Below are 144,179 nucleotides of genomic sequence, written 5' to 3' on the forward strand. Positions count from 1 at the left end.
ATCTTGAAGATAGTTTCAGGGTGCTTATGAACATACACGTATCCTATCTCTGAACCTCCACCCGCTTTCACCTCATATTGATTAATTTGATGACTTTATCAATGTTGATTATATTTTGTTTACTAAAGCATTGAATGTTTTCTTAACAGATATAGCATATATTACTTTGCTAAATTGTTTTGTAAAATTTTACTTACACATAAAGCAGTAAAGCAATTATATTTTACAACTGGATTTTCATTTTATAAGCATGGCTATGATTTTTCTGTCACATATACATTAATTATATAAGTGAACTAAAAGTATTTAGAACACTGATGGGCTAAGCAATTTCCGGTAGAAGAAATTCCTCATTCATATACACTTAAAATTGATAGAAGATAAGGGCACCTAGGTGACTAAGTTGACTGAGCATCTGACTCTTGATTTCAGCTCAAGTCATGATCTCAGGGTCAGGAGAATGAGCCCCACATCAGGTTCCACACTGAGTGTGGAGCCTGCTGAACATTCTCTCTCCCTCTCTCTCTGCCCCTCCCCTAATTGCATGTGCATGGGCACTCTTTCTAAAAAAAGAAAAAATTGGTAGAAGACAGTAATTTTACCTTAAACCTTGTAACATATTATATAATATGCTAGAAGTTATAGAGAAATTGGGTACAACTTCATTTAAATAAATAAATAAAATATTCTTTAAGTGCCATAATGTACAGAAATGAAATGTGATCCATCTCTTTACTTTCTGGCAGGCTACACTTAAATCATCCCTGATAGGTAAGAATGTTTCTGTTTTAAAAGATTTCCAGGGGCGCCTGGGTGGCTCAGTTGGTTAAGTGTCTGACTTTGACTCTGGTCATGATCTCACAGTTCGTGGGTTCAGCCCCGCGTCAGGCTTCAGGCTTGAGCCCCACATCAGGCTCTGTACTGACAGCTAGCTCAGAGCCTGGAGCCTGCTTCAGATTCTGTATCTCCCTCTCTCTCTGACCCTCCCCTGCTTATGCTGTCTCTCTCTCTCTCTCACACACACAAATAAATAAAAACATTTTAAAAATTAAAAAAAAAAATTTCCAATGAAGAAATTATATAGCTTTACTTGGCGAGTATTTCAAGTGTAATACCACTGTGAAACACTCTGAAAAGTCTTATTTTATGTTTATCCTAAATCACTAATGATCTAGGTTTCAATTATGTTCTTTAATGAAGAGAAAATTTCTCATGGGTAATACATTGAGTTGGATCATCCTCCCACGTCTTACCTTTATCCCTGAAGTGAAAGATCCTGACAAAGAAATAAGGAGTTGCTGAGGACTGACAGGCAGGCTCTAGGAAGGTCTCAGGGGATAGAGTTGGCAAAATCACTTTTGTCTCCACCCCCTTAATACCTTCTAAAATTTCATTCAGAAGTGTGATTGAAGGAAATGCATAAAAGAAAAATAACCTTTTCTTAGGCACTTCAAATCCTTTGTTAGAAAGAGCTAGAATATAAATAAATCTAAATAAATAAAAATAACCTTTATCTAAAATATATTTTGGGGTAGAATCCTCAGTAAGTGTTTGTTGAACAAATAGGGAATAAAATTTTCTAACTGCCAGGTTTTCTACAGAAATTTAGCCATAAATCAGCAAATGTTTATTGGTACTCTACATGTAAAGAAAACACTGTGGTAAATACTGTGGAAACTAAAAACAATCCCCTCTTTAAAAGTTCCCATTATACTTGGGGAAGTGTGTGTGTGTATATATATATGTTATGTTGCTTACACACACACATATAAATGACTAGCATAATAGAGAATTGCTAAATGTCTTGTAACATAAAATAACTATCAAAGCTTTAATTTGAGAAGAGAACTGACTAGATCAAAATGAACAAAGGAAGGAGGTATGGAAGGAAGTAAAAAAGGAAGGGGGCAAATGTGGAATCTTAAAGAGTTTAAAGGGAAATATTTAAAAAAAAAAAGGAAAACATAAAATGGCATAAACATGTGCCTAAAGGTATTGCATATATGGTTTATATGTGGGACAGTGAGAACCTAACTGAAGTAGAAGATTCCTACTGGAGATAAGGTTGGAAAAATACAGTATACAAAATTTTGGAGGATTTTGAATGCTACTCTCAGGAATTGAATTATTTTGTCCAATAGCAGAAAGCCACTGGAAGTTATTGCTTAAGGAAGTAAATTATTAAAGTGACTTAGAGAAATACATTCATAATGTGTGGGTTAGACATGGAAAACCACTATATTAATTATTTCTTTGTGCAATGTGATGTACTTTGCATAATTTTTTCACTTGATATTGAGAAGCCTGAGCAATTGGCTTTTGTAATACATCTAAAAATTAAGTTATAAGAACTTGAGTTGTGATACTAACACTGTATAAAAATGAAGAACAGATCCAAGAGACTTTGCAAAGGAAGAGTCTCTTTAGGGGCAAACTAGATATTGCATTTAAGAGAAGGTGAGAAATAGAATTGAGGTGCCTATTTTAACATAGGCAGTGAGGGCAAAGATGTTGTCACTATAAAACATTGAGTGTCAAGGGCCACCTGGGTGGCTGAGTTTGGTTAAGGGTCCGACTCTTGGTTTTGGCTCAGGTCACAGTTTCACAGTTTCATGAGTTCAAGTCCCACATTGGCTCTGTGCTGACAGTGCGGAACCTATTTGGGATTCTCTCTCATCCTCTCTCTCTTTGCTCCTCCCCTGCTCGCTTGGTGTCTCTCTCTCTCTCTCTCTCTCTCTTTCAAAATAAATAAATAAAAAGAAATTTTGTTAATTGAGTGGCAAGATGAGAAATAGGTTTTCAGGGAAATGCAAAAAGTTTGATATTAGACATGTTAAATTTGAATAAAACACTTTAGGTAAAAAGTCAGAAATAAAGATATAACTTGTTAGGTTTTTAAGTGAATTTGTAAATATTTATATTCCTAGATTGTTTAGTACACAAACTCACACATATATATTCTTTCACATATTCACTCAGCTAACATTTAGCCATTCCCTGCCATGTTGCAATGTAGAGAGTGGTTAAGAACACAGACATTGGAACAAAAGGACCCAGTTATTGAATCCTGACTCTACGATTGGACTACCTGTATGAAACTTTATATTTAAATTTCTGTTTTTAAATTTTCTCATTTGTAAAACTGGGGATCTCATAGAGTTATCATGAAAACTAAATAAGTTAATTTAAATAAAATACCCAAAGTGCCTGGAGTATAGTAAGCACTATGAAAGCATTTGCTGTTATTATCACATCACCATCATCTTCACTGTTATTACTTGCCAAGTCCTGTTTAGTACCAGATCGTAAGGCTACAAAGATGAATAACAAACTTCTCACCGTCCAGTGGGGGTTACAGAGCTTAATGCACAACAGAATAAATAGTTACACGGATTTAAAATACCTGTTAATAATTTGATCTTTGTGGTCTTAAATTTTGTGGAAAATTATTACTATTTAATAATAATTGTTAGAAATTATTACTATCCTATAAATTGTCATGTGTAAGTGGTTTAGGCATCAAGTTATGCAGAAGGTGTTTTCTGAAAAGGTTCTATATAAACTGAATGTTGGCTAACTTTATAAATGGGATCGCTATATCATTTTACTCCCAGTAGTACTCAAAGGTTATTTCTCATCAGCACTAATATGCATTATTTTACCTTTAATTACATTTGGACTAGAAGACTGACCACTTCAGTCATTTTCCCTTTCTTTGTTTTGTTATGTCATGTTGAGGGGCAGCATTAATTTTAAGCTACACAACGTACTTTAAAGTAAGCACAGCAATTTATTCTACATTACTATTACCAACATAAAGCAAAGATCAACCATTTGGGTTTGTCTGTCACAGAATCAATGATAGATACTCAGTCTCCTTCCTCATTGTCAGTGTTGTGTATGGATGAAGCCACTGAGTTAGAATAAGCCATTTCCCTCTGAGTTCTAGTATGGCAATAACTGTGTTTTTACTACCATATACCTTGCTCTTGGCCCATAGTGTTCATTAAATATTTGTGGAATTGATTTGTGGGTGACATTATTTTTTGTTCTCTCCTATGTATTTATAACAGATTGCTTGCTCAAGATTTTAACAACTATTCATTCAAATGTAGGAAACTTGAGGGAACTACCAAGTTTTTATAATGTGCAGCTCATTGGAAAAAATTTAAAGCTGAAGTTATTTTAGAAGTGTTAATTTGTTGATTTATTTAAGCAGAAGATCAAAGGATAACAACTAGTCCTGAATTAACAGAGTATTTTAATACTCAGAAATTTATTTGGTCTTTTTTAAAATTATTTTAAGGCTACATTTTCTACTATTTAAAAAGTTATTTATTTTGAGAGAGAGAGCGGGAGAGTACGTGAGTAGGGGGGGGCAGAGAGAGAGACTCCCAAGCAGGCTCCACAGTGTCAGCACAGAACCCAGTGCAGGGCTTCATTCAACTCATGAACTGTGAGATCATGACCTGAGCTGAAATCAAGAGTTAGACACTGAACCGACTGAGGCACCCAGGTACCCCCATTGTACCTGCTTCTGAACTGAGACTCTTGAAAATACTTTTGGCCAAAAGCAAAATAATGCTTATATGTTGGATTAAAAAAACAAAAAGAAAAAAGCCAGCACTATGCATAGGATAAATCCAACTATTAAAGCATAAAGGATATGAATGTGTAAAATATAGCTATATACAACCATATACACATATACAACCAAAACATAAATACCAATCCTGAATGTATTACACTGAAATGATGTTGAAGTGATTATCTAAGAATCACTGTAGCTTATGAGATTTTACAATGACAAACGCTGTATCTGTTTGAGATTTTACAGTGACAAACACTATATCTGTTTAATATGAGATTTTATAATAACAAATGCTATATCTGTTTAATGTGAATATATGTTCATTTTAATGCCAAATAAAACCTCAAATAATACCTAAAAATATTGACACTTGAGTGCTTTTCGAGTATATGTGTATGGGGATTTTTTTTCAGCTTTTTGTGGTAAAATATACATAAATCCTAATATTTTAACATCTTTTTAATTAAAATACACATAACATAAAATTTACCATCTTGGTCATTTTTAGGTGTAAAGTTCAATAGTGTCCAGTGTATTCACATTGTTGTACAGCCAGTCTCCCAAATACATGTGCAGTTTATAAAGTAATGAGTCCTGTAAAGTATAGTCTTTTAATAAGAGACTTTACTTTGCACATAAGATATTTTTGTTCAAAACATGAATATATATATCTCACTAAAAAATTCTGTTTTGTTAGATTTTTGGACAATTATATTAATGGTTTTGGTTGGGGGGGTGTCTCTTGATTAATAGGAGTGAGCTGAGTCGACAGAAACTTCATACCCAAGAGCTGCTTTCTCAGCTGGAAATGGCAAATGAAAAGGTAGCTGAGGTAAGATAATGACTCTCCAGGGAAGTACTTTCTGCTGCAGCTTGATACACAAATTACAGAATTTTACCTGAGCCAACTCCAAATTAATTCTCTACTTAGAAATGACCATACAGATGTGAGTATTCCTTGTAGAGAAATCATCCAGAATCCTAAAAGTCCACATTTTATAATGTGAATAAAAGCATTGAAAGTCAGTGATTCATCATATGTAAATGACAAAAGGTAGAGCTCTTATTTCAGTTTCACCAATATAACTTGTGCAGTGTTGCAGAAAATGTGTTAAGATCCCCTTCATTTCTAAACATGTCTGAGATTATACGTTTTAGCCCATTCCTCTTAGTTTTTTTTTAAAACATTACTTTTTAATGTTTTATTTATTTTTGAGAGAGACAGCGTGAGCAGGGAAGGGTCAGAGAGAGGGGGAGATACAGAATCCGAAGCAGGCCCAGGCTCTGAGCTGTCAGCACAGAGCCCGATGCAGGGCTTGAACCCATGAACCATGAGATCACGACCTGAGCCGAAGCCAGATGCTCAACTGACTGAGCCACCCAGATGCCCCTTCCTCTTTTTGGTTTTAATTCAACACAAAAGATATGTAGAAATTTCTTTCCCCTACTGGAATACATTAAAATACTCTGTTATAGGGGCGCCTGGGTGGCCTAGTCGGTTAAGCGTCCGACTTTCGCTTAGGTCATGATCTCGCGGTTCGTGGGTTCGAGCCCCGCGTCGGGCTCTGTGCTGACTGCCAGCTCGGAGCCTGGAGCCTGTTTCGGATTCTGTGTCTCCCTCTCTCTGACCCTCCCCTGCTCGTGCTCTCTCTCTCCTAGAAATAAATAAAAAACATTAAAAAAATAAAATAAAATACTCTGTTATATTAATGCTTTATTTATTTAGTTTTTAATGTTTATTTTTCAAAGAAAGAGACAGAGCACGAACAGGTGAGGGGCAGAGAGAGACAGAATCCAAAGCAGGCTCCGGGCTCTGAGCTGTCAGCGCAGAGCCCAGCTCATGGCTCATACTCACAAACCGTGAGATCATGACCTGAGCCAAAGTCACTTAACCAACTGAACCACCCAAGCACCCCGAGATTAACGCTTTGGAACTAAATGCAGCAAAAACTCATCATTTTTCTCTTTGAATCTTTTTACAAAAGCTAACAATTCTAGATTATGATTAGAGCTTTCTAGAACTCTAGTTCTTCTTTTGATGTTCTAATGTCTATTGTATTTGTTGAACTTTCATTAATAGGCTATTATGGTCCACTATATTTTTGTGACCATCTATAAAAGCCCCAGTGAGATACTTACTCTCAGGTTTTAAAGCATTATAAATTGATATGAGCCATTTAGAAAACAAACAATAAGCATCAAAATACTTATTGTAGTTTTTACTTCCAGGAATCTGTACTTAAGGAAATTACTTAAAATATGAAAAAAAAATTAAATGCAGATAGTCAACACAGTAATATTAATAATATTAGAACATCAAAAGCAACCAAACTGATCAGTTGAAAAAGAACAGTTGTATATATTATGATTTACCTAATCTGGACTGTGCCTTAACCATAGGAAAAAGGATAGTATATGTAGTCTGATGATACCTATGAAAATGATTATTATAGATGATGGGATTTTTTTTCCCCAAGTTTTCTCTAGTGTTAATGATGTGCCTTTTAAATTTAAGACTATATATTTAAATATCTTGGTAAATTGAAATGGCCAATATGGTTGTCTTCATAAAATTTAATTTTGCTTTTGGGCACAACAAAACAATCTCATTTTAGCAGTATATTGTTATTTCAGTATTTTTTATTACTAGGCATGACACTAACTGTTATCACTTATATGTTAGGACCTGGGAACCATGTAGTTCTTCATAGAAAACGTGTTTTTCTTACTATTTCTAATTAGACTGGTATTCTCTCAATTCAGACAGGTGCCAGAAAACTACATAACAATTCTAGTTGTACAAAACTTTCTTTTCAGGCTAGTATGTATGGAGAGCTCTAGTGCATTTTTTTAATTGATAGTTTCTTTGAGCTTGTCTGCCTGACAGCATATTATGACAGATTTATATTCATGATGTCCATATAGTTTCCTGAGGCAGTTCTAACAAATATTACAAACTTGATGGTTTAAACAACAGAAATTTATTGTCTCACAATTCTAAAGGCTGGAAGTCCAAAATCAAGAAATCAGCAGTGTGGGGTCCCTCTAAGGGCTCTGAGGGAGAATCTTTTCCGTGCTTCTCGCCTACCTTCTAGTGGCTTCTGGCATTGCTTGGCTTGTAGATGGTATTCTCCGTGTCTTCCTTTGTACATGTCAGTGGTCTTCCCTTTGTACATGTCAGTGTCTATGTACAAATTTCCCCTTTTTATGAAGATAGTAGGCATACTGTATTAGGATCCACCATAAAAATCTCACCTTAATCATCAGCAAAGGCCCTATTTTTTTTTTTTTAATTTATTTATTTTGAGAGAGAGCATGCACATGAGCAGGGAAGGGGCAGAGGGAGAGGGTGAGGGAGAGGGACAGAGAGAGATCCCCAAGCAAGCTCCATGCTCAGTGTGGAGCTTCGCATGGGACTCAATCTCAAAACTGTGAGATCATGACCTGAGCCATAATTAAGAGTTAGGCACTTAACCAGCGGAGCTACCCACTCCTTGAATTTTAAGTGAACTTTAAAATTAGCAATGTCACGGGACACCTGGTGGCTCAGTCAGTTAAACGTTGGATTTCAGCTCAGGTCATGATCATGAATTTGAGCCCCACGTCAGGCTCTGTGCTGACAGCTCAGAGTCTGGAGCCTGCTTTGGATTCTGTGTCTCCCTCTCTCTCTGCCCCTCCCCTGCCTCTCTCTCTCTCTCTCAAAAGTAAGTAAACATTTTTTAAAATGTTAAGTAAAAGAATGGCAATGTCCTAATTTCTCTAGAAGCTTGCTATAGCATAGTAGTTACTTTTTTTAGTTTTGTTTATTTTGAGAGAGACAGTATGAATGGAGAAAGGACAGAGAGATGGGGAGAGAATCCCAAGCAGGCTCTGCACTGTCAGCACAGAGCCCATCAAGGGCTTGAACCCACGAAACCATGAGATCATGACCTGATCCCAAACCAAGAGTCAGATGCTTAATCGACTGAGCCACCCAGGTGCCCCTATAGCATAGTAGTTCTAAATGCACCAGCACACAGCATCAGCACCAACTAAGAACTTGGGAGGGATGCAGATTCTCACAACCCATCCCATCCTACTGAAGTTCTAGTTGGGAGGCCCAGCAGCCTGTGTTTTCAAATTCCTGGTGATCCTGAAGCAATGATCTAGCATCTCAAGGTTAATATCAAATACTGAAAGTCTGTTCTTAACCTCTGATTCACTTTCTTTGGTAGCATGGAGAGGGGAAAAAGAACAATTTAGTCAAAATACAATTTGAAAATTAATGTGGAGATCCATCTTTGCATTTTATAAGGGGTAAAATGATACTCAGATTTTTTATTGATTATTCCACAAAGCCTTTCCTTGTCACATACAGATTTCTAACTTGTTTATATTTCCCCTTAACAGAATGAAAAACTAATTCTAGAGCATCAAGAAAAAGCCAACAGACTTCAAAGGCGTCTAAGTCAGGCAGAACAGAGGGCGGCTTCAGCTTCCCAGCAGGTAGGGAGCTTCCTCATTATCCCTGGATAGTAAATAGTCTGAGTAGATCAAAGATAAGAAAAGTTCCTCAAAAGCTCCCAGAGAGCTAGTAGTTTTATTTTTGCTTGATTAAACTGTTTAAAATTTGTTTTTTTAATGTTTGAGATTGAAATAGTAAACTTTAAAAGCAGAAGTAAACATGGTCTCCTAAATTGACACCCAAATCTAGACCTCTGCTGCCTGTTATGGTAGCCACTAGGCATAAGCAGCTGTTTCAATTTTAGTTAATTATTAAAATTAAGTAAATTAACAATTTGAAAATCTCATTAACGCTGGCTGGATGTCTCCTGTGTAACTATGGTTCTCATATCGGACAGCATACACAGAACTCTGTGATCACAAAAAGTTATCTTGGACAGCACTGCTCTAGAATTTTGTTCTGTCTAGGCATGTATCACTGAAAGATTTGGAAGTAGAAAACATTGCTTTGAATGTAATACTTCAAATTGCACTGTTTTTATTGTAGACTTTAAATGGAAAATTTTACTTGGCCTATAGGTTACCTTCATTTAATGCACATTTGTATATAATCATATAAATTTAAAATACTATATAAAAGTTGTCCATTAGGAAGTAGAGTAGAAAATGCAGAATATCCATAAAATACTAAGGGGTAATTAGTCATAATATATGCACATTATAAAAGGAAATGCACCATTTGTTCTAAAGTAGGAGCAACAGTCCCTCCTGTTAGGAAAAAAGTGAGATCATTTAGTGGTTGTAAAGACAGGCTGGAAACAGTTTAGACAGATATATGGATAGATATAGGTAGGCAGAGAAACCAAGTTACTACTTATTAATTATATTTGATTGAAACAGTGTTTATAATCAAAATTAATATGTACAGATATTATAGCATTTCATACATAGTAAAGCAGCTCTAAATACTCATTAAGTTCAGTTTATGTATATTTGTAGATTTTTTTAATCTGCTTCTGATTTGAACATGGCATGGCACTTAAAGAAAATGCATTAATTTGCCCTTCTGTTGTTCTTCCTCTTGAAAGTAATCAGAGCTTTACCAAGTAAACTCTTATGAACTTATGAATTAATGGAGTAAGTAAATAATCATTTAAGAAACCATTGCTTTGGGTGTCCTGGACAGTAATTTAAGAACAAATGTTTTGGCAAATAGCCTGGTGCCATTAAGTAGCCATGTGATTTGGGGCAGTTTCAGCCCTTCTAAGCCTCTGTTTCTTCATGTTTGGTGTAGCATAATAACCCCTCCCTTACAGAGTTATTGAAAAAGCAAAAGGATTAACACATATAAGCACTTAGTATAATCATAAAGTGGTTAGTAAGTAGTTATATAAGAAATTAAATTTCTATCACAATCCTTAAATCTTCAAGTTTACGTTTTTTAAAGAATATGGTAAAGAAAATGCCTACTTAAAATCAACTGCCTTAAGTTCCGTAGTTGTCCTCTACACAGAGTACAGAACTTTAATTGGATAATCCAGTTGGCAGCTAGTTTAGTCTCCCTCCTGACAGAATGAAACCCAGACAGTACAACATTGATTTTTCTTCTGTGTTTTAAACTAATGACAAACATTTTGCCATCCTCTTTGTGAGATTTTTTTAATATTATGTCAGTAACCACTTTACAGTTTTTCCTTAAGCTTTCTCCTTCCCTCCCATTTTTATTTGAAGATGAAAAGTAATCATTGAGCATTTTCCTATTCACAGATAGGAATTTATACCCTGGAATTAATTTTTCTATTTTAAATGAGTCCAAGTTATCAACTTCCTTTATTTAGACATATATTAGCTTTTTAAAATCTTTATCTTTGCTTTCTCTGAATTCTTTCTAATTTTCCCATTTTCTCCTAAAAACTGAAAACTGCTGTTAGAAAGACTATTCTGCTAAGGGCCTGATACTTAATGAAAGAAAGGAGTTAAAGAATTATTGTTTCCTCTACTACGTACAGCATACTTACCAGTGTAGCCCAGCATCACGCACAAACACTGCATTGTACTGAGCCCTCCATGTTCTAAATGTGCTATTCTGACAAACCTTTTTGTACATTCTTCATCCATCTTTGGAGTATGGTTATATGTTCTAAGTGTATGAATGAAAAACTGAGAAAAGTATCTGCAATACATGTGACAAAAGGACTATCTTTAATATATATAAAGAGTGGCCAAGTCAACAAAAATGTACAACAGAATAGACAAAAAAATATTTGCAGGAAAGGGAGGACAGGTGGCTTTTAACATCTAAGAAGATACTCATCCTCACTCATAAGACAAATACAAGATTAAACCATAATTGCATACCATTTTTCACCATTTCATGATCATGTCAGATCATGAAGTTTGATAATACATTAAGCTGGCACTTCCATACATCACTGATGTAAATGTGTACTAGTGCAGCCTCTTTGGAGCCCAATTTGGCAGTATCTCTCAAAAACTGTATATAACCTTTAACCCAGTTGTTCTACGAGTTTATTCTGCCGGTAGTGTGTACTTGAACCTGGGTAAGTCTTCAAGGAAACATGCAAAAATAGTAATTGCAACATTGCCTGTAATTTTAAAAGATTCAAAGCCATCTAAATGCCCATCAGAAGAAAACCAGTTAAATTATGGAGTATCCATACAGGGGGATGTTTGCCGCTGTTAAGAAGAATAAAGTAGATCTCACATGGAGCTACTTGTAAGCTAGATCATTCAGAAGGAAAAAAACAAGATGAAAAATGTGTATAATCCTTTATCATGTTTTAAATAAGAAGGCGTGAGAAAATACATCCATCTATTCTCATTTAGAATGTATTTCTAGAAGTAGAAAATGGAAGTAGTGGTTGTATCTGGTGAGAGGGCTATAGATTGAAGGACAGCAGTGAGAAGACTTTTATGATATATATACTCTTTTGTACTGTTAGTTATGTCTTACTGTGTGTGTATATAATGTCAACTCCAATTGATATGTAAAGACTATTTTCCTATGAGACCTTTCTCACTATGATGTATCATCCTCTTATTACCAACCTTGGGTTGTGCTGGCTCACACTTAGTTTATATTTTACCTACTTTTCTAATTAACTTTTATCTAGATATTTTTCGCCCATCTGTGAAATATATTTTGGAATTCTAAGTACTGTATATCACTCTGAGCTATGGAATGGTGTATTTGACATGCATATCTCTAGTGTAATACAGGTATTTTAAAGACTCAAGAGTAAAATAGAAAGGAACACAAAAAATGACCTCTTCCAGGACCCCTTCCAGTCAGATTATTTGCAATAATTGTAAGTTGTGATGCATTATACTTTGTATTAGTGTAAGATTTTCCATAGAAAAAGTAACTACTTACTGATTGTCTATTTTAATTGCAGCTCAGTGTGATTACAGTGCAGAGAAGAAAAGCAGCCTCCATGATGAATCTGGAAAATATTTAAAATATTCATAGTTCACTCACAGAACTTTAGAATTGGTAAAGCTGTTGGACTAGAAGTGTATTGAAATGGTAAAAACCTGCAGAGAATGGTTAAGGCTTGTGTTGTTTTGCATAAGCATTTTCCATTCTGTTTTAAGGGTTATGGAAAAGAGAACAGTGGCAGCTTCCTGTAAGTAAAGAAAATATAACCCTGTATTGAGCTTCAGTGGAGAATAAAGCCAGCTGAGAAGAACTCATTGCCTTCATCAATGTGTCTTTTAATTCCCCCTTTCTTCCTTTTGGAAGAGCATAATTTTTAAACTAAACTAATCATGAGAAAGACAATGCTAGAATTTTAATATTTCAGGTTCCATGATTGGAGAATTTTACATCTAATTGTTACTTTTTAAGTTCCCAAATATCCATTTTATTATAAACTCATGAATGTAATAAATTATGTACTTTCTAAAATGATGCTGTCATGTATATTAATGTATAATTGTAGTGATTCATTTTTAATTTACACAATTTCCCGTTTTTATCAAATATTGATATTTAAGCATTTGGGAGGTTTTGTTTTTGTTTTGCTATTACTCAAAGCAGTACTGACCCTAAGTTCTGAGAACGCATGGGCATTGAACTGTTGCAGTCTAGATGCTTTCAATAGATCCATGTAGTTATTAGCAATTCTCTGCTCCTACTTTGAACTTGGTACACCCTGCTTTCTGGTGATTACAGCACGAGTTTGCATCTGGTTAACAAGTTAGGAAACTGCTACAGTAGTCTAGATAAAAGATAATAAATTGATTTTAAAGTGACATGAAAACATCCATGTGTAAATATGATGCAGTCGGAAGCTTAGGACTGGCACTAACAAACAGATAGAAAAGGTGTCTTTGGCATGGGGCTGAGAATTGAAGCCATGGAGAATAGGAGCTTGCCTTGGAGCTTTATGTGGTGTGGCGCTCTAGCTCTGATGGTGGCCTTCTTTTACTTCTATCAGTTCAGAACCCCCACAGGACCTCCGTGTATACTTTGCCATCTGCACATTCTTCAGATCACTACTCAAATATGCCTGCCTCAGAGAGCCTTCCAGCCTCCAGACTAGATTAGGTCCCCTTGTAACACTTCTTGTAATAGTGTGTTGTATTTTTTATTCATAGCACTTGGAAAAATTTGTAATTAACTTTTTGAAATTTGTTCTTCAATGGCCTCTCCAACAGTCTGCAAACTCCTGGAGAGCAGGATTCATGTCTGCACCCCTTCATTGTAGTCTTAGTACTCAGCATAGATTCTGGCACACGGAGGGTATGCAGCAACTGTTCAAAATCTGAAGAAGAATTTTTAAGGATAGCACCTTAAAAGAGGTCTTCATTTGTTGAATGAGCTCAGGGAGAGGAGTCGTTGAAAGAGACTGAATGAGAGGGCTGTAACCAGGAGAAGCCAGTATGATTCTCTCCAGAAAACTAAAGAAGGGCAAGACTAAAGGAGGGGACAAATGGGTGCTAGTGTCAAATTCAGCGACAAGATGAAGTAATACAAATATGATAGTTAAATGATAATTTAGGGCACTTAGCTTACTTTCATTTCCTAAGAATTTTTCATTTGATTCTCTAATGTGAATTCCTTCCCATGTCACTCACAGACTCATTTCCGTGTAGTAAGTTATGGTCATATTCATGTTTATAGAATATAAAATTTATTTTTAGAAACTTTTAATTAGAGATGTTAGAATTATACAAAAAAGATGAGACTGTAGGAAGAAGCACTTCAGAAATGAACATTATAGATAAATGGAATATGATTATCCTCCTTTAAGAAGAAAATCGAACTTCCCAGACTCATGTCTTCAAGGTAAATCTTTCAGTGTTAGCCACTTTCTCCAAACTTTGGCCATAGGCACCCATTCTTTACCTTTCAATACTGATAACCCTGTCTCCAGTTTGATCTGCTTGAATTCTTAGATATTCTCCAAGTAAAGGATAGGCTACTAATAAGCAGACAGTAGGCCTTTCTTACCTCTGCTAAATTTGAACAGACTTAAGCCATGTTGACCAACGGAACTGAACATGCATGGTTATTTTCCTTTCAGAGAAGTTTGTCAAGCTAATGATTTCAATGAAAAAAAGTAGTGGAATTTTTGACAGTTCTCATATTGGTCAGTCCTTCCTTCATTTACAGAGACAGTATCATTTTTCTGTGAACTGTATTTTAGGAGACAGGGGAAATGAATAGGAAAGAGTGAAAAGAAATGATGTAAATCTGAAATTAAGGACAACACAGCTAGTTCATTTTATTTATTCATATTTCTTTATTTGTGTCTCCCTGAGGAAGAAAAGAGATATGATTACCTCTTCTTCCTTCTGTATACAAATATGCAAATTGGGGCAGCCAGCAATCTTCTAATTTCTCCTCTGGTGTGAGCACTGTAACCACCCCAAATATGGGAGAACATTAGCAACAATTCAGCCATTCGTTTATTCAGCAAATATGAATATTTCATAGCTGCACAGTCTGCCAAGCCAACTCTCAGACAAATCAAGGAAGAATGAAAAAATACTTTTAAACATTTTAGTATAAATTCTGTTCTTTAACCATAATGTATTTCACTAGTTTTTCCAAAATAGCAAATCTGTAATGGACTTTTTTATAAACATTTTAATCAAAAATAGTGATTGTTTTTTTAGTTTACTTAAAAATGCATATATGCATATAGATACATGCACGGCGAGGGGACAGACACTGCAGTACCCCACTGCGATGTATGAAATCTGTCCCTCACCAGCCCTTAAAACTTGTACAAATATGTGCCTTTGGGTCAGTGTTAACATTCTTATTATTTACATAGAAACTAAACAGATATGTATATACTTAAATTACATAGAAACTAAACAGATATGTATATACTTAAATAACAAAAGTCATAGGATAGGACAGCATCTCTTAAAGTATTTTGTTTTACAACACTGGCACGCACCCAGCTACCAAGAAAACACTCTGTATACTAAGTAAGTGGTTTTGTAGCCCAAGGGTTCACCACAAAACATGCACATGTGCCCCGCATTCCCGTAGACACTCGCGTGCACCAGCTCCAAACACCACTCTCGTTTCTTCCACTCAAGTATATTGGAATGTCAGCATGTGAGCATAACATTATGGAGCTAACCTTGAATCTTCTCTAGTTTCTTTCTTTCTTTCTAAATATACATTCTTAAAGTTCACTACTTTATTTTTAGAGAACAAATTACTGCTGTTACCCTCCACCACTGTCTAAATGCACCGGGACTGGAGGGGGTGGGGGTAGTCTCTTGAGATGGCCCTGTCTACTTTCCAACAGGTTGACCATTAGAAGGTTCTTCCTTACATCAAACTGAAATGTGTCTTCCTGCCTTAGTTCTACCTTGTGCAACAGAGTAAGTCATCTTACAAGTGGCAGGCCTAGCCTTTTGAAAATAATATTCATGTTCTGCCTTCACATAAGGAAACATCTCCATTTCCTCAAAGGACCTGGTTTTGAGTCCTGTTGCCAGCCCCCCACTTGTCTCTGAAAATGCTCTGATTTTCATATATACTTCTTTTCATTCAATATTTATTGAGCACCTACTTTACACCAGGCATGCTTGGGATGTATCAGTCTTATGCCCAGAACCAAAAATTATATTCAAGGCATAAAATAACAATTCCTTTCTTCTGGATCATGACTGAGAGAGGTAGGGAGAGGGTAAGTGATACCTACCGAAGCGTGGGGAAGACTATGTATTAGAACCTCCAGGGGACGGATGTGATCCAAACCACATACCCTTCCCTTTTTCCCAACACCAAAAATAGTTTCTTATGGAAACATGCTTTGAGTTATTATAGTTAGTGATTCTTGGATATGTACATATAACTTCTCACTAGTATTTAGAATGAGGGAAAAAATTATTCTAGAATGTGTACTTCCATTAATGCCACTTAAAATCATGTTAGCTTTTTTGGAATTTGAATTTCAGTGTTGGGAGATATTGAGCGTATTGTTGACTAAAACCTTCAAGTCTTTTCCAAAGGTTTTCTTGCGAAGCCAGATCTTTGCCCCATAAGCCAGACTGGTTGGTTATTCATCCCTTTTAAATCTTATTATGTCATTGACAGTGTACTGAGGTCATTTTACGTCCAATTCTGTCATCCAGTTTGTTACTTACAAGCATAGGGACCGTGTCTGCTTTATTTTTAGTGCTATGTTTCTTGTACCCTTGACAACTTTTTCTTTACCGTGATACCATCTATAGGTTTTGTAAACATACCACCCATATTTTCATGAAAATCATGAAAAGAAATGAGAACTAGACAGATGTGAGTGCGGTTGGTCTCTTAGAACACACCAGCTACCAGCTCCCACAGTGGATAATTAATCAGGATCCCTGGGGCCTGGTTATTCAGCCCATTTTTATTCTGGCCCTTTGCTGCTGCTTCACCATCACAAAATCAAGAAATACCCAGCCTTCTGTCCAGAGAAAGTTTATGCTACAACTGTCCTACTTCCCAGACCTCATCTAGTAATCCTGTCCAAGAAGAAAATGTATTCCAGTGGATTCCTTTTTAGTAAATCCGTGTAGCTGCCTAGTAATCATGATTTTTTAAATCTTTATTTAAAACCTTTGAAGCCTTTAATACAGCATCATGGAATTTTTCATTCAAGATTTTCATACTGTTTTCAAAGAATATAACAAATCAGAGCAAAATATGATGTATAGAAAGCCTGTTAGCACTTGGATTTGTAAAGATTAAAAATGTGATACTGGTATCTCCTTTCATATAAATGATAGGGGGATAAAAGAGAATGAGAAAAGTTATGTTTCTGCAAGTAACCAAAAGAATACATTGTGGACTCTCTCCCTGGATCTACAATAATCATGCTCATCTGTCTGAATAATGTCTATTTATTGAGCACCTATACTATATCAGACATTGTGCTGGCATTTTGCTTTTATTACCTTATATAATTCAGCAGACTTGCTAGTTAGGTATACTCCCTTTCATAAAAGTCAAAGTTAAAAAGTTACAAAAGATAAGCAACTTGCCTCAACTAGTCCTAAGTATTCAGAGTGAGTAAATGCCTTTCAAAAATCATGTTTTAAAATATCATGCTTGTTTTGACACCGAAAATCATACAACATGCCATCAACCACTTAATCGCTAAACAGTTTAACATATTCATGTTTTTTTGGTAGACATACTTTTTTTGGTGAGATGGTTATTATCCATTTAAGAAAAGTGAAAACCTTCAAAAGAGGTAGCCCACTAATTATTCTTACTTCCCTTGCTTAGATATCTATATATTTTCCCCTGAAGTTACTGTACTTTTTAGCCAGTTTCAAGTTTTGAAAAAATGACCAAATCCCACTAGATATGAAGGTGCTTTCCCTAAGAAGTTCTCTGTGTAATGCACGTAATTTGACAATCTCTTTTGACTGTTTTCCAGATTTCTTTAATGAGTGGTAACAATTTCACCCAAAAAAGTGTCCTGTCTACCAAGTATCTACCAAAAAAAGTCATAAATATGACTTATAACACATATAAAGATGACTTATAACACAAGTTAAATTGTGTTTAGCAATTGTAACGTGGCTGATACAATATTAATTACATGATTTCCTGTGTCAAAACAAAACAAGAGCATGGAATTTTAAGATCATTTATTTTGAGATAGTGTTGGGGGGGGAGAGACAGGGAGGGAGAGAGAGAGAGAGAGACTCTCACTCAAGCAGTGCAGAGCCCAGATGAGCTCACAGACTGTGAGATCATGACCTAAGCTGAAATCAAGATTCGGCCGCTTAACCAACTAAGCCACCCAGGTGCCCCAAGCATGGTATTTTAAAGCATGATGTTTGAAAGGTATTTACTCACTTTGAGTAAGTACTTGGGACTAGTTGAAGCAAAGATATGATCACAGGGATTTAATATGAAAAAGAGAAGTTCAAACAATTCAAACAGTAAAGTTGGAGCAGAGCCATAATTAGCGAGAAAAGAAGGAAAGCACCCTTTGAGGCTGCTACATGGGGGAGGGAAACACCAGAGAAAAAATTTGCTTCATAAAGAAATTGTATCACACTGGTAATAATCCTGAAATAAGAGCCATCAGCAAGCCATAATTAACCCATAATTATAAATGCACTATTTCAAACAGCCATATATAAGCCAAGGAGGAATGAGAGTATCAGGATACACTAGTGATCTATTAGGAATGACACATTTTTTTTCTTTTATCTTTGCTGTTTAATTTGGCATTGCTAGATTTATTCATTTCTGCACTTGCTCTTAGCCAAAAGACTGAGAAGGACCTTATACCAATGGAAGATTTTGCATAGCATCAGTTTGAAGTCTTAAGACATTAGTCTTAATTCCAGATTCATCATCAAGAAACTATGTAATTTTAAAGAATTCTCTTTAAGTTTCCAAGCAGTGTGTTGGGACATCGAATTAAGTTTCTGATAGCAATGTTATTTTCTTTGATCCTATATGCATAGATTTTATCTGTAAATATGTTTGTGTGTGTTACATAAATGTGTATTAAACCAATTCCATTCCATTCAGGGACTGATTGACCACAAGCCCACTGTTACTCATTCTCCATTAGATTATGTGCAGGCATTCAACCAGTACATGAGCATAATGTTTTAAGCCAAGACTGTTGTTTTACATTATAGAAACTCATTGAACCAAAGTTCACATATATAATCCTCAGTGTACTCAAGAACACACGAACTGCTTGATGTGAACTATTTTTATATGCTGAGAGGCAGAAGAGCCCAAGGAGTTGCGTTGCATTCTGGCTGGGACTAACTCCCAGCTCTACCACCAACTGACCTTGAACAAATGACTTTGTGCCTTAGTCTCCTCATCTGCCAGTTAGATAATAGTGCCTCCCTCACATGCTGGAAGCGAAGAGTCCTAAGATACAGACCAGTGCCTGCCATTTGATAAACACTTTGTAATTACCTGCAGAAGTCTGAAGGGTTCCCTGAAGGCTATGTAGACAGAATCAGTTTTTATTGCATGTTATCACTGTGTAAATGACATTGTCAAGGCTGTAGTAATTCGGGGAAGGGATTAATTTCAGCAAGACTTGAGTCAAGGAAACCAGGTAAGAGGCCGCTGTAAGAATGCAGGCAAGAAATGATGAGATTTGAACTATATGGCAGGTGATGGTGAGATTGAGGTAAGTGAAAAATCACTGCTGTGGCTGTGTCTGGTGACGCGGATCACCATTTGGCTGTGGGAGTTGACGGAAGGACTCACAAAGGACTCCCATGGCTCAGGCTCAGACGACATTCTCTACGGTAGGATAGGGAAAAGGAGGTGTTCCAAAATCTCAAGTGCCTGCATGCATCCAAGAGGAAATGCCCAGGAAGCAGTCCATTAGCACTCAGGAAGAGCTGGACTGCAGAGACCTCAAACCCGGCAGCATACAGAATAGCTGAAGTCAAGTAGATGACAGATTTGCTCTTACCCTCTTTTTCAATGATCGGGCAATCAAAGCTCTTCTGTTCTACCCCAGACTAGAACACATCATCTAATGCAGTTCTGAGCATTAAAGGGAAACCATATTGAAGAGTTCAACCTTGAAGTTAATTGCAAAGTTTACTGCAGATGGCTAATGTTTCAAAGGTAAAATCTGTTTTCTAAGTGATCTGGGTAAAAACATGAACATGAGTCCCTGGTGCCACATTTCCCATCACGTATCACAGAATTGCCAGTGATAGGCCCTTCCTTTGCCTCCTGGGGACTATTGTGGTTATTCAACTTTAAGACCTTGCAGGAAGAACCACAGTTATTTCTCTCTGGGGTCTTACTCAGAGCAAGCAACGTGGAAGTAAATAGTCACTAAGGAGGAACAAGGAGAAATAAACAAGCTTTTAGCCAAATGTATGAACAATTCACATTTTAAAAAAACTGACCAAAATTTTACAAAAATTATGAATCAAGGACAATAACACCACCCTGTTGTGGCTTATAAACTAGCTGTTCCCAATATAAAGGAGGGTGCGTTTGATTATATGCTGATTTCTGCATGTAGTTGTTAAAGACTGTTTCAGGCAGAGAGAACACCAAACCAGAAGTGAGAACTAGGGTCAAGGCCCAGTTCTGCCAATGCCTAATGATGTAATCTTGGACCTACCTTCTATATAGGATAGAGGGTAGCTCTTCTTGCTCCTAGTGTTCCAGAATTCTGCAGTCAAAAGAAAGCATTTAATGAAACTACTCTCTGAAAAATCATTTTTAAGGGACCTAAAGTCTTCCTGTCAGTCAGAAATTTTTTTTTTTTTTTTTTTTTGCCTCAGAAGGCTCACCAAGTAACATAAATATTGGAGAAATCAAAGCCTTGTTCCTACTATAGTCTTAGTAAATGCCTACTGCATGCTTTATGAGATGCTTTTTATGAACTTGCCTTTAAATATAACAGCCGCCTCAGTAGAAATGGTGGGATGTTATCCTTTTTTACAGAAGGGAAGATTGAGGCTTATACAAGGTAGGTGACTTGGCGGAGGTCACGGTCCGATAAGCTCCAGTTTGGCCCATGATTCTCTGACCCTATAGTCTAAGTTGCTTCACCAGCAGTTTATTTTCAGATCAAAAATTGTACTCTGGAAGGAACTCCAGGTGAGGAAGATTAAAAATCAAACCATTACCATCTTTCAGTGTCTCACCATCAGAGTGGAGCCAAACAGCACCCCCGAGGACCTGTGCTCTTCCAGTCTCATCCCTACAGTTCTCACTCCTAAACTGCTGAGACAGGAGACATACACCACCAATTCCAGACCGCTGTGTGCATACCTTTAAATATACAGCAAAATCAGATTTCAAAAGACACTTAAAAATGTATTGCAAAATGTACAGCATTTATTCACATACAGACAAAAAGGCACAAATTCTACTAAATAGTTCAACAAAAAAATACAGCTGTCCTCAACTAGTTTTATAAATACTTTCAAAAAGGGGGTAGAAATAAATACAGGATTGGGCCATAATATAAAATAGTCATCTCTACATATACTTTGTTTAATTTCTGATTTTTAACTCTTCATGCACCTTTTTTTTTTTTTCCAATTTTAGCTGAATGGACACCAAGCTAGGCACATAGTGAAAAATCCTCTGTACAAGGTTACAAATGTAATGACAAGTTTGTCCATTTCAAAATAATTAAGATTTGTACACAACACATAGAACCCTTCATTTCGATTTTGTGTTTATAACCTAACAAATGACATTCCAGGCAACTTTACAAAAGTTTAACTAGCCTACATTTTGACATAATACATTGATCATAATCAAAGATATTTCTTGGTCAGGATGCACAAGGAAAGATAAAGCTGAAAAGAAAAGAAGAGCAAATGGTTCCACACTAATAGAGTGCAAGTGAGTGGGTGGGTGGGTAGGTGGGCTGCTGCTTATGGCCGCCTCATACAGAGTTCCCAGCAGGACGTGGACTAACTTACAAAGCTATCATTACACTGTCAGAGAAACCGTGCTCTATACCATTTGCATTTCAAAGCAGGAATAAAAAGTGTGGGCTTTTTATTTTTTGTGTTTTGTTTTTGTGTGGGTTTTTCTTTATTTTTTTGTTTTGTTTTGGTTATTTTTTGGTTCAGCATAACTTGGAACTTTGAAAGCTTTTCAACCTAAATGTGGGGAAAAAACAGGTAAGGCATTATTTTTGCACAAAACTAGCATTCCTAAATAGTGCAAATGAATCTGGTACCTCTTAAAATGGTGAGAGGTCATATACTTACTAAAATTTAGATTTTCTTTCTATGGCTTGACAAATCACCCCTCTATATATTCTACTCTCACCCAGAGCTGTTGCTATGGTCAAAAAGTTAACTGTGAAAAGTGTGTCCATCTCCTTCCATATCCAGCAAAAAGGTTTTTTGCTCATATGCAAAAAATCTCCTTCCATATCCAGCAAAAAGGTTTTTGCTCATATGCAAAAAATCTAATGTTTAAATTACTAGTCAGTGTACAACTTGGATCCATTAGGAAACTCCTAATATCTGTAGCAACAGCTTATCTGGGGAGCAGTCTTTCAAAATGAGCCCCATAGCTCAAAAATAGTCAATCTAAAAACCTGGGTCATTCTTTCCCTTCCCCTGAATTAGCTACTAAAATGTATTTGAAAAGTTAAGACTTGGTTTGAAAATGTCATACATACAATGGGGATGCATCAGATCTACTATTTGATCATCCGATAAAACTTGCATAGCAAGATGGAATTCAATAAGCCTTTTTTGCTGTTGACAATCACCTGGAAGACTTGAAAGGTAACTACAGAACTCAAAGCATCACTCATTAAGTATCAGAATGTCCCTGCCACATGGAAACAGATGTATAAATGAATCAGGAATCTGAATACTGATATTAACAAACTAAGGATAATTTAGGGGAAGTTGGGCTTTTTCCAAGTGCCCATAATTCTAAATCTCATTGCTATTTAAACTTTCCTTCTCTTAACTTTGATTCACAACTACATTGAATTCCAAAGAAAATTAACAGGACCTTAACACTATCCACTGTCTTAATACATACGCACTGCAGTGAGTGCAAAAACAGAACATTGTACTCAAATTTAATGCTAAATTCATTATTGCTGATAACTTACTAGTTATTGCCATTTGCAATTAGAAAGTCCAAGTTACGAATCGGAGCTTAAAACTCTGACTCCAGGAAACCTATTACACTTCAATCTCTTTCCCGTATAACCTTGGTCAATGGTAAGAGGTTATCGCAACTTATTGCCTTTCTATTATTTTTAAAATATAACTTTTTTTTTCCTTTTTTTTTTTTTTTGTCTTTTCCTTTTTCTTAAGGAATCTGTTCATGTTGGAAGCCCAGACTCCCCAACATATGCACTAGTGGTTGGCTCTGGGCTGTTATATCACCAGAGTCTGGAAGTTCATTGCTTGAACTTGAACAGCCATTAGTATTGTTGGAAGCCAGATGGCCAGGTATCTCCAAAGGCCAGGGAAATCCCAAGCTGGCCCAGAAGGCAGTGACTAGGGAAGAGGAAGGTCAAGGGGACTGGTAAACTTGGAATCAACTGCCCTTTCCCACAGAACTTTCTAACAGCTTCACTCTCTACCAGTCCCATTCCCACAACACATTCAAGTGCTTCAGGCAACAGGCCCTCGCTACATTTACCCCAGATCTCAAGCTGCAGCAGCTCTACCCTGTCCCTTCAGATCTCCCAGTAAGAAACTTTGTTAAAATTCTCTTCCCCATCTGCGATTATTATAATTTACACATGAATTCCCCAGAGTTACTGAAGCTTCAGAGCTGCTGCCTAGAACTAGAATGCAACAAAAAAACAGCCTTGTGGGCCAAAGTATAAACAGGATTTCAAGTTCTACCAGTCCTAGAAAGTAAGTTTTATGGGCTAATAAACGGTACATGAGGGTTTCTCAAGAACTGCATCTGATTCCGCTATTTAGGTAACCGAGAGTTTGTGCTTTGGGAAGGATACAGAGGGCAGTAAGAACTCATGAGGCTTCTGTGAGCCTTGCCCTCTTTAAAGACTTATTTCATTCATTCTTATTTTAGTGTTTAATTCAGCCTCTAGTCTTAGTGGTGTCTTACGGTTACAGTCTACTCTTGTGTTTCCTCAACAAGTTGCAGATAACACATTCTCACAATAATGACTTATAAATGATTCTGAAAAAAAATTCAATCTGACTTGCAAGTAAATGTGTTTGCGTAGCTCAGGAGTGATGGGTTTCTGCGTGTCCCCCGCGTCAGAGCTCCCATCTAGCAACTCCGGGACAAGCCCGCGGTGCTCCCACCATCTGTTTCATCAAGAGGCCAAGATGCTTCTCCTGATAATGTCTGTCCTCCTGTTGATGGTGCTGCTGGCATGAATACATTTCTTTTCTGATGCCTCGCTCTCTGAGTCACTCATCTCTACGTCAGGGACATACCCGTCATTCTCATTGTCAGATTTTAATTTGTTTTTGGCCCTTTCCTTGGCTGGAACCCGGCCTAAACCCAGATAGGGGTAGTCTGAGTGCTGGTGGCAGGCCCCCTCGTGGGCCTCTCCCTGCTGCTGCCGTTCCCCCTTCTTTGGAATTCGGAATCCTCCCCAGTTCTTCACCGGGCTGGCAGGCGTTGTAGGCACTTTGACTGCGGTCTGGTTACAGTTTACTCTGATTAGGGAGCCATTGCACTTGGGCACTATCTCCTTCCTCGTGCCAGGTGCTGACTGACCCCCTCCAGGGGAGGTGGCAGCTCGTGTGCTGTCCAGGTGCCTCTGGGACACGTCTGTGGACCTGAGAGGCTTGTGACTCTGTTTACAAGGTCTGTCCTTTAAGTCTCCCTTACTGAGATCACAATGGAAGCGATGGTCTCTTCTGTCCCCGTGGTGGTCGGGCACCACCACACCATTCTTCTGTTGTGCCGACAGGAGACGCGCTTCTGCAAAGGTCTTTTCAAAACTCAGAAAGCTCTCTGGGACCACCACCCCCTCCCTTCTACCACACAGGTCTGGCTGCTTCAGCAGGGCTTTGCCTCCGCTCCCAGTGCTGTTCTGCAGTGGATCTCGCTTATGGGACTTTTTCAGCGAATGAACCAAGGAAGTACCCATTTGCTTCCTAAAGAACGCAGAATGCCACTTCAAGTCCTCTATCTTGGGAGCATCAGGGCCCACAGAAGGACTGTTGAACAAAAGCATGTTTTCCAGTGAGGAGGAGGAGCAGGAAGAAGAAGGCACACCTATGGACATATAACAACAAAGAAAGAAAAATTACTGAAGCACATCCAGAACAATTAAATTCTAGACCCTTGGCATGGCCCTGTTAATGCAAACTTCCCACTCCAAGGTATGATATACAATCACCACATTTATCAAAATTTGGTTTTTCATATAAAGATATTACCTGCCTTGAGAATCTGCATTCGATCTGCATACTCCATTCAATGTACTCTTACTTTCTAAAATAGATGAAGCTCACAAACTTTTTCATGAAACATTTTTCTAAGAAAAATATTTTCTGGGCACCTGGGGGCTCAGTCGGTTGAGTGTCGACTTCAGCTCAGGTCATGATCTCATGGTTTGTGAGTTCAAGCCCGGCATCAGACTCTGTGCTGACAACTCGGGAGCCTGGAGCCTGCCTCAGATTCGGGGTCTCCCTCTCTCTTCCCCAACCCTGCTCGCTCGCTCTCTCTCTCAAAAATAAATAAACATTAAAAAACATATTTTCAGGACACCTAGGAGGCTTAGTCGGTTAAGCTTCTGACTTCAACTCGGGTCACAATCTCCTGGTTCACTTCAGTTCCTGGGTTCAAGCCGAGCCCCCGTGTAGGGCTCTGCGCTGACAACTCAAGAGCTTGGAGCCTGCCTCAGATTCTGTGTCTCCATCTCTCATTCTCCCCCTCTCATTCTCTCCCTCTCCCTCTCATATAAAACATTAAAAAAAGATTTTTTCCTCTCAAAGACGAATCCATGCCAAATCCATCTGGTGGGCAAGCACGGCCCCTGCCCTTGCCCCTGGTTAGTCACCTGCCTCCCTCCAAGCCAGCACCATAGGAGAAGGCAGTAGGGCTCCACAGTTTCCTTCTCCAAAGCAACTATACCCTCACAGGGCCATAGTGAGGGTACATACATGTAAGTACATGAAATGAGAAAGGAATGGGTTTAAAATCATTCTTGACGCATAGTAAATGTCTTTTAAAATGTTTACTATTATATGCAAAGCCCACTTGTGCAATTAAACTGAATTGTCATCCAACATGAGGATAGGTTAAAATGGTGTTTTTCATGTATTTTTGATGTAAATCACAGTAACTAAATTTCACAATGCAACCCTATAAAAGCTCACATTTCATGAAATCATACTGGCCTTCACCACGCAATGTGGCACTCTTAACATCTTATATTCTATTTCACTTGCTTTTAATGCTGGTGGGTGATCCACTGAATTCATCTCACAACCAACTAATGACTCATAATCCTCAGTGTGAACAACCCTGAATTCGGTAACACCGGAGTTCATTACAAGAACCACGTTTCTGCAAGAGCCTACAGGACATCTGTAAAGAGCCAGGTTCATGTTTTGTCTCCCATAAAGTATAAACCACCAGGAAACCAAGGCTTTGCCAGGCAGGACCCTACATGAGACGTCACTGTGCGTGTCCAGCACAAGGACACTGCACATAAACAGAACAGAGCTGGCAACTCTAAACATGAACCTGTTACGGACGGCCACAGGGGAGGGGCTTACAATATGCTGGGCTGGAGAACTCGTGCTTTCTCAAGAATCAACTGTTAGGCCCAACCTTCACACCACATTTCTTTTCCTCAGTCACCTGCTGTGGGAAAACCAAGGTAAGGGGGACTGACATCCTCTAATCTCTGATTTCCATCTCCTTGGGATCCAGGTCTCTGAAAAGCCTTTGTCTCACGACCTCCCATGAGCATGGTCTCCTCTGAGGACACGCTCATCCGCTCATCCGGCAGAAAGGCCCTTGCTCATTCTCCAATTCATACACCAGAGTGTAAACCGCAGACCCTGACTGACACGTAGAAGTCATGGCCGCTGCCTCCACTTCACCTGAAGCTATCTATCTCACGAGACAGGAGATCCACTTGGGGCATGAGTAAGAACACAACTGAAAGTCTAAAACTGGAAAAGGGAAAAAAAAACAAAAAACAAAAAACCAGGCATCCTGAAGGTTTTGCCTTCGTTCCCTGTGGCACCCTGCAGTTAGATTAATGTTGCTTTCAACCCATCAGACTCAGTGTGGTTCATATCTCAGAGGGATGGGAGGGTTTGTTTACCTTCTGTGGAACAGCAGTAGGATCTCATTACAGCCCTGTTACACAAAACACCTCCTAACCTGGGTAAGAATCTCAATCATTTACCCAAGTAAAAACCTCAGCCATGAAATGCAAAAAGCTGCCTGCAATATCCATGAAAAATGACCCTTAAGTGAAATCAGATGAAAACGCTCTTTACAGCTTGTGTTTATAGGCAATCACTCATTACATAACAACTTAACAAGAGTCACAGAAAGCCCTCCAATGGCAAAACTCCACAGGCACAACCCACATTAATGACCCTGCGCAAAAGCAGCTCTGACAGCTTGGCCTCTGCCGGCTGGAAGCTGGCCGATGGGCACCAGACAGCCTTCCAAGTGGGCTGTTTACATAAGGACGCAACGCAATGGCAAGGGATAAAATAGATCCCACTTATTTGCATTTAAGTAGGAATAATGAATGAATGAAAAGTTCACTTGAAAGAATCTGAATCACTTATGAACCCTACTTAGAAAAACTTATTTAAAAATAAGTTTAACAACTATAAACTCTAGCTAATGGTACATCTGTAAATTATTTATTCTCAGGAAGAAAATATCTAGGTTAATGTTAGTAAGTTAATGCCGTTAGTATTAACTATGTAACACCTCAAGAAAATCATTCAAAACTCCCTAAGCTTTTTTTTCTTTGTTCAGCTGACCAATTTACCTCTCTAGTTCCACACATCTGGTTAGCTTTTGGTAAACCAGAATTTGGATTTCCCTGTAAAATAGGATATAACAACATCCTTGTTGTTTCTACATGTCAGTCATCTAGAGACTAAAAGCCACAGAAGCAGGAAAAGCCAGCGTCTGTGTCTGTGGCAGCATGAAGGAGCACTGTGAACACGGGCAGAGCAGGGCCACCAGACCCGCCCAACACTTCCTTCTCTGAAACGCTTACAATGCTGGCTTTGCAGGGCTTATATTCACAGTGTTAGGACTCCATTAAAGGTCGTGGTTCTGAACTGAGCCCCTTTATAGATCAAGAGTCTGAGACAGGTTCAATGACTTGGCCAACTTTGCACTCCACCTCCAAGTCTCCGAAGTGCTCTCCAGAATGGAGCAAGTTCCCCTTTCCGCTTCGCCTAGCCCAGAGCAATGAAATCACTAAATAAGTCAACACTTGATGTTGAATCTCAAAAACATTCAAAATTCCACTTACACCAAAAAGTACACTGTGAACGTTATCTAAATATGGATGTGTGTCTTAAGAACAACAGTCTTAAGATACCTTATTTATGTTACAGATAGATCCAAAGGCTAGATAACCCATAAGTCTTTGCAGGTGTCCCCATGACACTTTACACTTATCAAGTGCTTTGCAATACAATGTAGAAGTTGCTGTTTTGCTTGCATATCACAATAGCTCCCAGTAGGAACCTCGAGATACCTCCTTCACATTACACATGAGGAAATGGGGGAGCCTCCAAACACTTAGATTTGCTTGTGTTTGGCCTGTAAGGAGAGAATTTAAGATTCGACCTCTCATTGAGGTCAAATTCATAGCCCTTTTCCCTATACCATGATGCTTCAAATGCCAGAAGATTTTCTTAAAAGTCTGTGCTTCTCAGATTCTCCAAAATTGAAGAAACTTTTTTTTTTTCCTTAACAGAATGTTAAGGTTTACAAACCCCTGCACTACTGTTTGACCTACAAGAGCTTAATGCATACCTGAAACTCTTTCTTGCTCCAAGAGCTTAGTGTAAAGATTGAATATCTGTTCCTGGACTTTGCACACAGATCGCTTAATCTTTTCCCTGCGGGTCACCATGTAAGTGAGGTTCCGAACCTAGAACGTAGAGAATAAAGATTCTAAGTAAGCAATACATTATAACGGTACTTTGGTGCTTTTGTTTCTTTTTTTTGTTACATAAGAAATTTGTCCTGCTGGGGCCTTGGATGACATCTGAAATCAAGATGTACTTTAAACACTTTATCCACTCTCCTTTGGGGCTGCTAACTAGGATTCCACATATACCCCTCAATGCAGGAGGAAACACAGAAAAGAGTTAGGCTGTAGGAGGAACTCAAATAAAAGCCCTGCCCTCCCCCACCAACCCCAGCCTTGAGACTCATCCCCAACGGGGAAGACTGCTGGGGTCTCTGTCCAGATTTGTCATCTTTTGCCCAAAGGGCTCTGCTTACCACCCCTTGGTGTCCTCTCTCCACCAATTCTATTATTTAAGGATTTAGAACAGTGCAGAAGCCACTTAATCAAGCATCTTCTGAAGATGGAATTGATAAGCACAGAGTCAAGGGCTACCACAGGAGGAACACCCCCCCCCAAAAAAAAATTATCCCTGCACAGAGCCCACTAGAAGACCAAACGGTCACCAGGAAACCAAGTAAACTCTGTCAACTGGACAGTATCTGAAATGTGAGCTCACAGGTAGCTAATGTGTTCCTACAGAGCGTGAAGCTAGGATTCCCTACTCACTTTGCCACTGACAAGCCATCAACATCTCAAGGCCACCTCATGTACCACTCGAAGAACTGACACTGCTCTTGTCCAGAATCACCTGTAACTAAAGGGACCCAGGTGCTAAGAGCTACACTTTGTATCCAATGGCAGGCACTGGAATCACGTGCATATGCCCACTAACAAATATGATCTAGTCAACACCTAAATTTGTTCCGTTTTTAAAGCCACCCATGATCAGGTGATATGAAAACAAAACTCAATAGATCCCCCTTAAATCCTTCAGCCCTCAAACCTACTGGGAAACCAGACTAGATTACTGCACCTGAAAACATTAATGTCAAATGCAACACACCAGAGATACAGTTAAACTTCTTCAGGAAGATGAAGACAAGATACCCTAAATAGCTGTGGTGGAGTGAAGGGACGCTGCATCCCGTCAGCTCTCTCCATCAGGTCTTCCGTCCAAGGTAGGACTAAACTCCCCTAAAAACTTAGAGGTCTTCGTGAGGTTTGGGCAATCCCTTTCCCTGACCCCTTTCCTGAAATGGTCAAGTTTGAGTCACCAACCTTTTCTTCTGTAAGAATGGCAACAAGCCACATACACAGGACTGCACTCCCCTAGGGGGTTCCAGTCCTTTTGGACCCTTACAATTCCAGGTGTTCTTTCTGGAGTTGTATTCAATCAAAGCAGTGATGTTTGCAAGAGGACAGGAGGCATAAAAAGAACAGTTTGGCATAAAAAGAACAGTTTGGCTGGCTTTCACATTTGCATCATGGTGCAGTTTCCTGACCTAATACCAGGTCACCAAGTCAGCATGGACTATTTAGGATCTTCCTAACATCTCTCTTCTTGAGGTATAGACGTGTGCGTGTGCGTGTGCGTGTGGTCTTAGAATTAAAGACCCGAAAATACTATTTTGGTGTAATTTACCCTGGTTAAAGTCCACTGTGACAGCCTCAGAGCCCCTGGCCAGGAAGTAGGTGTTTATAAAAATCATGACCAGTTTGGGGATAGAAGTGGCTAACAGGCTATGGTCTTTGATAAATATTGTTGTAACCCAAGGAGGATATTAACAGTGGAATCTCAAAAAGAGGAAGAGGCAAGACTTAGATCTGTATCACAGATTCAGAACTTCTGGAGAACAGAACAGTTTTTACATCAAGACAAGGAATCTGACTTCTGGAAATAGGAAATGGAAACAAATTCTGACATCCTAGGAGCAGATGATTCCTCTTCTTTTCAAGTCAGGTGAACACCCAAGATAACTTCCATCTCCCTTACTTGAAATTATGTATGAAAACCGAGTACCCAAGCTTCACATAGTATTTAAATTGAATTTTGCTAACTTCAACCACTACCCCCAGGAAAGGCTTTCACCCTGGCTGATAAGTAGGCAAATTCTATTTCCCATGATCTCTGATGAGAAACCTCTTCCTCTAACCCCAAAAAGCTAAGGCCAGGGCAGATTTTCAGTGGAACAAACCAGCCCATGAATAAGCCAGACCTAGCTGACCACATTTAGAGCAGCAAGCATCCTAAACTGTCTTCTCTCCCTTATGCACAGACACTCCTCACACAGCTTCCATCAGCAGACCCTGGATGTAGGGCTGAACCGAGGCTTTATCCTCAAAACATACCCTGCGCATGGCCCTTCCTGTGCGCTGCTCAACTAAATGTCCTCCCCTGCTTACGAAAACAAAGCCAGTTCATGAAAGCAGTCTCAAACCATGTTAAACCAGAGTTCAGCTTTCCCCCAAAAGCAATGGTTCTCAAACAGAAACACGTGGGGACCCTAAAACACAGAATGTTGGCCCTGACCCCATTTCTGGAGTCAGAGGTAGGATCCAAAACTTGGCACTTCTTTGAAGTGTCCAGGGAAATGTTGCTGCTGGCTGGGGCCCACACACAGAACCACTGCCCCCAGGAATCCAAGAATGGTTTCAAGGGGTTTTCTTCAATGCCAAAAACACTGCTAGCAACACTAAAGCTTAAGATGCCTTTCGTCTAGGAACAGCTACAGCCTCTACCAGATTTTCAAAGGTGATCATTCCACTGTGTTGAGTAGGATAGGATCCCAGGGGCTGGCCCCTTACAATGAGCCAGCCACAAATGCACAGGTAGCATGTCTTTATCTGTGGAAGTACTCATTTCTGGATGTTTACTGAATCTTTTAAAAGACATCTAGGCGAAAGGAACCCCACCAGAGTGAGTGGCAGCCTTGGGAACTTGACATAGCCACGAACCACACATAATTGATGTCTTCTTAAAGATGCGGGTTCCCAAGCCCTCCTAAAATCTAAAATCCATGCCTGCCACCTAACTTTCTGATCCAGAATTGTACCCAGATGTGCAATGCCCCCAAGGTGTGTATTTGCAAAAAAAGAGCTGTTACCATTACCGTTCATCAGTGGTTTGCATTTGTAATGAAGTCTACTTATTTGTCAGTTTGGGATTGACCACAGCCTTGATCATAGTCCCGTGCATGCTCGGATTCCTCATACCTGCTGTGAACTACTACTGTGTGAATTAGACAGAGACCCAACTTAATTGAAAAACAAAGTAATTTGTTATTTGTTCTGGTTACCGTTTCCCTGATGAGCCTTTGGCCTGACATACACTTGTGGTCTATAATTACAAAGAACTGTGCAGCTCTCAGGGGCACAGCAAAGATTTCCATTTTTAAAGCCTCTACCATTGCAGGCCTCATGGTAAATTCTGGAAGATATATTTTTCATTATAATAAGCCCATTTAAAACCGACACTAAATTCCCTAAGATCTCTTAAGCTTTTAATAAAGTAAAAGTAATGCCACACACACACACACAAAAATCCTGATTTATTCCCTGTTACTCATACATCATTGGTATCATTCTACTTAAAATCAACAGTGAGGACTCCAAAAAAAAAAATTGTTCAGAATTGAATTATAAGTGCGTGTTAATCTGAGTAACTTAAGTACAGAAAAGAGTTAGTACACCACAATCATTTTCTACACTTTTATTTTGTGGTGATTGTGAGACAAACACAGTCCAAACATTTAGACTTCTCGTCCTCCCTCCTGAGGACTATCTGACTCCATAGCTCATGCACCCCAAGTACAGCAGTTGTCAGGCTGGGATAATGGCTTCCCACCAGGATTCCAGTTTATCCTTCTGAATCCCTTTCTCAGCTCTTAACAAAAATGCCACACACACGTGGTCGAGGCGAGGTCTTCTTTACACTCACCACCAGGGGGGGCACGGCAGCACAAGAGCCTCACAAACACGCCTCCCCGCTTCTGCCTGCCTCTCCTGCTCAGCCTCCGCCTGAATCTGGAATCCTAGCTTGGTCAAGGGAGGGGTATTATAACAGCTGGCCTTTGGGCAGTCAGTCTCGTACTAGAAAGATCTCTAATGAACACGTAATACTTTCACTCTTCTGCCATCTGCAACAGGGCCATGCAGGTCTCCGTGAGATCTGGATCTTTGGCTTAATACACCTCCTATTTATCCCTATTCCTTGCCTACACTCTCCTTTCAAATCATCTACGTGTCAGATCCTCTCCCAGACAGATGAATCACTCCCTACTAATAAGTTAGGTGCTTGGGGGAGATGCGTTAACTGTTTCAGGCCACTTGGGTGCCCTTCAGTGCAGGATGCTTCAGGCCAGAGAGCCTCAGTCCCATCTCCTGTGCACTAATGAATTCAACAGTAGCTGGCCGTCAGGGGAGTTGACACAAAAGGTGCTCTAAGATGTAGCCCCAATTAGCAAACCTCAGTCAGAGAGTACCTACAGGGAGCAGGAGACCCTGGAGGGAAGAGAGCCCACTCCTAATTATTCCAGTAGCAGGAAGGGAGGTCCAGACTGGGACTCCAAAGGTAATGGAGAACTGGGGAGGCACAAAGCAGCAAATAGTTGAGGGAAGTGCCATCAGCCGAGGCTCCAGCCAGCCAACAGCCACTACATTCAGCAATCCAGTAGTGTGATAAACTAGTGTACTGAGCATTACAAGGGGCTCCTCAGACAGATCAGATACCCCTGTGCACCAGGTATCCCACCCCACACCTGCACAGACACACATGGACATGGACACATGAGCACACACACTCAACATACAGACACTGCCTCAGTGATGACTTAGCACCTCGTTGCCCGGAGTACCCGCTGGAACAGATATGCACGTGTATAGAAGTTCATGCACACACATCAGCACCCACAACCTGCTCTCCTCCGTGACAGTACCGGGAATGTACCTGTGAATCAGCCAAGAAATGAAGGTGGGCCAGAGAGGCAGTGCTTAGCTCTCCTTGATGAGCACGTTACAAGCACCCAGTGTTTCCCCGGGTTGAACAAGAGAGCTCCCTACTTCTGTCCACCCCCACCATGAATTAAATCCACCTGGTTTTCTAACTCCGTTTGCAAACAATTCTGAGCCAATCCTTTGGTCATTTCCCTGGGGCTCAGTTCCCTCTAGTACTTGAATGAAGGGCGGAAGGGACACACCCCATGTGATCTTACAGAAGAACAATAAGGATTAATGGGAAACTGTTTTTAAAAATAAATCACAGAGAAGCTCCCCACTCTGTGGCAGTCTTACACATATGTACAATGAGTTTACCAGCCCATAAGTATATTGGACCAACACAACCTCATGCTGCAGTATGTACAAGGGTCTGAGAGAAAATGAACTGGCTACCATTCCTTGCTCTGCGCGAGCAGCCGCCTCTTTGCAATCTTCTTTTCTAAGTCACTACAAGGTGTCAGTGTCAATCATTACCCTCTCCAGGTCCTGCCGCAGATGAGTGAACAGCTGCAGCCTCCTAAACAAGACATCTTGCTCCCGCTTCGCTAGATTGTCCTCTTCATCTTTCTTTGGAGTGATCAAGGGCTTGTTGAAGTTGACCTTCCTCTTCAACTTCCAGTACTGGTACAGGAAATCCACTACTTCCTCGGGCAGCCGCAGGGCCCTGGCAACATCCAGCAGGTTGACGAAGGTGTAGAACTCATCTTCCAGCTGCTGCAGCTTCTGCTTTCGGACACTCACCCGGTGGGCCTCTTCTTGATTCTGCTCAAGGCTGGCGAAAGGCTCCAGAGGATTCCGAGGGGAACACTCAGAGGCCCCATTCTCCTGAGCGGCCCCCTCACCAAGGCTCTCCTCGGGTTTTCTATGTGAGCTGTGCTTCGGGCAGTAGGACTTGAACTTAACTTCATCGTTCTCCGCCAAGATGGTCTTCATCTCCAGGCCCCGGTCGAAAGCACAGGTCACGTGGAAGGCCGTGCGGCAGTTCTTCACAGAGCACTGGTAAGAACACAGAGAGGGAGAAAAGAGACAGTTATGGAGCGACGGGGCCAGGGGCCGAAGCCCGAAGCCCCTGTGGGCCAGGCACCCCTCACATGCACACACAGGAAGGGCAGCACCTTGAGCACGTGCCGGAACAGGACGTCCTGCCTGGGTCCACCCTGACACATCGAGTCATGTTTTAAATAAGGTAAGGCTTGGGGTTTAAGGGAAATCATTAGGTGAAAGGTTTTTTGAACCAAACCGTAACTCCTAGAAAAGTAACTACATCCAAAATGCCTCTAAAGGCAGACACAATTATACAGAGGCCACATACAGACAGAGGTGATCTGGGACTCAGATTATACTAAAACGAACATGTGCTCAACATGCAGAGTAAACTTTGAGGAATTAACTGGTGTTCCTAGATCTGAACTCTTTTAAAAGTGTGCTTATATAAAACGCTTGAAAAGAATCTCTTCAGGAAGAATGCCTACTAGTCAGAGTTTTTAAAGGAACATGAATTCTCATTCTTACCCTCAGCCAGGAAGAGCCCAACATAAGTGGGAAAATAAATGGTACAATTCCTCCAAGCAGCCAAGGGCTGCTCAAGACTGAGAAGAATGAATTTTAAAACTCCTGGATGAGTAGGAAAAAAACAGGAGAGAAGAGACTCCAACACAGGAAGCGGGACGAGGTAAGTTCTCCTCACCCTTGAAGAAGCTCCACCAGATGCAGAAGGCTCCCGGGGCCACCACAGGCTCCGCACTGAGACCCATATGTGCCAGGCCTGGCAGCACCAGCGCCCCTAGCCTCCTATGGGCCTGACTGCGGAGCAGCAGAACCATGAAGGTCCCACTTCCTGCAGGTCAGAGGGAGGTTGACCTAGAGACGAGGCACCACCCAGCCATGTCTTCCTTTTCACTAAACACCTTCCCTCTTGCTGTCTGCTCAGGGCTACAATTTAGTGCCTTGATTCAGACAGCAAGCCAGAAGCCCAGCAGGAGGAAAGTCATTAACTTCTTTCCATCTGATCTTGCTGGGCGAATCCCTGGAAGGAGGTTCCTTGCGGTGACTGAAGCCAGTCCCTCAAAAGCAACACTGTATTGTGTGAGGCCAACTGATCCCAGGGCACACCAGAACTGCAGAGAGGAGCAGAACATGGTGGCCCAAGGCCAGCTAAAAAGCTTAATTAAACTCATTCAACAGACCCTGAATCCCAGAACCACAAATGGCAGAGGCTTGAGTTGGGGCTTTTTCCCCCTCATCATTTCAGTATTTAAGAGGTGACTCATTGCCAGCCATGATTTCTTCCATTTTTATAAATCCTCTTATACCAAGAAGTACAGAAAATCCAGCTCCCTTCACCATTCCCATTAGAAACACTTACAGCATATGAACTAACATAAATCTGTAATTTTACCTATAAATAACCTCAATTCCAAAAAATGTGTGAAATCAGCTTAAGTGGCAGAACACACACATACACACCTGGCCACTATCATTAAAATACAAAGTGCTCCTCCCTTCTAGCGCACAGCAAGGCAGAAAGTCAAAGTAGGAACAGATGACTGGAGACGCAATCTGGGTCTGGCTTAACCTACCCCTAACCCAGCTCTCAGACCTTAGAGAGGAATGAGCTGCAGCAGATTATTTATACAGAACTTTGTAAAGGCGCCAAACGGCCTTCCTCTGGGTTTTCCTATTCAGGTTGACTCAGCAAACAGATGTTACAGAAACATAAACCAGAGACTCTACAGCTGCAGACATTTCAGAGAGGAATTCTTTAATAAAAATCAATCTATTCTGTGAAGACATGAAAAATCGTCAACCTTACTTGGCCTCTTCTTCAAGATAATGTTCTGGGAAAAGAGAAGTCAGTGGCAACAAAAAGAAGGCATTTTCTTGTTCTCTCTTTAAAAGAGACACAAAGGTCTCATTTGCCCACCTCTCACAAACATTAGTTCAGGACCAGGATTGATGTGCTCAGGAATGGGCATAAACTTTATCCTTGGAAACACATTCGGTAACAAGGAAGGAGATAATTTCCATTTCTCGCGGTCTGCTTCTGCTCATGTCCTGCAAGTGCTCACGCGGGTACGTCTATAGAGAAACACACTCACAGGGTTCTAATGCTTCTTTTTCATTCTGAGGCTTTCTAAAAACTTTTTCCTCCATTTTCTTCCCAGAATGAAGGGCCAGACAGTTTTTGTTGTGTTTTAAACAGATTCTATTCACATGCAAAACCCTGCACTATTTTCAAGGTCTGCAGCCAAATCCCACCAGCTATCTCATGCCTCACCCTCTGAATATTTGTTACCTTTTGGATTCTTGAACTCCAGTGGAGGTGATAATGAAGAAAAGCAGAAATAATAGGCTTACAAAATGAAAAAGTTTTAAAACCTCCAGTCAGTAAATTACTGAAAGGAGATTTATCAGCCAAAATACAAAAAGATTTTGCCCAATGAATTCATTTCTTCAAAACCTAAGACTGGCAGTGTGTATCTGTGCTGATCTGTTGTGTTTTCTACATCAAGAGAGAAGCTACTGATCCTTGCATGTGTCACTGAGACCGAAGAAGAGATGCCAGTGGCCCTGAGCTGGACCTTCTTCTCAGAGGAAGACCTGATCTTACCTTTAGAGCCAATGTCACATACAGCATTGGCAGAAAAAGCATCTTGGTCACCTTAGGTCATGACTCTAAAATGCCAATAACCTGAGGCCCTGAAGTCAACTTCTCAAGCAGAATTTTCAGAAACATGAAAAAGTAGCACACCATTTATATTCCCTCCATAATTCCACCTGAAGATTTTCTACATTTATCTGTGTGTGGACATAGAAAATGTAGGCAAAATTTTAACATAATTGCTTCTCCACCCCCCCCCCGCCACCCCCACCACCACATTCCATCCCACACACCCTAGGTGCCATGAATAATCAGATGTCCAACCCGTACCCAGATAACAGCTTCTGCAAACAACACTTGGTTGGTGCAGCACCTCGTGGGCGTCCCACTATGCAGTTGGTGCTCCAAAGAATCTTCTCTACCAAACGCTGAAGTATTAGCACACCAAGTTGACTTGGAATAGTGCACTTCTAAGGTTTTCAGGCACCCCATGTGTGCACCAAAACAAGCAGTGTCAAGAGGCAGTCACAGAGGCAGGTCTGTCACCAGCTCTTTAAGTGTCGGGGGTGGAGGGAAGGCAGCCAACTCTCCAGTGTCAAGAATGGTTCTTCCCCGAAGGTACCTGCCTGCGTAAAGAGCTGCAATGCCAGGCTTGGGGCAGAAAGGTAGAAACCAGAGACAAACTAGAACTGCCTTACACCTCAGATGGACTTCTGACTTGATCTGTGATTGTTACAGCTGGGGTTCTGGTAACACTGGACACAATCCGCCAGCTAAAATTGTTTATACTGGGCTAGAATCATTCCTCAGCAGCCTCTGAAGAGCTGGGAGAACCCTGCCCTGCTTTCTGGATTCTAGTCCCATCTCCAAATCCTCTAACAGTTCACAGAGCCCTCCCTCATCCAACCCCGAAACAGAGCCATTACCACAGAGAGGATTACCTGTATGGAGGCCCCAAACTTCTCATTGCAGAGGCTACACACCAGTGCCCACCGACTACTGGGGATGTGAGACACCTTCGTGATGGGTTCCATCTTCTCGGGGCTGCCAATGCTCACCTACAGGTCCAAGGAACAGCAAGACAGGGTAGCTGAGGCCATCTGACCAACAAGGACTGAGCATGGTCAACAGAAACTTAAAGATCCTGTTTTCCTGCAGACCGCCGACCTGACAGCAGCAAGGGGCAGACATGCATGCACTCTCCTACAACAGGGAAACCTCTACTTTAGAGCATCTGGACAGTTCAGGGGCCAGCTCTGATCCAGTAGCAGCAGAGAGAGTAGAGAGCCCAGAGCACATGGCCCATGCCCCATGCCCTCCATGCATGGGAGTGGGGGGGAGGGGGAGGAAGGGGAGCTCAGTTGACATACACGTCCCTATTTATAAAACCACGCAGATAACCAATAATATTCACTTCTCACCTGAGTGTCTGACAGCAAAGATGGTTATGTATCAGGACAATACTATCTACTCTATTTCTGGTCCACAATATTTCTGGTTCAGTAGAAACTGAAAATCTTTAAGTAAGTAGTTTGTGAACAATGGAGTAAGTAAATATAAAATAATTTTAGTGCCTCCCTCACTGAAGAAAACCATTCTTTTCAGTCAGAAAAGATTACTACAGTCAAAGTGGAAAATTACCAAGATAAATAAGGTATCCTCTCTGCATTCAGCCTGGATCACTGAACTGTATCGCTGTTGATACCAACTATGAGATCCAGTTCTACCAAAACCCAAGTCATGAAACTACAAATCATCCCCAGATAATTTTATTCAGGAGGAAAAATGCACCTAATATCACACACCAAAAGAAATGCTGAAATCTGAATCACAAATGATATTCTCATAGTGTGCCATGCAAATTAAATTAGTCAAGGTCTGGGACTTGAAATAAATTAGACCAAACCTAAAATTAAAAAGGTTGAGGCTAAGTAAGAATTTTAATAAAAATCACAGAAATGTGACCTACAGCAGTTCTTTAACCATGCTGCGTGTATGGCTCCCCAGGCCCAGAAAGGCAGAACTGATCCCTGGGGAAGATCCCTGGGGAAGGACACAGTGACACCCAGGCCACAGGCCACAGCTGTAAGCACAGCAGGTCCACTCCCAGAAATGTGTGTGTCAGCAGTGGGTTAGCTGTGACACAGTTCCAAAGTGAAGTCTGAATACAACTGAGGGTCCAACTCACCGCTGCTTCCAGTTAACATTCCCACAAATGTATATATACCATGACAAAACGACAGTACGCCTGAGATTCAGCTGGGGGCAGGGGAGTGGAGATAGCAACTAAAAGGTGTCTTTTTACTCATTAGCTATGCATAATACCCCTTATTTATGAAGTGCTCCCCACCGCCACACCCAGCTAAAAACCAGTACCTCCTGACCTAAGCTACCAGTAAGAGCCACACCTACCTCAGGGATCCACAGAGCACAGCTGACATGGACCCATTTGGTGCCACTGCGGGTAGGCTTCATAGCTCCACCTTTCTTGGGACACAGCAAACACTTTGGCTGAACCCCCAGGGCGCATGTCCGGCAGAGCCAACTACCCTCTGGGACCTTGAGAATTCCATAACAGGCCTGTAGCCATCCCCCAAGGAAAACAGAAAAAAAGATAGATTTACTTTTCCCTGTATACCTATTATTTTAAAAACACTTAGACTGATTTTAACAGAACAGAGGTACTCCCAGGTCCACCTAGCTGGAGAATCTCTCCCTTCAGCAAAGATGCCTGGCAGCATGACCACAGCAGCAAAGAGGTATCTGGGATCCTTGGGACAACACATACTTCTTATTTCCAGGGGACAGTCCTGAAAACACCTGGAGGTCAAAAAGGTTTACAGATCTGCTTTGCTGTGTGGCTACAGGCACCTGTCTACACACACCAAGTTTTTAAATACTGGGCAGGAAATTCTTGAAACAGTCCACAAGGCTAAATGAGGAAAGCTATTCCTCCTCTGATTTACTGATGTGGGTGGGATACAAAGTGAGGGTAAAATGCAAAAAGCAGTTGAGTCTCTGAAAGCTGTTCAATGAGATGGTCTCAGAAATTAAGAATTGGGGAGTGAAGGGGGAGAAGACACACCTGGATGGCTCAGCCAACTGGTTTCGGCTCAGGTCATGACCTCATCGTTTATGAGATCGAGTCCTGCATGTGGCTACATGCTGACAGTGCAAAGTCTGCCTAAGATTCCCTGTCTCTCTCTGCCCTTCCCTGCTCCCAAATTCTCTCAAATAAATAAATAAACTTAAAAAAAGAAAAGAAATAAGAATGAACTGAGGCACATCTATCTGAATTCCCACCGCTCAGCAAGCTCTTCTACTCACTAAACTCTATCACTCTCCCAAGTAAACACAACAGGCACAAAAAATGAGATATTGTAGACAAAGAAAGAATTTGGTGTCTTTAGCTGGTGTCTATTTTTTAAATTTTATTTATTTGAGAAAGGGAGAGCATGAGCTGGGGAGGGGCAAAGAGTGAGAACCTCAAGCAGGCTCCATGCTGCCAGCATGGAGCTGATACAGGGTTTGATCCCACTAACCAGGTGATCATGACCTGAGCTGAGATCAACAGTCAAACACTTAACCAAATGAGCCACCAAGGTGCCTGCAGCTGATATTTAAAATAAAGATGACAAAATGCACAAGACAGCCTGAACTGCTGAAATCAAGGATTTTACAACTAAAGTCATTATTAAGATGGTTCAAAAAAGAAAAGGTAAATGTTAAAATAAGTGAGGAAACAAAACCAGGATGGTATGAAGAATACATTCAGAACCTTTAAATCACCAAACTGTTCAGAACTTTATCCTTAAATGAACCAGAAGTCAGAAAGCCAAGAGTCACAGTAACATAGCTCCAATCCTCCAGACAGGAAAAACACAGCCACTATGCAATCTGAATATCCAGGATGCAGAAAGGAAACCACAAGCATGAGAGAGGACCAAAGTTAAGTAACAGCAAGATTGGAGCTCAGGATCACTAAGTCGGTGCCATGAGTAAGCCACTGTCAACACAGACTTACCAGGAAAAAAAATTTTAATAGAACTAAAAGATACTATTAAGGTTTCAAATACTTTAAAAAAGTAAAAAAAAAAAAAAGTCTGTATCAGGCATTCTAGAGAAAGTCACATTTGAAAAGAGAATTTTTTTTTTCTGGAAAATCAAGTGTAAGCTAAATTAAAAGATTAAGCACAGTATGCCTTAAAGAAGGCTGGAAGAACATGTCAAAAAGAAGATGAAGTAAATGTTAAGGAAAAGGTACAATGTGGCGTGGCAAAAGGAACAGAGGACTGGGAACAGGTGTGGGGGTCTAGAGTCCTGAGTCCCAGTCCCAACTCTGTCACGAAACCACAGTGGGATCCTGGATAAGCCACCCTGACCTGACATCAGTGAACTCATTTATAAACAGGGCATTCAACTAGTTTTCAAACAGAACCCTTATTGTCAAACAAAATTCACAGAGGAAAAAAAAAGTAAGTAAAATGGCATGAAAAACACTGAAACATCATCCAGGTAAATAACACCAGGAGCAAAAAGGCAACATCAATAGTCACAATAAAACCACTGCAAGAATTATGTTATCCCAAGGAAATTTCTCAGATACTCTGAAAACCTAGAGCTGCAAGATGGCCTGTAATATGACTAAAAAGACTGTGGCCTCATGTCTCTTTGTCAGGATGAGCTGACATGAGGCTATCGGCAGTGACATCACCAGGCAGAAGGGAAGCCCATGAGGAAGACCTATTATAAAGAAAATGATGAAGAAGAATTTCACAGAACAAACTTGATTCTTCTGAGAGGTCACCCAAGGAACTATTCCACATGAGTCTCTCTTTTAGGTTTGTTTTAAATCTCAACATCAGTAGATGACAGACAGCCAATTAAATCCTAAGAGTAGGGTCACCTGGGTGGGTCAGTCAGTTGAGCGTCAGACTTCGGCTGGGGTCGTGATCTCACAGCTCGTGGGTTCGAGCCTCGCATCAGGCTCTGTGCTAACAGCTCAGAGCCTGGAGCCTGCTCTGGATTCTGTGTCTCCCTCTCTCTACGCCCCTCCCCTGCTCACACACACACTCTTCTCTCAAAATAAACATTAAAACATTTTTTTTTAATCCTAAGAGTATATATGAACATGTGTCCCCACAGAAATCTAAATTAGTTCATTACTGCATTAAGGAATAAATAAGAGAGAAGAGCATCAGACTGTCATGAGCTTTGCCCATACTTACTGAAGCCAAAAAATTTACTTTTCTGTGGATGGTGGCAAACAACAACCAGATGCCAACTGGCATCAGGAAGGACAGGAATAAACATTCAAGAAAAGGGACCTCTCTGCTCTTCCTCAATATCACAGTTTACAAACTAACACATGTTAGCAACTGTGTCCCAGATATGTTTAAGTCCTAACCCCAGGCCCTCAGAATGTAACCTTATTTGGAAACAGGGTCCAACAGATGTCATCTGTTAAGATGAGGTCATACTGGAATAAGGTGAGCCCCTAATACATTATGACTGGTGTCCTCAGAAGATGGCCATGTATGAAGACACACATACAAGAAGGACACCATACGACAACAAAGGCAGAGACCAGAACTGTGCAGCTGCAAACCAAAGAACACAACATTGTTGTTAGCAAACTACCAGAAGCCAGGCAGAGGCAAGTAAGAATGCCCCTATAGATTTTTGAGGGAACATGCCCCTCTCAACACACCTTAATTTCAGACTTCCCATCTTCAGAATTGTGAAATCAAAGTCTGTTGTTTTAAGCCACCCAGTCCTATGGTATTTTGTTATGGCAGCCTATCAAACTAATAGCAAACTAACCACCTTTTTTAGGAATTGCCCTCCACCCCCCACAGTGTTAATATCTAAACTCAGGTGTGAAAGCCAGGGCAGAGGGGGCTCATATATTCTTTTTAAACAAACTTCACTCCTATGGAAAGAAATAAAAACATTAGGTGAAGGAAGAAGGATTTCCATAAGAGATCCTATTCCTCCAGTTGTAAAAGAGTAACAGGAAATACCTCAAACACTGTAAAAACCCACTAGGAAAAAGGAGACGTCGTCCATAGGGCACACTTCGTTAACTCACTAAGGACAGCAGAAAAATAGACCCCATGTGGCGGAAGACCTCTGGCCTCCCTGGGCTCCCTGGTGGCAGATAGGCTCACACCCCAGTTGGCTCTTTTCTGGGCCTCGCTGCCCACATACCTGGTGCACACAGATGTTGCATTTGTCACAGAACACCATCTCATTGCCGTCCTCACCATCAGGTGACTGGCACACATCACAGACAACATCTTCATCGTATTCAATCCCCAAGCCTTCTTCGGTCTCTATGGCATGATTCATATTGTCATAGCATCGCTGTTCAAATTCCTCCAGGACCCTCTCCATGGTGTATTCATCTAACTCGGGCATTCCTGAAGGGAAAATGCCACAAAAACATTTCAATACACCCATATTAGTAAACATTACAGTAAGAAAGTATTGATGACAGTATTAATATTTTTATATTTACAATACATAGTCTTCTAACTAAATCCATCCTGAGTGTCCCATTTTCTACTGAAGGCCTCTCAGACTGTTCCAAGGAGGGATCTTCAAATTAAAAGGCAAAAACAGCCCTCCATGCAATAGTTTGTTACTTATGGTTAGGCGCTGAAGATGTAGTGTTGTAAGTAGAAAAGCAAAAGAGGGTTTAAGGCTATTAAATACATAGCCATATATTGTTAGATTATCATTTCATTATAACATTATACATAACAAGTAATGTGTAAGGGACTTCAAAACCATGACCACAGATTATAGTTTGGGTATTTTCTGAAAAACATTCTTTCTTGCTGCTTAAAATGTTGCTCTGAGAACAGATTTCACTCTGAGCACACAAATGTTTTTAACTGGTTTATCTCTCCTCACTCTCTGAATTTACAAAGTTGAGATGCATAGTTAATCAGACACATGAAAGACAGAAACACAAGGAATGTCTACAAAGGAAACAGCTCATTGTGAATCAAATAAACTGCATTCTTAGCAAGCATGATCAAAAATAAATTTCAAGTGATTATCATGGTTATAGTAGTGGTGAGATAAGACTTTTATTTTCTTCCACTTGAGAGATATTCCAAACTTCCTACAATGAAAATACTCATGCAGAAAGAAAAAACAGGTTAGAATAAAAATACGTTAACAAAACATGTAAGTGGCAAGAAACAGAAAAGTCATTAGAGCCAGTAACTTTTATGCACTCTGATAAATATAAAACCACCAAATTAACACTTCAAGTTTTTAAAAATCTGAAGAACGAATCAGAGCTGATACTGTGACAAGCTCTGAGCACATTCCAAAAAACCACCTAGCTATGACCTCACACCCTATTTACTGATGAGGTACTTGCCTGCATGGCCAGGCACTCCTATCTCAATTCCTCCTACCAGTTTTGAAACCACCAGTGGCTTTGAAAATACAATTCTATGCTCTATAGTTATTTTTTACCATTACAAATACCAATAAAAATAAAACAAACATCTTTAAGCATATGTTCAATTTATGTTACAATCGCATCATCTGTCTTGCCAGAAGTATTCCACGCTATCTTTCAATCTGATGAGTCAGGCCAGACTCGTTACTTAAACCACCCCCAAAGCCCCAATGTCTCTGGCTGTACCCTTCCTGCCTTAAGACGGGACACCTACCCAGTCAAATGCATTACATTGGTCTTTCTTTACACAGCTATGACAAAGCACAACTTTATAATCTTTGAAGTTGGAACAGAATGGTAGTCCATCCAAGGGAGCTCTGAAAACTTATGAACAGACTGTGTAAAAGAGCCAAAAACTTACGAACAGACTGTGTAAAAGAGCCTCCTGGCTTGCTAATATCCTGGCCACAGATACCTAAAAGCAGGGACCTTTGGTGATGCTTTCCTAGCTCAGTCCACACCACTGCTCTGATGCCACAGGCTGGAGAGCAGCATGACAGCACAACAAGCATGTGGTATGCACCAGGTAGGCTCAAAGACTGACTGATGATACAACGCAAAACAGTCTTTGTCCCTCAGGGCTTTCAAATTTACCACCAAATAAATACTCTGTAAATATTTACTATGTGCCAGACAGCCACCAAACATCTCTCTCCCCTCAGGGTCCCAGAGCAAAAATTTTAATTAATCCTCACAGTCTCTCACATGGAGCCCAGACTTGACCTCAGTGGTCCTGCTCATCACGACACTTCAGGTAGCCCTTGGTGATCAGAGGTGGCATGTGAGATGATACCTACATGCCATCCTGGTCCTGACACCAGGATGTGCCAGTAAATGAAGTACCGAAGCTCCAGGCTGTACATACACACAAAAAGAACAACTTATAGAAAATAAACCACCATGGGTGGTGGAGCGCTCAGCTAAGGCAGGGGCTTCACAAAAGGAGAGCCAGGACAGAGGTAAAGACGGAAAAGGGAAAAGCACTCCAGGTTTGGAGGCCTCAAGGACAATCATGGAGGTGAGAAACATAAGAGGTGTGTTAGAAAACGATGAGCCCGGCTGGAGTGGAGTTTACTATGAGAAACAACAGGCCACAGCTGAGGAAAGGATCTGAGTCGCATTGCAAGAAAAACAAACAAAACACCAAAGCAGGAAACTGGACCAGACCCTCCTGTCATCTTGAGGAAGTCACTTTGTTTCTCTGGGCTTCAGTTCCCTTGAGGTAAATAAGTAAGGGGGGGTGGATCAAGGCAGAAACGGAGAATCCTGCCTCCACACCAACAGACAACACCCCTCCGTCAAACCCACCAGTGTCTATGAGCCGCCTACAGATGGCGTCCACCTGAACATGTGTGCCATAGCCAGACAAGCTCATCTCTGAAAAAGAGCCCATAATTCTGAGACTGAAGCTATGATGGAGCCGGCTTCACCAGGCTATGAGGAGCTTCTACTACTCACCCAGATGCCAAAACTTCTTCTCTACTGGTCATTCGTTAATAAAACAATATAACCCATGGTCTCTCACCCATTTCCTTAAATTCCTCATTGGTCAGTTCCAGCCATGCAGCGTCCATGTCGTTGAGGTCATAACGACACACACTGTCGGCCAGCGTCCGGATATCAACATAGCCCAATTCTGGAGGCTCGGAGCCCGGTGAGACAATGTATTTCTTGGGCCTGATGAACATGAGGGATTTCTCTTCAGACACGACCCTAGTTAACAAGAAAACAAGGCAGCCAGGTTACCCTTCCTGCCACATGAAAGAAAGTCATCACAAGGCCCAAAGCTTGCTTCCACCTCCAACATCCTAAACCCCAGGTTCTCGTGGAACAAATAGGCTTAAAACCCTAATGTCACTGCTATTAAAACTAAGTAGAAGTGTCATCTAATCCCCCCAAATAGAAAAAGATACAAGTGAAAAAACACTAAAAAGTACTCAAAACCAGCTTTACCAGCTTTTTCCAACTGGTTTCCCAGGATCCTGCATGCCCTGAGCCGCCTTCTAGGACAGCAGTTGCTCTGCTGGCAACACCTCTACACTGACCTAACTTTCAAGAGTATAGGATGAAATCACTTTCTACCGATCAGGCCTGACCACCCTGCTGAAGGCCCAGCACTAGGTTCAGGCAAGGCAATGCATGGCAGAACACTGCATGATAAACCCATCGCCTCTAATCTTAAAAATAAAACTAGGCCTTGTCCATCACTAAGCAGTCTAAGAATCCAAGAGGCAGTCTAAGATCCCATACACTCAGGATCTCTTATAACTGCAAACCTCTCTCCCAACCTGTTAACACCTGGAGAAGAGCTTTCCACCACACCCCACTCAAAAGAAATGACAACACCAAGACCCAATCAACCCTGACATGGAATGAAGGGTCCTCTTCCTAAAAACAAAGGCCCAGCATCAGAGACCCACACCCACCATGTCAGCAGTTTGTGTGAGCATCAACAAGCAGTCCAAGGGGTGTCAAAGTACCTTCATCAACCTTACAATTACCAGCGTCATTTTATCTACATGACACTCAGGCAAACCAAAGGCTGTTATTTCTCCTACTCAACTAAGAGCAAGGTTTTAACTAAAAACTCCAGAAGCTGTGGTACCACATACTTCTCTGATGCTGGGCTTCCCCGCTCCCCCTCCCTCCCCCACCTAAAAAAAAGATTGAGAGAGGAATTCCTGGATTGGGACTGCCAGCCCTCAAACAGTTGGGGCTGTACCCCAGATGCAGATTCTAAGGCAAACATGGTGTTTATCCTGTAGAGCCCAGTTGAACATTCCACTCCGTAGGCCAGGAGTCTACCTACAAGGGGATCTGACTGGTCATTTAAGCCTGAATATTTATGTGGACATTTGTCACAGATCCCAAAACAACAATAATCAGCAACAGTGAAAAAGTCCACTTCACAAAGCAGACAGCTGAGTGACAACACAGCAGAGAAGCCAGGTGCTAGCTGAGCAGAGGCCCTGAATCCTCTCCCTGTGTGGAGCCTCCAGGTCAGCTGAGCAAGACAGCAAAGAAATGAGCAAACTGGCCCCGACTTAATGCAGAGGGGAGTCATCAAGGACCCAGACCCTCAACACCCTTAAGGAGAAAAGTGCTTTACAAAGTAAATCCCAAGAAAGCCTGGCAAGAACTGGGCAAAGTCCACCCACAGGAGAATTCATCAAATATAGTCCTCCCCTTCCACCTAACCCTGATCTGGCAGGCCTCCTCTCCAGAGGTGCAGTCAATCCCCACAATACCCAACAAGCTGGGCCCTCACTCCTCTCCAGAGTGAAGATGACATGGGGGTATGTGAGAGACAAGTGTACGAATAAAAGAGGTTTTCCTTCCCCCAGTCAGTTTTCAAAATGTCTTGGGATTTGCCCTCCTCTCATGAGAAAGCAGCACCTTCCCAAGACAGCCAGAATGTGAAGTCTGGAGGCCCATGGCCCTCAAAAAATCATTACCCTATGGACCTAAAATGTATTTCTACACATTTCCATGGCCACTTAAGGCCTCATTATTTCACTGTTAACTCAAACACTGCTTTTCTCAGGCACTTGGCTGTCAGGGCAAAAAAGCAACGGCAGGTGGAGAGGCACGTCTACCTGGCCACAGGCTGAGGGATGGTCCCAGGGCTCACGGGCACCTGGACCCCCTTCTCCCACTCCTGTCTCCAGGGATCTGCCAATACATAGTACTCATCTGGGTTCAGCTGATAGGAGTCATGCAACTTCATAGCGGTGATCAGGTCTGTCCTAAACACCTGGAAAGGGAGAGAAAGGGTCACTGACATTTGATATTTGCATTCTTATTCAGAGTGCTGGCAGCTGCAGGGTAACCATGGAGCTGCCGTGTAACAAGGTCACTGTATCAGCAGAGACCCAGTCTGACCTATGACAGGAACCCCTCAGCGCGCCACACCCTTGGCCTCTCAGGCTTGGGGCAGCTCGGCTCACACTACCCTCTCACTTCCTCACCACTCCACAAGCCTGCGGTGTCTCTGACAAGCCACAGAGAAACCTCGTTGTCCTCCCCTGAGAAACCTTATGAACTCTCAATTCAAAAAGAGGGCGGCTGAAAACACGCCTAAATATCTGCGGAAGAAGGTATTTCAAAGGTGCTCTTTTAGTACATGTTTAAGAAATAAAACTCCACTAACCATTTAACAACTTCAAGCCAAAACCCAGAACCAGCAGGGCCTCCTCTTCTATGCTCAGACTGCAGCCACCCAGCTCCCGCCACCCAGGACACCAGGGCTTATAGCAAGGTGTCTGGGGAGTCAGGCCCTGGTTGGCAGGTGCCACGCAGAGGTACAGGCTGGGAAACTATGGGAGAGAAGCAGTGACATACCAATGGTGTCAAGTCAGAAAGGGAGCTTGTAAAGAACATGGTTACACTCCTTTACGTGGCATAACTTCTACAAGGGAAGCAACATTTGTGGGGAAAGCAGAGGAAGGAAGGAAAGTAAAACAAAGAAGCAAGCAAGCTACTATACCCTTTCTTCACTGTCCCCAAATCAGACCCACAAAACTCAAAAGTATCCCCGTACTGAGGGAGCAAAGGTGGTGCCCACATGCCCAACTGGGGACACTACAGGAGCACAGCGACGCAAGCCAGCCACGGCCTCGTCCTCCGTCCTCAGTCCACTGGTGTCTCGGGGCTACATAAGGAATCTCCAACCCTGGCATTAGTGCTGGCTCAAAGTTGTATTTGGCACGAAGCAAGCCTGCATCCGTAAGCTACACTCTGTTTACACAAGTCACAATGCTGAACTCTCTCTTCTTGGGACAGGGAGTTCTTTCTTACACTGCTAAGCACAGTTCACATTAGATGCCTGCTAATAGGTCCATATTTGTTTTTCCTGGTGGCTTTTCAGACTGGTGATCACTTTAATCAACTTCACCATAATACAGTCTGAGGCAGTGACTGAATAAAAAGGCCATTTCTCCAGCCTGACATTTCTCAACACCGACTTTTCCCCAGTATGCTACTTCTTGTTTCTGAAGTCCCAGTAACAAGAACCCGGCCACATAGCCTCCACAAAAACACAACTAAAATCAGGTTCCCTGACAGCACTGAGCCGCCTGACACAGTGGTCTGCACAGGATCTTAATCATCTGTGCCCTCCTCACCCCCAAAGAGGAAAGACCTTGAAAACAAAAATCACAGGTCTACATCTTCAGGGAACAAGTCAGTTAAAGAACACATCCCAACTAAGTCTTCTAAGTAATAAATAAGGCAGTTTGCCAAAGAAGGAAAAATCAAACTGAAGCAACAAACAGAATGATCACGAAGGCCCACCTTTCCTTTAGTGTAAGACTCGAAGGAGGACAGTCAAGAACTGCAACAGATGCCCTAAATGAATTTGCAAGCTTCTGGCAGAGTTCAGAGTTAGTGCTAACCCAAATATAAAGTAGTCTGAACTAACTGCTGAACTCAGAGAATTTTAGAAAAAAAATCAGAAACAAAAGCTGGGTCAGGGACAAGGCCAGCGCCATCCATGCTGCTCAGCCCTACCTCACTGCCTGGTGCTCATCACGCCCAGGACTAGCTTCCCTATTTGAGTCACCCTGTATTCTTGCCCTCAAGTGATAAGAGTACAGTGGTTTTGGAGGCGGCACAGAGAACTAAAGAAATAAGGGCAGGCAGAGCCACTCCAATACCACAGAAAAGGGAGCACTGCAGGTTCAAAATGACAAAGGCCTGGAATAATCAAGGCAATAAAATGGCCACCTGCCCATAAAGGTGGCCATGAAGGTTTGATCTAATGTCTCCTGGGATGATTTTCCACGATTTTAAAGGATATATAAAGTACATTTCCTTATGGAGAATGTTATTCCACAACTAAAAATTCTTACACTGCTCAACACAGTGTCCCCCAGCACTCCCACTACAGTCAGAGAAAATGAAGTACCTGATGGATCGCAGGCCTCTGCTCTGAAGCTACAGGATGAGGTGGTCTTTGAAGTCATCCTGTTAAAGACGCAGCACAAAACAAGGGGCCGAACCAAAGGCTCTCTTCCCCACAACCTGCCCACCTGAAAACTGATAAACTAAAATGCCCTTTCTTCCACCATTTAAATCCTCAGAGCCTGACAAAGGTTGTCAAATATATCTCAGGACTGGTAGAAGCCCCTAATCAACAAAGGCCAGCAGAGTAATGCACCTAAAAGCAATTGTAAATAAAGAGACAATAGATAACAGGTAGGTAGGTAGGTAGGTAGGTAGGTAGACAACAAAATGTGGGGGAGAAGGGAAATAGAAGAAACAAATTGAAAAAGAATGGGGAAAAAGCCTTAAGCGTAATCGCCAAAACAAAACTCCCAGAATTACAATGGGTTGTTGCCAAATAAGCCACAAATTCATGGCCAAAACTAACTTGAGGCTGGCAGTGACTGGCAGCAGCCGAACCCGCTGATCTCCTGGCCAGAGGAAAAGTTGTTGGGAGCCAGCGAAGATGAAACAGAAAAGGAAAAAAAGAATATAATTAATAGTAATAGCTAACATTTACTACTGAGCACTCTTCTAAGTGCTTAGTATGTATTAACCTCTGTGTATTAACCCACTTAATCCTCACAGGAATCCTCTGAGGCAAACACCTGTGTTATCCCCATCTTACAAATTTGGAAACTGAGGCACAAAGAAGTTAGATAACTTGCCCCTGATTGCAGAGAGGCATCAATTTCAACCAACCAGGTGTGTGCCAATCATATGTTCTCATGCACACATGTAGGACATGCACAGTCACACCATCACTCAGGAAATACCTCTGAAGGTTTTCGATCTTCATGTCTGGAGCATGAACCTCTCCTGTGCTGGGATCGGGAATTCTGTGACCAGGTAGTTGAGAGGCCTAAAGACAAATAAATATCCAAAGGAAACCATTAAAAGCAAACAAACCACTGTGCGTTCACAGGGGCTTTTTTAAACCAAATTTGGCAAGGCTCACCTCAGCACCTACCCATGACAAGAGCCACAAAGCTCCTCCACTCCCAGTACTTACTTAAACCATTCACTCTCCAGAGCAGGCCTAACAAGCTCAGGTACAGCCCACAGGAGGGAGGCCTTTTAAGAGCGCCATGCATGTAAAGCCTTCATCTGTTAAGCCTGAACTTCTTAGGAGGTTCAAAGTCTCACATTGGTAAATACAAATTGAAAAACATTTGACTGAGTTTTCAGTAAACTTTTCTGAATGCTAAGATCATTATGTTCAATCCTAATGCCATCCCCCAAAACTTAAAGTTTTGACTCCACAAAACATAAAAATTTAGCATGCCGAACAGGAAAGCTCTGAGACTGCAGTAGACTAGGTACTATGGCAAATAACCTTTAAAACTGCCTAATCCCTTTTCCCAAGAAAGGCCAACTGGCGCTTTTCTGTGCCTTTCTTCCACAACCAAATAACTAATGCTCTGTTATCCAGCATCTCCCCCACCAAACCACAAAATCTGGAAGCCCTACCAAGGACACCCATGTCTCCTGTCGCTATCTATGTCTGAGCTCCTCTCTGGCCTGAAGACCTCTCTGCAGCAACAACTCCGTCCTGCTTCAGATGCTCCCTCAGCCTGGGTGGCAATTCTCTTTCCTGGTGTCCACTTTGTGGTCCTTTGTCTTCTATGCATCTGGTAAATATTAGTGTTCCTCCTTCCTGTTCTGAGTGCCCTCCCCAAGAAGCACTCCCCACTGCCCTCTCAGTCTTATACAGTGTGCCCAGGAGACTGTCAGACTTGCATTCCCACATTCACCTCCCTCCCAAGCTCCAAGTCCATGTTCACTGTCAGATAAGACATAAAGCTCCGGGGTTCCTCAGATCAGTCAACTCAGCACGACAAAACCTGGACTCGACATTTTGTCCAAACCTCTTATTCCTCTTCTATTTCCACTTTGATAAATACCACTACCATTTCTATTATAATTCAAGAACCTAAGAGTCATTCTAGACTCTTCTCACTCAGGACACATCCAATCAATGGACAACTTATATTCAACACAACTACCCAATACCTTAGAATCCCAGCCTCTTTTCTCCCCACCTCCATCTTTGCCTCCTGTCACTTGTTTTATGGTCAATTGCAGTGGCTTCCTGTTTGTGGGTACCATACCACCACCAGAGCACTCAAACAGCCCTCACAACCACTTGCAGTGGGTGTCTAACTACAGAATTACTCACCTCTACCCTGAACACACATTGTACTGTTTCCCGGAAATTAACACACACCCCCTGCAAATAAAAGCACAAACCTGAAGGAGTTGCATTCTACCAGCAAAACCAGTTGCCACTCAAACAGGAAGCTCTTATCTCCATGGATTCCAGAGACAAAGGACAGAGAATCAAAGCACCCATAAGACCTTGGAGACATGAAGAGATAGATTTTGTACATAAGCCTATCATCAGATTTGCACTGACCGAGACTTAAGGAGATTTCCAAACTCCTCTCTGACAGGGCAGATGTGGGCGCTACCCCTGATCACCAGTTCTGAAGGCTGTTAGTGGGTCACCTGACTGCTGTTAGGTTAGCAGATTTAGATTTCCTACAGGTAACCCTACCATACTGTTCAGTAATATTTTAGAAAATTCTTCTTTGAAAAATAAAAAGTATACCTCTTTACACTCCAATGAGGAAGAATGTTTCACTCCCACATTGAAAGAAATATTCTGAGCACAAACAGGGGTGTGAACCCAACTCGCAGTCACAGAGGTTCTAAGTCTGGTCATCAGTGGAAAAAGGAAAAGACAGAAGCCAAGTGAGGACCTGGAGAGAGAGGCAGGTGGCTCACATTTTTAGACAGGCCCCTTTTCACTGTCTGGTCTTGCAGGCCATCCTCCAGCCAGCCCACAGGAAGGAAAAAGAGACAGGGAAGAGTGATAGCAACTCTAGAAGGATGCCCAGGGGTTCAAGGAGGAGAAAGATGCAGAGCAGAAAAGGCATGGCCCCTTTCCTTTAAGTTACTATGAGAAGGGTTAGAAATGATAAGAAATTTCTAAAGAATCACTCGACTGCTATACTTTAAAAATGAACATGAAGCAAGGGGAAGTGAGTCTTTATAGTCAAATACTTTCAGAGGCAAAGCAGAAACAGCAAACTTGCTCATTCTTGGTTTTTGTGACACTTTTGCCTCTTCTTGGCGATCTGTCAGAGTCCTTCCCAGGTAGTTTCCAAGATTCCCAGGAAGGGCACAGCTTTGCTGAACAAGAACACAATCCAAGTAATGGCAGTCACTTAGAAACTTTTTCTAGGGCTGCTTTTATATTCTTTAAAAATAGTCTTGCCACATTTGCTTTTAAAATCAGATCTCCAAAGATGCTACAAAATTGAGTATCTGATAGTATTATCCAAGAGAAACTCCAGTCTATCCAGAAAGTCTGTTTCTCTTCCTTTTAATTTACCTAATGCAAAAAGAAGAGAAAATGTAATCTATTAAACTCACTTTGTAGAAAGGGAAAGATTGAGAAAAAGGCAAAATTTCAATTATAACTGAAAAAAATGAATGTGTATAAAAGACAAAAGCCAGTAATCACCCAAATATCTACCAACAAACTGAATAAGTGAACAATGGTATCTATATAATTTATTAGCCAAATTACGGTATATCCATACAATGGGAGTACTACCCAGCAATAAAAAAAGAAAAAAGAGAGAGATGTTGATACATGTAACATGAATTAATTTTGGAATAACTGTAGAATGAAAGAAGCCAGGCAAAAAGAGTACATATTATTATATTTACATAATTATTCCACTTACATAAAACTCTGCAAGACCTAAACTAATCTGTAGTGACAGAAAGTAGATCAGAGGTTGACTAGGGAAAAAAGAGAGGGAAGGAGGATCTTGAGTGTTATGATTTCATGGGTATAAACATTTCAAAATGTATCAAAGTGTATACTTTGTTTTTTTTTTAAAGTTTATTTATTTTTGAGACAGAAAGAGAGAGAGAGCATGAGCAGGGGTGGGGAAGAGAGAGGGGGAGACACAGAACAGGCTCTGAGCTCTGAGCCGAAGCAGGGCTCGAACGAACGAACTGTGAGATCATGGCCTGAGCCAAGGTCAGACACATAACCGACTGAGCCACCCAGGCACCCCTCAAAGTGTATACTTTAAATGTATGCAAAAAAATAAGGGATGATTTTCTACCATCCAGTAACAATTAAGAAAAAGATAATGCTCCATTTTACTTTACACAGGTGGTGTATATAAAACCTAGATTTCCCTGCTGAACCAGGTGAGAATCTGACTAGGGAACTAGATGGCTCTTCCATGTCCAGCAGTGGGTATCTGTTCCTGGTGATCTCTTTCTGGTTTACTGGTGTTCAAGCACTATGTTAAGAGACATCAGGCACAAGACACATATGGCTATTTACAACATATAGGGCACCTAAGTTGATGTTGTGCACACAGCAGATTCTCAAAAAAATTTTAAGTGGAAAAAACTATAGTGTTGCTGAGGACAAACAGTCATGCTCACTGAGAATCACCACCACTGTAACTCAAGAACTGAAGGTGGCATGCACCAAGAATATAACCATTTTACCTATTAGAAGTTAGGCTTTAAGAAAGGAAAAAAAGAAGATACGCTTTTGTGCTCTAGGAAAGTGAGGTCATGGAAAATAATGCATTTAAAGACAGCTTGGTGGGGCCACTGCTTCCTGTCGGGAATGCACTGATATCTACGAAACATTCAGAAAGTCTACAGGCAATAGACTAAAGTCTTGATAATATCACACCACTCTTCCCTATAGCCATGTTCTTTCCAGGCATCTCCCAAATGGTCAAGAAGCTCCTAGAACATTATCCAAACAAAATAATTTTTGCATCCCCATTTAATTAAAAAAAAAAAAAAAAAGTTATGTCGGTGGGGAGCCTGAGTGGCTCAGTCAGTTAATTTGACTCTTGATTTTAGCTCACAATCTCACATTTATTTATGATATCAACCCCAAGTCAGGCTCTGCACTGTCAGCGTAGAGCCTGCTTGGGATTCTGTCTCCCTCTCTCTCTGTCACTCTCCTGCTCACATGCATTCTCTCTCAAAATACATAAATAAGCAATTTTTTAATGTTAAAAAAAAGTTTTGTTATAAAACTTTTTTTTGAAAGTATGTTGGATGAAAACAAACAGACAAAACAAATTAAACCAGAATTGAGAGTATTTCAAATACCACAAGGAACGGGAGATAGTGACATACCCTACAACAAAACTCTAGCCACTTTAAGTTCTTAAAACCATGCACTAAGATTACACCTTGTTGGTGCTGCATTTTGTTTTTGTTTTTGTAATGTTAACATTTAATGGCAAACTAAAGCTAAGACTATACTAAGTAAAATTCTTTTTTATTTTGTTACTTTCAGGACATGCGCTGGGAACTCTAAAGATTGGGCAATGATATCTAAAACTTACTTTACTGTTCACACATAAGATAGGATTACCTAAAGTTAAGTCCACTCTAATGACAACTTTAGGTAAATTTAAAAATTCTGGACAGGTACACAGTTTAAGAACAATTCTCTATTTAAAAAAAGCAAAAGCATTCTTAATAAATACTGAAAAGAATGAATAGAGAAAATATCTTGTTTTCATATTCCCAAAATCCCACTGAAACAGCACTTTGTGGGGTTAACAATACAAGTTATAAAAGGTTCACAGATCACAGCATCATGGGCATGGATCTTGTACATGCACAGAGCATTCTGAATCCTGCTTTCTGGTCTGACTAGGTAGGTACCTAGAACACTCCTTTGAAATTAAAAATAGCCAAGCTTCTTGCCCTAGATCTAAAATAAGGAAAAACCTCAAGAGTAAATCTAACTCACACTGCGCACACTGCCCACCTTGGTAACTCACGTGTGATAAGCCAGGTGCGTAGTGCATGAAAGGTTCAGAAATTACAATGAATGGTTGTCTGGGTTCATACCACCACAAAATGCAAACTATGAAGGAACCTCACCACTATTAAATGACAAATCTCCTGCGTCTCAAACATTACTTCTAGACACCAAATACCACACTGGTGTTTTCAGGATGTTAAACTAGCCTAACAAACTAAGGCACTTAGAACCAGCAAGCATCAAATCTAGCAGGCCAGCTGGTGTCACAAAACTGCGCAGACCCAAAACACACACCTATGGATGATTTCAAGGCTAGGGACAGCCCCGTGCAAGTAAAGCAGTGCTGTGGAAATTCCCACCATAAAGTAAGCAAGTTTAATGTAGTTTATTAGCTGTTTTGCTTTAAATGTATGATAGAAGACAAGCCTCTAAAACAATTGCTGTTTCTATCACGGGCTGACCCTACACCTCTTCCATCACAGCATAGCTTAGCTCCATGGTCCAACTCGCTTTACATTCTAAGAAATGTAAGTAGAAGCAGAGTTAACTTTTATGCAAAAGAGAAACCACCAAAGACCTGCATGAAGGTAACCAAGCACAGCCAATTGAATTAAGAAAATGAAGGCAAGTTATCACAAAATATAAGGGAACTCATTAGATGCAGTGAGACATAAAGAGGTACAAAGCAGAAAGTACATTTAACCCACTATAAACTGTGGTCTCTCTTCACCGTTTACCTGTAAGCTGGAGAATACCCAGAAAAACTGAGGTCCTCCCATAACTTTATGTTTACCACTCATCAACCTGCATTAATTACCACGTGCAAAATTAGCAGGTTTGAATTGCTCTCTTTTCTGCCCATTCATCAACACAAGTAATGGAGCAGAGCTCAACTGGATAAATGGAGGAGACAGACATGTTTTAGGGCCAATACAGGTGTGGCAAATGGGTGACCCAGGAGGGTCCCCAAAGGTACCTGGTTCGAGACCCCCAATAACATACCAGGCATTCCCACAGGGAAGTCAATACAGCCCTGAGATTAAGAAATTCAACCAGAAAAGGAAGCCCTGCTTCACTTCAGGAAAAATTTTAAAGTACATTTTTCTCATTATTCCTAAAAAACTTTTTTTTAATTTCCCTCTGGGCCTTTGACAGGCACATTTAAAAACAACCAAAAAAAACCCCAAAAAACATCATTTTCATTTGGCTCCCTTATCCTAGCCAAAGATCCCATATTTTGGGGGGAAAAAATGTGCCAAATGGACAGTATTCATTAAGTAATATGTAATTCTTGTCTTACTTGTACAGGGAAAAAAAAAGTAAGGATGCTGATCAGAGCTGTTAATTGGCCTGAGATAACAATCCACAATTCCTGCCAAAAGAAAGGACACTTGATATTTGATGTTTTAATTAGCCTCTGCAGCTTTATTGAAGACAAAAATGCAATCTTCTTTAGGTTTTGGAAATACTGAACAATAGCTGGTGAATCCCATTCCCACATCTGCCAAAATCCCTAAGGACAGAGGATCCTGGAGTGGGAAGCAGGAAATGAAGGGCTTGTTTCCCTGGGCCACACCCTGGCACGATATGTAACTTCAGAGACTGGCTAGGGCCACCCAGTCCCAAGAGCCCAGCAATTACAGACACAGCCTACAAATACCCCAACATTATTTCATCCAACAGTATGGCCAGTCCTCCACAGGGCACCTGGACAAAGGCTTCAAGAACTCCAACTGCAGCTGGATGAGTGCTTGCACTGGCACAGAAAATGTCGATCCATCCCCAACTGTAAATACCACACTGGTATTCCCCTGGATCAGGCCAGAAAACAAAGCAAAGGACTCCAGCCCCAGAGGCCAGCAGGGCCCAGCCATGGCTACAGTTGGTGTTGTGGCCCCATGGTGACGTCTGCAGCTGCCTCTCCTCCACTTGGACATGTTTTGCATTGGCCTGGGAAGTGCTGCCAAAATTCTGTCAGGGCTACAGGCTGGAAAGGCTGGGGAGTGGCCACTGCACAGACCCAGCCCTTCTTGCAATCAGAGCTTTCCAAGTGCCCAGACCCAGCTGAGGACGGTCTCAGTTCTGTGGACCCAACTGCATGGGCAGAAAGCACCCCATTCAGACAACTATGGGCTTACACCAAAGGATGGGCTCTAGCACAAATAGGCAGGCTGGTGCCAGAAACCAATGCTGCAAGGCAGCTGCCCTAAAAGAGGGTTGGAAAGTGCATTCCACAGAGTGGACATGTACATATTTTTATAAGCTTTAGCATTGCAAGGGTTCTTATTGGGATTATTTTTTACTCTTATCATTGCCCACCATAATTACCAAGTCATTAAGCCTAGACAGACAGCACGGCCATAAAACATCAACATATACTTTATACTGAACTACCTGTGACAAAAGGATGCCCCTAACTAAGAGGATCATTCCCGTCCTCCACCACGACCACTGGATTTCCATGTCTAGCCTACACTAGGATAGAACCCAGCTTCATGGCTATCAAGGGTAACCTTCCAGTACCTATCAATATAAATGCTCCTTAATGCTCTGCCTCCACCTTCTTTAGGGAGACTAGCACAGACAGGAAGGAGTGTATTAAGAAGAAACTGGCTGTCATGCCATTAAGGTGACTTTTGACGGACATGTTCTGGTGAACTTTGGGCACTCTCTTCTTCCATTTTAACAAGAGTTCTGGGTAGAAATTCCTATTTAGATGAAATATTTGGTCTTCTAGGGCTGTTTCAGGCTTAACTATGTCCCCCAAAATTATTCTTTGGAGCCTAATTCCTAGTACCTCAGAATGTAACTACATATGGATAAAAGCCTTTAAATGGGAGATTAAGTTAAAATAAAGTCATTAGGGTTGACCCTAATCCTATCTCACTGATGTCCTTAAGAGGACACTTAGACACACAAGGACACCAGGGAGATACATATGCTTAGAAGAAAGACCGTGGGAGGACACAGTAAGAAGGCAAGCCAAGGAGAGAGGCCTCAGAAGACGGCAAACCTGCTGACATCTTGATCTTAGACTTCCAGAACTGTGAGAAAATAAGTATCTGTTGCTTAAGTCACCCAGTCTGTGGTATTGGTTATAGCAGCCCAAAAGGACTAATACAAGGGTCTCCACTCTGAAGTGGACTAGAATGGGCCATGGTCCAGAACTACACTGTCCAATATGGTAGTCACTAGCCACGTGACTTCTTTTAATTTACATTTTAATTAATTAAAATTAAACAAAATCTTAAAGCCTAGTTCCTCAATTACCTTAGACAAGAACATTTATATCCTCTTGGGCAGCTCTAGACCAGAAAGAGGAAAGCTCTAAGTCTGAGAGAACATTTCAGGAGAACCTTTTTTTTAAGGTTTTATTTTTAATAATTTCTATACTCAATGTGGGGCTCCAACTCATAACCCTGAGATCAAGAGTTGCACAGTCTTCTGACTAAGCCAGCCAGGTGCCTCCAGAAGAACCTTTTCTAACCCAGTTAGAATTTCCTTGGGGGAGGAAATGAAGCAGCAACAAAAGCAAACAGTGTGAGCACATATCTGTTGCTTAATGCCAAAAAAATATTAAAATAGGACTCTAAGCCTCATATTGGGCATTATTAGTATGTGAAAGTAACTCATGAAACCTTCTTCTGAACCTAAAAGACTTCTTTTTTTAAATTGCTGTAGGACAAAACTGTATTCAAGCAAACATTTACTGAGTACTCCAGAGAACATTCTGATAGGCACCACAGGGGGCAGAAAAGAAATCTCTCTGCATGGTTTTACCTCAAGGAGTAAAATGCCTAAGTAAATATCAGAGAAAGCAGGGAGTAAGGGCTGTGCAACGACAAGTGCCAAGAAGTTCAAAAGGCACTCCCAAGGGCTCTGCCAAGTGGTTTTAACTGCAGGTGCCTGGGCACAGACCCTCAACACCTTTCCTGAAATTAAAGAAAAAGCCCTTCTCTCTGGAGCCCCCAATCCTCTGTGTCTCTCCTTCCCTCACCAAGTTAACTCTTCCCTGTGCCAAACTCAGCAGCTCCTACTGTCTGCCCCCCAAATTCCTAATCCCTTAGCTCCTCAAGCCCAGCCCTTCATGATGTAGTCAGTTTCTACCATCAAAAGTACCCCAAACACCTGACACCCCTCCTACAGGCACCAAATCTACTTCCCACCATCCCATGTCTGTACCCAAAACTCCCAACCAGAATGCTGTGTTTGAGTTCTTCTGTTTTTCATGCTTCTGGTCCCGCCCCCATGCTTCTCATGGCTTAGCAGCCAAGGGCCACTTTCTAATTTGCAGCTTTTACTCCTGCAAACTTGGAAGACCAGAAAATTAAAACTAATCCTATTTGCCTAAAAACTATTTCATCCTTTGGGACCTGCACAACTTTCAACTCCTGTGTTTCCCTGGCCCTCCCATCCTCTGAATTCATGCAGACATATATACAATTCTACTCAGCATCAAAAAGACATCTCTATCACTTCCCTAATGACTGTCAGAATTGGATTATAGATATATATAGATAGATATATATATATCTATATATATCTATGACAAAATTCCCTGAAAGCAGGCCCAATACCTTTCCCATTATGCAGCAGGGCAAGCACATTTCTCTGGTTTAATCTACAGTGTAAAACATAAGCTGATGGGCTACAGCTCAGGCACTGTGCTAAGTACAAAATTTCCTTGTTATCTGAGGGAAGCTCTTCGAGTAGTCTGTTAGCTTCTCAATACACAGAAGCTGTGTGACATTTATTTTGACTGCCTGGAAGCCAACTAACTTCTGGTTCTCAGTTGCACTGTGACAATATAGGGATGTCAGGCAGTAGTAGTATTAAATATGGTCACACTGAAACTTCAAGGGAAGAGCATGGACTCCTGACTTACTAAAAACCCTTACTTAATATTTTTACAAAACACACTTCAATCTCCAGTCTTCAATCTCCTGTTGGAATTGGACTAGTTGATAATTACCTGGCTTTAAGGTCCCTCTTCCTAAACAGCAACTAAGTGTCATAAATGATGTTTAGGAAAAACAGACACACCAGTGCCTCTTGGAACTGGATTATTCACCCTTTGATAACAAACAGGAAGGCTGAAGAATGCCCACCTGCAGTCAACCTCACCAGAAAGATTTGGTTACAGACCTGCAGTATCACACTCAGATGTGATTCTCCAGGCCTTGGCTTTCTCTGACCTGCCTGATAAGCGAAGGGCCTCAGCTATTTAAAGCATTACATTAAAAAATCATGTTTTTACAGTGACCCAAACGCTTGTAGGCTCCAAGAACAACAAAGCAGGACTTACTGCCATTGTCGTCAGAATCCTCACTGCTGCTGGGAAGGCGACCTCGTTTCATGATCTCCCCGGGAAACAGCAGGCAGCCTGCAAAGCAATGAGACAGCACTTAACCCAAGATGATAATACACAATCATCAAGTTGTGCTTCAGATGGCAGCCCAGGATTTACAGCATACAAAAGCAAACAATCGGCTTTAAGGAGCATTTGAATTGTAAACAGTAAAAAGACCAAGGATACATAATTAGGTGCAATCATTAACAGAACAGGTTCAAAAAGGAGGGGGGAGGGGTGGAGAAGTCACGTATCAGTAGATCTCCCAAAGGTGCCAGGCTTGTCTCTAGTTCCAGTTGACATTATCACTACCAACTACTCCAGGAGTCTTTTTAGCTGACTGGCAGCAAGCACTGCAGGAAAAAAACCAGCGGCAATGAGCACAGTGCTTCCTCACTACAGACAGATTCATATTTTACGTGTGTATATGGGGGATGGGGATGAGGCTGTGTCTGAATATGTGAATATTTACACTGCACTGGGCATGATTATGCTTCTCAGGCAAATTTTGCTAAAATAATCCTAAAAGCCAAATAACCTGGAGTTCTAGGAACAAAATAAACGGGGGATTGGGAAAGCAAATACCTCCTCCAGCCATCTCCAGCCCCTCAGCACTCACAGCTGGAACAGGAAAGGAGCAGACATACAATTTCTGATCCATCTCCCTCCCCTTTATTCATGAGAAAACTGAAGCCAAAATGTTTCAGCAGCAACTTGCCCAAGGTCATACTGTAACCAGGAGCTTTGAATTCCAAAACCAATTTCACTGCACTTGACCCGCCTCCTTATATCCTGATCCAACCAACCTAACCCAGTCAGACAGACACCTGGCCTGCCTTGCTGACTCCTTCCAAATGATAAAAGGCCCCCAGCACCACCAGGTAAGAGAATGACTGCACTCAGTTGAGAGTGCAGTGGACTGAGATTAAGAGCCAGTCAATGAACTTTTTAAGTCATATGGTCATAATTACACAGGCACCTCTCTAAAGAAATCCAAAAAGCTTTTTTCCAAACTGAAATTACTAACCCCTTTGACATTGTTAGGACCCTGATCTTACTGCATAGCAATGATTCCCAATGGAGGAAGAGGGCTTTTCAAGTGAGAGGTACCCACCCAGTCCCTGAGAAAAGAACATCCCAAGGTCCCCTTCACTGGGAATCATTGCATTAGAATGTGGTATGTTTGTTTCCAAGAGTGTGGTACACAGGCATGGTATGGAGCAAAATGTGGAGAACCACTGTGTTAGAACAAGACAGAAATTAGAAACCCAAAGCTCTACCCTAAATGGACCTATAAAAGAACAGACCAAAAAAAAGCAGAAGACACATCATACTGTTCCCACCTACCAACAAACAGACCTGTATGATTCACTCAAATATTCAGGCCCTACTCCAGAATTCTAACACTTTATATTTTCTTTCTGACACACTTACCGGTTAAGGTTTGTGGCTTTTTGTTCACCAACTGAACAATTCTTCAATAAAAGACAGGAGTTGTGATCTGGGTCATGGGCTATCTTATGGGCTAGAGTTTCATACTGCGGGGCAGGGTCACAGTCCTAAAATCCACCCACCCTTTTTCTGCAGAGTCCCCTTCACTCATAACTAAACACCCAGCAATCTAGAAGTTGGCCTGGAGTAGGCCCATTCCAGTCAGAACCTTCCACAGCTAAACACCTGTAGCCCAGCCCCCACTTGGAATGACTATCTTCCTTGCCCTGTCACCATGTGCCAAAAACTGACAGCTAAACTCACCTCCAACCTTTCAGAAGACAGTCCTCCTTACCTCCCAACAGGAGGCACAAAGAGAAAAGGGAAAAGCAAAGGACCACACATTCCTAACAACTAGCCTCAGCTTCTCAAGGCCTAGGTTACCAAAGACCTTTAAAAAAAAAAAAAAAAAAAAAAAAAAAAAAAAAAAAAAAATAAAAAAAAAAAAAAAAAAAAAAAAACAGGAAATTAAGAAAAAAATGCTACCTAAAAAGGAATTCCTTAAAAGTACAGTGCGATGTGGCACAAGAAGGGTGCAGCTCCCACCTCCTGAGCAGGTGTGTAAGAACTGAGAAGAGGTGTAGAAAGCCCAAGAAACACTCCCCAGCCAGAAACAAGGAAACTAATGCTGACAGTATCTCCATTGACTCAGACAACTTAAATTTATTTTTTTTAATTTTTTTTTAATGTTTTATTTATTTCTAGGAGAGAGAGAGAGAGACAGCGTGAGCAGGGGAGGGTCAGAGAGAGAGGGAGTCACAGACTGAAACAGGCTCCAGGCTCAGAGCTGGCAGTCAGCACAGAGCCCGACGCGGGGCTCGAACCCACGAACCGCAAGATCATGACCCAAGCGAAAGTCGGACACTTAACCGACTAAGCCACCCAGGCGCCCCTCAGACAACTTAAATTTATCTAAGAAGAGCTTGAAGAACTTAGAATCATAATATTTTTGAATGAAAGCATTCCCCTCCTAGCCTTCAAACACAACTCCTGGAGAAAACAGTCACTAAATAAAAAAAGCAAGCACTGGCCAAAATAGAATGATGCTCCTAAACACACATAAAACACACTCTCAAGCAAAATTATACAAGTAAAAGAATAAAAATAGTCTTTTCCTCCTAATGAATTCTATTTTCATCCACCTGAAAGATCTTGAGAAATGAAGGTTGAGAATGCTACATTGTACTTCTCCAGGGAACCTGGCACAATAAACAGGGCTGGTGCATGGCAGAATTTCTTCCTCTGTGGCTCTAATGTACTTAAACCTTGATGTCAGGCTAATTCATCTTACCTGGGGTTACCTGCTACTTCAAGAAATCAAAGTACATGCTACTATCTTCAAGATATACAATACAGGAGTTGTATGCTTCAAATACCTGTCCAATAAAAGCCAGTGCAAACGGTAGAGGGCCCCCACATCATGACCATCGCTGACTCTTTTATAGCATGGCTGTTTATTATCTAGATGGTGGAAGGCGCCCCAGAAAATGACCTGTTTCTGACCTCACGGAACTTCTGGTCTAGTTGAGGAGCTAGACAAGTCAGCAGAAATTCAGTAACAGTGCACCTGACAGTGGTAAACACAAGGCCCTGAAGAAACAGAGGCTGATGGAGTCAGGGAAAAGTTCTGAGCAGAGTCCTGAAGAACAAATAAAGGGGAGGTATCCAAAAGTGCAAGCACAAGATTTTGGGCAAAAAGCATTCAAGTATCGGGGCGTCTGGGTGGCTCAGTTGGTTAAGCATCCGATTTCGGCTCAAGTCATGATCTCACAGTTCATGGGTTCTAGCCCCACATCGGACTCTGTGCTGACAGCTAGCTCAGAGCCTGGAGCCTGTTTCAAATTCTGTATCTCCCTCTCTGACCCTCCCCTGCTCACGCTGTCTCTCTCTTTCTCAGAAATAAATAAGACATTTAAAAAAAATTTTTTTAAGCATTCAAGTATCTGACAGTATACATATAACCTACCATATTACTCTGCACAACATCTTCCCATTCAGAATCTTACTATTTGCTCTTTACTAATATATATCCCTTTTTTACCTTATATCCAATTGCCATGGCTTACTAATTCATAATGTAGGACTCTTTTAAGTTCCTCTAACTTTGCCCCACAGGTTTGTCTTCAAACACCTATACCTGGATACCTTTCATCACCTTCCCTTCCATTCTCCATGCCCACAATCTCCTACCCCTTCCCATTATCACAACAGATTAATCCTCTCTGTGAGGCGACCAGCATAAGCCATTCCCTATGCAAATCTCTTCCTGTGTTTGCAACTGGGTCCAGCCAGAAACTCATCTGGTGTCTCAAAACTCTAAGCATCTCTCCTAACATCTCCCCCAAGGTGAGGCTTGTCTCTGCTGGGCCAGGCCTCTTTCCATTCTCAGCCTCTGATGATGCTGGCCTCTTTGCGTTTTCTTCCCTACGTACCCCAATACCACCTTTCTCAGGGCCTTAGCTAAGCCACCAAGCATGGTCCACCATTCCAATTAAAAGTACTTGCATTCTCTACCAGTCATTTCATCTTTTCTAAAAGTTCTTTTTAGAACTTTTTCACCTACTTTTTAATGTGCTATTTTCTTTATCAACTCCTGCTTTGCATCATCACCTAAATGTTTCATATATGTGTGTCTCTAAAAATTTACAATAAATTCATCAGAATGGAAATCTTCTTTAGTTAAATATGAAATAAAGACATCGCAGAGAGGGCTCCAAGCAAACCCAAGCCGCACAGGGCAACTACAAGAAAATGCACCAGGAACTCTGGGTCCAGTCCTCACCCAGACAGTCGGCTGGGTTTCATCAAAACTGACTCAAAGTGATGCAACTTACACTCAAAGTGTCCATTTGCCATGAGAAGCTTAACAGCTAAGCAGACAAAAATACTAATTATTAGGCATTTGGGATTTTGTCCAAAAAGAGGAAGTCTACCTAGGAAGTCTGATTATAATAAGGACATTGCCTAGAAAGGCCAAGTTAGAGGAGGCTGTTGGCCAAAGACCCTGGCTGGATCAGTCAAGTGACAATCCTTTGGCACCTCCATCTCCACTGCAGGGAGGGACGTGCCAAGACAACCAGGCACAAGTTCACTGCTTGGGGCACCACCTCCCCAGGAAGCATGGGCACTATTTATACTACAATCCCTATTGACATTACAAGTAAATCACTTTCCTTCCATCTCTTCTGACACACAGGTTAAAACCAGTAGACTAATCTATTAATTAAACTTGTATTAAGTTGGATACCCAAGATACGGTGAACAAGATATGGAATGGCCCATGGGAAGACACAGTAAGTAAATAACTAGACGAGCAGCTTAAGTGTGGTAGAGAGACAAAGGTTACAGGATTACCACTCACAGGACTATGGTGGGAGATGGGGTACAGAATGAGATCACAAGGTACCTCAAAACCTTGAAATTTAAGTTTCCTCAGGCTGAAACTAGGGGGAAAAAAAACCATCAGCCATCAGCTGAAGGAACTCATCTCCAAGGTGGCTCAGGAATTTGAAAAAAGAGTTAACAAGTTCAGTGACCTGGGTGTGGTCCCAGGGAGGCATGAGTGGTATGTGATTCTAAGGAAGAACGGATGGGAAATGACTTCAGGGATAAGGAGTGAAAGGGTTTGACAAAAGAATATGATTAAGAATTTGAGGATTGTTTATTCAATGCTATTCCTGGGAAAGAGGGACCGATTTGAGGAAAACAAACTGTCTACTTACTTGAATTACTCACTCAAGCAGAACAGAGGCCATTTATCAGGCCATAAACTCTATCAGGCCATAACTATAGTTACAATAAGGATTACACCCTAGTGACTTTATTTTATGGCTCATATGTAGAAAGCCAGGTTTCTTCCTCAAAGTGTCTACTTTATCCATTATGTTTTACTCTCATTTATTTCACTCTAACGGAGTTCTAGAAAGTACTCAATACCTCTAACTACTTCTCTATATTAACCATCTAATTCAATGCTATGTCTATGTATTAAAATAACCTGTTGGATGAATAACTGAGTTCATACATTAACAGAATCCAACACTCACTGGGCTTTATAGAATTTGAGATGCTTTCACTTTAATATCTAATCGACCTTTAACTGGAGTTACTTCTGTCACATTATTCTTAAATTTACTGATGTCTTTCCATTTTCTGCCAAAGTTAATCTAATACCTAAATGGACTGTATTTAAAAATGTATTCAGAAAATGTGTAGTGAAATGTGTATTAAAAACGTATATAAATGAGAATATTTTCAGACACCAAGTCATCTTTACATAAAAAGTATTTTATAATGAGCTAGTTCCTTTCTGTTCTGTTTGCTAAGTTCATACAATCTGAATTATTTTTAAATATTATGTAACTGATAGTATAATTCTTAAGTTATTGATCTTTGAATAACCCTCCCATAAAAAAAAAAAACTTGTATTTTCTTAATAGGTCACCTATGGAGTACACAGTACTCAATGTAACAAAGTATTCAAATATAATAATTTTCTATTCCTCAAGAGAATATGAAAGAAATCCAGCTAGTTTCTTACCGGTTTTTAAAGACATTAATTGCTCAGAAGTTTTCCAAACTGGCAACACTATCAACTTTATATGCTAACAGTCTAAAAATACTATAGTGACTATTACTCAAACGCAGCTTTCTCACTCTAAGCAAAGGGTTATATCTGGTCAAAAAAAAAAAAAGTCACATATTTGATTTAACTGACAAACTGCTTAGATCTTAAGTGTTAAAGTTTTAACCTTGTCTAAATATTTCAAACTCCCCAAAATGGGAACTTTTAAAAATGTCTTTTATAATGTCATACATCAAAATCTATTTTAAAAATGCTGCCCAAGCTACTACAGAGCCTTTGCAAAGACGTCACACTTGAAAATATTCAGAAAATTTATATTAGCAATAAATAACCTCTCCCAAAAAAGATCATAACTTATCAGATAATCATGACTACAATATTTACTCCTATAAACATCACTAATAAAGCCCAAATGCTATACCACATTAATTCACTGTAAATTCTTCAAATATAAACTCGGTCTTTTAAAGCCAGTAGAAACATTTTTTAAGATTTTAAAGAATTTACAAATTTGAGTGATTCTAAATGAATCACAAGCTGCTCCCATTTGCCGATTTATAAATAATCTAATCTCTGCTTATGAGCCCTAAAAACAATCAAACCCCTCCCAGGTCTCTCTAATCATCACTGACTCAAATGGAGTCAGCAACTGAAGAGCAGCTATGACAAAACAGTGCAATTATTTGTATTTAGAATTTTTTTAAAATTTCTCTTAACGTGGAATAAATGAATTCACACCAGAACTTAATAAAGGTAGTCAGTCACCATGACCAATCTTGAGCTTCTATCCCTATTTCCATCTACTCAGAATTCTTTTTTGTTAGATCTACACGTTCAGATATGGAAAGATGCCAGAGACACATTAAGTAACACACCAAACTGCAAGGGGCGGGACCTGAATTATAGGCCCATTTACATATAAAAGGGACAAAAGAAGATAATATATATACACACCAACTGCTTGCTTATTCATTTCTGAAAGAACATAAAGGATATTAATAATGGTGTTTATTTCTGAGAAATGTGACCAAAGTGTTCCAGATGGAACGGTTTAAGAACTTTTACTTCTCTTTATGACCTTTTATATGACTTCTAATTGCTTAGCCATGATCCTGTGCTATCCTTAAAATAGTAAAAATTTAAATGTCAAAATCTTTCTTTCCTGGGAAGACCCTGGTAGCACAACTTCTGAGTCCCTTGCAAAGCACCAGCCTAAAATAAGCAGCCATCAAAAAACTATTTATCCCCCACCTCCTTCTTAAGATGGAGTACCAACTGCTTGTGTCTGGCTTCTAAAGAATGTTTCATGGAATACAGCAGAAGGAAAAAAAGCAGAAAAGGTAATAGGTAAAAGGTAATACCATAAAATATTATTATCACCCACTCACTATTTGCTTCAAAAGCAAAGGTTTTCAAAACACGTAAGAATAGCCATTACCAGCAGAAGGTCACTAAAAATAAGAATAGGAAAAAACTAACCTAGACAGGAAAACTAGGGTTTAAACTACCTTTAAAGAATAAACATTCAACTTCCTATCCATTTCAAGAGTAGTACTATTTTGGAAAAAAATAAAAATAAAAAAGTTACATTCCAGAGATGGCTACCAAATAGGCCATTTCCTCCACCCATCATGGCAGGCATGGTTAATAAATTGAGTCATTCTTTTCCACAAGCCCAGACATGACTTCACAATCCTCCTTAACACAGTGCTACCACTCAGAATTCATGAGATAAAGCCCCTATTTGCCCATATTCCTACCCCTCCTTACATACTGTTTTTGACAATTTGCCAGGGAAAACTAAGGTTTTTTTCCTCAAGGACTCACTGAAATCAGGTATTTTGTGATTCAGTCTGCCCTAGGATCTATGAACCAAATTCTAATGTATATTAGATATATATTATATATCTCCACACGAATCAGGTCAAAGTCTAAAAGTCCTCTGATGAGTAACACTTAAAAAACCAAACATTACAGAGGATAGTTTCTGCATGAACCAAGGTAAGAAAGAGTAAGGATGGAAAGGAGTCTGTCTACAAACCCTTGGAAAAGTCAATAAATGCGAAGTGTCTACAGGGTAATTTTAAAAGATTTTTAAGCGTTCAAACCAGATGTTCCTATACAGGATATACAAAGCAGCTTCTGCAAAAACCAGACTCAACCAGCTAATGACAATTACACTGTGCAGATTGAAATGCAGCTGTTTTGAGGAACTTTGTTCCTTGATTATAGCCGGTTGTCAGAAACTATCAGTTACCACTAACAGTGTTAAGTCACCAAAAATTTTTAAAGTACTGTTAAAAAGACAATTAAAAAAAAGATGACTCCCAATGTATATTAGAGGACCTAGATAGCACAACGCCTTTATACATCTGAGTTACACACGAAAACAAACATTTCATCATAACTGCACAAGTCGTGTTATTATGGTCATGGAGACATAAAGATGGTCTCAAAACCTAGCAGCAAGGTCTGGAAAAGTATTCTGAGTTCATGGCTTAAAGGAGTGTCACCCCATGAATTGGATCTATAGGAAATCTTCCCAAAAGAAACCCACAAATAATCACAGTGCTAGAAAACATTTCAGAGATCATTTAACCCACTTGTCCTAATTTTAAAGAGAAGTACACTGAATTCTGGAGAGGTTAACCAGCATGAGCAAAGACACACAAGTCTAGAGCAAAGCCGGTCTCCAAACAAAAGACCAGTTCCCAAGGTGAGCGGGCATTCCAATGTCAGCCACTTCCTCCCAGGTGAGTCCTCCCAGGTGAACAGACCACAAGCTTCCGCCTCTGGGAAGTACTGTGACTTTTAAAGACATTATCTAGAAGATTTAGGCCATTTACTGTATATTATCAGGGGGCAGACAACTAAAATATAATCCATGAAAAAGTCTGTTAAGTTAGAAACTGAAACATGGTTTCCTGGCAAGCTGATAGGAAGGTGGTTGTAAATCCCATTCCGCCTGGTATAGCATTCAAAAGGTAGAGCTGGAGGAAGAGAATGCTAGTTTTCTGAACACTAATCACAGGGTTGTGGGTCCCCAGAACAGCAGACATTGGCTTCTGATTGGTCAGACACACACATCCTACTTGGAGAGAAGTTACCTCCTTCTGTAGGGAACTCCAGTTTATAATGCATGTTCCTTTTCTAAGGACTTCTTGGCCTGGCCCCCCTTGAAGAACGTGACTCCCTAAGGGTGCTTTCCCAGGTACACAAAGTCCCAGGTTATAAATTCTATCCTCAAAGGGGATATAGGAACCAAAGAGTTAAGAACCACAGTCCTCAGACTAGCAAACTCCCTCCACATTTATCAAACAAACTTCTGATTTCAACTTATTTTCAAGTTCCTACCAGAAAGGTAACTTAGCCCCAGCAGAAGTAATCTGGTGACCAGGTAATGCTGAGTCTCACTATAAAAAATCAAAGTTTCACAGCCTGTTTTCATCCAGCCCCTGAACTAAAAATGGTTTTTACATATTTAAATGGGGGGAGATCAAAAGAACATCTCATGACACATAAAAATTACACAGAATTCAAAATTTCAGTGTCCATAAAGTTTTATTGGAACACAGCCATGCTCATTCATTTACCTTTTGTTGTTTTCACACTTCAAAAAGCAAAATTAAACAGTTTTAACAAGAGACCCTCACACCCACAAAGCCTAAAATATTTACTATCTTAGGTGGCCCTTTCCAAAGAGTTTACTGATCTCTGCTACAAATCAACATACTGGCAGTAGGTTTATAAACCAGCATTATGTAGGTTCAGTGAAATGTAAATCAATGACCAGGTCCTGGGCAAACAAGTGCCTTAAAGCTTACAAAGTTAAGGATCAGACACACTCGTTCCTTAAGAAGTTTTTAACTCGAACAGGTAAGACTCGAAAGACAAAAGACTCAAAACAGGAGAAATGGAGCAGGATGCTCTAAGCCACTTAAATAAAGGTCATGTCTAGAAACCTCTGAATTTTTCCTCAAACCCCTGAGACTTACTTGGAGCCAGTGTATACTAAATTATAAAAATTTCTAACAAGATTGTTATCTGACTTTCAAGCCAATAACCAATAAGCAAAAAAAAAAATGACTGTTCTAGACAGGCTTTTTTTTTTTTTTTTTTAAACATTTATATATTTTTGAGAGACTGAGAGAGACACAGTAGGAGCAGAGGGGGAGCAGAGACAGAATCCAAAACAGGTTCCAGGCTCTGAGCTGTCAGCACAGAGCCCAATGTGGGGCTCAAACCCATGAACCATGAGATCATGACCTGAGCCAAAATCAGACACGTAACCAACTGAGCCACTTATATGCCCTGACAGGCATTTAGCCATACACAGTTAACAGTGGTATAAAAGGATCACAGAAAAATCATAAAAAGTCATCACCGGAATCTAAACACTACACTGATATCCAAAGATACGGTTAAAGGTATCCTCCAAATTCCTGAAATGGCATGCAAATTTCAGTGTGTTTAGATTTTTCTGGGAGAGAAGTTCCACAGGTCTTAGATCTTCAGTATCCTTGACTTAAAGTTACAAGCCACAGTACTCAGCCTACACATCTTGAGTGCATCATTAGATTTCAAGGCTGAACAAGTGATGCTTGTAAAGAAAGCTGACCATGAGTAATCAAGAAAAATCCCATGTTTAGTATACTTGTTTAGTATACTAAATCATGGTTAGTATATTTGTGTTAAACAAAAGCAAACATGCAACTTGGCTCCAATTCTAGCAACTTGTTAACCTTACTAATTCTTGCTCCTTACTCTGGAGTAAGGAGTAAAGAAAAGAAAAAAACTACTCATTTTATTTTTCATTTGGACTCTTACCACTGAAATCTTCACTTAAAATAAACACTAAGAAACTTAAAAGCTAACAGATTTAATGAAATCTCCTAGGGGCGCCTGGGTGGCTCAGTCGGTTAAGCCTCCAATTTCAGCTCAAGTCATGATCTCACAGTTCGTGGGTTCAAGCGCCGCACTGGGCTCTATGCGGACAGCTAGCTCTGAGCCTGGAGCCTCTTTCGGATTCTGTGTCTCCCTCTCTCTCTGACCCTCCCCTCCTCACGCTGTCTCTCTCTCTCTCAAAAATAAATAAAACATTAAAAAAGAAAAGTTTCAAAAAAAGAAATCTCCTGTGCAGACCTTAAATAATCAATACTATATACACAAACAAATTACTGCCAATTGTGAGCACTTTTAAATCAAGAGACAATTGTGGTTTAATTCTTTCAACAAACAAGCCTCCAAAACCCAAGGTTTTAAAAATGAACTTACTTCAACGATCTTCCATCAATTAATTATGTTTTAACTCTACCTGGAGAATCAAAAGCAAAAAATAAATACTGGACTGGTTTTAGAGTAATCAAAAGTTAAAACCTAACTACACTGTATGTTAACTAACTTGAAAATAAAGTAATAAAAAAAAGAATCTTGAAAAAAAAGTTAGATCCTGAACATCTGTTAAGTACACATAATATACCATTGGTCTAGAGTTAGTAAAGGATTCTGAATGGAAATTTCCAGCAACTAAGCTTTCCATTCCAGGTCTAGCAATATTTTTGTTGCTTTCAGGTGAAGAAAGACATCCTTAATAAGTATTCAAGGCTTAGGCCAGATAAGGCCACAAATAACATGGCCAGAGTCAGGAGCAATATCCTCTCAGGCTAGATTTTCTCTGGACTCTGAACATTTGACCCTAAGCTAAACTTGCAGACAAGATACCACTTCCACTCAAAGGTAAAAAGACCCTTTTTTTAGGAATGCAGGGTAACTTACTCCATCTGAGTCCACCAACTGCAAAAACATCAAAACATACACCCCTCACAATCATAATAAACCAATAGATTTATAGAAGTACACCAGATAAATGACAATAAACTCTCAAATAAGCCTCAACTTTCTGAAATATCATACTACAAATAGTAAACTTATTAATTGTCCAAATTTTAAATATATGTGCTGAAACATCTTGAAAATGGAGAAAACAGACTGAAACCTAAAACTTTCAAGGAAATAACTTAATGTCTCAAGAATTAAAACACTTCCCCAATTAAGGTTCCTACAAGGCTTCTGATACTATCTAAAAAACTACTGACTCCAAGCAAAGCCACTCTTTACTTAAAAATTATAAAAAGCGGCACCTGGGTGGCTCAGTCAGTTAACCTCCCAACTCCTGATTTCAGCTCAAGTCCTGACCTTTCCTAGTCATGAAATTAAGCCCCAGTCAGCTCCGTACTGAGCATGGAGCCTGCTTGGAATTCTCTACCTCTCTGCCCCTCCACATCTCGAGCACAGACACATTCTCAAGATAAGTATTAAGAAAATTTTTGTAATTAATTTAACAAATTAAAAGTATTGTTAATGTGGTGCCAACATTTTAACTTACAGGGAGGGAATGAAAGAAGTTTTAACACTGGCAAAACTGTTTGAACTGAGCCAAACCTTCTCATGCCAATCCAAATAAAAAGCAAAATGAATTGGTCAAGATGTCTATTTTATTAACCTTGTGGGAAAACTGGGTTTATAATGCAAATCCGGACAGCTAACTATAATAATATAATGAGTGTCCCACAATACTAAAGAAGAGCTCCACCAACAGGAAGTAAGCAAACTGAGATTCATATGCCTCTTCCTAACTCCTGACAAATCCTAGATATAGAACATAATTAGCATTTGATATCTTATGTTTGCTGTTCCAACTACCACAGTACTGAAACACAAGCAGTTGATAATTCTTTTCCCAACAAACCTGCAGACAAATACATCAGGCAAATTTCCTTAAAGCACTTTTCAAAAAGATAATTTCTCAATCTAAAACCCAAATTACAATAAAGTGCTACTTGTATTTCCAACTTTTTAAAAATCCAGTCATGATTAATTCCAAAGGCTTGACTCCTCAATGTCAGAGGTTCTGTCAAAAAGTAAGTACAGATTAAAATCTACTTACGGGAAATAATAACCAGATGTAATAAATGATCCTCAGCTGGACAGTATTAATTTAGACAAAGCTGCTCTGTTATATTTTACGGCCAACTGTGGAAACCTGAATACATCTCAGTATTTGAGGAGATGAAAATTTACCAAGCTGGCCAAGGGGGGGCGGGTGAGGGAACCTCCTTAAAACAGTAGGATTTCCATTAAAACATATATATATATACACACATATGCAATTATCTATAAGTGATCTCTGGGTGGTAGGAATGTGTTATTATATTTGTCTCTCCGTATTTTCTCATGTCCAACAATGTACATGGAACACCACCTCTCTAATAATATTTTAAGCTACTAAGGGCTCCTTAAAGTCAAAAATCAGTATTTATTAAGTCCCTACTATAGACTAGTCACATGGAGATTAGCTTTTATTTCAAATCCTCCAAGTTTTTAGCTAATCCTTCCCCCCAAGCTTCTGAGCTAAGCAACAGTTCATTTTAAAATACAACATTTTCTTAAACTCCTAAGAGTTTTTTTCCTCTCCTCTCACTTTCAGGCACACTTACCATTTTTCAGTTCTCCCATTACAGCTCTTCTTTCAACTTTAGTAACTAATTAGACTAAAATGCTCACGGATTTTTCGTTACTTCTAAATGAACATATATGTAGCTTTATAATAGTTAAAACTTCTGTGGCAACCCATCCAATTTTTCTTACTACAAAGCAGCTTACCATTCTAAGACGGAATCAAGTTCAAGTTCTACTGCATATCAGGAAACTCCCTGTATGTCTCGCTGTATTAAAATAAAGGGAGAGGGGCGCCTGGGTGACTCAGACCAGTTAAAAGTCTGACTCTTGGTTTCTGCTCAGGTCATTAGCGGTTCTTGAGTTCCAGCCCCACCTCGGTCTCCGAGAAGCCAGCAAGGAGGTTGCTTGGCGTTCTCTCTCTCCCGCCCCCTCCCTCGGGCGCACGCACGCGCACACTCACACACTAAAACTTAATAAAAAGAGATATCGGGAAACAAAAAAACACTTAGCTGTAAAATTGTGTCTGTTGTAGACCTGAAAATTCCAAGTCCTATACAAACATAAAAATATACAAACTTAAGGAAGAAAAGAAAAATACCAATCAGGAAAGTCATCTGACTTTAAAATGACATTAAATGAGACCGAAATATTTGGAATAAAAGAGCAGGAAAACTCTGGGTTGCAGATATTTGTCATAAAGTGTCCCCCCAAAACATCCTCTGTATCCCTCCAACATGTGTTGCCCATTCTACAATTATGGTGTCAAAAATGTTAAATCAGTGTAAACGTGGTTATAATGTACTCTTCCTTTCTATACCCAGAAGTGATTAAATCTTGATTAGCTTTGGTGGACCACTACTAAACCAGCTTTCAAGGAAATGATTTCCCAGTACCTTAAAACTAGCTCATCAGCTTTGAAAGATAACAGCCTTGGGCTACAAGTAACTAAAAAGCAAGGCTTTCACAGTGGGTTTCCCGAAATGCAAAAAATAGTTCACCTAATAAAAACCTTTGGGAAAGAAGCCCCTAAGCATTCCCTTTAATGGAAACCTCAGATTCTCTCCCACTTTCCTTAAGATGTTGCTGTAGTAAGTCATTCAATTGCAGCTATCATTTTACAAAAAGAAAATTTAAATTCCCTCTAGGACGGAGTAGACGGAGGGCTACAGACTCTCGCCCCCGGCGAGGCGAAGAGGGGCGCCTGTCCTCGTTACTAGAAAGCCAGCCAAAGCAGCTTTTAAACGGTCTTCGGGTGACGGCGCATTCCTAACGGGTTTCGAAGGCACGTTTAAATCGCCCGCTTTTTTGTTTGCTCGCTGCATTCACCGTGCGCCGGGGCTGCAGCCACCCCCGCGCGCCCGGGAGGGGGAGCCCAGGGTCTGGAAGCCCGGGGCCGGGTAGTTGGGGGGAGGGGCTGGAGTGGGGGAAACCCGGGGCAAGGAGAGCTGGGGTGGAGGACCCTGGGACGAGGAGCTCGTGTGGGAAGGAGAAGCGTGGGGTGGGGTAAGGGTAGAAGGCAGGAGAGGGGGGAAATCCCGGGGTGGGGGTAGCTGGGCCGCCGCCCCGCACCAGAGAACGCTTCGCAAGGCTCCCGCCTCCCGCCAGGGTGTGCGCAGGGCCGCGGCTCCGCGCGGCGCCGCCCCCTCCCTCCCCGCCAGCCTGCCTCTCCTCCCTCTCCTCCTCCTCTTCCCGAGGCGACAGAGACAACAGCGCGGAAGGAGGGGAAAGTAACTCCCGGCACCTCCACCGGAATTAGCCCCGGTGCAGTGATGACACCTTCTCGTGGCGCAACCAAGCCCCGCTCCCTCCGCAGCGGCGTCCCCGCCGCCGCCCTCTCCATTTGAAAGTGGCCACCCCCCGCCGCCGCCGCCGCCGCCGCCGCTCCTCCCGCCCCGCCGCCGCCAGCTGCACCAATCCGCTCGGCCCCAGTTGCAAATCAAATGCTCCCTCGCGTCCAGAAGCCACTTGCGCCGCTGGAAACGGCCGCGCCGTCCCCCTCCCCGAGTCCCTCCCGGGCGGCACCTTTGAGCAGGGGAGGGCGCGCCGGCAAGAAACGGCTGGGAGATCGGAGAGGCGGCGGCGACCGCGAGCAGCCCCGAGCGGGCTCGGCTCCCGCTCCCGCCCCCAGACAGTTCTGGAAACTGTGTATCACCTCTGTCACAGGAAGCCATCCGGCGAGGAAGGCGGCGCGGAACCAACAAACAAACGCCTGCGGCCGCCCGCCGGAATCAGCGCGGGGACGGCGACGGCTTCGGGCCGTTCCCTGGGCGGGGGCGCGGCGGACGCCCCCGCGCCGCAGGCTTTGTGCGGGGCTCCCGCGGCGCGGGCGCGGCGGGCCGGGCGTCCCCGCCCCCGAAGCCCCCCCACCCCAAGCCCCACGGCAGCGCCTCTGGGACCGTTAGGTGACGCTCCGGCCGCGGCCGAGAAACAAGCGCCGCGGCCGCTGCCCGCCCCCATTTCCACATGGAGCCGCCTCTCCTCCAACGCCAGAGGCGGGCTACAAAAGTTGGCCCCGGGGCCACCCAGCACCTGCCCACGTGCCGCGGAGGCTCCCTCCCGGGTCTACCCCATCCCCTTCCCCCCCGCCGCCCTAGGCCGCCAGGTCACCTATTACCGGTGGGAGGGGAGAGAGCCTGCTATTTAAACGCCCGCGGAAGTTGAGGCACCCCCACTGGCGGGTGCAGTGCACCTGCCTCCCGCCGCCGCGCTCCGCCACTTTGAGCAGCAGCCGCGTCCTCGGCCCCGCCTCCTGCCCGCAGGCGGGCGGGGGAGCGGGAAGGAGGTGGAAGGGATCGAATTTCTCCAGCAAATGGGACCGTTCCGACAGGATTCGGTTCCCTGGTCAACATTCCACATTCCATCCCTCTCCCGCATTTGCAAGCCAGCGCCAACAACCCGGAAAGCCTGCTGGCTACCAAACAACAGCCCCCAACTCACACACACACACTCACAGGCACCAGACACGTGCACTGAAGGGCTTAGCAACTTGCAGTCCGGAGGTACACTGCACGTTCATTTAAGGCAGCAAAGCCAGAGCGACCCCACCCCCACAATTTGCAGATGGTGCCAAAGGTTGCAATTTGCAACCCGTTTTAAGTTCATGGTTAATCGGTACTTTGCTCTACCAGTGCAACTCCTTCCTAATTTCACCGATGAAGGGTTTTACACTTTACAGTCTCGCTTGAAGTAAAAGGTCTGATTGTTGGAAACCCAATTTGGAAGAATCTAATTGCCAAGCTGTCCCTACACCCCTTGCTCACTGCCCTTGAATTGATGCAAAGAATATTTTGGACATGTGGTGACGCGGTGACAAGAGCCAGGGCTGCGGCCACCCTAACAGATGTACCTATGCACACACACACACCTATGTTTGGACAAATATAGTCGTCCCCCCGCCACCACGGTCACACACACTCTGGATTCATATATGTACGCGGACCTGCGTTCTGCCATTGCCATCTGTCTACCAAGTTGCTACTATGCTTTCCACTTTCATGCAGCCTAATGCGCTTTGGCTTTTCAAAAATTTGTATAAACTAAAGCCAACTACACTGGGCTTCTGCTCCCAAACGCTTTTAAATGATGATTCACCTGAAAACCGCATGTTCTTCGCAAATCCGAAAGAAGAAAAAGGTCTTAAGTCTTCAGCCCCCCAAAATTGAGAAATAATCATAATAAAACTTACTGATCCAACACAGATCAATTCTCAGGATCCAAAAATCATCTCCTCCTCCTCTGGCCCCCGCCCCAGCAATGCCCAAGTTACTGGTGGGATAGTAACGCTGCGCTCGGCAGCTGCCTGCCCTCCCTCCTCGCTACATATCGAGAACCCAATCTTTTGGCGCCATATTAATGACGTACTATATTATTTCCACTAGGCAGCGACCTTCGGCATTAAATTACTCCCGAGAACTCCCGAGCAAAGCAACAAAACCATCAAATATGGCTGAGCCTCTCGGCTCGTCCTGCAGCCGCCGCCGCCGCCGCCGCCGCCGCCGCTACCGCCGCCGCCGCCGCCGCGATACCGGGACGCGCACACGGACCCACACGCGGACACGCGCGGACACACGCGCGGCGCGCCCACCCCGCGCGCCCCCCGCGGCCCGCGCGCGTACCTGCTGCGGAAGGGTTCGGCGGCGGCGCTGGGCTCCACGCCGCTCGCTCCGCGCTGCATGAGTTCGGGCCGCGGCTGGCTGGCTGGCGGGCGGGGAGCCGGGCGGGCCCCTGCTCTCGCCGGCGCGCACACACTCGGCACTCGCGCAGGCAGGCACTCTCGGACGGGCGTTTGGCTTGTTATGGAGGAAGGGCTGTGTGAATCAAACTCATTTCTGGGTCACTGCTGCCACAGGGGGGAGCACTTTAATCCCTTGCCAAAACGAGAGGGTGGGGACACGAGGGCGGAGGGAGCGCGCCGGGAGTCCGCGGCGCGGGGGGCTCAGTCCCTCGTTAACTCTTCGCAGTCCTCGCCGCAGCCGGCTGGGCCTTCGTCCTCAAGAGCTGGCAAAGAGCGGCACTATTCAGCTTTTAAAATCTCTTCCTTCACTTCGCTTGTGAGTCTAGAAATTCTTGAGGTGTTTCTAAGCAAGGAGGTGGGCTCTTACATTACCCTCTCCAACCTGCCCCAGTTCCAACTCGTGTCTGATCTCATTGCACCTAGAAATGGATTCTTTCAAATTATTTTAAAATTATTTAGATAAAAATGTGACTATTAAAGTATGTAATCCGGGTGAAAGGTTTTATTTTTAGGATGAATGGCAAAATAAATAGTTCTTTTGTAGTAACAGTTCTAGGAAGTTGAGAATTAGAATGACATTTTTAAATACAGAGAATCCCAATTTTGGAAACAGAATGCATCTTTACCCAAGTTTGTATCGAACCGACAAATATAAGTGAGAATTAATTAATTCATTAGAAGACAATGATTATTTATAAATGGACACTACCTTTATATTACACAGTATTGCAGAACTGGGCACTGTCTTCCAAATAAGAGAATGGAGCCTAAAGCTTAAACTGGAGTTGCAGACTAATGTAAAATTAGTCATCAGAGACTTATTTGAGGGATATGTATGTGTAAAAATGGCCGGTTGCTGATTTTTCTCATAATACAAATTTGCTTTTTCATATGTAGGTTAACATAAAAGAAATTAAGAGTGTATATGACATTTAACTTAAAATGGAAAAAGACCTGGGTGCAGATTAAAAACTCCCATCCAGGAAATATGAACAGTAATCACTAATTACAAAACTGAATAGTGAGCCCATAGGGATGCTTATCTGCTAGAAGAATTTTGAAGATACCAGGTTTGATTTCACATAATCACATGTCAATCTATCCCCCACATCAAGAACATAATAATCTGATAAAATGTGGCAAAACAAAACTAATTGAGCCTTTCAATTCTTTTTCAGAAAACAAGTAAGCCAAAGCAAATCTTAAGTATAAAATGTCTTCTGTCTTCCTCTTCTGAGGAAGAGCAAGAGACACCCCATCAGTCCTATTCATATGCTCATTTAACATGTTCAGAAATCACACATGTAAAGAGCTATGCTGTCATTATTACTACTACTAGGTCACACTGCAGTTATTGTTATTTTCCTTCATTCACCTTACATATATTCTCCTGTAGAACCAAAACTACACAGGCTCCACAGACAGACAGACCACATCGGATCTAGCTCTACTAGTTCCCAGCCTGTGTGACTGTGGGATAAATGATGGAAGCTCTTGGAGCCTCAGTTTCTTCATGAGTAATAAAAGGAGGTTAACAGATGCTAACCTGAAGTGTAGTTAAGAAGAATGAGAAAGCCCCATAAACTGCCCAACAGAGGCCCTGACAGCAGGAGGTCATCAATTCCCTGGGTCATTCCTCCTTATCTCTTTCTTGGTCTTCTCTGAAAAATTGCAACTTTTCTAAAGTCTTGCCAGCCTCACTTCGCTCATTGTCCCCAAAAAAAAATCTAAATTACATTTACCACTTGACATTTTACTTGTTTTTTCTGACTGTCCCCACTCCCAACACATCAGGCAACAAAATGAAAGTGTATTGAATACATTTAAGAGAAAAGTAAAAAGGTAAGAGGGCACACAGATTCCCCGAGCTGATTCATTGATCAGTACTGATGGTCCCAAGAATATCCTCTCATTATGCCCTGAATTTGAAATAGGATGCGCTGAGGCAGTGTTATGTGCTATAAACAGCTCTGGACTAGAAGTCAGGAGACTCCCACCAACTCACACTGTGACTCTAACAAATGTCTTTGGGCCTTAGTTTTCCCAGTGAGATGATAGACAAGATGATATCTAATGTGTCTTTCTTCATTAACATTCAGTAATTTCTGATTGTTCTTAACAGACTTAGAAAGTGGTGATTATTGAAGAAATGAAGAACAATTTGATCCATAAGTATCATGTAAAAACATTTTGTCAATGATGATCAATAGTTAACATTTTTAAAATAATATAATATATGCCTTTTGCCATCAGACCACAAAGGAAACTTTTATACAATCTTTTTTCTAAAATGGGAAAGTCAATGTCATGGTTTACCTTGTGGCAGCACAGATAATACAATCTAAAATAAGAAGTACTAAAGTGGCAATTAGAAAAACTAGTTTCTGGTTCCATTCTGTCACTAACTGTCTTACTTTGCCAAATCATTCAGGATCACCATTTCCTGGTCTCAGAACAATTCTGTTAATTTATAGTTTATTACGGGGAGTGTAAGGACATTTAAGAAAATAGCTACGGGGGGCGCCTGGGTGGCTTAGTCGGTTGAGCGTCCGACTTTCGCTTAGGTCATGATCTCGCGGTTCGTGGGTTCGAGCCCCGCGTCGCGCTCTGTGCTGACTGCCAGCTCAGAGCCTGGAGCCTGTTTCAGTCTGTGACTCCCTCTCTCTCTGACCCTCCTCTGCTCACGCTGTCTCTCTCTCTCTCCTAGAAATAAATAAAAAATATAAAAAAAAAAAAAAAGAAAATAGCTACGGGGTGCCTGGGTGGCTGTCAGTTAAGCCTCTGACTTCAACTCAGGTCATGATCTCCTGGTTCTGTTCAGTTCCTGAGTTCAAGCCAAGCCCCGTGTAGGAATTTGCACTGACAACTCAGAGCCTGGAGCCTGCTTCAGATTCTGTGTCTCCCTCTCTCTCTCTCTGCCCCTCCCCTGCTCACTCTCTGTCTCTCTCAAAATAAAACATTAAAAAAAAGTTTTTATTTAAAAAAGAAAATAGCTACGAAGTAATCAGTATCGTTGAAATATTAAGATTCTAGTCTTTCCTGATCTGATCTGATCCGTGTTTGTGATGAAAATTACAATTCTATATACCTTCTACATTTTGCTGTAGTCAGACACTATTCATTATTTCTTCCATAATATGGGTTAATATGAAATAAATATTTGGAACTTTATATTCATATTTCTAACTTTGAAACCATACAAGATTAAACCCATGAACATTTAGTCATTTCATTTGTATGTACTTCTCTGTAGGTAAAGAATTAGAAGGCCTTGATAAGAGATTTAGAATTGTTCATAATTAATAGTTGGGTTTTTTTTTAAGTAGGCTCAAAAGAAAAATGAGTCAGAAATAAAAATATTTTTGGGGCACCTGGGTGGCTCAGTTGGTTAAGCATCTGACTTTGGCTCGGGTTATGATCTCACGGTTCGTGGGTTCGAGCCCCACATCGGGTTCTGTGCTGACAGCTAGCTCAGAGCTTGGAGACTGTCTTCGGATTCTGTGACTCCCTCTCTCTCTGACCCTCCCCTACTTACGTGCTCTCTCTCTCTCTCTCAAAAATAAATAAAACATTTTAAAAAATTAAAAAATAATAATAATAAATAAAAATATTTCTTAAAAAAATAAAAAATAAAGTAGGCTTGGGGCATCTGGGTGGCTCAGTCAGTTGAGAGTCCAACTTCAGCTCAGGTCATGATCTCATGGTTTGTGCCTTTGTTAGTCCCTCATTGGGCTCTGTGCTGACAGCTCAGAGCCTGGAGCCTGCCTCAGATTCAATGTCTCCCTCTCTTTCTGACTCTCTCTCTCTCTTTCTCTCTCAAAAATAAATGAATATTAAAAATTGTTTTTGAATAAATAAAGTAGGCTCCACACCTAACATGGGGCTTGAACTCATGACCCCGAAATCAAGAGTTGCATGCTTCATTGACTGAGCCAGCCAGGCACTCACAGAATTGTTCATAATTAAAGTAAATGCATATGCTAAAAGTCCTATATATCTCATTCTTTTAGATAAATGAACAAGAAATTCTTACTAGCAAATACTACTGCCAGTTGGTATACATTATGACACATAGAATTTAATGGTTTTTTTTTTTTTAATATTTCTGTTTATTTCTAGGAGAGAGAGAGAGACAGTGCGAACAGGGGAGGGCCAGAGAGAGAGGGAGACACAGACTCTGAAACAGGCTCCAGGCTCTGAGCTGGCAGTCAGCACAGAGCCCGACGCGGGGCTCGAACACACGAACCGTGAGATCATGACCTAAGCGAAAGTCGGACGCTTAACCAACTATGCCACCCAGGCACCCCAATGTTTTATTTATTTTTGAGAGAGAGAGACAGCGTGAGCAGGGGAGGGTCAGAGAGAGAGGGAGACACAGACTCCGAAGCAGGCTCCAGGCTCCAAACTAGCTGTCAGCACACAGCCCGACACGGGGCTCAAACCCAGACCTGCGAGATCATGACCTGAGACAAAGTCCGACGCTCAACCTGGGCCACCCAGGTGCCCCAACACATAGAATTTTTTTTATTGCGCAAGAGCTATCTTGGACAAAGTAGGTTGTGTTCTAAAAGTGTATTTGAACTTTACCTGTTTGGGACTTTGAATTTATGCACCAAATAAACCCTATAAAGAGGGTTTAGGTTGTCAAGTCATTTTTAAGGAAGTAATTTTTAATACTAAAGGATAGAAAGAATAACTTTTTAGTAACTTTCAAAAATGATATTATTTGGGTGGGAGAGGATATAGTTCAAAGAGAGATAAGGAAGTATAAATCTGAACAGGAAGAGTAAAGTTGAGAACCATATTCAGTACATTCCTGAAATTTTATGAAAAGAAACAAGAGGTGATGGATAAGAGATTCAGACTGGCATTCCCTGTCTGACCAGTGGATGAAGTCACCAGCCCCAGACAGTCTGGTAACCCCTCCAGGTGGGTGGTTACAACCTTCAAATACATGGCATAATTAGAGGACCAATATATTCTTGTGGGTGTCAGTAACAACTAAATCATTTTTTTAATCTGAGGTTCTTTTTTCCTTTTCCTTTTTTTGCTTGTTTTTTTAATTTTAGTTCTTTTAATTTTGCTGATTTTTATACTTTCAGCACAAGTTAAGATGTCAAAGGAAAACAAGTTCAAGAAGGGGACAAAACGGGACATCATTTAATTCAACCAAATGGAAATGTCTGAGACTCAGAGGGTTCAAAATAAAAAAATTAAAAAAAAAAAAGCTTTCCTCTAATTATGAAAGGAAAATATGATAATGGAATTTTCAAAATTTAGGAAGGTAATAAAACTCATCCCAGGGATAACTATTATAAACATTGCCATGTATTTTCAGTATTTTTTCTAGACATTTTTAATGAAATTGAAATGACATCACACATTCTCTTTTACAATCTTCTTTTTCACTTGAAACCCTTTTTTTTTCATTTCAATATTATACTTTTTCATATACAAACTTTTTTTTTTTCATTTTCAGGTCTTTGCCTCCATAGCACACCTTCATCTACAGGCCATTGAACCATGCATTTTCATTGTTACTCACAGGACCTTTTCAACTATTGGAAAGTTCTGCCATTTTTTTTTAATGATTTTTTTTAAGTTAGTCTGTTTATTTATTTAGAGAGAGAGATGTGGGAGGGACAAAGAAGCAGTGAGAGAGAATCCCAAGCAGGCTCTGTACCATCAGCGCAGAGCCTAAAGCAGGGCTCAAACTCACAAACTGTGAGGTCATGACCTGAGCCAAAACCAAGACTTAGATGCTTAACCAACCAAGCTGCCCAGGCTCCCCAAGTTCTGCCATTTTTAACATCAAATTCAAATATTTCCCATTTTAGCCATGATCTCTGAGATGTCCAAAATTTATACTACTCCTTCAAACATTCTTTTTATCTGAAAACTCACTCAAATCTACCCCTCTAGCCTATCTTCTAGGCAGATAGAAGAGCAGTGGTAACTCAAAATGTGATCTCCAACCAGCCCCAGCAGCTGCACCTGAGAACTTGTCAGAGATGCATTATTTACAGCCCTACCCCAGACCTACTGAATCAATAAGGGGGATCCAATAACCTGTGTTTTTACAAACCTCCAGGTAATTCTGATCCATGCTCAAGTTTGAGAACCACTGGTGTAGACCTTACTCCTATCCACCAAACTCAAAGTACAGGAATAGGCATTGGAGAGAAGGTCACAAGTAAACAGACAAGTGGGCCTATTCTCTGCCCACAATTTAGTTAAAAATATAAACAAATAATTACAACCAACTGAAGCATTGGGGGAAGTATATACCTAGATATCTAATCTTGTGTGTGTGTCCTGGAAGAAGGGTTGTCAGAGAAATCTCAAAATAAGTAACCCTAAAGCTGAAACCTAGCTGTTAGCCAGGGAAGGAGGAGGAGGTAAAGTATTGCACATATTTCTTTCTTTCCCTTTCTTTCTTTTTCTTTCCTTTCTTCCTTTCTTCCTTTCTTTCTTTCTTCCTTTCTTCCACTTTTCTTCCTTCCTGCCTGCCTTTCTTCCTGTCTTCCTTCCTTCTTTCCTTCCTTCCTTCCTTTCTTTCTTTCTCTTTCTTTCTTTCTTTCTTTCTTTCTTTCTTTCTTTCTTTCTTTCTTTCTACAAAACTTCTGACTTCTCTGTGGAGAATGGATGGGGTAAGAGTGAGATAGGAGGTAGGGAGGCCAGTTAGGATGTTTCTGCAGTTAGCAGGTGAGAGATGAAGGAGGCTTGGACTACAGTTATTGATCATGGGAGAGAGACAAGCAGACAAATCAGCCCATGATGGAGCCATTATTAACACTGTCCCAGCTCTTTGGAGGTCTCCAGCTCACCCAGTTCAGCACCCATTCTGGAAAAGGCATGTGGGAACTCCTTCCCCCAACTAACTAGGTGCTGAGGGTATGTTTCTAGATCTTACAGGCTCCCTGGGGCACCTTAAGAAGGTAGCTGCTAGATAGATGCAGTCATTCTGGGAGAGAGCATAGTCTAGGGAAACCAAACGAAGGTCCTGCCAGGCAGTAAATAGGCTGAAGTCCCAGTACAGAAGAGTCCAAGCCCTGACCTTGTACACAGAGTGGATGCTCAAGCTCCATGGCCCCTGGTAATCAAAGAGCCAGCTTCCCCCAATGTGGTTGGGAGGACTCATGCCCTGGTAAGGATCTTGGTGGGGGGGGGGGGGAGCTTCTCATACACAGGCTTGGATCCCATCCCAGGCTCCTCCTCCTTCACTTCTCTGTCATCGCCCTACAGGGTCCTCATCCCATTTTCAGAAAGCTCTCTTTTCTTCTTATATCATATACCTTAATGGCCCATTATAACCTGTGTCTGAACCATTAGCTAATGTAAAACTGTCTCCCTTTTCTCTAAGGCTGAGAGGGCTGGGTGCAGATAGGGAGAGGAAATAGGGAAGGAGTTGCCCTCCCACTACTTCAGTTCCAGTGTTAATGAGCCAAGAAAGGCAGAGCAAACACAAGTTTCTGTGTTACAATTGTTTTATCATTCACTTTATTTCTTCTGCTGTAAGACATATTTAGTTGTGGACAAGACTTGGTGGGCTGCATGCCAGAGGTGAAGGAGAAATTGGAGTAAAAGATGACTCCCAGGTCTCAGGCTTACACAACTGATTGGATTCTTTCATTTATTTAGCAGACATTCATTGAACACTGAGCTCAGGGCATACAATGGCAAACCCTTGCCCCCTCCTGAGGCTTACAATCGTTCTCAGAGTAGAGGAAATGCAGACGTGGGGATACAATGAGCTTGAGAAAACACTTACTAAAGGTGTTCAGAAGGCAGGAGTCTGGTTCTCTGGGAAAAGGCTGAGTTGTTTTGGGGAGGAAGTCCTTCCTCTATTTTAAGGTCCCTCTAGCTGGACTTAGAGTCAAATTGACAAGAGACAGATTAACAGGAGAAAATCAAATAGGCATATTTACAGAGAATCCACACAATAATGAAATTCCAAAGACAATGAGGCAACATGAAGCTTATTTGAGGTGTGGGGTTTGAGAACCCAAAAAGGAAGAAGGCCATTAGCAGGAAAGTGAAAGGAGATTTTTTGAAAAAGAAAGGTTGCCCTGTTATGTAGATAAGTTTCTTAGGTAAAGGGGAGTCTCTATTAATAGCTCTCTTCCTGGTACAGGATCTCCTTTCCAATGTAAATTTAGGCAGTTAGGACCAAGAAGACACCTTTTCCTGCATTTGCTGAGTTTTGATTACTTTTAACTCAAAATAATGTTCATTATAACGTGGCCCATCTGCTTGGAGGGGGGCACTTGTTGGGGTGAGCAGTGGGTGTTATATGAAATCCAACTTGACAATAAACTATGAAAGAAAAATAAAATAAAATAAAAAAATAAAGTGGCCTCTCTGGCTAGATGGGTGATGGGTACTGAGGAGGGCACTCTTGTGACAAGCACTGGGTGTTACATATATGTGCTGAATCACTAAATTCTACTCTTGAAACCAATATTACACTATATGTTAAATAAAAATTTAGAAAAAGAAAAAAACAATGGCCCATATTGAGCAGCCTGCCCTTGGCCCCTACAGTTGCAAGTATTGTTTTGGGAGTAATTGGAAGTATTTACAAAGAAAGAAGAAAAGAGAGCCTAGGCTCAAAATTCAGGTGTCACATTTAAAGGATAGGCAAAGAAAGCTGCAAAGCTTCAATGGTTTCACTAAGAACTGTCCAGATTAACTGAAATGTTTTAGCCTACTTCATGCCTAAGTCCGGACTTCTGAGGACCACTGGAGAAAATCACAGACTTGTGCTGATTGGTTTCACAATGTATTCATTATCCTCCTTCTCCACGATGTCCTGAAATCACTCTCCATTTCCTCGGTCAGTTCAGTCTCCCCGTCGCCTCAGGATCATTCTCAGAACTTTCTTCCCATCCTTAGTCTGCCATCCTGCCGTTTATCTTAGCACTTTCAGCAGAGTTCCCAATTTCCTACATCAGACAAGTAACAGAGCCGGATGGACAGGAAAGCCTTTGACCTTTTACCAGCAAACTTGAAAACAGTCGTCCCTGCATGCAGGCCCATCTTCTCCCTTCTTTCCTGTCACAATGGGAGAGAGATGACCTTCTCTCCCCTGGACTCAGAATCCCTTGAGACTGGCCCACCTCCTCTGTTCTCCAAGTCAAGATTAGCCCTTCTCTTTCAGGCACTTCTATTTCCCTGGTTATTGACTTCTTCCTAAACACATTTAAATATAGTTATATCTCCACTAAACAAAACAAAACAAAACAAAACAAACACTCTCAAAGCTCTCTTCCTATTCCTTCTTTATAGTCATACTTTTAGAAAGAATTGTCTACACTCCCTCTTGAGCCCACTGATATCTGAAATGATGTCCCCAGACACCCCAGTGAAATTACTCCTGGTAAGATCACCGTTGACATTCCTTATTACCAATTCTAGTGGTGATTTCCCATTCTTGTTTAGCATGACCTCCCACTACCATTTGACACTGTTGCCCATTTATGTTCTGTTTTTTCAAATGCTTTCATCTGACTTGCATAACACCAACAGTCTTCTGGTTTCTCTCTTAAGTCTCTAGCCTCGCATAATTCTTTTGCAAGTTTCTCTTTTGTTAAAGAAATGCCTCAGACAAATTATTTTTGATTTTTTTAAAAAATTTTTTAAGGTTTTACTTATTTCTAGGAGAGAGAGAGAGAGACAGCATGAGCAGGGGAGGGTCAGAGAGAGAGAGAGGGAGTCACAGACTCTGAAACAGGCTCCAGGCTCTGAGCTGGCAGTCAGCACAGAGCCCGACGCGGGGCTCGAACCCAAGAACCGCGAGATCATGACCTAAGCGAAAGTCGGACACTTAACCGACTAAGCCACCCAGGCGTCCCAAATTATTTTTGAGTACATGAGAAGAAGGTTTTTGAAAAATTTAACTAAAGAAGTAATTTGGGTTTAGACATTTAATAAAAAAAAAAAAAAAAGAGAAGTTCAGTAACCATGTTTAGAATGGATACAAAAAAAGAACATCTGGTTAAGGATTATTAGGCTAGTCAATCAGCTGGATGGGTAACCCTAGCTTCCCAGAAGGAGTTCTCAGTCTTATTAAAGTCTGTCAGAAAACTGTTCACGCACTTTATCAGGAATGCTAATTGCTTCCCAGAAGGAGTTGTAAATTACATCACACAAAAAATTTCTGTCCCAGACCAGGTTTGAGTCTATTTTTTTCCTGATTTTCAGTCTCTTAAATGTCGGTTTTCCTTAGGGTTCTGTCCTAAGCCCTCTTCTTTTCTCATTATACATATATCTCTTGATGATCTCATCTACTGTCATAACTGCCCCCCAAAACACATGTCTATACAGTTATTTTCACACCTGACTTTCACACTTGCATCTCGAGTAGTTTCCTAAACACTTCATTGCACTTCCTACAGGCAGCTCAAACTCAACATATCCCAAACTGAACTCATTTTCCCCCCTACTTGGTGCCTCCTGATCTGACCCATATCTAACCCCCTGACGGTGGTTAATGATACCACCATCCACAATTGTCAACTCAGCAGCTAAAACATCTTTCTTGACTCTTGCTTTTCTTTGACACTGTAGGGGCCAACGGCAGCCTGACTCAAGATGGGCCACTTTGACATGAATATTATTTCAAGTTAAAAGCAGTCAAAACCTAACAGATTTGAGAAAAGCTCTCTACCTCCCCCTCAGCTGCCTACCAGTACCAGGAAGAGAGTTATTATCAGAGATTCCTCTTTACCTAAGAAACTTATCTACATAATAGACCAAACTTTGTTTTCCAGACATCTTATACCTTCCTGCTAATGGTTTTTCTCCCCTTTGTATCCTCAGACCCTGAGCTCATATAAGCAGTATGTTGTCTCATTGTCTTTGGAACTTCATGTCTCTGTGGATTCCCCATACTTCTATTATTAAATTTGATTTTTCTGCTGTTTATCTGACTCATGGCAATTTGATTCTTAGTTCAACTAGACGGATCTTGAAGGGCAGAGGAAATTCTTCCTCCCCAACAGCACCCTCTCCACCAACATCACTAATCCAATTTATCACCAAGTCACTTCTCGATCAGGTCTCATTTCTTCATACCCACAGCTACTATCATTATCTCATTGACCTAAACTGGTCTCCCTTCATCCAATTCTATCTCCCTTTCATTCATTTCCTACACAGTAGTCAGTGTGATTATTTTAAAGCAAAAATATTATTATGAAATTTCCATTTAGAAACTTTAATTGCCTTTCTCCCAATATTTATTTTTAAGGATAGAACATGTCACCAGCATAATCTATAGGGTCCTTCATGTTCCAATTCCTATTTACTTTTCCAAGTTTTCCTTCCAAACCCTTCTCCCTACTCATGACTTTTCACATTTCTTCAGTGGTATCTCAAGAGAACTCTGAAAATCTTTATCCCTCAGCTTAGGTCATTCTTCCCTGTCTATCCCTTTCTTTTGGCTCCAACTCAAGTTCCACAAAAAAGGCTCATCCTTCCTCTTTAACCCTCATCCTTTTCTTTAAAACAATTTTTTAAAAATGTTTATTTCTTTTTGAGAGAGAGAGAAACAGAGTGTAAGCGGGGGAGGGGCAGAGAAAGAGGGAGATACAGAATCTGAAGTAGGCTCCAGGCTCTGAGCTGTCAGCACAGAGCCCTATGCGAGTCATCAACCCATGAACTGTGAGCCGAAGTCAGATGCTCAACAGGCTAAGCCACCCAGGCACTCCATTACCCCCATCTTTTTCTAAGTTCTCATGATATTCAGTACTATTGCTGTGTTATCATTTCTCTTACTATTTGTAATGTTTTGTGCCCCTCAGTAGATTATCTGTGATTCAAAGACTTTGTCAGCTGTGCTCTCTATTGTGTTCTTAGTAGGGCCTAACTGTTGATAGGCACTTAATAAATGTTTTGAATGTGATGGATGAATGATCACTACATTCATGTAATTAAATACTTTCCAAAACTCTATTTAAAAAACAGATTGTACGGGTGCCTAGGTGGCTCAGTAGGTTAAGCGACCGACTTCAGCTCAGGTCATGATCTCAGTTCCTGGGTTCCAGCCTCAGATCAGGCTCTGGGCTGACAGCTAGCTCAGAGCTTGGAGCCTGTTTCAGATTCTGTGTCTCCCTCTCTCTCGACCCTCCCCTGCTCATGCTGTCTCTCTCTCTCTCAGAAATAAATAAAAAACATTAAAAATTTTTTAAAAATAGATTGTAGGGGTACCTGGGTGGCTTAGTCGGTTAAGTGTCCAACTTGGGCTCAAGTCATGACCTCACAGTTCATGGGTTCTAGCCATGCATCGGACTCTGTGCTGACAGCCAGCTCAGAGCCTGGAGCCTGCTTCAGATTCTGTATCTCCCTCCCTCTCTCTCTGACCCTCCCCTGCTCATATAATCTCTCTCTCTCTCAGAAATAAATAAAACATTAAAAAAACAGATTGTAAACTTTCATTCTTATTGTCTTATGCTAAAAATAATAAATATTATGTTTTAGAGAAACCACAATTAAAATTAAAATTACCAAAAAGCTCGGGGTGCCTGAGTGGCTCAGTCGGTTAAACTTCCAACTTCGGCTCAGGTCATGATCTCATGGTTCCTGGGTTCGAGCCCTGCGTCAGGCTCTGTGTTGACAGCCAGCTCAGAATCTGGAACCCCTTTCAGATTCTGTATATCTCTCTCTCTCTGACACTCCCCTGCGCATGCTGTCTCTCTCTCTCTCTCTCTCAAAAATAAATAAAAAACATTTAAAAACAATTTTTAAAAATTACCAAAAAGCTATTACTCAAAGACAATCTACTAACATTTTTGGCATATATTTTTCCTGTCTTTTGTATGTTCATGTGTGTCTGCATGTACATACATTTTTTAAATAAATGGGATCATACTTTACTTCTATTTTGTGACTTCTTTTTTTTTTTTTTTTTAAATGTTTTATTGATTTCTAGGAGGGAGAGAGAGAGACAGCGTGAGCAGGGGAGGGTCAGAGCGAGAGGGAGTCACAGACTCCGAAACAGGCTCCAGGCTCTGGGCTGGCAGTCAGCACAGGGCCCGACGCGGGGCTCGAACCCACGAACCACCGCGAGATCATGACCTAAGCGAAAGTCGGACGCTTAACCGACTAAGCCACCCAGGCGCCCCTATTTTGTGACTTCTAAAAGTTAATTTATCTATTTAGTTGAGCTTCTATTTTATTTCCATGGTTTTTGCTAGTATAAAAAGTACTTTAGTGAATATCCTTATAGCTATATAATCCATGATTAGGAAAACAGAATATTATCAATAGTACAATATTCTGCCATATAAGTAGAATTTAAATGATTCCTGATTTTTTTTTTTGTTATATCTTTATGTCTTTTAAAATCCTGACTTTCCCAGGTAAGTCTATGAGAAATATTCCTAGAGTGTACATACATTTTTGTTCAAATATCTTGGCATTCTTCAGATAGATTCTGAAAAAAAGTAAATTACTGGGTCAAAGGGTTTAAGACTTTGGATTCATTTTGCCAAGTTGCTTTCCACAAAACCTGTTGTAATTGAGATATTCACTATCAGTGTATTGGGGACTTGTTAAGGATTTGCCACTTGCCCAGTATAGACCTAGATTCCATGGAGGAGGGCTGCGAGCATGTCCTCAAGGAGACCTTATTGTGTACACAATACACCCATGAAAAATAAAGCTAACCTGACCACATATATGAAGACTATAATAGTTTGAAGATAGATAAATCTTTCTACTGACCAAGTAGGTTGAGAAGATTTTATAAATGAAGGAAAATGAGCAGGACCAGGCGAGAGAGGTACAGAGGAAAAAATGAAGACTATGGGGAAGGAGCCTCTGAGTTGGGGAATGTGTCTAGAGAATCTTTGCATAGAGTGTGGAAAGGAAAAGGAGTAACAATAATTGAATGTTTCTGTGTATGTATCAGGCACTGAGTTGAGCATTTTTACACATAATATTGCACTTACTTCTCACAACAATCTAGAAATAGATATTGGGGTGCCTGGGTGGTTCAGTCGGTTAAAAGTGTCTGACTCTTGATTTCAGCTCAGGTCATGATCTCATCGTATGTGGGTTTGAGCCCCACATCAGGTTCTGCACCTACAGTTTGGAGACAGCTTGGATTCTCTCTCTCTTGCTCGCTCGCTGGTTCTCTCTCTGTCTGCTCCTCTCCTCCAAAATATAAATAAAATTTGAAAAAGAAAGAGGTATTATTATTTTTATCCGGATGTTAATGATGTGAAAAATTGATGTTCATAGGGATTAAGTAACTTGCAAAAGATCATAAACTTTTGGAAAAATAGCATCAGGACTTGAACCTAAAGAGTCTGGCTCCAGAGTTCATGGTTTTAAGTACATCACTTGAATGACTTATAAAATCAGAATCATGTACCTAATCAGAAATTGTATCCATAACTTGGTATCAATGACTTAAGTCAGTAGATGCTTGACAGAAAAAATTAGAACAGCAAGAACTGCACCTGTGTGCTAAGGCCTATTTCAGACAGCAGAGATCTAAACAGCTACTTAAAAATATGTGGCCTTGGACTTTAATGTAAAGTGTAAAACTTTAAAAAATATATGAGAAAATCTTCAGGATCTAGGGGTAGGCGAAGGAAATATGTATATTGGATTTCTCTAAATTATTTTTTTCCGAAAGACTCTGTTAAAAGGATTAAAAAACAGGCTACAGACTATGAGACAATATTTGCAAACCACATACCCAGCAAAGAACTATAATCCAGAATATATGGAGAATACTCAAAACCCAACAATTAAAAAAAGAAATCAAACAATTCAACTAGAAAATGGGCAAAAAACATGAATACATCTCCGAAAGAGGATATACAGATGGCAAATAAGCACATGAAAAGATGTTCAACATCATTAAACATTAGGAAAATAACGCAGATTTAATTCACAATGATGTATCACTATACTTCTATCAGAATAACTAAAATAAAAAATAGTGGCAACATCAAATGCTAGCAAGGATGTGGAGAAACCGGATCACTCATACATTGCTAGTGGGAATGTAAAATGGTCCAGCCACTCTTGAAAACAATTTGGCAGGTTCTTATCAAAGTAAACATGCAACTACCACAAGACCAGCAATTGCACTCTTAGGCATTTACCTTAGAGAAATGAAAAATTATGTTCACATAAAAGCCTATACACATATGTTCAGAGCATCTTTATTTGCAGCAGCCCCAATGCGAAACAACCCAGATGTCCTTCAATGAGTGAATAGTAAGCAAACTGTAGTACATACATACCATAAAAGATTACTCTGCAATTAAATAAACAAACAAAATGAGCCATTGATACTACATGAATCTCTAGGTATTTTTGCTGAGTTTAAAAAGCCAATATCCAAAAGTTACATACTGTATGGTTCCATTTATAAACATTCTTAAAGTGACGAAATTACAGAAATGGAGTAGATTAGCAGTTGATGAGAAATAATGAAGGAGGTAGGGAAGAAGGGAGGTATATGTGACTATAAAAGGGTAACATGAGGAATCCTTGTGGTGACGGAAGTGTTATATATTTTAATTGAATCAATGTTAATGATATACATAAATGTCACACAATGATATTGTACCATTGTTCTGCAAAATATTACTGTTGGGAGAAACTGGGTAAAGGTACACAGGGTCACAGGATCTCTCAGCATTATTTCTTTTTTCTTTCTTTTTTTTTTTAAAGAGAGCGAGCAGGGGAGACAGGGCAGAGGGAGAGAGAGAATCTTTTAAAATTTTGTTAATGTTTATTTATTTTTGAGAGAGAAAAAGAGAGACAGAGCATGAGTTGGAGAGGGGCAGAGAGAGAAGGAGACACAGAATCCAAAGCAGGCTCCAGGCTCTGAGCTGTTAGCACAGAGCCCAATGTAGGGCTCAAACTCATGACTGTGAGATCAAGACCTGAGCCAAAGCTGGTCACTTAACAGACTGAACCACCCAGGGACCCTGAAAGAGAGAAAATCTTAAGCAGGCTCCATACTCAGTGTAGGGCCTGAAGCAAGTCTCAATCCCACGACCTTGGGATTATGACCTGAGCTGAAATCAAGGGTCTGAGGCTCTATCAACTGAGTCACCCAGGTGCCCCACCTCAGCATTATTTCTTAAAACTGTATGGGAGTCCACAATTATCTCAAAATTAAAAGTTTAATTTAAAAAAATATATATATAACCAATTAGAAGAGGAAAAAAACTTAGACTCTTACACATCCCTAGAAAGTAACCTAAAAGGTCAAGAAATTTCTTTATGTCAACTAACAATAGAACTCCCCTATGACCCAGCAATAGCACTGCTAGGAATTTACCCAAGGGATACAGAAATGCTGAGGCATAGGAGCACATGTACCCCAATGTTCATAGCAGCACTCTCCACAATAGCTAAAACATGGAAAGAGCCTAAATGTCCATCAACAGATGAATGGATCAAGAAGATGTGGTTTATCTATACCATGGAATACTACATGGCAATGAGAAAAAATGAAATCTGGCCATGTGTAGCAACATGGATGGACCTTGAGGGTGTTATGCTGAGCGAAATAAGTCAGGCAGAGAAGGACAAATATCATATGTTTGCACGTATAGGAGGATTAGGAGGAACTTGACGGAGGAACAAGGGGGAGAAGAAGGGCGGAAATGGTGGGTGAAAGGGAGAGAGGCAAACCATGAGAGACTCTTGAATGCTGAAAAAAACTGAGGACTGATGGATGTGGGGAGGAGAGGGGATGGGCATAGAGGAGGACACTTATGGGGATGAGCACTGAGTGTTATGTGGAAACTAATTTGACAATAAACTATTTGTAAAATAAATAAATAAATAAAATAAAATAAAAAAGACATTTCTTTATGTCATTCAACAGAGCCACATGGATGAAAAATTCATTCGGGTGTAGCATTATGCTGATATAAACACTCCTAAAACTGTTCCATTGCAGGAAAGAATGCCTTTTCAGTACTGGTAGCTACAATATAGGCAGGATTGCAGAGGTAGCAAGAGAATAAAAGAGCACTGAAAATTAAAAAAAAAAAAATAGAGTGGTTTCTTTCGAGAGCCCTTTATAAATATTCTCTGTCACCTGGCTTTCTGTTTTCTACCCAAAGGGCCAAAAGGAATGAATGACTATGCCCTTTCTATGGTAGAGACCGACCAGAGCCCTAAGGGCAGGGGAAGTCTTGCCTCACACCAGCCAAATCTTACTTGATCTCTTGCACATATTTCTCCACTACAGTCCATAGGCTTCACCCTGGATGCCCTTCCCACCCTCCCAGAATCCTGTTCCCCTAGCAGCCCTGCTACCCAGAACAGAGCATCCATGCAGGCATCTAATATATCACTGCCTGACTTCTAATCGTGGGTCAAGCCCACTAGGTCATTCTGTAACATTCATCTTAGTTTTAAAAACATGAGAAGGACATTGTTGGCAAAAATCCAGGCATAATGAATTCTATGTTCTAGAAACAGAGAAACTGAACTATTTCAATTTGAAAGTAAGAGCTGGCAGGAAACCAACAGAGCAAAGTCCTCTGGGAGGGGGAAAAAAAACAGGCTGGTTAGTTAACTTGTAGGTCTGTAAGGTGGGCAGATTTCCTTAAAAAGCAAACAAAGCAATTTTAGACTTGAGAGACTTAATTGGCAACCAAGGCCAAGAATATGAATAATGTTATATAAAAACCTTGCTCAAGTGAGAATTCTGCAATCGAAGCATTCCTACTCTAATAGCTAAAGTTTAAGGGAAAAGAGTATAGAAAAGGATGTTTATTCATCCACTCATATATTATATATCACTCATGGTACCAAGATATAAATCTCATCTTTTTTTTTTCATAGTGGCAAGTAAAGATTGATGCTTTTCAGAATTTCTTTAAGAAAATGAAGTCGAGGGGCACCTGGGTGGCTCAGTTGGTTAAGCGTCCGACTTTGGCTCTGGTCATGATCTCGCAGTGTGAGGGTTCAAACCCCACGTCGGGCTCTGTGCAGACAGCCAGCTCAGAGCCTGGAGCCTGTTTCAGATTCTGTGTCTCCCTCTTGCTCTGACCCTTCCCTGCTCACGCTGTCTCTCTCTCTCTCAGAAATAAATTTTTAAAATTTTTTAAAAAAGAAAAGAAAATGAAGTCAAGCTGCTTTTGTAGGTTACAGACAATGCCAGGAAACTCTTGCATTTGTTCTTCCATCAATAAAATGGGAAACTTCATTTACACGTAAGGTAAAATTAGAGAACTAATAATGGCTTAATAGCAATTCTAGATCACTTTACTAATGAAAGATAGGTATAGCATATCTAAATATAATTCAAAGATAACCAAAAATCTATTTCTTTTAATCCTTTCCCTTTCTCATACCCCTCCCTGTCCACCTAGAATATTATCAGTGAAATGAAAGAGGCACATAGGAAGAAAAACAACAAAGCAAAGAACCTGGGGAAGCTATATCTAGGTAACCTTTCAACGTATAAGCATCACTGCATGTATCATTGGAGGGACACAGGTTTAGGTATAAAATATGCCCATTTCTGGGTTATTAATTTTATTACAGCAAAAAATGGAAAACAATCTAGTGTCCAAAAAACAGGAAAATGTTGGGGTGCCTCTCTGGTTCAGTCAGAACATGTGATTGTTGATCTTGGAATCATGATTCCAAGCCCCACATTGGGTGTAGAGATTACTAAAAAAATAAATAAACTTTAAACAAAAATAAAATGTTTAAGTAGTTTAAGTAGTTTATGGTATGTTGATATAGTGGAATGTTTTATAGCCACTAAAAGAAGTCACATTTTCAAATCACAAAAATTAAAGAGTGAAATACCTACAAATAGTGGAAACAATAAAGAAAGGAGACTCACACACAATGCCAGTAGAAAAGTGAATTTGCTATAGCCAGTTAAGAAAGTAATCTGGCGATCTTTACTCATTTATTTTAAGTTTATGCATTTATTTTGAGAGAGAGAGAGAGAGCATGCGAGCATGAGTCGGGGAGGGACAGTGAGAGAGGGAGAGAGAGAGAATCCCAGGTAGGCTCTGTACCATGTGCACCATGGTGCAGAGCCTGGGCTCAAACTCATGAACCATGAAGATCATAACCTGACCCAAGGTCAAACATCTAGCTGACTGAGCCACCTAGGCACCTCTGAAAATATTTATTAAAATTAAAATACACTATTCAGGGGCACTTGGGTGGCTCAGTCGGTTGGGTGTATGACTTTGGCTCAGGTCATGATCTCATGGCTTGTGGGTTTGAGCCCTGCATCAGGCTTTTTGCTGACAGTTTGGAGTCTGCTTTGGATTCTGTGTCTTCTTCTCTCTCTGCTCCTCCCTTGTTCACAATCTGTCTCTCTCAAAAATAAATAAACATTAAAAACAATTTTTTTAAAAAGTTAAAAAAATGCACTATTCAGACAAAGACCTTGATGCAAGGAGAGAGTATTTAAAAACAAAAACAAAAATTAACAAAAGCAAATAAGGACTATGCTGTGGAATCCTCTTATACAAACGTGGAATAATTTTGATGGAAGTGATCCAAACTAAGTTTATTTCCAACTCCCTGACCATACTGTCTTTGGGGTCCACCCCTATGAGATCTTCAAGACTTGCCCTTCTCTTCAATACCAGCCTTCTGGGTAATACCATCTCTCACTTGGCATAAACTCAGGGATGTTTATGGACCATCCATATTGTACAGTCGACCTTTTTCTTCACACTCTTTCGCCTACTCCACTGTACAATTCATTGCCAAGCCTGGTTAACTCTGAATTTGCAATGTGCCTCCCACTTGTCCCTTCTCCTATTCCTACATTCTCTATCCTGACTCAAGACTGTATTACTTTGCACTTTAATTATGCGATGGTATAATTGGTTTTCCTTCCTCTTTAGCTCTCCCTGCTCCAATGTATATTACACACTGTAATCAACGCAATCCTCCATGAAAATCTGACCATGATACTATCATGCACAGAGCACATGATGCCTCCTTTTTGGGTAGAGAGCAACCCTCAGTACCCTCAGAGATGCCTGGATGGCTCAGTTGGTTAAGCATCTGACTCTTGATTTCAACTCAGGTCATGAGCTCCCAGTTGGTGAATCTGAGCCCTGCATCAGGCTCTGCACTGACAGCATGGAGACTGTTTGGGACTCTTTTTCTCTCTCTCTTTCTCTCTTTCTGCCCCTCCCTCATTCATGTTCACACACACACTCTCTCTTGCTCAAAATAAATAAACATTAAAAAAAAGAATAGAGGCAGAAAGTAAAGTAATACAGCTAAGGCCAGGGAATGCCAAGGATTGCCAGCAGCCACCAGAAGCTAGAAAGAGTGAAGGAAGGATTCTTCCCTAGAATCTTTACAGGGAGCTTGACACCGCCGACACCTTGATTTCAGACTTACACCTTCCAGAACTGTCAGAATAAATTGTTGCCTTAAGCCACCAAGTTTGTGGTAATTACAACTGCTGTAGGAAACTAACATAACTGGCTAGGAGATTTGGAGGGGCACAAACAACAACAACAAAGAACATCTAAAAAACTTAATCTAGCTTAAAGAAAAAAGAAATTTACTACAAAGATACTACCTTATTTCAGGGAATCCAAAAGCAGAAATGCAGCTGAGCCTTAGAAACATCCAAAATCAGAGACACAAAGGCCACCAGTTTCTCACCCTATGGTATTGTCCCCCTTTGTATCTGCTTCATTTCTTCCTCTGTCTTCTTGCTCTTCCTTTTTTCTCTCTCCCTTCCCATATTTCTCAAGGTCATGGTCATCAACAACTGCAAAGTTTATCTTCTGGTACCCCAAAAGTAAATGACTCCTTTTTTTTCTCAGTTCCTGTTCCAAAATACACAAGAAAGAACTGATCATCCTGTTGGGCCAGAATTCCAGCAACATTCATCAACCAATTATCAGAAAACGCTACTTACAGAGACCCTGTGATCCTAAGGTACCAAGAAGATATTTTTCATGGAAACCATGTAGATGAAGTAGAATTAAGAGGGAGAAGAGAAAAGGAACGATTGGTGTCTTGATAATCAATCATGCTTCTTTTTTTTTTCTAGAAATTCTTTTTTCTCTCATTCTTTATCTCTGCTTACTGAATTCACACGTGTCTTTCAAAGTCTAGCTTAAATGTCACCTTTTCCACAAAATATGTTGGTCTCTGCCATTAGACCATGAATCCTCAAAAGCAGAAACCCAGAGATCTTAAGCTTTCCTATATCCTCTTCTTCTAGGCAGCCCTCAGAAATTTGAGGCTTCTCCTTGAAGCCTTCTTGAATCTGTTCATTTGGGATTCATTCTGCCCTTCTGTAGGCTTCTGTGGTACTCTGTTGGAATTTTCTTTCTAGCTTTTGCCATCTTCTGGCTTCTACTGAAGATACTTCTAAACATGTTTTTTTCCCTCTGTAAGGTGTCCACTCCTTTGTATATAATAGTCAGGTGGAGATTATATTTGTTAAATATAATCTCCTATCCCTACCCTCTCAAAAATTCAATTAATAGTATGTAAAGTTAGTTGCAATAGAAATACAGGTATACATATAATATCAATGTATTTTTGTCCTTAGCATATGGTCTAGTTTTCATCATTCTTCACTCCATGATGGACTCAAACCATACCTTCTTGCCTAATATTGTGAAAATCCTTAGAATTTAGTGTCCTGAGCAAAGCCATCCTTACCAGAAGTCCATCCCTCTAGGCTCTGAGTACTGTGGAAAGTAGGGGGAAGACAGGGGTAAGGAAAAATGGGGCCTAGGTACACTACTGAGAATGTAAAAGGGACAGGGTGCTAGCTGGGATGTTAAGAGCAGAGGGGCTTTTGCTCACGTTAAAGAGAAAAACAGAGGGCTGAGTGGGCAAGTTTTGCGGCCATTCCAAGGAAGATGAAGTTGGTGAAGGAGAAATGGAAGTAGGTCTCCTCAGAGCCAAGATTCTGTAAACAGTCTGCCTCTCCTATAAGGAAAGCAAAGCCTTATAGTGCTTAGATTCCTAGAAGCCCCTGGAGCTGGGCCAGCAGGCTGCCCAGGATGGGGGGGTGTGGGGGGTGTGGGGGGTGGATTTGACTTGCTTGTCTGAGCAGGGTATGGCAGAGAGTGGAGGTAGAAGCACTGTGCCTGGGTGAAAGTTTGCTGTGCCCTGGAGGCATTTAAGGGCTGGGCTAGGGTGGGGAAGAAAAGCCCTCCAGGGAGAAATCTGGACTGGGAAGTCAGGGTGGCTCATCAGGCAGCGCTCTGCTAAAACCCACGCACAGAGCAGGAGGGTCAGGCACTGGGCAGGCATCATTGCGGAGAGCAGGCCACCCCACCATCCAGTGTCAAAGAGCAACCCTTAACTCCCACACTCAGGAACTTCTAAGGTCCCTTCCTGTACATTTATGCCATCCCAGACAAAGAGCATAAACCGTAAAAGACACACAAATACAGTTAATAGAAAATTTAGGAGTACTCCTGCCCATTAAACAGCCTGGTAAGGGTTCCAGATGTAAGATCAGTTACAGTCAGTTTAAAAAACTTCAATATTACAAGCAAAAACTAAATGTGAGACTGTGCTCCCAATATTAACCAATGTTTGTCAACATTTTTGTTTTGTAATGATAAGTCATATTACTTATGGGATGAGCTTGCAGTTTGTATGTCCAGGACCCTCTGCAAGTTTTTACTGTACTCTTTGCTTAGTTCTGCAGGCCACTTAGAAATCCCTTGGATAATCAAAGAGCAAGTTAACAAAGAAAGACCATTATATCATGTACTCAGCTTCTTTGGAGAGAACAAGAATCATGCTGTGAACTGGTATGAAAGCCAGTTCAGCACTTAGTACATGCACAGAGCACAGTGAGGACAAGGAGAGTACATGGAGAGACAGACAACACAGGCAGAGGCATGGCTTCCAGCTTTCCTTCCCCCATTCCCTTAGGCTCTGGCAGGAGGAGCTCATCCAAGTGGACCAGCTCAGCCATCAGGTAGGAGCAAAGGTCAAGCCCAAGCTTATTTGGGTAAGGCCCAGTTCCTCAGCCAAAAATCTCTTCCTCCCTTTCCCTACCTGCCCTCCAAGAGAGTCTCTTTACTAAAAGGTGGCTTTGGTGAATGGAAAAACAGAGAAGTTACTTTGGTTTTGAAAATTAATAATTTATTTTACAAAGTCAAAACCCATGGATATTTTCCTATAAGCTTACAAATTCAACTTCTATTTATTTATTTATTTATTTATTTAAGTGAGACTGCAACTCACAACCCAAAGATCAAGAGTTGCATGCTCTACTGACTGAGCCAGCCAGGTGTCCCTGGATATAGCCAAATTTAAACAATCACTTTTAAGGGGGGTTTGATTAATATTTGGTCACATTTTCAAATTTACTTAACTAACCTATTTTAAATATTTTAACTGCATTTACAAATTTAATATGTTAAATTTGTTTTTTAATACTTCAGTTGTATGATCAAAAAACAAAAACAAAAACAAAAACAAAAGACAAAAACCACCACCCAAAAAATAAAAAACCTTAAGAAATGTATGTATCTAATGAATTAATCTTATAAATATGTTAATTTTAAGTTCTTTTAAATGTGTAATATTGTGTTTTCATTTGAAAGTTTTCCACTTAAAATCACAAATATAAACCAATTACTTAGATTACATATTTTGCATAAACTTCTACATATATAATGTGTTATTCTAATAGGTCATATTCTTTTAAACATTATAAATACTCAAACCACTAAATGTACAGATTCTTTTACACAAAAATACTAATACAATGTGTTTGATTTCCTTAAACATTTCTATATTTAATTGTAAACCTTCCCACTATTTAAAAACATGCTTATTGCTTTAAAAAAAAGTTTATTTTCTTGAATTCTTTTGAGCTTATCTTCCAAAGTTGGTTGAATTTCATATGAGGCTTGGAGCCACAAATATCTAAGGGAATTTTGCTCATGACATCCTTACTAGGACGAGCCCCTTAATACTCTTAATATGTCATAAACTCCAAAATGTAAAAAGAGAGTTGCCTGTCACCAGCCTCCAAATAGCTCACAATGACTTTTACCTCCTGTTAATCATTCTCTTGGGTAGACATTTCCATTCCAAACAGGGCTAACCTGTTTAATCAATACGATATTGTGGAAATGATGCAGAGTGGCATCTGAAGCTAGGTCAGAAAAGACATTGCTTCTAACTTGTGTGCTCCTGGATCATTTGCTCTGGAGAAAGCCAGCTACTCATACAGCCATACAGAGAAGTCTCTGTGATAAGGAATTGAACCCTCCTACCAACAGTTAGTGTTAACTTGCTGTGTGTATGAGTCACTCATCTGGGAAAAAGATCCCCTGGCCCCAGTCAAGCCTTCAGCTAACTGTAGCCCTGACTGCACTTTCATGAGATACTAAGACTAAGCAGGTGCTTCCTGCTCAAAACACAAACACTCCCTGCTCCCCAATTCTTGATCCATAGAAACTGTGAGATAATAATCACCTACTATTTTTTAAGCCTCTAAACTTTAGGATAATTTGTTATGTAGCAACAGATAACTAATAAGGAATGGTCATATCAGCCACACCCCTGAATCTAAAGCATATCATTATGTAATTTTCAAGTCTATTAACTTCTATAAACATCCACTCAGGTGACTACACCATTTGCTTGAATAAAACTATTTATTGCTTCGTGTCATCTTAATTTTTCCCCTATTCTTTCTATCTGTCTGATCCACAATTATACAGAGACATAAAAGTATATCAAGCTCTATGTCTCATAGGCCTATTCCTGATTTTATTGTCACAACTTAATGGAACAGCATTATACTACCACTTAATATCATAACCAAAATGTCCATGAAGTCTAATAAATATATCAGATTTAAAATGGCTATAAAAGGACCCTCAATTTTCCTTTCCCATAGCCTACTCTTTTGTTTTCTACAGCTCTGTAAATGGCATCATCAATTACCCAAATGGTCATACCAAAAATTGAAGTCATTCTTGATTCCTCTCTTCTCACACAATCCAGTGAGGTTCTACCTCTAGAACATATCTTGAATTTGTTAACTTCTCTTTATCTCCATTCCTATGGGCCTAGACTAAACCATCATTTTTGACCAGGACATTACAAATAGCCTTCTAACTGTAGTCCCTGCTCTATAAACATTCACTTACAGGTCTTTCATGACATATTTTATTTCTCTTGAGTAAATAACTCAATGTGAGATTGTGAGGCATATGTTAAGTGCCCATTTAATTTTATAAGAAATTGTGAAACAATTTTCCATTTTGCATTCCCACCAGTAATATATCCAGTTTTTCACATCTTCTTCAGTATGTGCTATTGGTTTCTTATTTTTTTTTAAAGCCATTCTAGTTGGTGTGTAGTAGTATCTTTTGTTTTTTTAATAGAGGCAAAATTCACATACAATGAAATTGTATGGATTCTCAGTGTAATTTCAATGAGTTTTGATAAATGCATACACTTATGTAATCAAGATGTAGAACATTTCTATTACCCTACTTAATTCCCTAGTAACTCCCTTTCAGCCAGTTTCTAGTTTCTTTTTCTTTTTAAAATTTTTTATGTCTTTATTTTCTTTTTTGAGAGAGAGAGAGAGAGAGACAAAGTATGAGCAGGGCAGAGAGAGAGGGAGGCAGAATCTGAAGCAGGCTCCAGGCTCTGAGCTGTCAGCACAGAGCCCGCATGGGGCTCAAACCTACGGACTGTGAGATCATGACCAGAGCTGAAGTCAGACGCTTAACCGACTGAGCCACCCAGGCACCCCTCTAGTTTCTACTAACTAGAGGCTGACACTTCTTTTACATTTTTAAATGTTTATTTATTTTTGAGAGAGAAACAGAATACAAGCAGAGGAGAGGCAGAGAGAGAGAGAGGGAGACACAGAATCTGAAGCAGGTTCCAGGTTCTGAGCTGTCAGCACAGAGCCCGACTCAGGGCTTGAACTCACATACTGTGAGATCATGACCTGAGCTGAAGTCAGATGCTCAACCCACTGAGCCACCCAGGTCCCCTAGAGGCAGTCACTTCTGATTGCTATCACCATAGGTTAGATTAGTTTTACTTTTTCTTACCTCATAAAAGGAATAGTGTAATATACACTGTTTTGTGTCTGGTTGGTTTTGCTCAATATGCAATGGTTTTTAGATTCATCCATGTTACTGCATATATCAATAGTTCTTTATTTTTACTGCCAAATAGCATTTTATTGCATGAACATATTACGAGTTGTTTATCCATTCACCTTTTGATATACATTTGGGTTATTTCCAGCAATTCTATTCCTAGGCATTTACCCAGGAGAAATGAAAGCATATGTCCACAAAAAGACAGTAATGGCCTGCCTCCTCCCTTGATCCACTACATTATAGCAGCTAGAGGGATCTTTTAAATAAATTACTCAAATCCCATCACTCTTCTGCTTAATACCCTTTAGTGATTTCCTTTCCCACTTAGGAGAAAACACAAATCCCCTACCATGGCTTGCAAAACCCGGACATCACTGATTTTCAGCCTGTGGGAACTTGCGATGGCTGGACCCCACCTGAGACTGAGTGAATCAGAGTCTCTAGAGACCCCACATAGTCTTTAAACTTCCTAGAAGATTCTCTTTTTTTTTTAATTTGTAAATGTTTTAATAGTATTTTATTTATTTTTGAGACAGACAAAGACAGAGCATGAGCGGGGGAGGGGCAGAGAGAGAGGGAGACACAGAGTCTGAAACAGGCTCCAGGCTCTGAGCTGGCAGTCAGCACAGAGCCCGATGCGGGGCTTGAACCCACGAACCGCGAGATCATGACCTGAGCTGAAGTCGGACGCTTAACCAACTGAGCCACCCAGGTGCCCCATAAACTTCCTGGAAGATTCTACTAGGTCTCTATGTTTTTGAGGTCCTGCCAGTGTGGCCCTGTATCTGGCTCTCCCCCTTTATCTCACACCACTCTCCTGTTTGGGTGCCATAATCCATCCACACTGGCCCTCTTTCAGCTCTCTGAACACAGTAATCTCATCCACATCTCAGGGGCTTTATAATAGTGTTTCTTCTGCCTGTAATGCTCTTTAGATCTTATTGTGACTGGTTCTTGTGACTTAGGTCTCAGCTGAAATGTCACCTGCTCAAAGGAAGTTTTTCCTGCCCACCCAGTCTAAAGGACCCACCCTCCAGCCTGTCGCTTGTTCAAATACTCTACATCCCACTTACTTCTAACACTGTCTTGTTCATACACTTTTTTGTGTGTTTATTTTATGCCTCCCCTCTTGAATGTAAATCCTGTGACAACAGAGAACTTACCTGCCTTGCTCTCTGCGGTATCCCTAGTATTTATAATCATGTCTGGCTCATAATAAAGAGCTTAAGAAATAGTTGTTGAAAGCTTGAAAGAATACACTTATGAAATGTGCATGTTACCAAGAAGGCAGGGCAAATATCCAGAAAGTTTCTTATAACTTTCTCTTTTTTTCCCCTCATGTGTGTTAGCATGAGGTAGTTGATTTATAGGGAAAAGATGATATTCTACCCCAAGGAGATTAAATCCAGGTATTTGAGTTCATTATGTCCTAAAGGCAGAGGTTGTTTTTGGCTTCTACTATCTTATCTTTAGCCCTAACTTGATGCTGTGCACACTGTAAGTACTCAATGAATATATTTTATTAACAGTAAAGTGACTGTAATCTGCTTTGAGGGGATAGAGGGGATATGGGAAGAGGAGGTGTGAGGTATAGTGTGTTAGTGGGGATTAGGGGATCATGAGAAAAGAGACTGAAGTGTATCTATGCCTTTATCCTCACTTTAGGAAACTGTCACCAATTCAAAGCATGAAATTCAGTTTAATCTATTCTAGCCAACTTGATTTCAAAACATTGGTCTACTCTATATGTGGCTTCTTTTTATAAGCAAGGCAATATGTTAAAGCAATGTTTTAAAGAAATTTAAAAAGAAAACAAGGGGGGCACCTGGGTGGCTCAGTCCATTGGGTATCTGACTTCGGCTCAGGTCATGATCTTATGGTTTGTAGGTTTGAGCCCTGTATCGGGCTCTGTGCTGACAGATCAGAGCCTGGAGCCTACTTTGGATTCTGTGTCTCCCTCTCTCTCTCTGCCTCTCACCTGCTCACACTCTCTCTCTCTCGCTGTCTCAAAAATAAGTTTAAAAAAATTTTTAAATTTTTTTAAAAAAAGAAAAAGAAAAGAGGAGTGATGCCAGGAAGAAGAGAGGAGGAAACAAGTAATAATTTAGGAACATCTTTGTGCTAGATACAGTTCGAGGCATGTTTAGGCATTTACTTCTTTATCATAACCTTATGTGAGATAAATATAATTCTATTCACTTTACTGATGAGGAAACTGAATGAAGTTTAGAGAAAAGTTATTTCTCTTTTCAATATTCTTACAACTTCCCTGTAGTAAGATTAGATACCAATATACAAGATATATTCATTAAGTATATAGATGACATTAACAATGGAAAAGCCATCTAATAATGTAAGCATGAGAGACCAAATATTCAAACTTGAATAAATATATAATGGAATATTATTTAGCCATTAAAAATGAAATCTTGCCAATCTTGCAACAACATGGATAGAGCTAGAAAGGATAATGCTAGGAGAAATAAGTTAATTAGAGAAAGACAAATCCCATATGATTTCATTCATATGTGGAATTTAAGAAACAAAACAAATGAACAAAGGGAAAGAGAGAGAGAGAAACCAAGAAACAGACTCAACAATAGAGAATAAATTGATGGGTCCCAGGCAGGAGGTGGGTGGGGGAAACAGGTGAAATAGGTGAAGGGGATTAAGAGTACACTTATTGTGAGTCCAAGGACATAGCCTTGAGAGAGTAAAGGGTGGTGGAGACCATTTACAGAATATACATGAATGAATATTAAAGCCTTTTTATAAAACCCTCTCCATGCCCTTGGTGTACTGAGGCCAGTTTCCAAACCAAAACTCCCCAGGATTTTGAGGCTACCTCAAGAAACAAGCCAAAGTACACATGGTGGGGAGTCCCAAATACCACTACAAGTAGGAAAATACAATAACCAAGGTCTCAACAAAAGAGACCAAGATACACCATTCAAAGAACACTTTCTGAACTGACAGGCCCTGGATAGTCAAAGAGCCTTCTTTGGTACAGCAACAGTCACAAGTGCAGAGTGCATAACAAGCTTTTAAACTATCAAGAGATAGAAAGCTAACCAAAATGATGGAACAGAAGAGCTCTCCTCAAAAGAAATTCCAGGAAAAATTGACAGCTAAAGAACTGCTCAAAACAGATATAAGCACATAACTGAACAAGAATTTAGAACGATAGTCATAAAATCAATCGCTGGGCTTGAAAAAGACATGGAAGGCATCAGAGAAACTATTACTACAAAGACTATGGAGCTTAAAATTTGTTGTGATGAATTAAAAAATGCTATACATGAGATGCAAAATAAAATGGAGGCGTCCAATGCACAGATTGTAGAGGCAGAAAGGAGAATAAGTGATTTAGAAGAAACAATTATAGAAAAAGACAAAGCTGAGAAAAAGAGAGATAAACTGATACAGGAACACGAAAGGAGAGCTCAAGAGTTCAGTGATACAATCAAACAGAATAATATCCGTATCATAGGAATTCCAGAAGAGGAAGACAGAGCGAAAGGCGCTGAAGGAGTCCTTGAACAAATTACAGCAGAGAATTTCCCCAATCAGGAGAAGGACAGACATTGAAATCCAAGAGGCACAGAGAACTCCCCTCAGAAGTAACTTGAATCAATCTTCTGCACGACATATCATAGTGAAACTGCCTAAATATAAGGACAAAGAGAGAATTCTGAAAGCAGCTAGGGATAAAAGGGCTCTAACATACAAAGGGAAACCTATCAGAGTAGTGACTGACCTATCTACTGAAACTTGGCAGGTCAGAAAGGAATGGCAGGAAATCTTCAATGTGACGAACAGAAAAAATATGCAGCCAAGAATCCTCTATCCAGCAAGCCTGTCATTCAGAATAGGAAGAGAGATAACAGTCTTTCCAAATAAACAAAAATTCAAAGAATTTGTCACCACTAAACCAGCCCTACAAGAAATCCTGAGCGGGACTCTTGGAAGGAAATGTTGCAAGGAATGCAAGATACGAGAGACACCACCACAAGCATAAATCCCACAAAAGACACGTGACTCTAAACCCATATTTTTCAATAATAACACTGAATGTAAATGGACTAAATGCCCCAATCAAAAGAGATAGGGTAGCAGAATGGATAAAAAAATAAAATCCATCTATTTGCTGTCTACAAGAGACTCATTTTAGACTGGAGGACACCTTCAGATTGAAAGTAAGGGGATAGAGAAACATCTATCATGCTACTGGAAGTCAAAAGAAAGCTGGAGTAGCTATACTTATATCAGACAAACTGGACTTTTAAGTAAAGACAGTAACAAAGGATGAAGAAGGGCATTATATAATAATTACAGGGTCTATCCATCAGGAAGAGCTAACAATTACAAATGTCTATGCACCAAATATGGCAGCACCTAAATATATAAAAAAATTAATCACAAACAGAAACAATCTTATGGATAAGAATGTGCTAATAGCAGGGGCCTTCAATACTCCACTTACAGCAATGGATAGATCAACTAGACAGAAAATCATTAAAGACACAATGGATTTGAATGATACATTGGACCAGATGGATTTGACAGATCTATTTAGAACTCTACATCCTGAGGGCATGGAATTCACATTCTTCTCAAGTATGCATGGCACATTCTCCAAGATAGATCAATATTGGGACATAAAGCAGCCCTCAATAAATATAAAAGAATTGAGATCATACCATGTACATTTTCAGATCACAATGCTATGAAACTCGAAATCAATCACAGGAAGAAGTCTGGAAAACCTCCAAAAGCATGGAGGTTAAAGAACACCCTACGAAAGGACAAATGGGCCAATCAGGCAATTAGAGAAGAAATTTAAAAATATATGGAAACAAATGAAAATGAAAATACAACAATCCAAACTCTATGGGATGTGGCAAAGGCAGTCCTAAGAGGAAAGTACATTGCACTCCAGGCCTATTTCAAGAAATTAGAAAAAGTGCAAGTGCAAAATCTAACGGCGCACCTAAAGGAACTAGAGGGAGAGCAAAAAGAGCACCCCAAACCCAGTAGGAGAAGAGAAATAATAAAAATCAGGGCAGAAATAAACAATATAGAAACCAAAGAAACAGGTGAACAGATCAATAAAACCAATAGTTGGTTTTTTGAAAATAATAAACAAAATTGACAAACCTCTAGCCAGGCTTCTCAAAAAGAAAAGAGAGGGCACTCAAATAGACAAAATCATGAATGAAAATGGACTTATTACAACCAACCCCTCAGAAATACAAGAAACGATCAGGGAATAATATGAAAAATTATATGCCAACATATTGTGCAACTTAGAAGAAATGGACAAGTTCCTAAACACACACTCACTACCAAAATTCTCACGGGCAGAGATAGAAAACCTGAACAGACCCATAACTAGTGAGGAAATCGAATCAATTATCAAAAATTTCCCAACAAATAAGAGCCCTGGGACAGATGGCTTCCCTGGGGAATTCTACCAGACATTTAAAACAGAATTAATACCCATTCTTCTCAAACTATTCCAAAAAATAGATATCGAAGGAAAACTTCCGGACTCATTTTATGAAGCCAACATCACTTTGATTCCCAAGCCAGACAAAGACCCAGCAAAAAAAGAGAACTATAGGCCAATATCCTTGATGAATACAGATGCAAAAATCCTCAACAAGATACTTGCAAATCGAATGCAACAGCACATAAAAAGAATTATCCACCAAGATCAAGTGGGATTCATTCCTGGGTTACAGGGCTGGTTCAACATTCGCAAATCAATCAATGTGATACATCACATCAACAAAAGAAAAGATAAAAACCATATGATCCTGTCGATAGATGCAGAAAAAGCATTTGACAAAATACAGCATCCCTTCTTAATAAAGACTCTCGAGAAAGTTGGGATAGAAGGAACCTACTTAAACATCATCAAAGCCATCTATGAGAAGCCTTCAGCTAACATCATCCTCAACGGGGAAAAACTGAGAGCTTTCCCCCTGAGATCAGGAACACGACAGGGATGTCCACTCTCACCACTGTTGTTTAACATAGTGCTGGAAGTCCTAGCATCAGCCATCAGACAACAAAAGGAAATCAAAGGCATCAGAATTGGCAAAGAGGAAGTCAAACTTTCACTCTTCGCAGATGACATGATACTCTACATAGAAAACCCGACAGACTCCACCAGAAGCCTACTAGAACTGATCCAAGAATTCAGCCAAGTTGCAGGGTACAAAATCAACGTACAGAAATCGGTTGCATTTTTATACACCAATAATGAAGCAACAGAAAGAGAAATCAAGAAACTGATCCCATTCACAATTGCACAAAAAACCATAAAATACCTCGGAATAAACCTAACCAAGGATACAAGAGATCTGTATGATGAAAACTATAGAAAACTTATGAAGGAAATTGAAGAAGACACAAAGAAATGGAAAAACATTCCATGCTCATGGATAGGAAGAATAAATATAGTTAAGATGTCATTACTACCTAAAGCACTCTACACATTCAATGCAATTCCAATCAAAATTGCACCAGCATACTTCTCAAAACTAGAACAAACTATCCAAAAATTTGTATGGAACCACAAAAGACCCCGAATAGCCAAAGTAATACTGAAAAATAAAACCAAAACGGGAGGTATCACCATCCCAGACTTCAGCCTCTACTACAAAGCTGTCATCCTCAAGACAGTATGGTATTGGCACAAAAACAGACACATAGACCAATGGAACAGAATTGAGAACTCAGAAGTGGACCCAAAAGTATACAGCCAACTGATCTTTGACAAAGCAGGAAAGAATATCCAATGGAAAAAAGACAGCCTTTTTAACAGATGGTGTTGGGAGAACTGGACAGCAACATGCAGAAGAATGAAACTAGATCATTTTCTCACACCATGCACAAAAATCAACTCAAAATGGATAAAGGACCTGAACGTGAGACAGGAAACTATCAACACCCTAGAGGAGAAAGCAGGAAACAACCTCCTTGACCTCCACCGCAGCAACTTCTTACTTGACACATCCCCAAAAGCAAGGGAATCAAGAGCAAAAATAAACTGTTGGGACCTCATCAAGATTAAAAGCTTCTGCACAGCCAAGGAAACAACCCAGAAAATTAATAGGCAACCAACGGAATGGGAAAAGATAGTTGCAAATGACATATCAGATAAAGGGTTAATATCCAGAATCTATAAGGAACTCACCAAACTACACGCCCGAAAAACAAACAACCCAGTGAAGAAATGGGCAGAAGACATGAACAGACACTTCTCCAAAGAGGACATCCAGATGGCCAACAGACACATGAAACGATGCTCAGCATCCCTCCTCATCAGGGAAATACAAATCAAAACCACACTGAGATACCACCTCACGCCAGTCAGAGTGGCTAAAATGAGCAAATCAGAGAACTCTAGATGCTGGCGAGGATGTGGAGAAACGGGCACCCTCCTACACTGTTGGTGGGAATGTAAACTGGTACAGCCCCTCTGGAAAACAGTGTGGAGGTTCTTCAAAAAATTAACAATAGAACTCCCCTATGACCCAGCAATAGCACTGCTAGGAATTTACCCAAGGGATACAGGAGTGCTGATGCCTAGGGGCACATGTACCCCAATGTTCATTGCAGCACTCTCAACATTAGCCAAAACATGGAAAGAGCTTAAGTATCCATCAACGGACGAATGGATCAAGAAGATGTGGTTTATCTATACAATGGAATATTACATGGCAATCAGAAAGAATGAAATCTAGCCATGTGTAGCAACATGGATGGAACTTGAGGGTTTATGCTGAACAAAATGTATCAGGCAAAGAAGGACAGCTATCATATGTTTGCATGTATAGGAGGATTAGGAAGAAATTAACAGAGGACCGTGCGGGAGAAGAAATGGGGAAAAATAGTGGGGGAGAAGGGGAGAGACAAACTATGAGAGACTCTTGAATGCTGAGTACAAACTGAGGACTAATGGGGTGGGGAGAGAGGAAGGAGGGTGATGGGCATGGAGGAAGGCACTTGTGGGGATGAGCACTGGGTGTTATATGGAAACCAACTTGACAATAAACTATTAAAAAATTTTTAAAAAGTGTACACTTATTGTGATGAATACTGAATAATGTATATAACTGTTGAATCACCATATTGTACACCTGAAACTATGATAACATGGTGTGTTAACTGTACTGCAATTACAAATTTTAAAAACCCTAATAAATAATAAATAAATAAAACTTGTGGACTGCTAGTTTAATGTAGGTGAATCATAGATGCTACAAATGTGAGTAGAACAACCTGTAAACATTTCAGGATAGTCCTTACCTTATGACTTAGTTCCAGTACTTATCACCAGAGATATTTTAAAAACTCTTTCCTGGCTTCCATTACATATGATTATCTTTCCATCTCTGAACTAGATCCTCATTAATATTAACACAAATAATATAATAGCCCTCATTTATTAAGAGTTCTGTGTCAACTACACACATTATTGTATTTAATACTCCCTCTTAACAGCATTAATGAAATAGGCTAACTAATTCCCCTACTGCATAGAGAAGAAAACTTAGGTTTAGAAAATCTAAGTGATTTTCTCAAGATCAGTCAGCTAGTAAAGTTAGTAGTGCCCAACACCAGCAGTCTTATTGCACACACTCTTTACCACTGCACCTTGTGGCCCAGCTCACTTTCTTCCACAGCTTCCTTTTCCTTTGCTCATTCCTCAAGTGACAGTCTGTTCCTGAAAGTCCAGTCTTCAGTTCTGAGCTCATCTTACTTTACTGCCTCTCTGGTTAATCATGGGTAGACATGAGACTTCAACTGATAATGTCTACAATGATGAATTTCATAGCTGCTTCTGGTAGTTGCTTACCCAACATCACTTACCCTCCCACTTTCTTCCTTATTAGTAGGTGCCTCTGTGAGCTTCAGAGGAGGCTGGACTCAGCCCCAACTTTGGCCCCAGAGAGTGAATCATTGTTGGTTTAAGCCAAACATGATGCTCCCTCTATCCCCACCCCCAACTTTTTAGTGACTGGTTTGAGCACTGGGAGAGAATCAGCGGAGGGGCTTTTGAAAAAAGTTATCTTGGCTCTTAAACACAAATATTCATTAACTGATAATCTATCTTCTATCACATTGTTGGCTCTGCATATGTCTAGAACTAAGGCAGCCATCTTGGAGCCTTTAATAATTTTCAAGAATGTGAGACCAAAATGTTTGAGAATTGCTGCCTAGTCCATGCCAGCCTTATCCTTCACCAGGATTTATTTGAACAATTTCCTAAATGGTTCTGCTGCTGATTTGTCCATGGCCAGTTCCAGTAAAACCATTCCCTACATTACTTCCAAGGTGATCTTACTCAATGCTAATCAGATCCCTGTTTAATCCTTCAGTGGCTCCCTGTTGCTTTCAGTTTACCACCTAACCCCCTACTTATCTTTTTTTTTTTTTACAAATAGTTTATTGTCAAATTGGTTTCCATATAACACCCAGTGCTCATCCCAACAAGTGCCCTCCTCCATGCCCATCTCCCCCCTTCCCCCACATCCATCAGTCCTCAGTTTGTTTCTCATCATTCAAGAGTCTCTCATGGTTTGCTTCCCTCCCTCTCCCCCACTATTTTTCCCCTTCTTCTCCCCCATAGTCCTCTGTTAAGTTCCTCCTAATTTTCCTATACTTGCAAACATATGGTATCTGCTGAGAACAAACTGAGGCTGATGGGGGTGGGACGGAGGGGAAGGGGGTAATGGGCATGGAGGAGAGCACTTGTGGGGATGAACACTGAGTGTTATATGGAAACCAACCCAGAAATAAACTATTAAAAAAAAAAACTCAGACCAACTGAAAAAGAAAAACCTCTAAAAATAAATAAATAAAATAAAATTAATCTCCAGGGTCATTTTCTACAGGAAATTGTCTCTGAGCCCACTCTCCCTCTTCTGAGCTTCCAAAGCACCGTTTATCAAAGTAGGCTTCAGAAAGTACTGTGACCACTGGTTTGTCCAGTTTCCCCACTAGATAATAAGTTCTTTGAGGAGGCCCTGGGTGGCTTAGTAAGTTAAGCGTCCGACTTTCGCTTGGGTCATGATCTCGCGGTTTGTGGGTTCGAGCCCCGCATAGGGCTCTGTGCTGACTGCCAGCTCAGAGACTGGAGCCTGTTTCAGAGTCTGTGACTCCCTCTCTCTCTGACCCTCACCTGCTCACGCTGTTTCTCTCTCTCTCTCCTAAAAATAAATAAAACATTAAAAAAAATAATAAGTTCTTTGAGGGGTGGTATGGCATCTCTTTTCTTTGTATGGCTTAAGCACAGGATAGTATCTGACTACAGTTTGGGGGGATATTACATGTGCTTAGAAAATGTTTTGTGAACACGTTAATGAACTCTAACATAATTTGCTTCTGGGTTGAGTTTCATTTACTTTCCTTTTTATGCGTCCAAGGCCTGGACTGTTCAGGGCCTTATCACCTCTTTTCCAGTGTCTCCTGTAGTTCCTGAGAGGAAATGTTATTTAGCTTCTTAACACCATCTTTATACCTAGGGATGTAGATTGATGCTTCCTGGAGCCCCAGCCTTATGCCCCCCTTCAGACTGCTTCCTGGAGTGGAGTCCCCAGCAGTTTCTTCTTAATTCTCACAGTTAGGGCACTTACATTTAATTTTACAAATCACCTTCTAAAAGAAGCCAGAAAATTTTTTCCTGTTTTTTCAGTCTTATACCTTTTGTGCTTTTTCATAAACTTTCACTTTGGATAAAAACCAGGTAACAAAGGCATAATCATATTCTTCTTTGCTTTTAGATGTGGTCATTAATGTTTGTGCCTTGCCTTGTGTTTGAGATGGTCCATATGTGCACAAGTACTAAGAAAAGCTTTTTCAAAAGTAGGAAGACATGGGCATGGTGTAAGGATGAACGAAGTATGTGCACAGGCATTTTTTTTTTCTTTACAGATTTCTTGAGATAGGGATCACATATGAGAAAATTCACCTACTCTAAGTGTACAAATCAATGCTTTTTGGTATATTCAGAGATATGCGCAACCATCACCATAATTAGAACATTTGTATCACCTCAAAAAGATATTTTGTACCCTTTAGCTAACCTCCCCCACTGCCCATCATCACCCTTAAAACTATGAATTTACTTTCTGTCTCTGTAGGTTTTCCTGTTCTAGACTTTCATATGAGTAGAATCACATAACAGAGTCTTTGGAAACTGGCTTCTTTTCACTTTGTGTAATGCTTTCAGGGTTCATCCATGTTGTAGCATATGTCAGGACTCCATGCCTTTGGGCAGTCCTTTCCAAACACCCAAACTGGACTGGCCCAGCACTGCCACTGGAGCCATCAGTGTGAGCCAGTCTGTTTGTGAGAAGATTTTCATCAGCAATGGTTCCTTGCTGGTGAATCTCACTGGTACCTGCTATATGGGCCTCTCTACCTAAGCAACCACTGTAATATGGCACTGAGCCTTATGTGAAGATGAGGAAACTAAAAATTAATCAGAATTACACAGAATCTTTCAAACAATTTTATGACTTTGAGCAATGAATTTCATAAGAAAACCACCTCAGGCTGTTTCTTTATCCATTTCTAGTGGGCTCTCTGAGTAAATCCAGCAGGGATGGTCCAGGATAGTAACAGGGCTGAAGCTTACATGAATATAATGGTTATCAGTTCAGTTGTTCTCACTGTGGTCTCTCAGGTCAGTAGCATCAGTAGCACCTAAGAAACTTGAAAGAAATGCATATTCTCAGGCCCACCCCAGATGCACTGAATCAGCCATTCTAGGAGTGGGGCCCAGTAAATCTGTATTCAAGCAGCCTCTGGGTGCTTCTGACCCACATAAGTTTGAGAACCACTGATTTGTTAACTCCTATAGTACTATCAGTATTGGGCACATAAACACAAATTATGGACACCTGTTTTCTGTCAAGTGTATATACCTGATGGATGAAGAGGAAATCATCTGGGGACTAAGTAGGAGATCATGATATATATGCTGAATATATATGCATCAATATGACAGACAATTCCCCATCTCCCATCTTTATTTCCTTTTAAACATGCTTTGATAAAAATGTACTTTAAAAAATCCTAATAAACTTGTTGCCTTAACAGAGTTTATTTCTACTTTGGATTGAGATGATCTTATAAAAAGCATCTTTAGAAGATAGTATTTCTGCAAATCTTGGTTCAGAAAAAATTAACTCTTACACTCACATTAGACATAGGTTCTGGAGATTGCTTTTTTGAGTGAATGTTTTGTCAGCACAGAGACAACATTAGGCAGTGCATTTTTAAAGCAATTGGTAACACAATGCCCGTATTGATGAAATACCCAAGAGTTCACTTTGGACAAGCCAGGACACTTTATCTACCCTTTGCTGTTAAGACCAAACACTTTCAGGGCGCCTAGGTGGCTCAGTCGGTTATGCGTCCGGCTTCAGCTCAGGTCATGATCTTGCGGTTTGTGGGTTCAAGCCCTGCATCAGGCTCTGTGCTGACAGCCAGCTCAGAGCCTGGATCCTGTTTCAGATTCTGTGTCTCCCTGTCTCTCTGACCCTTCCCTGATCACTCTCTCTCTCTCTCAGAAATAAAAATAAATAAATGAATAAATAAATAAATAAATAAATAAACCAAACACTTTCTAGATATTCTGAGGATAGTCATTATCTCTTTCAGAAAGGGCATAAGAATGGTTTATTCTTACTTAACCTGAAAAGATTTGACTCATGGTTAGCAGTTTTGAAATTTTGATAAAACATGCCTTAAATATTCAGATAAAAGTATAATTCTGAGAAAAACAATTTGTCAAAATTCACTGTTGTGTAGATCTTTTGATCCATATTATTTCCTCAGCATCTATTTTCATTTTGCTTTAAATACTACTAAAACTGATTTTTGTAAAGTCTTAGACACACAGAATCCTGTCATGTGGTGCTTTCTATACACAGCCTTGCACTGCTAATTATCACTTCATGTGTCTCTGTCTCATCCCTCTACAAGATTAGCTCTTCTGAAGGCCAATAAGAGTTTCTTATATGTATTTGTTTGCCCTCATCCTAGCAGGTATCTTAAACATAGACATCCATTATATATGTGTGTATTGATTAATAGTTTTGATAGTAACATGAAACATCCATTCCTCGTCAGGAATAGAAACTCTCTCAAATTAGCTCAGTTAAGAACAGATAACAATAGACCACTTTATAGACATCCAAGGACATAAGCAAAGTACACTTAGACCATATGAGACATGGAACTGGACAATCAAGACCCAGGGCTAGTCTTTCCTCCTGGGACCCTGCAGCTTCAGGTCTGTGCATCTATCTGTTTCTCCTTCTTTCTCATGATTCTTTAGTAGACTGACCTTTTCATTGTGGCACTTTTATTCAAAATTTGAATAAAAATATGAGCTTATATTTAGTTTTAGTTTGACACAAACCTATCCAACTATTTAAAATTTTTTTAATGTTTATTTATTTTTGGGAGAGGCAGAGACAGAGCACAAGCAGGTGAAGAGCAGAGAGAGAGGGAGACACAGAATTCAAAGCAGGCTTCAGGCTCTGAGCTGTCAGCACAGAACCTGACGCGAGGCTTGAACTCATGAACCATGAGATCATGACCTGAGCCAAAGTTGGATAACCAAACAACTGAGCCACCCAAGTGCCCCTATCCAACTATTTTAATCAAGAGCCCAGCAGCATTTAATTGGTTCAGTTTTAGTGGTCCAATTTCAAATTTCATAAAGACATTATTTGATCAGGGTAGTATCCAGCTCTAGTACCATCACCCATGGGTAGGGAGTAGGATATGTTGAAGAATCAAGTAGTATTAGTATGTAGAGCTAATATGTAATATATAGTAATATAATGTATAGCTAATCAAGTAGTATAGTATGTAGAGCTGTCTTTCCAGAAACTCTTAGAAGAACAGTGTCACTAAGAAGGGATCATGGGTGGGGGAGTAATAGCTAATGCATCTATTCCAATTTATGGACTACAATCTAGAACTCCAAAAAGTATGTAACAGTTAGGCATTAAAGAACTAGGCTCAGAGATAAACTTCTTTCTTAATATATATCAGGGGTTGGCAACTATGACCCTTGGATCAAATCCAGGCTGTGGTTTGTTTTTATATAAACTAGGTTTTACCATGAAAAAGATTAGGTAACAGAAAATTTTAAGTGACAAAGCCTAAAATATTTACTCTTTGGTCCTTTACAGAAAAATTTGCCAAACTTTAGTCTAGATGAGCTTTCTTAGTTCATTTCACAAATATTCACAAGTTAGTCAGAGAGATCTTATCTGTGGAAAGGACATTTATGGTAAGGCCTAAAGGACAGAAAAGAACCAGTCATAAGAACGTGAGTATTACAGCCAGAAGAAATAAGGGCAAAGTTTCTGAGACAGATAGACATTTGGCTTAGTCAAGGAACCTCAAACAGGCCAGTGGTGTTTGGGCAGGATGTAGTAGGAAACGAAGTTGAGTGGTAGATAGGGGTCAGATCATCTATGGCCTTAGAAGGAAGCTATTGAAGATGGCATTGATCTCATGGACTTTTAAAAACATTTCTCTGGTCTGGATGCCTGGCTGGCTCAGTTGGTAGAGAATACAACTCGATCTCAGAGTCATGAGTTCGATCCCCAGGTTAGGTGTAGAGATTACTTAAAAAAAATTATCTGACAGCCATGAGATAGCCTATAAAGAAGCAAGAATGAGTTCTATTTAAGATTATTATAAGATTATTTAACCTCTATTGAAGGATATTGTAATAGTTCAAGTGGGACATGATTGTGACTTAGAATGGTGCCGTGGAAATGGAGAAAAATAGATGAATTAAAGTATTTTGAAGGAAGAATTAATGAGTCAGATGGATTGGCTATGAGAAGAGAGGAATCACAGATTTCTATTTGAACAGCTGGGTGGATAGTGGAGTTTGTCACCTTATCATGTTTCAGTAACTCAGTAATTGAGGTCCTGGAACAAAGAATCTTGTTTATGTATTAGAAAGATTTTTGAAGCCAGAAAAAAAAAAAATCTCAGTGTAGAATTTTCTTAACTTTTACATATATACTTGTCTACAAGGGATAATTGAATAAAAACCACTTCTTTGGCAAACTCCAGTGTATCCTTAGAAAAACTGCAAGTAGTTTTCTACTCTTCAGAATAATAACTGTGTGCGTTGACAGTGTAATGATCTCTCAGGGCTGCCATTTTGTCCCATGATTTTGTCACTCTGTTTCTCCCTTAGGGGGAATGCTTTGAAAAGGCACAGAACCATGGGTCCCTGTCCAATAGGGCATATCTGGCCCTCTCCCTCTTCCCCATCAAGGACTATGTGGAAGATGAGAACCAGCATCAGCCTACAGATGCTGAGATTTGTTCTGAAGCATTTAAAGAGGAATCAAATGCTCAGGGGAGGCTTTATATTTCTTTCCACTTACAGAAGTTGAATTGCAAGAGCGATCTCTTTACCATTAATCACCAGGTCTAGTGTGAAGCCAGCCAACTTCAGAGAGTTAGTTTAAAGAGGCGACTAAGGACTCAACTCTCTCCTTATCTCATTCTCTCTTCAGATTTGATCTCCCCAGATACTCAGGCTGCACTTATCTGTTCTCACAAGACTTCCAGGGTATTGCAGTATCCAGGGAGTTCTATGTTTAAAGAGGCAGTCTTGTAGCCCCATCCAACTGGCTGATGGGGAACTTCAATGATTAGCCTGGGCTGTGAGTGGGACTGAGGGTGGAACAGTAAGTATACTGGGTCTCTAGAAACGTCCATGTTGACCCTGATGGTTTAGGCATGACCTAGAATCCCTGGGAGGGCTTCATCATTTTAGTCTAATAATTTGACACTTATTATATAGGGAATCTTTTTTGGGACTAGTTCTTCTGAAAGTTCATTTTTTGGTCTCCACTTATGGACTCCTCCAAGAACTTATTTTAGAGATAAGCTTTCATGGTTATCCCTATGGTTCCAGCTTCAGTGTTCAAAACATATAAGACTGTGTTTTGATTCTGCTTCTTTATGGTTATTTTATTGTGGGTCTTTCTGAGTCTTAGATAATACTAAATAATTATTAGCTACTTTGAACCCACAGTTTCACTGCATAGCCCCACCAAGTACTACTTTCTTAATGATATTCCAATGGAGCTAGCTGTTCAAATCACATGTATTGCCAGAGATGTCTACTCTCCTCCATCATGGCTGTATACTTCCAAGAGGACCTTTATTAGTATCCAGTCACATATATCTCAAGTAATGAAGTCAATAGAAAAAAATAAAGATGGAAATATAATCACTTAACGCCAATGAATTTGTTTAGCTATTTAAGGCTTTATCTCAAAGTATAAGTGTGTTGCACTGTGTTTTGTAAAGTAGTGCTTATAATTCATTGAGCTTTCAAAATAACTCTTTCTTATTAAGCTTGCACTGAGAAGTGGGGTTAATTTTCCAGAGTACTTTTTTGTGACAATTATAGGATATACAGATGAGCATGACTGTATTGACAAGGTTCTGTAGCTAATAAAAATACACACAAAAATTGTAATATCCAACTGCTTCATTAAGGAAAACATTAAGCATTCCTGATAGGCCAGTTTTGAGTTCAAGCTAGCACATTAATACATACACCTTTCAAGTGACATATGGTCCAACTTTTCCCATGATGAAAAACACAATTCTGCTATTCAAAGATTTGAAACTAATAGTAGATGAACTAATAAAAGAAAATTTTCATGAACCAGAAGATATATTTTTAAGTTTATTTATTTATTTGGAGAGAAAGAGAGAGTGCAAGTAGGGGAGGGGGAGAGAGGGAGAGAGATAATCCTAAGCAGGCTCTGCATTATCAGTGCAGAGCCTGATGTGGGGCTTGAACTCACAAACTGAGAGATCATGACCTGAGCTGAAGTCAAACACTTAACGGATTGAGTCACCCAAACTCCCCAGAATATATTTTAAAAAACTAAATAAATGAGATTTGAGGAGGTAGTAATTATTTTGCCAGCCAGGCTATATAGCTTTTTATTAGAACCATTTGTGAAATATTGAAATACTTCACTGAACTCTAGGAGTACATCAGGATTAATTCAATGAACATTTGTTAAATACCTACTGGGTGCCAGGCACCATGCTAGGAGCTGGAGATGAAAGCCCAATAGGGAGTCCTGTTTAAATACCTGTGCTCAGAGATCTATACCTAGACTTACCTATGTTAGTTACTTCAGATCTGTTAAAACTATCATTGTAATTGCTTTGGTTAAACTTTGGAGATTGCAAAGGAATAGGTCCACTGTTGTAATATTTAGAAGCTACTGTCTATCAGTGTATACTACTGGTCATTTCTCAGCTGCCTTGGGAGTCTCTTCAAGTTCCAACTAGTTATATAATTATATTATCCACTCCAGGGTACTAAGGCATCTGCCTTCAACTTTCACAAGCTCACTCATAACACCAAAGCGGGGAAAGAAAAACATCTTCTGTGTCTCTGAGTAAAAATCTCTTCTGTGTTTAGCAAAAACCAAAAACAAAATGAAAATGAACAAAATATTTCCCTAGTTAGAAGGGAGGAAAGGAAAGGTTTTTTTGTTTTTGTTCTACATAGAGGAGTATGGACTAAAGGGCATATGATAAGGTAGTCCATTGACCACTAACTTCATGGTCCTTCTCAAAAACAGTTTTTGATTTACAGACAAACTGGGAAGATAGTATATAAAGAACCCATGTTACATCCCCACTCTATGCTAAACCCCAAGTTTGCTCTATTTGTGACATCTTACATTAATATGGTACATGTTATAATTAATGAAGTAATATTTATATATTATTAATATCTGAAGCCCATATTTATTAGATATACTTAGTTTTTACCTAATGTCCTTTTTCAGTTCCAGGATACCACATTATATTTTAGTTCACATGTCTCCTTAGGCTCCTTTGGCTGTAAAAGTTTCTCAGGTTTTCTTTGTTTTTGATGACCTTTTGGTAACAGTTTTGAAGAGTGCTAATCACATATATTGTTGGATGCCCCTGTATTGGAATTTGTCTGCTTTTTTCCCCCATGATTAGATTTGGATGTAGGGTGTTGTTAAGAAGATCACTGGGTTCAGTGCCATTTTCATCACTTCAGATTAAAGGTACATACTATCAACATGATTTATGACTGCTGAGGTTTGTCCTTGATCATCATGCTGAGGTAGTGTCTATCAGCTTTCTCCACTGTAAAGTTACTCTTTTTGTCTCCTTTCCAAACCATTCTCATTGGAAAGAAGTCACTGTGTAGAGCCTAAGATTAAGGAGTGGGGAATTATGCTCATCTCATTATGGGTTGAGTATCTACAAAAATTATTTGGAATTCAGCAAGTGAATAGAAGAGATTTGTGTCTTCTTTCCCATTTATTAATGTTCTCAATAATTTATTTATATTAGTATAGACTCATGGAAATTTATGTATTGGGTTATAATCTGATACTACTTTGTCATTTAGTTGTTTGAATTATTTCAAATTTGGCTCTTGTGAGCTCTTCAGTTGGATCCCATCACCCTTTAACATACCCCCATAAATCCAGGGCCTGATGCGATGCTTGAACCGACAAACTGTGAGATCATGACCTGAGCCAAAACCAAAAGTCAGACGCTTATCCGACTGAGCCACCCAGGTATCCCTCAGGCAATTATTTCTAATGTTCTTAATGTATATTTTGGTTGTATGTACTTTTGTAAAATGTATATTATTTTGTGCTCAGGTATTCTTAAGTAAATGATGTTGTATTATATATTTCATTCTTTTTTTGCTCACTTATATGTTTAATGTCTACACATGTGGCTATGTGCATATCTGTGCCTTGCTTTTTTTTTTTTTTTTTAATGTTTTATTTATTTCTAGGAGAAAGAGAGAGACAGCATGAGCAGGAGAGGGTCAGAGACTCCGAAACAGGCTCCAGGCTCTGAGCTGGCAGTCAGCACAGAGCCCGACGCAGGGCTCGAACCCACGAACTTCGAGATCATGACCTAAGCGAAAGTCGGACGCTTAACCGACTAAGCCACCCAGGCGCCCCGTCTGTGCCTTGCTTTTAACTGTTGATTGGTACTCTATATTTCATCTATTTACTCTCCTGTATTGCCTCCTACTGCCCACAATCACAAATAACCCTACAACAAACATCCTTATATATGTTGCTGAATGAATCTGTGTGAGTTTCTTTGAGACGTATACCTGGGAGCAGAATGCTGGATCTTGGAATACTTACTGTAAATTTAATTTAACTGAGTAGAACCAGATTGCTTTCCCAAATTATATTGGTCTACACTTCAACTAGCACATAGCTCAATAATACTTGGCATCAACTAGCCAAATTTTTTAAATGTTTTATTTTATTTTATTTTTGAGAGAGAGAGACAGAATGCAAGCAGAGGAGAGGCATAGAGAGAATGAGACACAGAAACTGAAGCAGGCTCCAGGCTCTGAGCTGTCAGCACAGAGCCTGATGTGGGGCTCAAACTCACAGACTGTGAGATCATGACCTGAGTGGAAGTCGGAAGCTCAACTGACTAAGCCACCCAGGCGCCTCTAGCCAAATTTTCTGAGAATTATAAATGTAAAGTAATGTTTTGTTGTTTTCATTTTAATTTCTCTAACTACTAGTTACTTTGAGCATCTCTCCACATACTTCTTGGCCTTTGGGTTTGCAGTCTTATAAACTGCCAGTTGTAGTGTTTGACATTTCCCCTTTAAGTTTGAGGTCATTTTCCTGTTGATTTGTAAGAGTGCTTTGTTTATTTTAGATATTAATCTCAACAGCCTTAGATAATGCAAGTATCTTCTCCATTCTGCATTGTCATATCTTTACTGTGTTCTTCCTTAAAGCATTTATTCTTAGCTTTGATATAATCAAATGCACCAATATTTTACATTTTGAAATCTTGCTCTAAAAGTCCTTAGCTAGGGCACCTGGGTGGCTCAGTCTATTAAGCATCTGACTTCTTCTCAGGTCATGACCTCATGGTTCATGAGTTCAAATCCGACGCTGGGTGAGCTCATGCCTTGCTTTGGGTAAGCCCTACTTCTTTCTCTCTCTCTGCCACGTTCCCCGGGATTTTCTCTCTCACTCTCTCCCCCTTGCTCACTTGTGCCCTCTCTCTCTCTCTCTCAAAAAGAAAGAAAGAAAGAAAGAAAGAAAGAAAGAAAGAAAGAAAGAAAGAAGGAAAGAACAGCCAATTCTTTTTTAAAAAGTCCTTAGCTAATGATTGCTATTTTTTACAGGTAGACACATAAAGAAAATGTGGTCATATTGGGGTGACTGCTGGCTCAGTCGGTTAAACATCCAATTTCAGCTCAGATCATGATCTCCAGGTCCCTGGTCAGAGGTTCAAGCAGCCGTGTTGGGCTCTGTGCTGACAGCTCAGAGCCTGGAGCCTGCTTTGGATTCTGTGTCACACTTTCTCTGTCCCTCCCCCTCTTGCTCTCTGTTTCTCTTTCAAAATAATAAACATTAAAAAAAATGTGACCATACTGTTAAGAGTACAGTGGGGGCTATAAAGAATAAAATGACACAGAATCTTGCATTTGCTTTAAAATAATTTGGCAAAGTTAAAAAAAAAAAAAGAAGAAAGAAAGAAAAGAAATAAGGGGATAGAAGAAGCAAACATGATAAAATCTGATTAATTTTAAAATCTGAGTAGTGACTATGTGAGAGTTCATTGTTCTACTTTTTTTTTTTTTAAAGTAAGCTCTACACCCAACATGGGACTTCAACTCTTGACCCTGAGATCAAGAGTCACATGTTCTATCTACTGAGCCAGCCAGGCACCCCTGTTCCATTTACTTTTGACATATTTGAAAATTTTTAACATGAAAAAATGAAAAGCCATTTCCTTCCCTTAGATCATAAACAGTTTTCTATATTTTCTTTTATTATTTTATAATTTCAACTTTCATTTTTAGGTCTTTAGTCCATGTATGATTTTGGCAGGGATCCAGTTATATGTTTTCTTATATATTTAAATAGAGAGAGCAAATTCTCCCAAAAACATCTGTTAAATTATCTTCTCTTCAGTGTTTGTGGTACTATAAAATTAACAATAATTATTTGCATATATTGGTATATCTTTATTGTCCACTCTATTCTGTCTAATATGTCCACTCTACTATATTTCATTCATTGATTTGTTCTTGCACAAATACTATCCTGTTTTTATTACTAAGGTTTTGTTATATTTCCATACCCCTATAATCTTGTTTTTAAGAATATAGCTGGCTATTCATATGTCTTCCCATATAAACTTTAGGCATGATTATTAAATTCTTGAAAAAATATGATTGGTATTTTGATTAGGATTAAACTGAGTTTATAGATACAGTTAGAAAGAATTGACAGGTTTATAATTATTTCATATGTTTTTTTCTATCATACTGACTTATTAAAGGAATGATCCTATATCTATTATATCAAAATCTAGCCAATCCATGTTATTTGTCTACTAACAAGGTAGAATTTACTGAAAGATAGTAAAAGTAGTTAGAACCAGTTTCAAAACACTGAGTAGAAGGCAAAGAAGTCAGACATCAAGTCATGAAAATATATTTGTTAAACTCACAATTCTTCTCGGTGCTCTGTTAGAATTTGTACCCCAAAAAAGACATAACTGCATATAACACATCAGTCGGGGGCTTATATTTAAATGGACAAAACTGAGTGGATAAACACGTACAAGATTTAGCACAATAAGAACTAAACTAGTCAGTGAATGGACTAGTGTATTTATGGCATACAAAAGTGCAGAGTAAACGAATATCAGGGGTGAGAAATAGGAGTAAAGGAAGAGAGGAAATAGAGCACTAGTATGGAGAAAGTGTTAGAACATAACAGGATTTACTGTTGCCTAGAAAATATAAGTGTGTAAAAAGTGTGTAAGTAGACTACCACTTGTGTGAAAACAGGGGGACTGTATATCTATACATTGTTTTCCTTGTAAATACTTAAAATATCTCTGGAAGGATATACAAAGTCTAAAAACATTGGTTGTTTGCAGAAGTGGGAATGGGTTGGTTGGAAAAAGGGAGGGAGAAGGATAACTGTTGTTATAAGTGTTGTACACTTTTAAATTTTTTTAAATGTAAATTATGTAAATTATTTATGTAAAAATTTTAAAAATCAAGCTTAAAGAGTTAATGGGTCAGAAAGGAAAATTTCCAGACTATTTGTAATATAAAATAGGAAAAACAGGCATGCACACATACACACTTATGCACATCAAAAGAATTTTGTACCAACAGAGAGGAAGACAGTGGCAGAGTAGGAGGACCCTAGTTTCACAAGCCCCACAAACACAACTACACAACTGCCGTCTCATCCTAAATCCCCCAGAAATTGATCTGAAGACTGGCAAGACAAACTCCACAACTAAAGGTAGAGAAGATGGGCACCTGGGTGACTCAGTTGGTTGAGTGTTTCCTCTTGATTTTGGCTCAGGTTATGATCTCACAGTTTCATGAGTTTGACCCATGTTGGGCTCTGTACTGGCAGCACAGAGCCTACCTGAGATTCTCTGTCTCTCCCTCTCTCTCTTTCCCTCCCCTGCTCACGCTGTCTCTGTCTCTCTCAAAATAAATAAATAAACTTAAATTTTTAAAAAAAAAATAAAGGTAGGGGCGCTTGGGTGGCTCAGTCGGTTAAGCGTCCGACTTTGGCTCAGGTCATGATCTCAAGGTTTGTGGGTTCGAGCCCTGTGTCGGGCTCTGTGCTGACAGCTCAGAGCCTGGAGCCTGTTTCAGATTCTGTGTCTCCCTCTCTCTCTGACCCTCCCCTGTTCACACTGTCTCTCTCTCTCTCAGAAATAAATAAAACATTAAAAATTTTTAAAAATATAAACATAGAGATGAAACCACACTAGAGGTAGTAAGTGGGGTGACATGGCTTGGGAGAGAAATGGATTGTGGCTGTTGTGGTGGGGAGGGAGCCACAGTCCTAGAGAAGGGTCAGAGACAAAGAAATACACAGGGGAGTGCATGGGGAAAACATATCCTCATAGTAATTGGCTGTGAAAACAAAAGGGCCCAAATTTTGTGAGTTCTTGCAATGATTGTGGTTTAAAGCCTAGAGTTTTAAAGGTCAGCATGCTTGGCTCTGGGAGTCCAGAGGAAACTGGGGCTGCTCTTGTAGAAAAGGCAGGGCACACACAGCCCTCAGACAAATAGTGTGGAAACAATGATCTGAAGAGCACTTGGGCACACAGTATGGAGGTTAGTTACTCCTGTCAAAGTATGTCCCAGAGAAGCAACATTCATGGAGAGACCCCTCTGTAAACAAAGGACTGTGAGGCACCATTTCCACACCTCTCCCTACCCATCTCCTGCCTCTCAGCACAAGCACAGAACCACCTGTGAGAACCAGCACCACGTCCACACTCACTACCTATCATGCTTACACCAAGCCCCATCCCCCACAGTCCAGTGGAACTACTCTTTCCAGTCACACTTGCCTCAGTTCCAGCATGGTGGGCCCCTCCCGCAGAAGACCTACCCAAACCCCTGCCAACGTTGTGCCACATTCAAACCAGGGACCAAACACTACCCACATCAACAAGAGTCTCTATCGATGACTGGCTGAAAGATAAAGTAGCCAGGACACAACAGGAAGCATACACAGTACACACTGGAGACACTCCTGGAAGCAGCAGAACCTGGGGAATAGGAGACATTACACTGCAGGGCACTAAGGAACCTCTACTTCATAAAACCATTACCCTCAAGAATAGGAAGTATAGCTGACTTTCCTAACACAGAGAAGTAGGCATAGAAACTTAGAAAAATGAAAAAGACAGAGGAATGTGTCCCAAATGAAAGAATAGGACAAGGTCATGTTCAGAGGTCTAAGCAAAACAGATATAAGTAACATGTCTGATAGAAAATGTAAAGCAATGATCATAAGGATACTCATTAGACTAGAGAAAGGAGTGGAGGACATCAGTAAGACCGTTAACACAAAGATAAGGAATAACATAGCAGATACAAAGGTTTCAATAAACAAAATGAAAAACACACTTGATGGAATGAACAGCAAACTGGAAGAAACAGAGGAACAAAATAATGACCTGTAAATCAGAGTAATGGAAAGTAATCTAGCTGAAAAATAGAGAGAAAAAAAGAATTATGCAAAATGAGAATACACTTAGGGAACTCAATGACTCCATTAAACATAGTAACATTTGTATTATATGAGTCCCAGAAAAAGAAGAGAGAGAAAAGGGGGCAGAGAATTTATTTGAAGAAAATAATACCTGAAAACTTCACTAATCTGGGGAAGGAAACATATCCAGTTTCAGGAGGCACAGAGAATTTCCAACAAAATCAACAAAAACAGATCCATACCAAGAAATACTGTAATTAAACTAGCAAAATACAGTGATAAAGAAAAATAATAAAAGCAGCAAGACATGGGGTGCCTGGGTGGCCCAATCAGTTAAGCATCTGACATCGGTTCAGGTCATGATCTCATGGTTCATGGATGTGAGCCCCTCATCAGGCTCTCTACTGTCAGCACAAACCCCACTTTGGATTTTCTGCCTTTCTCTCTGTCCCTCCCCCGCTCGTGTTTTCTCTCTCTCTCAAAAATAAACACTTTTAAAAAGCAGCAAGACAAAGCTGGACAGTTACATACAGAGGAAAGCTCATAAGTTATCAGCAGATTTTTGAGCAGGAACTTTCCAAGCCAGAAAAGACTGGAATGATATATTCAAAATGCTGAATGGGAAAAACCTGCAGCCAAGAATACTCTATCCAGCTAGACTATCACTGAGAATAGAAAAACAGATGATGACCTTCCCAGACAAACAAAGACTAAAGGAAACCAGACCTCCAAGAAATATTAAAGGGGACTTTTTGAATTAAAAGGAAAGACCAAAAATGACAATAGGAAGGTAGGAAACACAAAAACAGTAAACAATGAATATTTCTATAAAAAATCAGTCAAGGAACTCACAAAATAAAAGGCTGTAAATATGACACCATATACCTAAAACATGGGGAGGAGAGGAGTAAGAATGGGTTCAAACTTAAATGATCTTAAGTTTACTATGGACCGCTGTAAGTAAAAAATATTCTACACAAACCTAATAGTAACCACAGATCATAAAACCACTAATAAATATGCAAAGAATAAAGGGAAAGTGACAGGTCTGGCAGGTTTGGGAAAGGACACCAAGATGGTGGATCAGACTCCATCTTGTAACTGCCTCAGGACTTTCTCACCACCAGCTTCCCGCTCCCAGTTTCCTGCCACTGGTTTTTCAGAAGAAAAGTCACCTCAGCAGAAACGAAACCCAACCCAGGAAAAGCGAGACCAAATAAGGAAACCTGCCCTCACGGGTCTCAACGGAGAACTACAGTCCTATATATACCCCTCTCCACAGTCTCGGGGTGCGACTTCCCTGGCTTGCTTCTACCCCCAAGCTGCGGAACCTCAACTGAGAGCCCTTTTAAAAAAAAAGTGTGCTCAGCCATTTCCCCTTGGCTTCTTTGTCTCATTTTCAAGCATCTTTGGTTCACCACCCTCTGCTATTACAACCTTACAGAAAGAAATTCGAGTATATCATTAAAGAAAATCAGCAGACCACGAAAGAGTGAAACACAAGAAAGGATCAGAGGAAATCTTGGAGAAACAAGAAGAAAACAAGCAATAAAAAGGCAATAAATACAAATCTATCAATAATTACTTTGAATGTAAATGGGCTAAACACTCTAATCAAAAGACATCGTGACAGAATGGATAAATTAAAAGAAAAAACAGACCTATCTATATGCTGCCTACAAGAGACTCATTTTAGACCTAAAGATACCTACAGATTGAAAGTGAGGAGATGGAGAAACATTTATATGCAAATAGAAGTAAAAAGAAAGCCAGAGTAGCAATACTTATGTCAGACAAAGTAGATTTTAAAACAGAGTACAGGGACATCTGGGTGGCTCAGTGGGTTAAGAATCAGACTTTGGCTCAGGTTATGATCTCTCAGTCTGTGAGTTCGAGCCCCAGGTTGGGCCCTGTGCTGACAGCTCAGAGCTTGGAGCCTGCTTCAGATTCTATGTCTCCCTCTCTCTCTGCCCCTCCTGCACTGGCCCTCTGTCTCTCTCTCAAAAATAAATAAACATTAAAAAAAATTTTAAAAACCTGAAACAAAGAGTGTAACAATAGAGAAAGAAGGACACTATGTGAAAATCAAGGTGGTTGCCTAGGTGGCTTAGTCGGTTAAGAATCTGAATTCATTTTGGCTCAGGTCACAATCTCACAGTTGTGAGACTGAGTCCTATGTCCGACTCTGCACTGAGCGTGGAACTTGCTCAGAAGTCTCTCTCTCCATCTCTCTGCCCCTTGCCTGCTCGTGCTCTCTCTCCCTCAAAATAAACAAACATCATAAATAAATAAATAAATAAATAAATAAATAGAAAGAAATGAAGGGGGCACCCAACAAGAAGATATAACAGTTACAAATATTCATGCACCCAGAATGGCAGCATTCAAATACATAAAACAGTTAATAAGAAACATAAAGTAACTAATCAATAATAATACAAGAGTAATAGAGGACTGTAACACCCCATTTACATCAATGGACAGATCATCTAAACAGAAAATCAACATGGAAATAATGGCTTTGAATGACACTGGACCAGATGGACTTAACAGGTATTCCAAACATTCCATCCTAATACAGCGGAATACACATTCTTTTCAAGTGCACATGGAATATTCTCCAGAATAGATCACATTTTAGTCCATAAAACAAGCTTCAACAGATTAAGAAAGATCAAAGTCATACCATGCATCTTTTCTGACCACAATACAATAAAACTAGAAGTTAACCACAAGAAAAAACCTGGCAAAATGATAAATACATGCAGGTTAAATAACATGTTACTAAACAATGAATGGGTCAACCAAGAAGTAGTGTAAAAATTAAAAAGTACATGGGAAAAAATAAAAATTGAAAACACAATGGTTCAAAACCTTTGGGATGCAGCAAAAGTGGTTATAAGAGGGAAGTTTATAGCTCTACAAGCCTACCTTAAGAAGCAAGAAAAATCTCAAATAAACAACCTTACCTTAAACCTAAAAGGGCTAGAAAAAGAACAATACACAAAATCTAAAACCAGCAGAAGGAAGGAAATAATAAGGAATAGAGCAGAAAGAAATGATACAGAAACTAAAAAAATACAAAATAAAAACAAACAATAGAACAGATCAATGAAACTAGGGGCTTGTTCTTTGAAAAAAATCAATAAAATAAAATTGATAAATCTCTAGCCAGACTTACCAAGAAAAAAAGAGAAAGTACTCAAATAAATAAAATCACAAATGAGAGAGGAGAAATAACAATAAACACCACAGAAATACAATTGTAAGAGAATATGAAAAACTATATGCCAAAAAAGTAGACACATAGAGGAAATGGATAAATTCCTAGAAACATATAATCTACACAAACTGAAACAGGAAAAATAGAAAATTTGAACCGACCCATAACCAGCAAAGAAATTGAATTAGTAACCAGAAAACTCCCAACAAAAGTCCAGGACCAAATGGCTTCACAAGCAATTTCTACCAAACTTTTTAATTTAATTTAATTCCATTTTTTATTTTATTTTTTATTTAAATACAAGTTATTTACCATATAGTATAATAATGATTTCAGGAGGAGAATTTAGTGATTCATCACTTACATATAACACTCAATGCTCATCCCAACAAGTGCCCTCCTTAATGCCCATCAACCATTTAGCCCACCCTCCCAACCAAAACACCTCCAGCAAACTTCAATTTGTTCTCTGTTTTTATCTTATTTTTGTTTCCCTTCTCCTGTGTTCATCTCTTGCATTTCTTAAATTCCACATATGAGTGAAATCACATGCTATTTGTCTTTCTCTGCCTGACTTATTTCACTTTCTACCAAACATTTAAAGAATAGTTAATGCCTGTTCTTCTCAAACTATTCCAAAAAAAAAAAAAAATTAGAAGAGGAAGGAAAACTTTCAAATTCATCCTGTGAGGCAACATTACCTTGATACGAAAACTAGATAAAGACACCACAAAAAAAGAGAACTACAGGCCAATGTCTCTGATGAACATAGATGAAAAAATCCTCAGCAAAATATTAGCAAATAGAATCCAATAATACATTAAAAAGATCATTCACCACTACCAAGTGGGAACTATTCCTGGGTTGCAAGGATGGTTTAATATTTACAAATCAAACAGCATGATACAACACACATCAATAAGAGAAAGGATAAGAAACATATGATCATTTCAATAGATGTAGGAAAAGCATTTGACAAAGTACAACATCCATTCATGATAAAACCCTAAAAAAAAAAAAAAAAAGGCTTTGAGGGACCATACCTCAACATAATAAAGGCATTATATGAAAAGCCCTTGGCTAACATCATCCTCAATGGGCAAAACCTGAGAGCCTTACCCCTAAGGTCAGAAACAAGAGAAGGATGGGGCACCTGGGTGGCTCAGTCGGTTAAACATCCGACTTCAGCTCAGGTCAGATCTCACGGTTTGTAGGTTCGAGCCCCGCATCAAGCTCTGTGCCTGGAACTTGTTTTGGATTCTGTGTCTCCCTCTTTCTCTGCCCCTCCCCCACTATGCTCTGTCTCTCTCTGTCTGAAAAATAAATAAACTATAAAAAATTAAAAAAAAAAAAGAAACAAGAGAAGGACTCTCACCATCTTTATTCAACATAGTCCTGGAAGTCCTAGCCACAGCAGTCAGACAAGAAAAAGAAATAAGAGGCATCCAAATTGGTAGCAGAAACTCACTATTGGTAGGAGAAACTCACTATTTGCAGATGACATGATACTATATATAGAGAACTCAAAAGATTTCACCCAAAAACTAGGAGAATTCATAAACAAATTCAGTAAAGTCATAGGATACAAATCAATGTACAGAAATTTGTTGCATTTCTATACATCATTAATGAGGCAACAGAAAGAAAAATTAAGAAAACAATCCCATTTACAATTGCACAAAAACAATAAGATACCTTGGAATAAACCTAACCAAGTGAAAGACCTGTACTCTGAAAACTATAAAACAGTGATGAAAGAAATTGAAGATGACACAAAGAGATGGAGAGACATTCCATGCTTATGGATTGAGATTTTTTTAATGCTTCAAGGACTTATTAAGTCATACATACAAAACATACTACTAATTGCATTAGCAACAGATCAGTGTAAAAACATTCCATAATTCTGCATCTGTCAATTAAAAAAATTTTGTTCTAGTGGTTGAAAGGTCTAACCTTGTATTCTTACAGAACTTGATTAGCACAAGCACAGGCTTACAGAACCTCACAGACTCAAAGGAACATGGTTAGGCAGAGCAACAGGAAGCATGTGTCGGTGGGGGGAGGGGAAAGTAAGGCAAAGAGGAAGGTAAGCATCAGTCAAGGTACAGTATTGGTGATCTGGCAAGACAGTGGTGTTAAGAAAGTTCATATTTTAGGAATATCTGAAATATTTCAAAAACTGTAAAGCTTAAACACATTATTTTTACACCTACTTACTAGAAAACTAAGGAAAGCACTTATTAGCTTTGAATAAAGTAACAAGGAAACAGGAATGTACTTTTACTAATCTACAAAAAAAAGTCTAATGCATTATCGGAAATATCTTACAGAAGGAGGTATATTGCTCATTAAGAAGGGGTTCCATAGGAAAAACACTAAGGTAGCAACTATGGGAATGACCGGTTTAAAGATGAATTAAAGGTTGCCTGTGTGGCTCAGTCAGTGAGGCTTGACTTTGGCTCAGATCATGATTTCACGGTTGGTGAGTTGGAGACCCACATCAGGCCCTGCGCTGACAGCTCAGAGCCTGGAGCCTGTTTCAGATTCTGTGTCTTTCTCTCTCTCTGACTCTCCCCTGCTTGTGCTCTGTCTCTCAAAAATAACATTAAAAAAATGTTTTAAGATGAATTAAATGCCCAATTTAAGGAGGGATGGCAGATCTAAGAAAAAGGAAAAGCTTAAAATACTTGGTACTGATACTGCCCTTTCATCATTCACTACATTTGACAGAAATTAACCTTATAAGATTTTACCCTGACACTTTTACTCAGTTTAATTATGATGTGCACAGTGTAGTGTAAATGAACCTCCATATTTTGTCAAAATATTGTCTTCATCCTTTGATTGCCTCCTGTGTTGCACATACCCTGCCCCAGTAAACCCACAGCCAGAGCAGACATTTCATCAGAACAAATATTGTTAAAATGTCTATACCATCCAGAGCAATCTACACATTTAAGGTAATCCCCATCAAAATACCACCAGCATTTTCCACAGAGCTAGAACACACAACCTAAAATTTGTATGAAACCACGAAAGACCCCAGATAGCCAAAGCAACCTTGAAAAAGGAAAGCAAAGCTGGAAGCATCACAATTCTGAACTTCAAATTCTATTAAAAAGCTGTAGTGATCAAAACAGTATGGTACTGGCAAAAGAAGAAGAAGCAGTAGCAGCAGCAGCAGCAGCAGCAGAAGCAGCAGCAGCAGAAGATGACGATGACGACTATAAATTAATGGAACAGAATAAAAAATCCAGAAATGAACCCACAATTATATGGTCCATTAATCTTAGACAAAGCAGGAAAGAATATTCAATGGGAGAAAGTCTCTTCAATAAATGGTGCTGGGAAAACTAGACAGCAATACAAAAAAGAATGAAACTGGACTACTTTCTTACATCATACACAAAAATAAATTCAAAATGGATTAAATACTTAAGTGTGAGACCTGAAATCCTAGAAGAAGCACGGAAGTATTGTCTCTGACATTGGCAGCAGCAACTTTTTTCTAGATAGGTTTCCTGAGGCTAGGCAAACAAAAACAAAAATAAACTCTTGGGACTGCATCAAAATTAAAAGCTTTTGCACAGTGAAGGAAATAATCAACAAAGCTAAAAGACAGACTATGGAATGGGAGAAGATATTTGCAAATGACATATCTGATAAAGGGTTAGTATCCAAAATACATAAAAAACATAAAACTCAACACCCAAAAAACAAATAATCCAACTAAAAATAGGCAGAAGACATGAACAGACATTTCTCCAAAAAACATACAGATGGCCAACAGACACATGAAAAGATGTTCAATATCACTTAACATCTGGGAAATGCAAATCAAAACAATGAGATACTGGGGCCCCTGGGTGGCTCAGTTTGTTGGCTGTCCAACATCAGCTCAGATCATGATCTCGTGGCTCCACCTGTGAGTTCAAACCCCCCATTGGGTTCTTTGCTGTCAGCACAGAGTCTAATCCAGATCCTCTGTCCCTCTCCCTATGCCCATCCCCTGCTCTCGCTCTCTCTCTCAAAAATAAATAAACATTAACAATTTTTAAAAAAAAGAAACAATGAGATACCACCTAATACTGTCAGAATAGCTAAAATTAAAAACACAGAAAACAGATGTTAGTTTAGGATGTGGAGCAAAAGGAACACTCGTGTTGCACCATTGGTGGGAACTCAACTGGGGCAGCTACTCTGGAGAACACTATGGAGGTTCCTCAAGAAGTTAAAAATAGGAATACCCTATGATCCAGCAATTGTATTACTGGGTTTTCCCCCAAAGAATACAAAAACACTAACTGAAAGGGATACACACACCCCTATGTTTATAACTGCATTATTTACAATAGCCAAGATAAGGAAACAGCCCAAGTGTCCATCAACCGATGAATGGATAAAGAGGATGTGGTATAGGAGAACCTTGGCAGCTCAATCAATTAAGCATCTGACTCTTGATTTCAGCGCAGGTCATGATCTGAAAGTTTGTGGGATCAAATCCTGCATCAGGCAGCATGGAGCCTGCTTAGGATTCTCTCTCTCCCTTTCTCTCTCTCTGCCCTCTCCTGCTTACATGCACTTACTTTCTCTCTCTTTCAAAATAAATAAATAAAGTTAAAAAATGATTATATATATATACACACATGTACACACACAGTAGAATATCATTCAGACATAAAAAAGGAATGAAATCTATTTGTAATGACATTTATAGAGCTAGAGAGTATAATGTTAAGCAAAATAAGCCAGAGAAAGACAAATTTCACTCATATGTGGAATTTAAGAAACAAAAAATATGAGGAAAGGGGGGAAAAAGAGAGAGAGTCAAACCAAGAAGCAAACTCTTAACTATAGAGAATTAACTGATGATTACCAGAGGGGAGGTGGGTGAGGGTACCTCAATTTCCCACAGGAAAAGTTAGCTATGACTTTATCAAAGCCCACGTTGGGTTAGGTAGATAACACAGATCATCTTTTTTTTCTCGATCTATTCTTTCTCTGAACCCTTTCTTCTCATCTACAACCAGATGCCACCTAAGGTGATAATCGAATTGAGAAGCAAATTAGAAAGGAAAAGGCAGCCTGCCTCTTAGAGTCCTAAGAGATTTTATGAGCAAAACAAAGAAAATTCCAGACATTATACCTACTAAATGCTCCAAGAGGATAAAAAGGGACATCACTTCAACCAACCAGTAAAGCACTTACTAGAGAAGTTTTTCCATATCATAACACATTCTGACCTTAGTGAGACTTTTTTGCTACTTAATCCTCTCACGGACACTATATGCACTAGAGAGGATAAGAGCAAGAACAGAAAAAGCCGCACACAGAGTTTCAGAGACAATAAGATATAGAAATTAAGCAGAAGAAGAAGAGCATATTTTTTTAAGATCAGGTTTCGACAAAGAGGTAATGGGAAAAGGTATGGTAATGAGAAGTACAAGAAGAAAGCTGCACATCTGGTGAGAAACATGGGAATAAATGCAGTGCTTAGTAGATGGCAATAAGTACAATTTTACTTTGAAAAATAATCCACTGGAAAAATCAGAGAACATATAGGAAAATAACTAGAAAGCTGTTGAAAGGATGAACCTGGAAAGAAGAAAAGAGCTTAAGTTCACAACAGTGTTTGAGAGAGTGAAGAAAGGTATTCTTCCTCTTTAAGATTCCCATGCCCTCTGAAAATATGGTCACTAAGACACAGTCATCTTTCTGATATTCACCCCATTTCCCTCCATTTTGACATTTATTTTCATTCAAATAGGCTGCAAATCACTCTTACTAGAAACTTGCCAAGTCATATTTCAAAAGTTTGTAGAAGACTTGACACTCTTGGGATACTGTCTTGGGGTTGGCTGTTTCATTTTGTCACACACATTTGGTTATCCTTGAATAGCTACAACAGTAGCAGGCAAAATGAAACTTAGCTCACCAGGTTGGAGCAAAGGACTCTGGTTACTTCCTCATGTGACCCAGTTGGCTTGGCTTTCTTCTGTGGCAGCAAACTGAATCTCTAGCTCCAGCCAGCTGTTACAAAGCTGCCAATGGTCAAAGGATATCCAGGTTCTTAATATAGCCTGAGGATCCATGCATACCTTTGGCCCAGAGAAACTTCATGACTTGCCACAAAGAGGGCCAGGAATAGAAGCCTGTGTCCTAGGTCAAAATGCACTTTCACTACAGAGACTAGATTTACAGACTCTAAACATGGCTATGCAAGGCTTAATAAAGAGCTTTTATTTCCTAGGAAAAACTCTACTATTTGGGCAACCTTTTTTTTCTTCCTTCTTTCTCACTTTCTATTAGATTGACATTTTCTGGGTTCCCTCCCCCCACCACCCCCCAGCTCTCTCTCTCTCCTCCCTTTCTGCTATACCTGTTTGGAAGATAAGATGTTCATTTCTTTCAGTGGTTTCCATTAACTTAAAAAAAATACATGATGAGATTTCTCAAACACATACAAATAAGGATAATAGTATAAACGTCCTCATGTATTCATCACCTAGCTTCATCAGGTATAAATAAATAGCCAATTTTATCACACCTCTGATTTTTTTTTTATATTTGTTTGTTTGTTTAATCTCTAACCTCAACCTGGGGCTTGAACTCATGACCCCAAGATGAAGAGTTGCATCCTTTCTGACTGAGCCAGCCAGGAGCCACACACTTCTAATTATTTTGAAGAAATTCTAGACAGCATATCATTTTACCTATACATATTTACTAGGTGTCTTCAGAAGAACTTAAAAAAAAAACATAATTATAATACTATCATCACACCTAAAGAAAATTAATAGTAATTCCTTAATATTATCAAATATCTAGTCATTGTTCATACTTCCCCAGTTGTCTTCACTTGTCTCACATTTTTCTTCTTTTTTACAGTTTATTTGGACCAGTATGCAAATAAGGTCCATAAACTGGAAGTGTTCAATAAGTATTGTTAAGTCTCTTCTCTCTTTCTTGTTTTCCCTTCCATGTCTATCTGTTTTATTGTGTAATTTTACTTTCAGTTGAGGAAACATGGTTTTTTGATCTACTGAGTTTCCTAGAGTCAGGATTTTGCTGATTCCATCCTCATCGGTTTTTGTTTGTTTGTTTTTAAAAAAATAAAACAGGGGTGCCTGGGTAGCTCAGTCGGTTAAGCAACTGACTTTGGCTCAGGTCAAGATCTCACATCTCAAAGGCTCATGAGTTGAAGCCCCACGTGGGGCTCTGTGCTGATAGCTCAGAGCCTGGAGTCAACTTCTGATTCTGTCTCCCTCTCTTTCTGCCCTTCCCGTGGTCTCCTTTTGTCTCTCTCTCTCTCTCAAAAATAAATAAATATATGCTTTGCTCACTCAGCAGAACATGTGACTCTTGATCTCAGGGTTGTGAGTTTGAGCCCCATTTTGGGTATAAAGATTGCTTAAAAATAAAGTCTTTAAGGGGCTCCTGTGTTAAGCAATTGATTCTTGGTGTCCATTCAGGTCATGATCTCATGGGATTAAGACCCATGTCTTAGGATTCTCTCTCTCTCTGTTCCTCCCCCTCCTTCTCTCTAAAAAATTAATTAATTAATTAATAATAAAATCTTTTTAAAAATAAGGAGAAAACTTTATGAATAGAAGCGTTAATTAAAATATTTTTCATTGTCCTTTCTGTTGTATCCATAACCTGGCATTCCAACCTTGATGGGCAGGTGGCATTGCCATTTGTTTTAGAAACTGCTCCCCATTCTGTGTCCATCCATGTGTAGCACAGTACCTGATCAGTCCAATGTGTTCCCCACATGTCCTTCCTGGCATTGTTGCCTCATGGATCATACATTGTATCTGTCCCTCAGGAGTTAGCCCCCTTCCCATGACCAGATTTTCAGGTTTCTACTATTGCTTCTAATTTATCAGTGACCCATTTACTTCAAATCCAGTGTCCAGGAGCCTCTTTTTCTGGAGGCAGAAAAAATTAAGCAGAATTGGTCCATTTCCATTACTTACACAGAAGCCATGTCTAATTTGTGAATAATGAATAATTTTGATACTACTAGAACTGTTTTTCCTATCTGAATGACTGTAATTTGTTTGAAATTGCACTTGAGAATGAGACACTTACATATAGCTTTCTTAATATTTGCCTTCTGTCTTGGAGCTTATGGAGTAATAGAAAACTAAATGCAACAGCATTTTATAGTTAAATTTTAAGACCTATTAAGAACTATGTCTTGAGACTTCTTGAAGAACTATGTCTTGAGACTTCTTGAGTCTCCCAATCTTCAACATCAGTAATTAAAATATGACTAGGTGTGTTCTCTAGCCAAGTGACTCTCACCCACCAACTTTCTCGGATGGCTGATTCTTTCTGGCAGAATACTTTAAAGGCATCATCTCATGTAATTCTCCCCAAATCTCTAGGAAATAGGGATTCCTGTTGCAAACTACAACATACCAGCACCTTTTAGGTCACCTGCAAAGAGCAAAGCTGTGGATATTAAATCAAAGTGTGGCAGGGTTTTTCTCTATTCACTGTAATTTGAATATCAATTACCATCATCAAGGTTTACTGGACTTCTATAACTACCACTTATAGAGAGCTACTAAAAAAGTGTAAAACAGAACCTGTAATTTTGATGGTCTTAGCCCTTCAAACTGTGAGCTTAATGGATGATATGTGCATGTTGGTTGCCCTTCTGGACACTCTCTCTGCTTTTGGTGTGTGGAAGTTTCCTAGAGGGGAAAAAACAAAAGCTAATCCCAGGCAGAGGAGACAGAGGAAGACAAGTAGAAAAAAGGAGTAATTGGGGTGCCTGGGTGGTTCAGTCGGTTGAGCGTCCAACTTTGGCTCAGGTCATGATCTCGTGGCTGTTGGGTTCGAGCCCCGCATCAGGCTCTGTGCTGACAGCTAGCTCAGAGCCTGGAGCGTGCCTCAGATTCTGTGTCTCCCTCTCTCTCTGACCCTCCCCTGCTCACGCCTTTGCTCTCTCTCTCTCTCTCTCTCTCTCAGAAGTAAATAAAACATTAAAAAAATTTTTTTAAAAAGGAGTAATAGAAGAGAGGCAAGTTTCCTTGACATAACAAGACTTATCCATAAGCTACCATATACATATAAGTTAAACCAGAGGGAAATGTAATAGATTTATATTCTTTCTTGCTGTGTGTTTTATCACTATACCAACAGGAGAGGAAGAACAACATGAAAAACACTGAGAAACAACAACAATGGTATTCTGACAGGCTGCTCATCTCCCTCACGGTGATATTTTCTCCAGAGGTTGATAACATTATGGTTGGGAAGAAGGGTGACTGGAGGATGGTGGTAGTGAATATATTCAGAAGTAAGTCTTAGAAATTAAAAAAATTTTTTTTAAGTTTATTTATTTTTGAGAGACAGAGAGAGTGAGCAGGGGTGGGGCAGAGAGAGGGAGAGAGAAAGAATCCTAATCTGGTTGCACATTGTCAGGGTGGAGCCTGATGCAGGTCTTGAACTCACCAACTGTGAGATTATGACCTTAGCTGAAACCAAGAGTTGGACACTTAACCAACTGACTCCAGGCACCCCAAGTCTTAGAAATTTGTGATGAAGTTCAGTAATATCTTGCTAAATCTCAAGCCTGGTCATTTACATACACTCTTATTTTCAAACACAAAAACACCCTTCTGCCCTGGGTCTTTAGCAAAGAAAGGGCAGTTTATAGCTAAAGAGAAAGCTCACGTTGCAAAGACTTCATTACTTTTACAAAATATGCATCCAAGGACATTTACTAGTGCACTGAGAGCTATTATCATAAATAATTAAAACTAAACTATTCTTCTCTAAATAAATGTATAATGTGCATTGGGTGATTCAGAGCACTAAGCTTTCTTAACATAGTGTTTTATACACTTATAGTGCAAGAACCCACCCAAGTCATTAAAACCATATTCCTGGTTCTTCCAGAGAGACTTTTGGAGCAGATTTGGATGGGGCACAACAGTTTAGGATACTGGCTTCCTTCCCACTGTTTGGTCTTTTCATCCTATGGTAATTATTTATAAGAGGATGAATATGTTTATAGATATCTTTATAGGAGGGTTCCTAACATCAGTATTTTATACAAATAATTTGACACATAGTTCAAAAAGCCTGAGTGTCAAGCAACATGACATTTCTCAAACATCACTGCCCATCACATACAGAAGCCATTGCAGTTTGTGTTGAGGAGTTTCCTTCTGGAGACTTCCCTACTCAAAGAATACACAATGAAGATCCATCACAATGTCACTGAAAGGATTTCCTATGCCCTTTAACCCAACGTACATTCTCATATTTTGCTCAAAACACTGATTTAGATATCTAATAACTGCTTGGCTTGCTCCTCTGTTAGTCCTGGAAGAAACTGAGGTTACCTTGAAAGTGAAGAACTATTTTAAGGTCAATTTCAATAGGCAGAATTTTCCTTAGTTGGTCCACTTCTAGGATTATCCTGATTTGAGTCTTCTGAAAGTGAGTTACCTTTAGGAATCCCAGCAAACTGGAAGTTAATCTGACCCAATTCAGATCTTGGAACTGAACTTAATTCAAAAGCAACTTACCAAAAAACTCAGGCTCTGTATAATTGAAGCTGTGTTACCTAAAGTCTGTGAGCGTCCATATTGTCTCCAAACGAAAACAATTTATGGCAGACTTTAGGAAAACTCGTGTTAAATAAACATCTCTATCATGAAA

At 40.2% G+C, this 144,179-nt stretch overlaps 2 protein-coding genes across 15 annotated transcripts in view; one reads left to right on the top strand and one right to left on the bottom strand.

Moving 5' to 3' along the window:
• Window positions 1-12,744, top strand: part of SCLT1 (sodium channel and clathrin linker 1) — a 201,144-nt gene extending 188,400 nt beyond the window's left edge. For 3 of the 6 annotated variants that reach the window (XM_039256271.1, XM_039256272.1, XM_039256273.1), the window contains 3 exons: window positions 5,345-5,423; window positions 8,981-9,076; window positions 12,451-12,744. In XM_039256271.1, the coding sequence (XP_039112202.1) occupies window positions 5,345-5,423; window positions 8,981-9,076; window positions 12,451-12,513 (238 nt within the window). In that variant the 3' untranslated portion in view covers window positions 12,514-12,744. Of the gene's footprint in view, window positions 1-5,344; window positions 5,424-8,980; window positions 9,077-12,450 lie in introns of those variants that run through there. The other 3 variants (XR_005532487.1, XR_005532489.1, XR_005532488.1) reach the window with 2 other exon arrangements.
• Window positions 12,745-21,349: 8,605 nt separating this feature from the next.
• Window positions 21,350-80,070, bottom strand: JADE1 (jade family PHD finger 1). 9 transcript variants are annotated; one of them, XM_039256235.1, is made up of 12 exons: window positions 76,005-76,030; window positions 75,839-75,921; window positions 62,222-62,299; window positions 51,860-51,945; window positions 48,698-48,855; window positions 46,627-46,814; window positions 43,832-44,043; window positions 40,034-40,201; window positions 38,563-38,679; window positions 34,495-35,016; window positions 28,986-29,103; window positions 21,350-25,229 (listed from the first exon to the last, which is right to left on the bottom strand). In XM_039256235.1, the coding sequence occupies exons 2-12, from the start codon at window positions 75,855-75,857 to the stop codon at window positions 24,316-24,318; spliced, it is 2,580 nt and encodes an 859-aa protein (XP_039112166.1). In that variant the 5' UTR covers window positions 75,858-75,921; window positions 76,005-76,030; the 3' UTR covers window positions 21,350-24,315. The 9 variants fall into 9 exon arrangements, with proteins under 9 accessions (XP_039112166.1, XP_039112174.1, XP_039112169.1 ...); XM_039256243.1 differs by lacking the exons at window positions 75,839-75,921; window positions 76,005-76,030 and adding an exon at window positions 79,916-80,070; XM_039256238.1 differs by lacking the exons at window positions 75,839-75,921; window positions 76,005-76,030 and adding an exon at window positions 79,486-79,529.
• Between the last annotated feature and the right edge of the window lie 64,109 nt (window positions 80,071-144,179).

Source organism: Hyaena hyaena, unplaced genomic scaffold (assembly GCF_003009895.1).
Source record: "Hyaena hyaena isolate Hyena2069 unplaced genomic scaffold, ASM300989v1 scaffold_563, whole genome shotgun sequence".
NCBI lineage: Eukaryota > Metazoa > Chordata > Mammalia > Carnivora > Hyaenidae > Hyaena > Hyaena hyaena.

Excerpts from the sequence above, each read along its gene's own strand:
- JADE1 (XM_039256235.1), bottom strand. Across the intron at positions 40,202-43,831 it reads GCAACATCTGTGTGCACCAG|GCCTGTTATGGAATTCTCAA; the intron begins GTATGTGGGCAG and ends GGATGGCTACAG. Across the intron at positions 25,230-28,985 it reads GGAGCAAGAAAGAGTTTCAG|GTGTGCCTTCTTCTTCCTGC; the intron begins GTATGCATTAAG and ends ATATGTCCATAG.